This window comes from Bufo gargarizans, chromosome 1 (genome assembly GCF_014858855.1).
Source record: "Bufo gargarizans isolate SCDJY-AF-19 chromosome 1, ASM1485885v1, whole genome shotgun sequence".
Taxonomy (NCBI): domain Eukaryota; kingdom Metazoa; phylum Chordata; class Amphibia; order Anura; family Bufonidae; genus Bufo; species Bufo gargarizans.
This window is the reverse complement of record NC_058080.1, coordinates 452182466-452326644: the sequence shown is the minus strand read 5'-3', so window position 1 is coordinate 452326644 and position 144179 is coordinate 452182466. Positions and strand designations below refer to the sequence as shown.

The window sequence follows — 144179 nt, the reverse complement described above, 5'->3', positions numbered from 1 at the left end:
GCTATAAATGGCATATAATGTTTTTGAGACCTCAAACATGTCGAATCAGTGCCCAGAAGCTTCAAGTACACCTTGGAGATAAATGTCTAGCCCATAAGCCAAAGGAGCACGGATTTGCTTAGACCTCTTTCAGACGAGTGTGTCCAGTGCTAAAAACACGCTCTGTGTGGGAGCATTATTTCCAGATATGGCTTGTATAACAGTAGTACATGGCATTATAATGATTTATAATACGGTGTGTCTCTTCATGTAGAATACTTCTACAGAATTATATTTACAGCATTATGTCAGCAAAATTCAGTAGATGTCCGCAGAGATACACAGCATTATAAATAATTATAATGCAGTGCGATGACGTGTCCATAACGTGAAATCACGCTCCCACACGGAGCGTGTTTTCCACACTGGACACGCTCGTCTGATAGAGGCCTTCATTTTAGTGATCAGTATGGACTGCAATGGTATCATACATTGCTATGGGCACTGAATGCACATTCACTTGACCTTCATTTATGTTCTAGTCCTTCCTTGAAACCATACTCAAACTAAGCGCAGAGCCTTAACTCCTGAGCCCCCAACCCACCATGTGTGACTTATAATACTGGCATCTTATGTGGTAGAGGTGCCTTCTGAGTTACCAGGATCAAACACCATGTAATTGTATCATTCATAAATCTTAAAAAAATGAAAAATTGGAATGACGGTTGCACATTTAAAGGAAACCTGTCACTGTGTGCAGCATGAGGAGGTGAGCAGATTGATATATGATATGGAAACGATTCAGTATAACTTATATTTTATGCATTTACATCTCTGTTCATTCTCAGCTCAGGAGTCCTTGGGTGTCTTAAAAGGGTAGGGAACAGTGCAGCCCTGTGCTACACCCGAACCACTGTCCCTACCTACCTTGCTTTATTTGTCCTAAGTGATGGCTCACAACTGGGCGGCAGTCCTTTCTTAGCTAAGTGCAGGGGCCTAAACCAAAATGGAAAAAGAGAAGACAGAGGTGAAAAACATACAGGCATAACTAGGACCAGATCCAAAACCAAATACAGAAACAAAAACACAGCAAAGTAAAACCAGGAGTAAAAGTCAGAAAGCAAAGGCAAGATCACAAGAAGCAGAGTCAAAAGAGTTCAATAGGGGCCTGGATGCATTTCTGGAGTGCAATAATATTAAAGTTATGGTTATTAGATTTCTGGAGAAGGGAGTTATTCTGTTTGCCTGAATAGGAACAAGCTGTCCCATTGAAATGAATGGGACGGCTTGTAGTTACACCTGCTCACCACTACGATGTCGACGGCGAGCAGCTAAACAATGAAGCGCGGCCTTCCCGTTAACCAGCTGATCAGCAGGGGGGCTGGGTGTCGGACTCCTGATGATCTGATGTTGATGACCTATACTGAGGATAGCTCATCAATATTAAAATCCCAGAAAACCCCTTTGAATGAGGGAAATTGGCTTCTACCTCTTTGGTTTTCTTTGCCTTCCTCTGGATCAACTTGTAGGATAACAGGCTGAACGATGGACGAATGTCTTTTTTCAGTCTAACAAACTATGTAAATACCAGGAGATCATGCTTGCAGAGTCCGGCAAAAAATTTCTGCAAACTGTTGTCCTGCATGTCCAACTTTTTAGTCTGGCAGCTTTCGCCGTGCACCGCCGTGCTGCGCCGGAGCTCCGCCCCGTCCCCATTATAGTCAATGGGGACAGAGCGGCGGTCCGCCGAAATAGCCGCAGGACGGATCCAACATGGTGAACAGCCTGTCGGATCCGTCCTGCCGCAAGTGTGAAGTACCCTTATACAGGCGTTTTTATCGGGCGTATTTTGGGACGTTTTTGTATTTTGGAAACAGGCAAAATATTAAAGATGAAGTATGATGGCAGACATTCACAGCAAAATGCACAAACATACGGATGTACTGTACATATGGCAGAATATACACATATTATGGATATCCTGCACTTAAAGGGAACCTGTCACCAGTTTTATGGTGTCCTAACTAAGGGCAACATAAATAAGTGACTGATTCTCTTAGCAAAACGCTGGGTCACTTTCTTTAATTGACCCAGTCAATCTGCCAACATCTTGTATTGAAAAGCTCCAGCTGATAATGATGAGTCATGAATATTCATGAGCTCCTAACTCTCCCCGACTACCTGCTGCTGATTGACAGTTATTTTCCATATGAATCAGCAGCTGGTGGGCAGGGGAGTGGCTATAGCTCTGAATTAAATATACGCTGGACTAAATGACATCACGCTGGACTCAAATCAGCTCATTAGCATGCGGCATCTTTGTGTGTATATTATGAGGTAACCATCTGTCACACCAGTAAGTGAATACATCTAAGGCACTTTTAGTAGTTAATGATTGTATATAATTAGTTAGATTATAATCAAATATCCACATGACAGGTTCCCTTTAAGTCAGTTAGAAACAGGACACCAATCACTCATTAGACACATGTGGCACACAAGACACTTGTACATGGCTCACATGCCACTGAAGCATATGTCACATGCTGATACATAGATCATATATAGCACACACCAATCACATGTACAGATGTAGCATGGTTAGCACTCAAGCTCTTAACTCAAATTTCTTAACTCATCGTGTTATCTTGAGACAAAAGCCATTGGAAAGCAACTGAAGGTGTTGCTTAACGCATTTAGTTTAGATAACACGTCTCATAAAGCATGAGTGTTAACTCTACTACATCCGTAGGAAATACACAATGCACACACCAAGACATTTATGCCTAACCCTATTAAGTGTAGCACTAGCACACTTAAGGGGGTTAAAGGGGTTGTCTCACTTCAGCAATTGGCATTTATCATGTAGAGAAAGTTAATACAAGGCACTTACTAATGTATTGTGACTGTCCATTTTGACTCTTTTCCATCACATTATACACAGCACGTATCCATTGTTTTGACCACTCTGCAATCAGCAGTGGTGGCCGTGCTTGACACTATAGGTAAAGGTGTTGGCCTATGAGCACTTCCAGCCTTTCCCTATAGTGTTTAAGCACGGCCACCACTGCTTGATTGCATGGTGGTAATAACCACGGATACGTGCTGTGTATAATGTGATGGAAAGGAGGCAATATGGACAATCACAATACATTAGTAAGTGCCTTGCATTAACTGCATGATAAATGCCATTTACTGAAGTGAGACAAACCCTTTAACCAGGGTCGGTGCTACCATAAGGCAGACCAAGCGGCTGCCTTAGGGCGCACCCTGGGGAAGGGCGGAAAAATGTGACATGAAGGGGGAGAAATGTGACATAGCGGGGTGATTTGACATGGAGGGGGAGAAATGTGACATGGGGGGCTGATGGCTGACATGGGGGCATGATGGCTTACATGGGGGCATAATGTTTGGGGGCTGATGGCTGACATGGGGGGCTAATGGCTGACATGGCGGCATGATGGCTGACATGGGGGGCTGATGGATGGGGGCTGATGTCTGACAAGGGGGTCTGATCTGAGGTCTGATTAACATTGGGGGTCTGATTGGGGCTGTGAGCTGAGGTCTGATTAACATTGGGGGTCTGATTGCTGGTCTGACATGAGGTGTAATGGAATTTTTTTATTTATTATTATCCTCCTCCAAAACCTAGGTGAGTCTTATGGACCGGTGCGTCTTAGAGGGCGAAAAATACGGTCCTCAAACCAGCAATTGTCTGAAGCAGAGAGAAGATACCAGGACCACACAGAGGAGAAGCCAGCTGCTGCAGACGGGACCAGGGCCAGGTGAGCTGCGAGGGGGGGGGGGGCTTCGCTTGTGTTGGCAAAAATCCTTGCACCGGCCCTGCCTTTAACCCCTTTAAGCATAAATTTCTGGCATGAAATTTACCAAATCTTAACCTCCTCAGATTGCACATAATCTACATTATATCTAAAAGGGTTGTCCTAACATAATGACCTATTGTCTATCTACAGGATAGGTGATAAATATCAGATTGCTGGGGTCTGACTGCTGGAACACCCACTGATCATATAAAAAAGGGTCCTGAGACATTCAATTACATTGCTGCCAATCTATGTACACAAGGGTCTTAAGACCACATGCCCTTGATCATGGGGGTCCCAGCAGTCAGACCCCCCATAAATCAGACACTTATCACCTGTCATGTCATAGCTGTTGGACCTTTTCACATTCCCTATTCCTAAAGGTTTTCTTTGGGTGTAAAAAAAATATAAATAAAAATTAATAATCTGGCCCGAAATATGTGTCAAACTAAAATAGAAATGTTTGCCTGTTAAAGGGCCTGTGTCCACTTTTCTAGTTGTCCTCTATCCACAGGATCGGGGATAACTAAGTACTCCATGGGGGTCTAAACGCTGGAGCCCCCACTGATCCCCCTTCTTGATTGAGTGGCAGGTCGAGCATATGCCCTGCCTCCCTATCCATTCTCTATGGGGTCGCTGGAGATAGCAGAGTACAGCGCTGGCTATTTCCAGTGGTCCCAAAGAGAATTAATGGAGCAGCAGGGCATATGTGTGGCCTGCCACACCATGAAAAAGGGGAAACAGGACCCGTTCCTGGGGTCAGTGGGGGTTGCAGAATCAGACCCCACTAATCATATAGTTATGCTCTATGGTGTGGAGAGGATAACTTGAAAACCTGGACAACCCCATTAAATCCTCCACCACTCCACCAGTATCTCTTTGCATGGCAGCAGTGATGCCTGTAAATACGGAATATCATCACTACCACCATGTAAACCATACGTGTCAATACTGGAGAATGTGATGCACTGTGCAGAATTTTTCAGTCATAAATCCAACCCCACAACAGGTCATAAACTTTAACAAAGCCCATGTGCAGTGTCCCAGGGGGTCAGTAGTGTAGCTTTAGGTATGCTGGGCTTTGTAGTGCAGGATAACCCACTAACCTGGGACTCACTGTCGTCTTCAAACGGGTCAGCACTGGAACAGGCAGGTGATTAATGTTCGTGACGCCAGTGTCAATTAAACGGTGACACACCGTGTGTTGGTAGCAAGAACAACGCAGAAGCCACGTGATAGCCAACCAAAACTGGAACTTTACTGGTATTCTGTATCGTCATGCATGGACATAATTGGAAGCGCAGCTCCATTGAAGACAGTTGGTTTGCATAAGTTACAGACAGGCCGGTTGTAGCAAGGTGGATTTCAGAGGGTTAATCACAGGAGTTGCAGTACAGGCGGCTTGCACTCTATTCCTGACTGATCCTGAAAATATGGAACTTATTCTCCAAGGTCTGATGCCCTATCTCTGGCGTATCCTTGGGTATGTCCTTATCACGTACCTCCTCTGTTACTTTGAGTACCTCTTGCCTTATTAGGTTTGCCTCTGTCTCATTCTGTGTCCCGGCTGGTTAAATATGACGTTTCTGCTAAAACAGCTAAAGACTCAGGAGGGGAACCTTTTCCTTGGATCCGGAACCCGGTTACAGGGCCTACACTACCCTCTCCTAGTCTGCAGGCTCCAGGCCTGCTTTACTCTCACAGGCCCATGGCCTGGCCTTGACTCAGACACAGTCTCATCTCCTATTCCTTCTCCCACTGTCTGCTGCTTTTCTACTCCCTGACTGGGCCTTATATACACTAGGGTTCCCTAGCTCCCTCTAGTGACTCAGAGCTGGAATAACATCCTAGCCGGCCTGCACATGCACATTTCACAGTAACAGGGAAGTACATAGCATTACTTTAGCAAGATGTTTTATACCAACCTCCCCATAAATACAGGGGGAACGACAGCACACAAGTGACCCTTCTGTAGTAACTGGCATTACAGCTCCCGTACACTACATACCCCGCTGCTTTAAGCTGAGTACGACCTCGTACTCCATCAGGGCCCGCCCAACTGGAATCATTACCTGAAATAGAGAAAGACACATGCATGCATACATATGTCATTTATACTCTTATCAGACCCAATTGGCAAAGGTGAAGTGCGGTGACAAGGGGCGTCGTTCTCTTCTCTCAGGATAGTGAGTGGAACTGGGGCGCTGACCTGGCTCAGCGGATGTTTAAAGAACCAGGATAGTCCATGACAATAAATAAGTCCATAATAAAATCAACCTCTCAGAGGCTTGCACATAGGAAGTCCATCTCTGGGCACATAGACGTGAATAAAAACCGGTTATTAAATACAGTCAGCAGCACATATATAAAATGACAATACAGGACTCTGACAATACCAGGGCCATGTTATCCTGGCAAGTCCTGCTTACCCTTTAAAATAGTGCTGACCTAAAAGAGCCTTTTCAACCTGAAATGGGGGTTAAAAGGGAAAAACGGTGCAACCTTAAGGCACAACTGGGATATTTAGCAGCAGGCCGGGTGTCCCAAAACAACATGGGCAGGCTGGGAGCTGTGATTCAACAGTGGCAACGTCACTTTTACTAATATGCCACTGGCCGTGTACAACTGGCAGCAAGCTTCACCAGCTTTGCCAACAGGAGGGACAACTCAGCCATGATGGGTACACGTCTGTGGAGACATATAGCAAGGCCTAGCAGGCCTACTTACAGACGGGTGTCGTATTCTTCGTCAGAAGAGGTATCATCAAAGGGTTCTTTCAACAATTGTTCTGGCCTAGCAGGCCATATCTGGAATCCATCCCCTCGTACGATTTTCACTGGAGGAGGCCTATCCAGCATTGCCTCTACTTCAGCCTGCGTTCTGGGGAACGGGACGCACTGGACACATCCTGCATATCCAAGGTCTTCTACCCAGTAAATCTTCTTCCGCAGGGATTCTATATCCATAAGCTCCCTGGTAGGTGATTCTAACGGAGGTGCGGTGACTGTTGCCTCCAGTGTAGCTGCGGTAGCTGCCGCCAGACGCCGGGCCTCAGCGCAGTCTTCAGACCGCTGGCAACTGTCTTGTATCTCCTTCTCAACCTCCCGCTTCACTGCTTCGGGAGGGGGATATCGCTCAGCAGGCCCCTGCAGGACTATGGGCTCCCAGAATACATTGGGCCCGAGGTAGATCTGGCTGTGTAGATGAGTGGACCGGGGCGGTTCAGCTCTCGGCTCCACTGTTTGGATCGGGTCAACACCCTCCTTTTCTTGCTCCCAAGTCTCAGGCTGCGCCCTGGGGCGGGTGACTGCGGTGGCGTAGGGTCCCCTTAAGCTCTCCGCTGGGGTATACTCCACTATCTCCCCCAACACTAGATTGTGGAGGCGCTCCGGTAGATAATGGCGCTTCACGGAACGCCTGTTAACAAAAAAGTCCTGGCCGGTTCCCAGTTCTTGTATAAAGCCAAACCCCCGCTCCTTATCGAAGGCCACCACGATCCCGCGGCGCCTTTTCAGCTGGGGCTTACCTGGGAAGGAGTCTCCCTGTATCGATTTGGCCATTTCTTCGAACCGTTTTTTCCGGGTAGTTGTTTTCTTTGTTACCACGGCTCGTAATTCGGCCATCAATGTCGACCATTGTGCAGGCCGGCGACGGGTCACCCGTAGATCCACGGCTTGTTCTTGAAAACCGGCCGTCCAGGCCGGGGGGTCCCATGCCTCCAAGGTAGGAGAGTCCGGTGGAGTGGCGCCCCACTCACACGTGAGTTCAAGCTCGGGCCTTTCTTCCTCCGGCATCGCCATCTCCTCTTCCGCTTCACTCAGCGTCCACACTGGCTCCTCCCTCGGGCTGGGCCGATCACCCTCCATCACAGGCCCGCCTCCTAGGCGTATCACTCTAGGGAAGGCAGCCGCATTTTTATTCATCAAGGTGGGTGGTGCTCCAGGGCATTCTTCTCCTCCCTCTTGGAGGGTTTTGGCGCCAAATTTTCGCGCCCCTGCGTACTGTGATGGCGCAGCAAGAAACTCCATAGCGTCGGCGGCCATTTTGGGTATCTTGATGCCGCTATTCAGTGACAGCAAGCAGGATGATGAAAAGTCCACTAAATCACAGTCCACAAACACGATTTTCTTTCTGGGGGTAGCGCAACACAGCACAGCGCCTCCGATTCCTCCCAGGCACAATTGTAATCCACCGACTTGGGAATAAAGGGTACAGTCCTTGCAATACGGTGGTGGAATAGTTAAAGCACACAGTTCACACTTCTCTGCACTCCAGAAGCATGCGGATCCTGTTCGTGATGCCAAAAAGAGCGATGCAGTGTCCCAGGGGGTCAGTAGTGTAGCTTTAGGTATGCTGGGCTTTGTAGTGCAGGATAACCCACTAACCTGGGACTCAATGTCATCTTCTAACGGGTCAGCACTGGAACAGGCAGGTGATTAATGTTCGTGACGCCAGTGTCAATTAAACGGTGACACACCGTGTGTTGGTAGCAAGAACAACGCAGAAGCCACGTGATAGCCAACCAAAACTGGAACTTTACTGGTATTCTGTATCGTCATGCATGGACATAATTGGAAGCGCAGCTCCATTGAAGACAGTTGGTTTGCATAAGTTACAGACAGGCCGGTTGTAGCAAGGTGGATTTCAGAGGGTTAATCACAGGAGTTGCAGTACAGGCGGCTTGTACTCTATTCCTGACTGATCCTGAAAATATGGAACTTATTCTCCAAGGTCTGATGCCCTATCTCTGGCGTATCCTTGGGTATGTCCTTATCACGTACCTCCTCTGTTACTTTGAGTACCTCTTGCCTTATTAGGTTTGCCTCTGTCTCATTCTGTGTCCCGGCTGGTTAAATATGACGTTTCTGCTAAAACAGCTAAAGACTCAGGAGGGGAACCTTTTCCTTGGATCCGGAACCCGGTTACAGGGCCTACACTACCCTCTCCTAGTCTGCAGGCTCCAGGCCTGCTTTACTCTCACAGGCCCATGGCCTGGTCCTTGACTCAGACACAGTCTCATCTCCTATTCCTTCTCCCACTGTCTGCTGCTTTTCTACTCCCTGACTGGGCCTTATATACACTAGGGTTCCCTAGCTCCCTCTAGTGACTCAGAGCTGGAATAACATCCTAGCCGGCCTGCACATGCACATTTCACAGTAACAGGGAAGTACATAGCATTACTTTAGCAAGATGTTTTATACCAACCTCCCCATAAATACAGGGGGAACGACAGCACACAAGTGACCCTTCTGTAGTAACGGGCATTACAGCTCCCGTACACTAAACATGCAAAGGAGAAATGTGAGCAAAGGGCACAAACGGAGGGTCATAACTGAAACAGAGGCATTATGATCACCTGAGACCAGAGGTCGCAATAACACCTGTACAAGCGTCATAGACGCTTGTTCAGGCCATTTTACCCCCTGGAAAAAGTCTAAGGCGTACCAATACGCCTTAGACTTTTCCCTGCCATTCATCAGTGCAGTGAGTGCTGAGGGCAGCGGACAGCGCAGCGATGTGGCTGCTGCCTGAAACAACCAATGACAAAGCTCCTTACAGTAAGGAGCTTAGTGATTGGTCAGTTTGAGCGGGCTGTCGGAGCTTATGGCACACCGCTCTGAAGTAAGGAAGGAGGTGCACACAATTGTCACTGGCGGGGTAAAGTGGCCTTGCTGCAGCGCCTTGTTTTATGTTTCAATGGTATTTATTAAAGTTTTCACAATAATAAGGTACACAGTACATTGTGCATAAAATAAAGGACGTGGAGTCCAGTCAATTAGACAATCCAAACAAATGATATAAAGAACAGAAAGACATACTCCTCTTATTTTTGCTTAATTTTTTGTATCATAAAATCAGGGGTAATAGTCATACTGCTTCAGGGTACATAGGTTAGGTATCAGGTGGCGATCATTAAATAGAGGACCTAAACTCACATCCATCTCTCAGGGTACAATACATCTGGAATGTTACTATCAGAGTTCATGATAGAGGGAAAGGTCAGTAGAGTGGGGGGAGGACGACCAGGGCTCCCAGACTCCCTCAAACAAAGCAAATGTATCCGAGCGGATAGCCGATAGCCTTTCAAATTGTTAGATCTTGTTGACTCTATCAATCACTGCTTGATAGCTCAGTGATAAGGAACGCCACTGAGAGGCAATGTGGATCCTAGCTGCAAGCAGTATAAACTGGGCCAATTTGAATTTAGCGGTTGTTAATTTAGGTGGCTTGTCGCCAAGTAGAAAGACCGAGGGTGTGGGGAGGAGGGCGCGCCCCAGCAAGGCTGATAGCAAGTCACAAATGCGACCCCACAACCTGGAAGCAATGGGACATGTCCCACCAGGTATGGAGCATTGTGCCCTCCTCATCACAACCCCGGAAGCAAGTAGAGGGGACCTCTGGGTAGAATTGATGTAATTTGGCCGGCACTAGATATGTCCGGTGAAGAATCTTAATAGAGGTCTCCGCCAGAGTAGTTTGCCATGACCCTTTAGACAATGTCTGGGAGCGCTGGTGCCATCTAGATACACTGGATTCCTCTAACAGATCAGCCTCCCATTCTAACATATAGCAGAGCTTGGAGTCCTCTGGGGGCGCAGTGAGGATAGAATAGATCCGGGACAGTAGACCCTGTTTATATAGAGAGAAGGACATTAGCCTTTCAAAAGGTGTATAATCAATTTTGTGGGAACCGTTCTTTAGGGAATGGAGGAAGGAGAATACTCTCCGGACATTGAAACAGCGCCTTGTTTTAACTTGTTCATCCTCACATGCTGTATGAGCCTAATCTGGCTATGAACACATATGGATATGTGAGCTATAGCGGTGCTCGTCCGCGGTGTGCGCCCTGTCAGGGACCAGCCCTGCTAGTAGTAACTGTTCGGTAACGCCACATTTCGCACAGGTTACCCATAAGTGACGGCCGGCAGCATGGTGAGTGTTGTGTCACCAACAACGTTTCAGTTTCCCGCCCTTATCTGTAGTGTACAGCTCCTAATGTGTAGGCAGCGTGCGTCATGAGGACTGAGGAGGACAGTACAGCTGTTACCTATAGCAACCGGAGACAGCCTGTTCTGTAATTAGAGGACGTAGCCACAGTCTGTTCATAAGTCATAACCCCATCAGCCACATTATCCCCAGAACAGGACAAACTCTTTAAACCTCATAAAATCACTGTAAGGGTCCGTTCACACGTCCTTTGTTTCTTTCCTGATCTGTTCCGTTTTTTGCGGAACAGATCTGGACCAGTTGCGTACCCATTCATTTTCAATGGGTCCTGAAAAAAATCGGACAGCACAATGTGTGCTGACCGTTTCCGTTGTTCCGTTCCGCATGTCCGAAAAAATATAAAACTTGTCCTATTATTATCCGCAAAATCGGATCCTGGTACAATACAAAGTCAATGGATCCGCAAAAAACGGATGACATACGGATGACATATGGAAACATTTTCAGGAACAACGGATCCGCAAAAAATGGACCGAAATTCGGGATATAGAAAAATACTGACGTGGGAATGTAGCCTAACAGTGTCCTCAGTGGTGCCGACCCCTTAGCACAACAGTGAACTCAGTGGTACCGACCCCTCAGCGCAACAGTGACCTCAGTGGTACCAACCCCTCAGTGCAACAGTGACCTCAGTGGTACCGACCCCTCAGCGCAACAGTGACCTCGGCTAAATTTAAAATTGTCTAAATTTGCTATTTATGCATGGTAGACAGTTCTAGAGTACTAGAAATGGTTTCCCTGCATAAATAGCAACCCCTTAATGTTATGTAGGTCTTCGTATTAACTATTTGAATTACTGTAACTTTTGTACTCCTCATCGGCTGAAAATACTCCTCAAAAATGGTAAGAGGAGTATTTTTACTGTTCCAGAAAAAATGTAGCGCGACCTCTGCCTGAGACAGGGGAGTAGTGTGGATCCTGGAGTAGGGGTAACTGGAGAAGAGGCAATATTAGCGGTGCTTTTAGAGTGGGGTCATATGGAGCTGAGGCATTTATGGGGGTGCACCTAAAGCAGAGGCATTAGGGTCACCCAAGGCAGAGTAATAGTGGTGATGCTGGAGCAGAGGTATTAGTGGAGAAGAGGCAATATTAGGGGTGAATTTAGAGTGTACATTTAATTTACATTGGGGGGCATCTAGAGCTGTGGCACTAAAGGGGGTGCACCTAAAGCAGAGGCATTGGGGGGGACCTAGGGCAGAGTCCCCCCAATGCCACTCTGAACTCTGCAGACCAGCACACATACACAGATCTGAGTCCACTATAAACAAATCCCCTATTTCCCCCTTGCAGTCTCTTACAGCGCACTACTGTCCCACATTTGGGAAATGAGCCCAGCACTGCAGAGGAGTCCTTCTCTCCAGCAACCACAGTTTTCTGACAGCAGGGAGGGCAGGAGGATGGCCAGACATGTTCTCTCCTCCTTCACTGCCAGCAACCCGGGAAGTTTAGAAGATATTGTACAATTTACACCAGTAGGAGGCTGCATTACTGTGCGATACTGCGACCTAGTGGCTACGATAATTATCTATCCTGAGAAACAAGAGAAATAATTACTCCTCTGTCTTATCTCTGGGCGCAGGAGACTGGGCGCCTACCAAGGAATCCCCCGCCTTCCTGGTGGGCCAGTCCAACCCTGATACCCTTAGTCCTTCTTTGATATTTCCGATTCTTTCCAAATTCACTTCTGCCTTTGGCTGAAAAACTTACAGGAAAATCTGCCTCAAAACTGCCTCCAAAAAACGACATACCCGTAGGCCTAGTCTACACTTCAGTTTTGCTCAGTAATTGTGAGCCAAAACCAGAAGTGGAGCTTACACAGAGATAAGGTGAATAATGGAAGACCTGTTAGTTAGTTGAAATATTTTGTAATGCTTATTCACCAGAAATGAGGGCAATCTCAACACATTCTTCCAGTCCCTCCTATCTATCTTGATTGACAGGGTCAGGCGAGTATAAGATGTTGCTTTATATTGTAATCAGATCCCTGCAATGTTGAATGTTTAGAAAGTTATCTGACAACCTCCCAGAGGCATGTAAAAAAAAAGCCTTGGGTAGATTATGGGAGGATAGTTAAACCCTGAGGTATTAACTAAAAAAAACAAGTGGAGTGTGTATATACAGTGAGGAACAGAAGTATTTGAACACCCTGTGATTTTGCAAGTTCTCCCACTTAGAAACCATGGAGGGTCTGAAATTCACATTGTAGGTGCATTCCCACTCTGAGAGATCACATTGTATGATCTTTAAAGAATGCATTTGTCTTGCACTGCTGAACATAAGTATTTGTACACCTGAGAAAATCAGTGTTAATATTTGGTACAGAAGCCTTTGTTTGCAATTACAGAGGTCAAACGTTTCCTGTAGTTCTTGACCAGGTTTGCACACACTGCAACACAGATTGTGGCCCACTCCTCCCCACAGATCTCCTCTAGATCCATCAGGTTTCGGGGCTGTCGCTTAGCAGTTTCAGCTCCCTCCAAAGATGTTCTATTGGATTTAGGTCTGGAGACTGGTTAGGCCACTCCAGAACCTAAATATGCTTCTTACGGAGCCACTCCTTGGTTATCCTGGCTGTGTGCTTCGGGTTGTTGAAATGTTGGAAGATCCAGCCACAAACCATCTTTTCTTCTGGGTGTAGGGCTGACGTCATTGGCGCTGGCGCACTGAGGAAGGAGCGGCCAAGCGAGCGTCCTTCTCTCAGAGCGCCTGCGCTGAATGACGACAGGATTTGAGCTGCAGGCAGGGCCAGCTGGAGGATGAGAGCGCTCGCTGGCCCTGTCAATCAAGTGGAGGAGGGTGCGTTTTTTCAGACAGAGGATGCGGCGGCTACCAGCAAGTCCGCCCAACTTGCTGGTAGTGATGAAATTTACATATCACTAAAGTCTGATTTTTACTGAAATTACACCACAGCCTGAGGTAAGAGGGGTATATATCAAATCTGTAAACATTAGCAAATATATTAAGTCAAAAACTGAAAATTGGTGTTTGGGGGGTGACAGAAGCTCATTAAGGCAGCAAGCTGTGACCCAACCAGAACCCACACCTATGCATATAACCAGAGTTTTACCTTGCAATCCGTTTGTCTAGCTCCTGTGTGAGCCTGCAACACACTGACTATCAGACTATCATAGCGCCTGATCTTCCCTTACAAAACTACAATCCCCACAATCCTTAGCTTGAGTGTTGATGTTTAGTGATATACAGTCCGGTCACGCCCCCTCTACTCAGTAATCACCAGCACACTGGCACGCCCTTTGTTTCACAAGACATTTAGCTAAAGAAATGATCGCAACACACTGAGCAAGGCTCAGAACTACAGGTCGATGCCGTGGTAATTTATGAGGAAACACAGTGGGTAGCAGAAGAAGGAAAACTACTTTTATAACTACTGAAAGGTAAATATGTGACATTTACATTATATTAGGTAATTATTGGTGATGAATTTACTTGAACAGAGCTTAGCCCCGTTCAGGCCAGTTGATACTAGTCGTGACGTCACTGGGCCAGCGGTAAACAGTGAGAAGGACGCAGCGCTGCTGGAGCACCGCTGCCTTCTCAAACAGCTGATCGGCGGGGGTCCCGGGTGTCGGACCCCCGCCGATCAGATGCTGATGATGTATCCTGAGGATAGATCAGTAGTTAAAACAAACTGTAGAACCCCTTTAAGCCATAGCAACAGTGCTAATTGTAAAGGATAGATTGCTTGTTGTAACCCTCTAACACAGGGATCAGCAACCTTCGACACTCCAGCTGCTGTGAAACTACCACTCCCAGCATGCTCCTTTCACTTCTGTGGGAGTTCAGAGAACAGCCAAGCAAGTGTGCATGATGGGAGATGTAGTTTCACAACACCTGGCGTGCCGGAGGTTGCTGATCACTGCGGTCCAACACATGGCTTGATAGTATGCTGCAACCTGTCATTCAGAATATTCCATGCTATGTGCCAAATGCAAAGGAAGTCCTTTCCTCGTCTGCTTCTCATGCATGAAATGATAAGATTTTTGTGGCTTAGCTGTGACGTTACTTTGCCCTGTGGATGTAAAGTGTCAAAGTTCTATACCAACCATTGCAGAAAAGTGGCAAATTTTGGTGAAAGTCATGTTTTCTCCATTATACTCTGCGCTCGCCAAAAAAGTGGGAGGGAAAGTAGACATGGATAGCCATGGCAATTAATTTAATTTCAGATTTATCACTCCAACTTTTTTAAAGTCACAAGAAATGTTTTCCAATTCCACGCCATTTTGATTTTTTTTTCCATCTTCCCACTACATTGTACGCAATATTAAATGGTGCCATTATAAAGTACAACCTGTCTCACAATAAACAAGCCCTCATACAGCTAAGTGAACGGAAAAATAGAAAGTTATGGATCCAAGAAAACAGGGAGTTGAAAACGGAAACGCAAAAATGAAAAAAATCCTACAAGGCTGACAGTGTTAAAGATGCAAATTCTGTGCCCAATTTAATACATTTATTGTAAAGTACACCAATGCCAATTGTCTCTGTAATATTAAATCATTCAGGCTGCATAAGCTTTGTCCCCTTGTCATCTACTTTTGCACAACTTTGTGTGCACAAGATGCTTGCTCAAACATATGTGACTTTTTGCAGCTACGTTTTTGTGGGGGAATCTTGTAACTTGTCAAATATTTATTGAAATCTCTGCTTATTGTGGGAGGTTCTAACAAGTAACTGGCAGGCCTCTTTCACATGTCAGTGAATCATGGGCCATTCTCGCATCCAACTCCAAAACACATATAAAACCGACATCATTACCTCACAGTAGCCCCCATGTGTTCATAATCATGTGTTTCATTCCTCCATCGGTTGTTGCATACTTTATAAAAACGCTGTTTTAATCTCCATTCGCGCTATCCTCAGAGCCAGCTAGAAGTCAAGGGGGCAGCCTCCTGGCTTCAAGTCCAGCTAAGCCCGACCCTTACCCGTCCTCCCTTCACTGGCTTCAGGCACAGGATAACGCAAGCCAGTGGTCACGCTTCACCCCTGACCCCACCAGCATCAGATATTCCACATATTAGCAACATTATCCTGGGACATAAATATTATAGCCCAAAAGGGTAAATCAGGTTCTTAGCAAGATTATCCTGGGACACAAATATTATATTAGCCCAAAAGGGTCATTCAGGTTATTACACAGTTGCCCAAGATGGGACAATTGTAAAAAAGCAATCAAATTATAAATGCATAGGCCACAGAAATATATATTTTTCAATACAAGTAAAAAAGAAAAAACACAGTGTGCCAGCCCTGAGTTTTTTCTATAAAGATCTATCCTCATCATCTTCCTTGTACAGTAATGTATAACAGGAGTTATCCTCATCATCCTCACCATAGTGTCTATGGAGTCACGCCATATACTCTCAGATCACTGGGTGTAATCCTCATCATCCTCACCATAATGTCTATGGAGTCAATCCATATACTCTAAGAAAACTGGGTGCAATTCTCATCATCCTCACCATAATGTCTATGGAGTCATGCTGTATACTCTCACCACACTGGGTGTATTCCTCATCATCCCCACTATACTGTCTATGGAGTTACGCCATATACTCTCACCACACTGGGTGTATTCCTCATCATCCCCACTATACTGTCTATGGAGTCACACCATATACTTTCACCACACTGTGTGTAATCCTCATCATCCTCATCATAGTGTCTATGGTCTCACACATATAATCTCACCACACTGTGTGTAATCCTCATCATCCCCACCATAATGTCTATGGAGTCACGCCATATACTCTCACCACACTGGGTGTAATCCTCATCATCCTCACCATAATGTCTATGCAGTCACGCCATATACTCTCACTACAGTGGGTGTATTCCTCATCATCCCCACTATAACAGTGTAGGTAATACAAAATCTAATAGGGAGAAGCAAAAACCAAGTTTTGAAAAGAGTGTTTATGGTAAGAATTTGGATATCTACTTTTCTCTACACCAATATAGAAATTAACAGTCTGGATGAATCCTTATTTTAAAGCCACAGACAGCTTGTAATAGTGCAGATGTATTTTTTTTTGTATTTTTAATGAAGTAGAATCACTTAGTAATGTCAATAAGTGTGGACTTATTATATAAAAATGGACTTCAAAGTATAGGCGGATGGTCCAACTTTTACCTATTTGAGTGTGCATGCAGAGAGTGCTGTTACCCACCGCATGGATAGCTTTCCAGACTACAAAGCTGATCACGTAAATGTTTGATAACTATATATTTTTATTTAGTTCACTTCTACCACAATATCCAACCATCTTCCCCGATATTGACCAACATGGCACTCTTATCTAATACAACATCAAACACAATTTCAAAAATGTTTTGATTATTTATGTTTTGGGTGTCCACTGTGCCATCAATATGTACTAATTTTATTTTTTTTATATTTTTTAAGGTAATTTATATCCGTCACAATGCCCATCTGCATTATTCAACAATGCTCTAGCCAAAGGATTTTATTCCCAAAGGATTTCAATGGAATAAAACATTGGCTATGACACTTTCATCAAGAATTTACAGATATTGACCAGCTGTCAAAGAAGATTCTAGAACAGAAGAAAAATAACAAATTTCGACTATTCTCTCTACATTTTAGCAAAGAATCATACAACATTACATACCATGGTTGTGTGCTATGTCCAGACGCCGTCCCTACTATCTTTCCAATTGCTGAAGGTGAACAAGTCTAGACCAACAAAAAAGTGTCAAGAAGCAAAATCAAAGGGCAATGATGAAGAATAAACAAGGCAAATAAGTAGTGAGGTATCCTCGGAAATATAATTTGTTGGATTCGTAATTTACTCAGAAAGAATTCACAATGTATCATCCTTATGGAGTCAGAGTTTGAAAGTCTAGGTCCACGTAAGTATATTCAATTTTCCAGTGACCACATTACGGCTTCGACATCAACTCCAAACCCCTTGAGGAAGAGGGAAGATTCAGATTCGTCCTAAAGAAGAGGCAAAACAGGTTGTCTGAGTCAAGATTGCGTCATAGGAATTGAAGATGATTTTTCAAGTTCTTTTGCACTACTCTCTCCTATTCGTGAAGATTACATTGAGGGTGAAACACTTTTTAATGAAGAATTGGAAAACAAAGATCAAGACAGTGATTATGTTCCCAATGTTTCAAGCTTCGTCAAATCTGAACTTGAGGAAATAGCACCTATAATCTAGAAAGACAAAGTTCATGAAGCACCACTACTGCCTGTCCGAGAAGAAAAAGAACAAGTCAATCAACAAAAACTAATTGTTTTTTAATCAAATCTAGACAATCTACTTAACAAAGTAAGATGCTATGGTCGAAGTGGTTGTAATTATCTTGTCAAAAGCTTTCGAAAGACCTTTGAGGGTTCTTGCTGTAAGATTACTGGAAAATGCTATACTGGTCATTCTTTTGAAATATTTGAAACCCAATCCAGAATTGGTAAGTATGCTTCAGGTAATCTTTAACTTGCATCTTCACTTTTTTTTAGTGGTTCAAATTTCCCCCAAAAAATTTAAGAATTCATGAATATATTTGGGCTGGTAAGTAAATTGGAGAAATCTATTGTATCAATCTAAGTTTCTATTTTCATCAATTGATCGTGCATAGAGAAAACAACAAGAGTCTAACTTTGATAGCCGCAAACTAAAGAAAGTGAGCATTTCTGGAGACGGTCAATGTGACAGTCCAGGACACAGTGCCAAGTACTGTGTGTACACAATGATGGATTGTGTCACTGATACTATACTCTACTTTGAGGTAGTTCAACGTAGCCAGTGTTCGTCTTCGGTGGCAATAGAGAAGCATGGATTTGGAATTGTCATGTATCGTCTACTAAATAAAGGCCTTGAAATTAAAATATTTGCCTCTGATTTCCATGTAGGCAAACAAGTTTTCCACAAATTAACCATCAGTTCGATATATGGCACTATGCAAAATCCATCAAAAAGAAACTTACAAAGGTGTCCAAATCGAAGTTATGCAAACAAATAACTCCATGGATAGACAAGATTTGCCTTCACTTCTGGTGGTGTGTGAAAACGAGTCAGAATAACGTTAAATTGCTACAGGAAACTTGCTTTTTTCTACTCCATCATATCTGCAACCAGCATACTTGGGAAGGAAACTTGTACAGCCATTGTACTCACTAAACCTATTGAGGAGGAAACTGAAAAAAACTGCTATTTATGGATCATTAGGGATACCCTGCCTTTTACAAACATTGAGAAGATTGTGAAGAGACAACAGGTTACAAAGGATCTGCCACATCTTATTCACAGATGTCACACCGGTGCACTAGAGAATTTCCAGTAATTGTTAAATTTATCATTAGTTGTTGTTTTCTATTAGATTTGTTTAGCCATGTGTTATATTCCAAAATGTAGGGTTCTTTTTTGCTATGTTAACTTTTGCAATAACATCATTATGTAAGTGTGTTCCAGGAGAGAAATTCATTCTAATATGGACAGACATCGCACCATGCCTCGTTTTTAGTTTGGAGGAACGCCTATGATTGTCCTGTCGATGCAATTCTTACTCGACAGTTAGTATGGTTTTATTTTCTATTATTGTACATATGCCTGATTTCAACTGCCACAAGAGCCATGTGAATGCTCTAAAAAATTTGATCGGCAAAGAGAAAAAGTGGACAGTCTTTCAGACCGTTAATTGTGAATCAAAGAAACCGTGGTGGTGAGTCATGTATCAACGTACGAATAGAACTTTTACATTTTTCAGAAATCATACTGATCCTATAACGATAACCCTTTTTTTTTTTTAGGACTGCTTGTGAAATGATATATGTTGGAGTACCTTTTTTGTATATTATATATATAAAAATATATATTTTTATATAAGTTGTACTGTTAAATAAAAGTTATATATTTTTTTTTAATTACTATTGCTTTTCTAGGATTTTAATACTAATTTTAAGACCTATTATTTAGGTTTATCCTTGATAAAATAAACATTGTTGATCAAACACCGGGCACCCCCCTGAATTTCCATTAGAAAAATTTTTAGTCTATTGAGTGCAAAACCTAGCGACAATACCACACTACAAAAAAGATGGGTTATTGTCACTACACTTTCTTGCTGCTGTTATGTTGGCAAAAAACAGACTGATGCTCAATAATGCTGCGCACCTTCGCATCCGTAAGCACATAGGTGTTGGTGTCCAGTGTCATACCCGCACAGAGATTTTAATGAGCTCTGCCCATGAGTATATGTCATCTATATAAAAATCTTAGAAAAGCAATAGTAACAATAATTGGTGAGCAAAAGGAATGGCTAGAAGAGGATGGTTGGAGGCCATTTAAAAAATAAAATAAAAATATACAGTGCTGCTCATAATTATTCATACCCCTGGAAAATTTGGACTTAAAGTTACTTTTATTCAACCAGCAAGTAATTTTTTGACAGGGAATAACATAGGTGTCTCCCAAAAGAGGTTGTGGAAAAAAAAACATTTCTCAGCTTTTATTTACATTTGAGCAAAAAATACAAGATGTTCCGCACTGTGGAAAATGTCAGAGGACGTGGTCGGAAGCCAAAAGTAACACCTGTGCTGGCCAGGAGGATAGTTAGAGAGGTGAAAAACGAATCCAAGGATCACCATCAAGGCCATCCTGGTGAATCTGGGCTCTGCTGGTGGCAATGTCTCAAGGCAGACAATCCAACGGACACTGCACAATGTAGACCAAGGAGGACGCCACTTCTCCAGATAAGGCATGCAAAAGCTCACTTGGCCCTTGCAAAAGCTCATCTGGACAAATAAGAAGACTTCTGGTCTTCTGTGTTATGGTCAGATGAAACAAAAATGTAATTGTTTGGTCACAATGATGTTTCCTTCATTTGGCGTAAAAAAGGAGAAGCCTTCAACCCAAAGAACACCATCCCCACTGGCAAACATGGTGGTGGGAACCTAGTGCTTTGGGGGTGTTTTTCAGCAAATGGACCAGGGAACCTAATTACAGTAAACGGCACCATGACAACATCAGGCAGTCTGCAGAGAAACTTGGCCTTGGGCACCAGTGGACATTTCAGCACGACAATGGCCCAAAACACACAGCAAAAGTGGTGAAGAAATGGTTAGCAGACAACAACTGTTCCCCACGGTTCCAGGCCGGGTTTTAGGCTGGGATATAAAAACCCAGCCAGCATGTTCAGCTGTGTGGATTATCCTCCATCTGACAGTAGAGCTCTGTCAGTCTTTGTGTTGGAGTCTGAGCCGGGATTAAGGCATGCTACATTGTTTGTGGACAAAAGCACGTGGACTACTGCTTCATTCAAGGACTATTTTTTTTATTTTTAATTTAAAAAAGGTAATGGAGTGGCACAGCTATGGCAATGTTTGATTGCAAAACCCATCAATAACCACCGCTTTCCTTATTTTTTGTCAAGTGGCATGAAAGCACAAAGCACAGTGGTTAAAATATAAATTTAAATAAAATCCATACAGATTTATTGACCTAAACCCTTCTCTCAAGCCAAGTTATATCTTGAGCAACATGCACTCTCTATATTACTATTATCTTCTAATACCGTACCAAGGGTGTTTGCTAGGGTAACCTCTTCACAACCTACAGCTATGCCACTTGATATCGCCGTTTGCTTCATTGTCTCGTTCTCTCAACCGAAAACGACCGCCAGAAGTACAATTGGGAAATCCTTGGTGTAGTGTGCATTGATGTGTGTGCGCAATTCCTCCAAAATAACATCACAGAGACGTTCTCTAGTAGGATCCAATAATGTGCCTGCTTCCAACAGCTAGGCGTAGTTTATTTATACCAGAGGATGGGAGGCGGTCTTACAATAATGACCAATAGGGAGACAGGTTATGGTATGAAATGGGTGGCTGGAAGGCGGTCTTACAATCATGACCAATGGGGAGACAGGTTATGGTATGAAGTGATTGGCTGGCGAAGATGTGAATAATCGCGCGAACTTATGTTTGCACACTTATTTGCGCCCTTTCCGTTGCCGCGCTTATCCTCGTGGATGAAGAAACCTTTGTTCGACGGTCCCCATCCCTCCCGCCTCAGCCGGCGACATGATACTGGTATCCTGCAGTAATACCAGGCCAGGCACAAATCGGCTACAGGTCGGGACGACCAGACCATCGTGCGAAAGTTTCTGCGCGATACGAACGCGAACGAATCTGCGCATCTCCATAGGATAGATGGCGACCATACGGCGAACAATAATTTTTCCACAACACACTCATTACAACACCAAAACAGATATTTATATAGGAATAAGAATGGGCCACTTTTTTGTTGAAACGATTTTCTTTATTTATTTGAAAATTATTTTATTTTAAATAACCTCTTGAACAATACTTCAAATATTTTGCTTTATGTATTGATATTAAATAAAACAAACTATAAATGATAAAACTGGGAATTATCATTTCTTCTATGACATTCTGTCTGTTATTCAAATGCCATAAAGTCTGGGGGGTGATCATTGTACAGGGAGTGCAGAATTATTAGGCAAGTTGTATTTTTGAGGATTAATTTTATTATTGAACAACAACCATGTTCTCAATGAACCCAAAAAACTCATTAATATCAAAGCTGAATATTTTTGGAAGTAGTTTTCAGTTTGTTTTTAGTTTTAGATATTTTAGGGGGATATCTGTGTGTGCAGGTGACTATTACTGTGCATAATTATTAGGCAACATAACAAAAAACAAATATATACCCATTTCAATTATTTATTTTTACCAGTGAAACCAATATAACATCTCAACATTCACAAATATACATTTCTGACATTCAAAAACAAAACAAAAACAAATCAGTGACCAATATAGCCACCTTTCTTTGCAAGGACACTCAAAAGCCTGCCATCCATGGATTCTGTCAGTGTTTTGATCTGTTCACCATCAACATTGCGTGCAGCAGCAACCACAGTCTCTCAGACACTGTTCAGAGAGGTGTACTGTTTTCCCTCCTTGTAAATCTCACATTTGATGATGGACCACAGGTTCTCAATGGGGTTCAGATCAGGTGAACAAGGAGGCCATGTCATTAGATTTTCTTCTTTTATACCCTTTCTTGCCAGCCACGCTGTGGAGTACTTGGACGCGTGTGATGGAGCATTGTCCTGCATGAAAATCATGTTTTTCTTGAAGGTTGCAGACTTCTTCCTGTACCACTGCTTGAAGAAGGTGTCTTCCAGAAACTGGCAGTAGGACTGGGAGTTGAGCTTGACTCCATCCTCAACCCGAAAAGGCCCCACAAGCTCATCTTTGATGATACCAGCCCAAACCAGTACTCCACCTCCACCTTGCTGGCGTCTGAGTCGGACTGGAGCTCTCTGCCCTTTACCAATCCAGCCACGGGCCCATCCATCTGGCCCATCAAGACTCACTCTCATTTCATCAGTCCATAAAACCTTAGAAAAATCAGTCTTGAGATATTTCTTGGCCCAGTCTTGACGTTTCAGCTTGTGTGTCTTGTTCAGTGGTGGTCGTCTTTCAGCCTTTCTTACCTTGGCCATGTCTCTGAGTATTGCACACCTTGTGCTTTTGGGCACTCCAGTGATGTTGCAGCTCTGAAATATGGCCAAACTGGTGGCAAGTGGCATCTTGGCAGCTGCACGCTTGACTTTTCTCAGTTCATGGGGGGGATCTGTGACAGACACTGTTACAGGCGGGATCTGTGGCTGACACTGTTACAGGGGGGATCTGTGGCTGACACTGTTACAGGGGGGATCTGTGGCTGACACTGTTACAGGGGGGATCTGTGGCTGACACTGTTACAGGGGGGATCTGTGGCTGACACTGTTACAGGGGGGATCTGTGGCTGACACTGTTACAGGGGGGATCTGTGGCTGACACTGTTACAGGGGGGATCTGTGGCTGGCACTGTTATGGGGGATCTGTGGCTGGCACTGTTATGGGGGATCTGTGGGTGGCACTGTTATGGGGGATCTGTGGGTGCCACTGTTATGGGGATCTGTGGGTGGCACTGTTATATATGTGCCATCCACAGACACCCCACCCCATAACAGTGCCATCCACAGACCCCACAGCCCATAACAGTGCCTTCCACAGATGTTCCCCATAAAACTGTAATCCACAGATTCCCCCCATCCCCCCTTGCTCCAGTGCTGCAGTATACAAATATATAATGTTTCATTCATTTAAAAGTGATTACACATGCCCCCTCACTCCTAACAGCTTCTGTACAACGCAGGCATGCCGGGCGGCCGGAGCATCACTCACTGACGTCATGTGCCTGTGCCACCTGCTTCATTCATAAAGTAGGCGGTGCAGGCACGTAACATCAGGGAGTTACACTGTCGCCCGCCCGGCCTGCCTGCATTCTACAGAAGCTGTTAGGGTGTACGGTAATATTAAAAGTGGGGGGGGGGGGGCATGTTTAATCACTTTTAATTGAATGAGACATTTTATATTTGTATAGTGCAGCACTGGAGCAAGGGGCCGGAGTACAGTGACTGCACCGCCCCGCCGCAATTGCCGGCCCCCAGCTCCTCCTCCCAGTCCCTCCCCGCACGCTCATACATCGCAGCCTGCGATGTAAAAAATTTCAGCATTTGCCCCATAAGACGCAGGGGCATTTCCCCCCCCCCCATTTTAGGGAGAAAAGTGCGTCTTAGGAGGTGAAAAATACGGTACATGCCTGCAAAAGAGTATTCTGCCTTTTCCTTTTTCTAGGCATTGGCTCTGGATAACATAGCACTACTAACCAAATTGTTGACGATGATAAAATTACCCAAAAGATATTTGGAAACATGGACAACCAAATTTGATTGCTAAGTAACTTGGTTTTCAGGGAGGTTGTCAGAATGAGTATTGCTATGGGCATTGTATTTCAATGTTGTTATTGCAGAGAACATTGGCACGTAATTTTTTGTTTTAATATGGACTGTTGTATGACTCCATTTACAGAGAAAGTGGGAAATAATTTTCAATACCCTATCCTGGACTCTAAAACAACGATTTATCCTGAACATAATCTTTGTCTGTAAAATGTCATATCATTTAGTTTATCCAATCAAGCTGTAGAACAGGGATGCACAACCAGGGTGTCTTCTAAATGTTATAAAACTACTTAAATTATATTTGAACAGCATATTTCTATAAGGGCATGCTGTGATATTTATTTTTGTAAGAGCTGGTGGGCCATTGGTTGCGCATCCATACATTAGAAAATATAATCTGAAACTAAAGAAAGATGTTGCCATATACTGGTAGAATCTTTTCAAATCAAAATAGTTACAGATGTAGTAGAGTTAACCCACATGCATTATGAGACGTGTTATTCAAACTAGTGTCACCACCAGACATCTGAGAAGCTCTGACAGATGCCTTTCAGAACCTCCTCCTTGAGCTTCGTTTGTTTTGGTTTTCAGTTCCTCATCTCGTTAGCCTCTCTCAGCTGTCATGTAGTTAGACTGATTGCATCCCTTTAAATTCCTCCCCATAATGCATTAGTGTGCGGCTTATACAACTTCCTGGAGTGTGTGTGCATGCTGATCCTATTTCCCAGCCTTCTACAAGATAAGTGTTGTGCATTCATTTGTGATTTACTGTTTGCTGGATCCCAGGTGACCCTGACTCCCTCCGTGTCTAGTGTAGGGAGCTGGTGGTCGTGTCCCCTCACTATTATAGGGTGTTCAGGTGTTATACAGTCGAGGTACGAGGATATGCGATCATCCACCATTGGGATTTTCGCATAGGCTGAGCAGTCAGGGAGAGTGCCAGGTCTGATGCAGGGGTCTCCCTTTTTGTTCCTTAGTTTTGGATCCAGTGAGTCATATATGCATTTTGTGTTGTCTTGTTTCCTGTACACCTTCCGTGACAACTAGATGCGGTAAGCAAACAGCATCAATTGCTTTACAATGGCTTTTGTTTCAAGATAATGCAATGAGTTAAGAAATTTGAGTCATGAGTTTGTGTTTTAACCAAGCTACATCGGTATTTACATACGATTCATTTTTTATTTACAGTCAATAAAGGTAACTGTCAAATAATTATAGTTTTTTGAATATTGTACCTATTTTCTTGCTTCTTTGGTGGTGGACTAAGTAATTGTCCGACAATGCGTAAGACAACGTTAACTGTGTCCTCTCGTTGACAAAAGATTGAAATAAATTCATGCTGTGTAATACATTTTGAAATCAGACATGAACTGAGCTGCATTGTCAACCTCTTTGCAGCATATGGATTCTATGTCGGTGATCATCTCAACACAATTCTCACAATCACACCAGCCTACTGTTCCAATTCTAGTCTCGGAAAATAGAGGTAAAAAATCTTGGTATCCGGAATTCTCGTTTCTTAATGGATTAATTGGGAAACAATCCTCTTCCCAGAAATCCCATCCAAATTTTAAACGAAGTTCTCGCAATAAATCGTCCATCTATTAGTGAAGCATTTAATAAAATGGTGGAAGAATGTGTTATTCAAATAGATGTAGATTTATATAAAAAAAAGGTTGAATAACTTGATCAAGAGAGTTTAAAAAAACTAAAGGATATAATATAGAGAAACATTGATGGAACTTATGCTACCCAGCATGGAACTTGTATTATCTAAGAAGAGATTTAATTTACTGGAATCACACGTGTATGAGTCCCCTATTTATTTTTTTTTTAAAAAAGCTTATTTTTCTAACATATGCATATGGCAGGGGCGTTGCTAGGCTACAACATTAGAAGCCTGGGCACCGTATGCTTTGTCCCAGGCCCCCGAATGTACTGCCTGCCAGGCAGATACAACTGAATTGCTGTCCTCAGGACGGCAATACAATTGAATCTAATGGACTGCAAGATCAGGTCATGTGATAAGTGCAGAAAGCAGTGGTTGAGGACCTGTGTGGATGTCACCATCATGTGACCAGTGCATGAGAGGAGGTCGGTCAGCAGTGAGGAGGAAAGGTCGTGGAGAAGAAGCTGTGGTTAGCTCTGTTACATGAGGAGAGGTAAGTGAGGGGAGAGGCAGAGAAATGCTGGGAGATGTACTTATTTAACTAGGACTATGTTAGGGCAGAAGCGAGGGATGTTATTATCATGGGACAGAATGTCCAGGGGTGAAGTTATTTACATGGGACTGTATGTTGGAGGCGGCTGGAGAGAATTGCTGTAATGTTATTTAAATGGGACTCTATGAGGGAGGGAGGTATATAGTGTTATTCACATGGGACTGTATGGCAGAGGAGCTGAGGAATTATAATTTGTGAGGACAGTAAAGGTAGAAATATAACTACAGGGGGCACTGCAGGGGAGAGCATTATAAAAAGAGAGGGCAATGTAAATATTGGGGGCACTGTAGGGGCATTATAAATAATGTGGGCACTGTGTGGGCATTTTAAATCCAGGGTTCACTATAGTTATTAGTATTAATACTGGTAGCTCTATCGGAGGGACTTATAGATCTGCATTATTTTGAATAGAAGTACACTATGGGGGCCTTATTACTACTAAGGCATATGTAGAGAGCTTTATTACCACTTGTGGAACATAATTATTCAGGATAATATTTGGGGGTATCGGAGGCACATTGAACAGCAGGATAACACTGTGGGGGCTCCAGGTTGGGGGATGATCATAGAAAATGAAGATGATGACAGAGCAGTTCTACATCAGAGGAGACGTCACCTGGAGGCACTAGATGTGAGAGGTATGTGCTGCTGTAGAGCGAGTAAAGTAAAATGCAGTGTGCGCGAGGAGGGTCGACTTAGGCACACCAATCCCTGAGAAATAAGTTCAAGCCGAAGCACAGAATTATAAATCAAGATAATGCTGTTCAGTTATCCCATTAACCGTTTTACCTCGTGTTAATTATTTTCAGGATAATTCAGAGCTAATTTCTTCCATCATGTCGTCGGATATCTGTTCCAATTCGTGACTTTCAAATTCCAAATTCTGTTCAAATAGGGACTCATTTTAATAGTTGATTTACCTGGAGATTGACTATTTCACCATCATGGTAGTCTTCTTCAACAATGTCGTAATTTGATATTAATCAACACAGTGGAATCAGGCATGTTGGAGATAGTTAGAGAAATTGGTTCCTCACTTAAAGCACAGAGGTCATTGTTCTGTAAAATAATAATTATTATATAAACATACATTTTTTTGAATCAGAATATTCACCTGTTCCATCTTGTGCTTCTTTTTATAGAAAGCTGCTTCTAATACATTTTTTTAAAATAACAGATGATTGTGAGTATGTGACGTCACTCCATAGACAGTATAGTGGGGATGATGAGGATTACACCCAGTGTGGTGATAGTACATGGCGTGACTCCATAGACACTATGATGAGGATTACACCCAGTGTGGTTACTGTCTATGGAGTCACACCATATACTCTATAGTGGGGATGATGAGGAATACACCCACTGTGGTGAGAGTATATGGCGTGACTCTATAGACCTTATGGTGAGGATGATGAGGAATACACCCAGTGTGGTGAGAGTATATGGCGTGACTCCATAGACATTATGGTGAGGATGATGAGGATTACATACAGTGTGATGAGAGTATATGGCATGACTCCATACACATTATGGTGAGGATGATCAGGATAACTCCTGTTATATACATTAAAAACTCTGGCACAGTTTTTTTATACTTGTATTGAAAAAAAATTATTTCTGTGTCCTATGCATTTATAATTTGATTGCTTTTTGACCTTACAATTGTTCCATCTTGGGCTTATATAACGTTTCTGGGCCAGTATAATCTAGATAAACTGTGTAATAACCTGATTGACCCTTTTGGGCTAATATAATATTTGTGTCCCAGGATAATCTTGCTAAGAACCTGATTTACCCTTTTGGGCTATAATATTTATGTCCCAGGATAATGTTGCTAATATGTGAAATACCTGATGCTGGTGGGGTCAGGGGCGAAGCAGTGACCACTGGCTTGCGTTATCCTATGCCTGAAGCCAGTAGGTCATGCTGACGCTGAGGACGAGAATCGCAGGGCGCACGGGCATGACTGGATCGCGCAGTAACAAGGGGACTTGCGCGATCCCAGCCTCATGGCAGGATGTCACTCAAAGTGAAGAGAGGACAGGTAAGGGTTGGGCTTAGCTTTACTTGAAGCAAGGAGGCTGCCCCCTTGACTTCAAGCTGGCTCCAAAGATAGTGCAAATGGAGATTAAAACAGCGTTTTTATAAAATATGCAGCAACCGATGGAAAAATTAAACACATGATTATGAACACACGAGGGGCTACTGTAAGGTAATGATGTCAGTTTAATATGTGTTTTGGAGGCGACAGGTTCCCTTTAATGGTTCACAGAGCGTGAGTTAGCACGTTTTATTTTGTTGGCGATCATGGAACCCTCACACACATTATAGTCTATGGGTTTGTGAAAACCACAAACACAACATGGACTATTGGTAGGAGATACTTTGGAAATTAATTTTCAGCCTAGCAGTGTCCGTAGAATATGGATGACAAATGGGGAGCAAAAAACAGACACGCAGACTAAATACTGATTCTTCAAGGATGAACCAATGACCATCTTGTCATGGATGTCAACACAGACACAAACATATATATGAAAGAGGCCTTAGCTGGTAATCACTGAAAAGGCCACCCACATGATTCTTAAAGGGGTTGTCTCACTTCAGCAAATAGTATTTATCATGTAGAGAAAGTTATAAGTCACTTACTAATGTATTGTGATTGTCCATATTGCTTCCTTTGTCGTCTTGATTTGTTTTTCCTTTGCATCCAGGGGTTATGACAACCCTGCATAGCAGCAATGGTGGCAGTGCTTGCACACTATAGGAAAACGTGCCTTTTTTTCTATAGTGTGCAAGCACAGCCACCACTGCTGGATTGCAGGATTGTCATAACCCCTGGAAAAGTACGGTGTATAATAGCAAAATGAATCAAGCCAGAAAAGGAGGCAATATGGGAAATCATAATATATTAGTAAGTGACATGATGAATGCAATTTGTTGAAGTGAGACAACCTTTTTAAGTTCAGAATAAGCAAAAATTTCAACATTTAACAATTTATACTAAATCTTTTCCTTTGAAACTATACATCAATCTGCTCAGCTCCTCCTGCTGTAGAACATGTTGCCTGCAGATTGCACTACATTTTCACAGTGACAGGTTCTCTTGTCAGTCAGTGTTTGCTTGGTTTTATGGAGCATTACAATGACAACATGATTACCACAACTGAGATGATGTTTTACTATTGTTGGTGCTCATCAGTGCATGCACAGAAAGTTCCACTTAGATATATATTCTTCATTTTATGCTGATTTATTATACCATTCCAAAATATACGGTTCCTGTGACAACTAGATACCCGCTTTAATGTGAATACACGTGCTAAAGTGTCATTTTTGTCCTAGGTGCTAAACATATATTACAGTAATTCTCTGTAACAAAGAACACCTCTCCTCATTTCAGACATGACTAGCCCAAGAAAGCAATGAAATGATGCACAGATGGCAAGGCAGATGGCATAAGAATTTCTGTCAAACACAGGACGTCCATCAACAGTAGAATATATGCAGAGTAGCAGAACACTGCATAGTGTAAAGGAAAGAGTTAAAATGTGCTTTGCTTAAATATGTATATGTCTGTATTTGCTCAAAAAAGCTAAATTGGCCATTGGCCTAACTAACTTGGACAAAGTCCTCAAAAATGAAAAAAAAATACAGCCACAAAATGGGATATTTTTAAAAGCATCCTAAACTCTAATCATGAGAGGTACATACTTTATGGGAATAAAAGGCGCAAAAAGGAGCAAGAAAAAACCTATGTGAATAAATAGATTTGTAACATTACCAATAAATGACAAAAAGAAAGCATTTAAATTACTAAAACAGGAAGGTAGCGAGGATGCATTGAAAAACTATAAGGAAAAAAACTAAATATGTAAAAGACAAATAAAAGCAGCCAAACTAGAGACAGAGAGATTTATTGCCAAGGACAGTAAAACTAACCCTAAAATGTTCTTCAATTATATAAATGGTAAAAAGTATAAATCTGAAGGTGTTGGCCCTTTACATAGTGATGAGGGGGTAAATCCACCATTGTTCAAGTTTAATCCCCATTGGTTATCACTTATTCCAGATAAAGAGAGTATAGCGCAGGAGTTAAAAAAAAAAAATTGGGGGGGGGGGGGAGAATAACGGTTCTGCCAATAGATTTATAGTGTGGGATACTTCTAAGGCATATTTGAGAGGATGTTTGTTTAAAAAAGTGAACTATTGCAAAAAAAAATCACTAAAGGAAAGGGGAAATTACTGGAGAAGAACTTAGAAGAGGCAAGATCAATATGTATAATGAATCCGACTGGAAATAATAATAAGAAATGGTAAGAGGAACATGAAAAGTTAAAAACACATTATATGGATAAAACAAGGAAGGAATTGTTCTTCCAAGGGTTTCAGCTAGCCTCAGAAGGAGAAAAGGTTGGAAAAATTCTAGCAGGTATAGTGAAAAATCAGAGAGGGAAATCATGGATAGGGGCAAATAGAGATAACAGAGGCAAAATAGTTAGTTCACCTGAAGGAATTAAAAAGGTTTTTGTGGACTATTTTGAGGAACTCTAAGTCTAAGGTTCAACATACAAAAAAAGCCCTCGATCACTACTTAGACCAGATTGCGATTTCTGAGATATCTAAAGCACAAAAGGAATACCTGGATAAAGAAATATCTAGCTTAGAAATTGAAGAGGTTTTCGGTCAAGTGAAACTAGTAAAATCACCGGGGAGCGATGGACTTCCCTTTGAAATATATAAGAGTTTTTTGCAGGTGTTAATACCAGAACTAAGAGCGACATTGAGTGAGGCCCAAAAAATAGGCGATTTACCAGAATCAATGAAAGAAGCAATTATTACTTTGATTCCAAAAAAGGGTAAAGAACAATAAGATCCCGGCTCATATAGACCAATATCCCTGCTGAATACGGATGTCAAGATTTTGGCAAAGGTTTTGGCAGGTAGGTTGTCTAAGGTGATTAAAGGTATAATTCACGAAGATCAGACAGGTTTTATACCTGGAAGAACAATATACTCAAATATCAGAAGGTTATATCTTAATATTGAAGCTAATAAAACAGAAGATGGTGAAAAAGCTATACTCTCACTGGATGCTCAGAAGGCGTTTGATTGTATCGAGTGGGAGTGTTTATGGGCAGTTCTAAAAAAGGTCAGTATAGGGGAGGGATTTATAAGATGGATCCGACATATTTATTCTAATTCAAGGTCCCGGGTGATGGTGGATGGGAGCTTGTCACTGTCTTTTGCCCTCTACAGGGGCACTAGGCAGGGATGCCCTCTCTCCCCATTACTATTTGCTATTGCAATAGAACCTCTGGCATGTATGATAAGAAATAACAGGGAGTGTAAGGGCTTTCAATACACGGACGGAAACGAAAAAAAATAATAATGTATGCTGATGATATTTTATTATTTTTTCATAATACCGGGGATGAGTTTAATTGAATAATAGATATAATGGATACGTTTTTTTTTTTTCTGGTTTAAATATAAATTAGGGTAAATCCCATATGATGTTATTAGGGAAGGGGGTATCACAGAACACGGCAAGGGTGCATGTCCTTGAGCAACACGAGAGTTTTAAATATTTAGGTATACAGATTTCTAGAAATATACAAGATTATGAAACGATAAACGTACTCCCTTTAATAAAAGAACTTAGAACCAAAATACATATCTGGAAAAAACTACCAATGTCAACCCAGGGCCGGGTGAATTTAATAAAAAATGATCTTTCTTCCAAAAATATTATGTGTTACAAAATGCCCCAATGTGGTTGCCAAAGAAGATTTTCAGGTTGTTAGATAGCTTAATGGGAGAGTTCATTTGGAAAGGTGACACTCCCAGGCTAAGGAGAGAAGTTCTCCAACTCCCAGTAAGAGAAGGTGGATTAGCAGTTCCCAATTGGTTTTGTTATTATTTAATAACAATAACACAATGTAGTCAGATAAAAGGAAGTTTAAAAGGATTAGTGGGGAGGGAGGAACTAATAAAAATGGGGTGGATAGGGGACACAAATCACTTAGAGGTGTTGGAGTCAGGAACATTGGGGAAAAATAATATAGGTAATAGGATAAAGAACTTAATGGAATACATATGGGTGGAACTTAAAAAAATATTAGATATTAAAGAGTATTTGCAGTACACACCAATTTGGAAGAATATGAATTTAAAGGAAGTGCAGAAGATTAGGCCTTATATAGACTGGGAAAAAAAGGGGGTAAAATATCTAGCTCAAATATTTGAGGAAGATAAATTGAAGGATTTTTCCACCCTGGCAATGGAGTTTGGGATTCATCAAAAGGATAGTTATAAATATCTCCAGCTTAAAAATGCAGTCAGGACATTACTTAATTCAAGTAAATACAGAAAAGAACAATCAAATAGAATATATAAATTTACCAATGGAGGGGAAAAAAGAGGTATTACGGCAAAAAGATACAGAATTCTAATGGGAGCAAAGAAAGAACGGATTATAATATTAGCCAGAGGAAAGTGGGAAAAAGAGCTTTTATCTCTTACGGAAGAAAAATGGAACGATGCCCTTAGAAGTTATACTAAGGTGTCGGAGAGGGCCTCACACAAAATTTTGCCGTTTTTATTGTCCATAGGTTACATCGATCTCCTTGGGCGTTAAAGAAAATAGGGGTCAGAGCCTCAGATAAGTGTCCAAAATGCAGGGGTGAGAAGGCGGATCTTATACATTGTTTTTGGAGATGCCCTAAATTGTTTAGGTATTAGAAAGATATTTTAGAGATTATATCAGTATTTTGGGGTATCCAAGTTTTGGAAGACCCTGCAGTTTGTATTTTGGGGGCAACTGCACATCTTAAATAAAAAAAAAGAGATACAATTAGTGTTGTGTAAAGTACTATTTCAGGCTAGACTGCTCATACTTCGGAAATGGATAAACAAAGATCCCCCTACATTGGGACAGTAGCAGGAAGCAGTGCTTAATCTGATTAAACTGGATCAGGCGTCTGAGAGATATAGGGACAGAGATGAAAAAATGGATAAAATATGGAAGAACTGGTTGAACCAGGGCCAGGGCGTTTGATGTTTTTTTTTCTCTCTCTCTCTCTCCTCAACTGGGTGGGTGGGGTGGTTATCTGGGGTAAAATGTTTACATATGGTTGATTATTGTAATATGGACCTTTTGGACGGTCCGATATTATATATATGTTTTTTGTATACATATGGTTGATTATTGTAATACGGACCTTTTGGACGGTCCGATATTGTATATGTTTTTTGTATAACAGATAATAAAAGACTTATTAAAAAATATATATATGTAAATTCCTCATTAAAAGTGCCCTGTCTAACCAAGGAAGAAGTACAGTGGCGTCTTAAAAATATTAAAATAAACAAATTGCCGGGATCAGATGGCATACACCCCCTATCCTAAGAGAATTACGGTAAGTAATGTCATATCTAGACCCTTATTTCTGATATTTAAGGACTCTTTACTGACAGGGAGTGTTCCACAGGATTGGCGCATAGCAAATGTGGTGCCAATATTCAAAAAGGGTCCAAAAAAAAAACCCGGAAACTTTAGGCCGTAAAGTTTAACATTTGTTGTGGGTAAACTGTTTTAAGGTTTTCTAAGAGATGCTGTCTTGGAGTACCTCAATGAAAATAAGCATGGCTTTATGAGGGATCGGTCATGTCAAACTAATTTAATCATTTTCTAAGAGGAGGTGTAGACTTGAACATTGCAAATCAATGGATGTTGCATATCTTGACTTCTCCAAAGCATTTGATACCGTACCACATAAAAGGTTAGTATATAAAATGAGAATGCTCGGACTGGGGGTAATTGTCTGTATGTGGGTAAGTAACTGGCTCAGTGATAGAAAACAAAGAATGGTTATTAATGGTACACACTCAGATTGGGTCACTGTCACTAGTGGGGTACCACAGGGGTCAGTATTGGGCCCTATTCTCTTCAATATATTTATTAATAATCTTGTAGAAGGCTTGCACAGTAAAATATCAATTTTTGCAGATGACACTAAACCGTAAAATGGTAAAACACTGGGAAACACTGTCATGGAAAAGAACTTAGTGAATTTTAGTGAACAGCAAACTAAGCTGTAGAAACCAGTGTCAGGCAGCTGCTGCCAAGGACAATAAGATAATGGGTTGCATTAAAAGTGGCATATGAGATGAGAACATAGTCCTGCCGCTTTACAAATCAGTAGAACAAGGCAGACATAGCACAACTGGGGAGGGTTCAGAGAAGGGCAACTAAAGTAATAACTGGAATGGGTAGATCACAGTACCCAGAAAGATGATCAAAATTAGGTTCATTCGCTTTAGAAAAAAGACGACTGAGAGATCTAATAACCATGTATAAATATATCAGGGGTCAGTACACTGATCTCTCCCATAATCTATTTATTTGCAGGACTGTGACTGTAACGACGGGACATCCTATGCGTCTAGAGAAAAGAAGGTTTATACACAAACATAGAAGAGGTTTCTTTACGGTAAGAGCAGTGAGACTATGGAACTCTCTGCATGAGGAGGTGGTGATGGTGAGTTCACTAAAAGAGTTCAAGAGGGACCTGGATGTATTTTTGGAGTGTAATAATATTACATGCTATAATTACTAGAGAGGGGTTGTTGATCCAAAGAGTTATTCTGATTGCCTGATTGGAGTCGGGAAGGAATTTTATTCCCCTAAAGGAAAATTGGCTTCTACCTCAAAGGTTTATATATTTTTTTGCCTTCCTCTGAATCAACCTGCAGCATAACTGGATGGACTTAGGTCTTTTTTCAGCCTTATAAATTATGTTACTATTAATAGGCCGTATCCACAGCTACGACTAGATGATGCTAGTGTCACCCTCTTTATATAGAGAGGAAGGAACAGTCTATAGATTTGCTCAGGTCAGTTTGAGCTTAGGCTCAGTAGAGAGAAGAGCACATGTTGCTGACTCCTAAGCCAGCCTGGACCTTGATCCATCCAGAGCTGGGCCAGAACAACTACAGAAGCAATCCAGATATAGAAAAGTAGGTGTAGAGAAATCCCAGTAGAGATAACTTGTCTAGAAGGACTTATTAACTCTATGGCATCCCTGTTCAGGAGTTGCCCCTGGTTCCTGAGCATACCAGGTGGATTCTGTGGATGTTTACTGTAGGTAAAACAACCTGTTCAAAAAAGGTGCAGATGAGTTTGCCTGTCATGACGGGACCACCCTTTGGTTGCATTGTATTGTCTAAAATATATACAGCACTGTTCATGTCAGAGTCATCTAGTGAAGTCCAGAGTAAGGAAGACTACTCTAAAGAGATATTTTGGCCTATTAATTACCTGTGCAGCCATAAAACCTGTAACATCCATGGAAAGTGTATTCTGTTTAACAACTGTGATCCATTGCATATTAAAGAACTGTCATAATCTGTTTGCATTATACATTTTCAGTATGTTATGTTGCACAACTGCCTTCTCATTGCTTTCTGCACTAATACATTGCAAAGTGTTGGCGTCACAACAACTAAGACCCTGCCTTGTACCTCAAAACTACCAACACCAAGAGCACCTCAGGTGTCATCAGGCGGGAGAACACCAGAACTGGAGTGTTCCCCGAAGGGAAGAAAAAATCCACCCTTCCCATCACTGCATGCCAGCCCTTGGAGCATCAGAACCATGATTACCACAACTACTACTACCACTCCCATCCAGCCACTCACTCACATACATAACCCTGTGGCATGGTTGCTGCAATATCAGACAATAGTATTTATTGCAGTGCATGAATATACTACAAAACCATACTCTATATGAACATTACACCTACAAGAGCTTTTATGACATCCCATTCAAAATCCATAAGCATTAATATGGAGTTGCTCCCAGCCTTTACTTTTCTGGGAAAGCTTTCCTCAAGATTTTGGAGTATGTGTGTGGAAATTTTTACCCATTTATGCAGAATAGCATTTGTGAGAGCAGCCATTGATGTTGGATGAGAGGGCGTGGTTTGCAATCTCCATTCTAGTTCATCCCAAAGGTGTTTGATGGGGTTGAGGTCAGGGCTCTGTGTGGGGTGGAAGTTCTTCCACACTAAACTCCCTCAAAAATGACTTTATGCACTGGGGCACAGTCATGCTGGAATAGAAAACAGTCTTCCCCAAACTATTCACACAAAGTTGGATGCATACAATTGTCCAAAATGTCTTGGTATGCTGAAGCATTAGGATTTTCCTTCATATGAACTAAGGGGCCTAGGCCACCCCCTGAAATACAACCCCATAGCATTATCCCTCCTCCATCAAACTTTACACCATTCCATCCAGCACTTGGCATTATGCTTGATGATTTTAGCCTTGCATGCAGCTGCTCGGCCATGGAAACCCATGTCATGAAGCTCCTGGCACACAGTTTTTGTGCTGATTTTAAAGACAGAGGAGGTTTGAAATTCTGCAGTTATTGAGTCAGCAGAACGTTGTTGACTTTTACACAGTCTGCCACTTCATGGCTGAGTTACTGTGGTTTCTAAACGTTTCCAGTTTGCAATAATACCACTCACAGTTGATGGTGGAATATCTAGGAGGGAAGATATTTCAAAAACTGACTTGTTACAAGTGACATCCTATTACAATACTATGCTGGAATTCAGTGAGCTCTTTAGAGTGACCCATTCTTTCATAAAAATCTGTGAAGGAAGGCTGCACGGCTATCTGCTGTATTTTATACACCTGTGGCAATGGGACTAAATTAAATACCTGAATTCAATTATTAAGGTTTGTGTCCCAACACGTTTGTCCATATAATAACTATCACACTATGGAAAAATTGTGGGATTTTACTAGTTATACGATGTAAAGTCATGATTTTAGTAAGACACGGAGGCGAGTATTGCTTTTCTCTTTCTTTACTAAAATATAGCAGCAAAACACAGGAAGAGAAAAAAGTGCCCCTGTAACCTAGGTAACCAGCCACTCCCCCGGACTAGCCGGTATAAGAGTCAGCTCCAAGCCACAGTCCTCCTCTTTCTTGTAACTCCTCCTAGCGAACAGGAAGAACCAACAACCTGGAACCTCGGAACTCCACTCATCGTGTCAGACACTGGACAGCATCAACCGGAGCACGAACAGTCCTGGAGCATCTTGTCAACAAAGAACCAACCGCCAGACAGCGAAACCAAAGGAACAAATGGAGCTGCAAATCCTGGAGGTACTTCTGGAACTGCAACTTCCGGGTGAATCAACCTAAGGCAAAAGACACGAAACACGGTGACTCGACACCATCCCACCAAGGAAGGAATTTCTGAGGCATGCAACCGGTAAAACAAAAGAATAACATCACCGTCCTACTATGGAAGGTAAAAACACCAGGCATGCAATCGGTATACAGACAACGACATCAATAATCATATATCTCATGCAGAGAAGTACTTACCATACCCAAGACCCAACAAGGGTGGGAGCAGAAAATATAGGGAGGGCAATACTCGCCTCCGTGTCTTACTAAAATCATGACTTTACGTCGTATAACTAGTAAAATCCCACAATTTTAGAACAGACACGGAGGCTTCGTATTGCAAGTTCAAAGCTGCATGACCACCGCAGAAAACGCATGAGGAGACGGGCGGAAATAGAAATCCCGGAATGTAGACTCCCGCGACCAATCAGCCGCCCTAAGGATATCCTGCAACCTAGCCCCAGAGGTCAACAAAGCAGTGGCCGAAGCGCTGCGCGTGGAATGAGCCGAGAAGGTGGAAGTGTCCACCCCCACAAGCGAGAGCACCTATTTGACCCAACGAGCCAAAGTGGTGGAAGAAACAGGGGCAAAGGGGGCGCGACAGGCCAGAAAAAGATTCGGACAGGCAGGAGAGCGGTGAGCTCGAGTTCTAACCTCATATTCGCGAAGGCAAGCGACCGGACACAAGTCAGGCCTGGCCGCAAACGCCGGGTAAGAGATCGTACGAGAGGAGGATTTAGTGCGCCTAGAAACCAAAAAGGACACCCCCTCGGGCGTAAAAGACCGAGCCGAAATATCCAGAGCCTGGACGTCGGAAACCCGTCTGCAAGACACTAAGCACAGCAGGGAGACCAGCTTGGCCGAAAGGTGGCGCAAGGAAAGCTCCGAATTAGAAGGCCAGGACGAGAAAAGTGACAGAACCAATGACACGTCCCAGGTAGAAGAATACTTCGGTTTAGGGGGACGAGATAGTCGCGCGTCCTTCAAAAGACGGCACACAAGAGGATGCTGCCTGACCGGGCGACCCCCGAACCCCTGGTGGGACAAAGAAATGGCAGACCGATAAACATTGATGGTCCGATAAGCCCGGCCCTCCTCAAACAAGGCCGTCAAGAAATTAAGGACGGCTGAAACAGGTGCTGATATGGGATCCAAGTCCCTTCCCATGCACCAACCAGCCCAAGACTTCCAGGCGGAACGATATGCACGTCTAGTGCCAGGGGCCCAAGCGTTGGCCAGTAGGCGTCTAGTCGAGCCCGGAAGACCCTGGAGTTCACCGGAGATCCAGAGATCCTCCAGGCCAGGAGAGACAGGGATCCCTCCGTCAGAAGCGGGTGAAGTTGACCGAGGGGGCCCAACACCAGGTCCGGAAGGGCTGGCAACAACCTGGGGACATCCACCGTCAGCTTGAGGAGCTGAGGGAACCACGCCTGAGACCTCCAAAGCGGGGTCACCAACACCAGTTCGGCCGACTGGTGCCTGACCTGAAGGAGAACTCTGGGAATGAGAGCGAAGGGAAGAAAGGCATACAGGAACTCGCTGGACCAGTCCTGGAGAAACGCATCCACGGCCTCCGCCGCGGGATCCGGCCTCCAGCTGAAGAAACGCGGGAGCTGGGCATTGAGCCGAGATGCAAAAAGGTCGATTGACGGGGAACCCCAGAGAGAGCAGATACCGCAGAAAACCTCCACGTTGAGCTTCCAATCGCTGGAGTCCGCCCAATGACGAGAGCTCCAATCCGCCTCGGTGTTGTGGAGGCCCGGAAGGTAGTCTGCCCGGACCACCAGATTCTTGGAGAAACAATAGTTCCAAAAATCTTTCGCCAATCGTGCTAGCAAAGCGGAACGAGTGCCGCCCAGGTGATTGACGTACCTCACGGCGGACACGTTGTCCATCCGGAGGCGAATGCAAACATTCACCTTGTTGCACGTTAAACTCCGGATCGCAAAGGACCCGGCTAGCAATTCCAGGGCATTGATATGGAGGCTGGATTCCTCCAGGGACCAAAGACCCCCCGTGGACACCCCCTCGCAGTGGGCACCCCAACCGAGAAGGCTGGCATCGGAGTCTACCGTGAACTCCGGACGAGAACCGAAAATGGCCCTGCCGTTCCAGGCCGACAGGTTGTGGATCCACCAGGAGAGCTCGTCCCGAGTCTCGACATCCAACGAGAGGACATCCGCATAAGAGGCACCCCCCCCGAAGGTGGGCGATCTTCAAGCGTTGAAGAGCCCGATAGTGGAGGGGTGCGGGAAAAACCGCCTGTATGGATGCTGAAAGGAGGCCAATTATGCGGGCCAACTGTCGCAGGGAAACCTGAGGGCGCCGTAAAGTTCGTTGCAACTCCTTGCGAATGGCGCGCACCTTCTGCAAAGGGAGGCTGAGAGATTCGGACTCCGAATCCACCAGGAAACCCAGGAACTCCATGCGTCTGGACGGTAACAGGCAAGACTTCTCCCAATTGATCAGGAACCCCAGCTGTGAAAGGAGATCTGTCGCCCAACGAAGGTGAGACAGGAGCAAGTCCCTGCTCTGGGCCATTAGCAGGATGTCGTCCAAATACACAATGAGACGGACACCCCTGGCCCGAAGCCAGGCCACAACCGGCCGCAGGAGTTTGGTAAAACCCCAAGGGGCGGAGGATAGTGTCACGAACTATGGATCCGACCGCTCCGGATCCCACAGCTGTGACGTAGTGGTCTGTGACGGAGTCTGCGCACACACAGAGACCTCACGTGACCGGGGTATTACCATTCGGCTAACACCCCCCACTACACTTCGGTAACTGCCACCACGTGGGTTCCCGGTCCACGAGCCGACTATCCGGGTCATTCACTATCACACAGATCAGTGGATGAACCGGATATCACTTACTGACCAACCGCAGTCAATCACCCCCAGCTACAAATCCTAAATGCAATTTAACTAACTACCTGGTAACGTCTCTTCAAAGGCAAGGTACGTTGTTCAGCAGCTTAGAATATGGAAGACTTGGCCATTTAGATTTTATAATCTTTAATAAGCGGTAAAAAGCAGTGCATACAAGTCTAATGAAAATGACTATAAATCTACAGAATAATAATAACAATATAAATAATCACGACAGTTCAAATGAAAGGGAAAAAGATGAAAGAATACTTAGTTTCTCTGGAGGGTTTCAGATGGTCGTTCATATGTCCTTTTTGAATCCTTGCAAACCCCTTTTCAGTATGTATCAGGGGAGACCCTCAAAGTTCTTCTGATACAGGGATATGCCGTCAATGTCCAATTAAGTGTCTGGTGATGTTCCATGGGTCTCTCTCCTCTGTCCTTGTGCATGGATTTTTATGAACTCTCCCATGGGCAGGAGACTTACTCCTGTCAGCCAATGGCAGCAGAGGGACTGTGCAGCTTAGGGATTGGCCCCCAAGTGTTTTATGACCCCATCAAAGTTCAGTTCCTACAATGAGGATTATACTTAAGCTCGTATCTCCCTGATACATCGGCATATTTGTATACAGAATACATATTTGCGATCCTTATTTATTTACATACAGAATGAGACCACACACGGTAATGCTGGGACCTGTAGTTCTTCTACCACCCATAGGTCAGCTACGGAATCACATCCTCTAGTCATATTTGATACCCAATTAACCACAATACTCTGTAGAGCCTGGATCTGGTGTCAGAAAGGGCATAAGTTGATTCATAAATGAAATATGAAAGTGGACTGGTTTTATGCCCAGAGCTAATTAAGGGCTATTAGCTCTCCTCAAACCAGACCTGGAAATTAATGACGTCACGCTCCAGCCAGGCTTGACAGCGAGCTGATCTTATCTTAAAGAACAGGATGAGCTGGGCCTGGTATAGCTTTTATGACCTTTTATAGCTGGCCTCAAAGAGTAGTGGTAATAAAAGTGTCCATCTATATCATAGGCGACCCAGGCTTCGGGAAGATGAGAGTTCACAGTTTTTTTACATATGCCAGAAGCATATAAGATGGCTACCCAGAGGAATTATGTATGTATGCCGTCACACCTCCCTCTTTTAAAAGGTTGCCTGGGGAAATGGCCACAAGCCTATTCCACAGCAACCCAGCCGTCTCCGGCCGATTCTCCCTGCCGCGACAACCCGTCGGCATTTCCATGTAAGCTACCTTTTCTGTGCTGCACGGTGAAGTTGTACTGCTGCAAAATCAGGCTCCATCTCAGCAGTTTCGCATTGTCTCCTGCGAGACGTGCCAACCAGCTGAGGGGATTGTGATCAGTGATCACTGTGAAATTGCGTCCATACAGGTAGTGTTGTAGCTTTTGCAGGGACCACACAATAGCTAAACACTCCTTCTCTATTGTGGAGTAGCTGGTCTCCCTGGCCAGTAACTTACAGCTCAGGTACAGTACAGGATGCTCCTCCCCGGCCTGGTTCACCTGACTCAGGACTGCACCCAGACCAAAGGCGGAAGCATCCGTGTGGACCACAAACTTCTGAGTGAAATCTGGGGCCTGAAGCACAGGAGCACTGGCTAGTGCATCCTTCAGGGCCTGGAAGCCTTGCTCGCATTCCGGCGTCCATGACACCATCCTGGGCAGCTTCTTCTTGGTCAAGTCTGTCAGAGGCTTGGCCAGGGCGCTATAATTCGGGATGAACTTCCTATAGTACCCGGCCATTCCCAAGAAAGACATGACCTGCTTCTTGGTGAGAGGTGTTGGCCATCTCGTAATGGCTTTCACCTTCTCTATTTCAGGCCTCAGTGTGCCTCCTCCTACTCTGTGGCCTAAGTAAGTGACCTAATTCATGCCCAGCTGGCACTTGCTAGGCTTAATAGTTAGTCCAGCCGCAGCAAGTTTGTCCAGTACTTGAGACAGGTGCACCAGATGCTCCTTCCACGTGGGGCTATACACGGCAATGTCGTCTAAATAGGCGACAGCACATTCTTCTAGTCCTTCCAGCAAGTCATTCACAAGCCTTTGAAAGGTGGCTGGCGCATTCTTCATCCCAAACGGCATTACAGTAAATTCGTATAAGCCGAAAGGGGTGATGAAGGCCGACTTCTCCTGAGCCTCCGAGGTCAGGGGAATCTGCCAATACCCCCTGCTCAGGTCCATGATTGTCAGGTAGCTGGCTCCTGCCAACTTATCTAACAGTTCATCAATCCTGGGCATGGGGTAAGCATCCGAGGTTGTGATGGCATTCAGTTTCCGATAATCCACACAGAACCTGGTTGTCTGATCTTTCTTCGGGACCAGAACCACCGGTGAGGCCCAAGCGCTGTGGGATTTCTGAATGACCCCGAGCTGCTTCATCTCCTCAATCTCCCTCCTGAGGTCTGCCTGGACCTCCAGTGAGACAAGGTAGGCGGACTGCTTTGTGGGAGCATGTGTACCTGTGTCCACATGATGGACTGCAAGGTGAGTTCTCCCAGGTTTCCCTGTAAAAGTGTCACGGTGAGCCGTCAACACTTCTAAGAGCTTAGATCTCTGCTGGGACGAGAGTTGAGGGTTGAGGGTTAAGTCCACCTCCAACTCTCGAGTGTCAGCTAGCAGATCTAGTAGGGGGTCGGCCTCCTCCCTTTCGGGCAGGCTGCAAACTGGCATAACATGTGGCGTTCTCTCGTGATGCTCCTTGAGCATGTTGACGTGAAACGTCTTCTGTCTCCTACCTCCCTCTCCAAGGCCCACCACATAATTTACCTTACTCAGACATTTGACAATGGGGTACGGCCCTTCCCATGCCGCTTGCCGTTTGTTTTGCCGCATTGGCAGCAGGACATAGACCTTCTGCCCCTCCTGGTAGATTCTCTCTTGGGCAGTGCGGTTATACCACTGCTTCTGTTTGCTTTGGGCCTGCACCATATTCTCCTGTACCAGACCTACCAGCGACTCCATTTTGAGGACATAGTCTACTACAGAGACTTCAGTTCCGGCAACCTTGCCTTCCCAAGACTCTCTGATTAGGTCTAGGGGACCTCTTACTCGTCGACCATACAGGAGTTCGAAGGGCGAAAACCCGGTTGACTCCTGGGGAACCTCTCTGTAGGCAAATAGCAGGTGAGGTAGATATCGTTCCCAGTCCTTCCCTTGCGCCTCCACAAACGTCTTCAGCATCTGCTTCAACGTCCCGTTGAAGCGCTCACAGAGGCCGTTTGTTTGTGGGTGGTAAAGGCTGGCTACTATATGGTTCACCTGTATTTTCCTACAGAGCCCCTGCATTAGTTCAGCCATGAACTGAGGTCCTTGGTCGCTGAGAAGCTCAGCTGGGAACCCCACTCTCGTGAAGATCCCCAGCAGGGCGTCTGCAACCTTGTCCGCCCTAATGGAGGATAACGCCACTGCTTCCGGGTAGCGCGTCGCGTAATCCACCAGGGTTAATATGAACCGTTTACCCGAACTGCTGGGGATGGCCAGGGGACCAATGATGTCCACGGCCACCCTCCTGAAGGGTTCATCAATTATTGGTAAGGGATTCAATGGAGCTCGGTGACGGTCTCCTGCTTTGCCAACTCGCTGACAGGTGTCGCAGGACCTGCAGTACTTGGCGACATCTGCCCCGAGGCCAGGCCAGAAAAAATTCTGCATCACCCGGGACTTTGTTTTGGTTATTCCCAGGTGACCAGCTAAGGGGATCTCATGAGCCACTTGCAGTAATTGTTCCCTGAACTGCACAGGTACAATGAGCTGCCTCTTGAGTGGCCCCACCCTACTGTCACTGTGGGAGATGTCCTCCTTATACAGTTTCCCATTGTCCCAACACACTCGGTATTTGTCTCCCTCAGTGGGAGGGCTGGCAGCTAACCCTCTTAGCTGCTCCAAGGTAGGGTCATCTCGCAGGGCCTGCTCAAAGGCGGCACTACAAGTCCCAGCCAGCTGTCCTGTGGCGAACAGGGACAGTGGCTGAGGCTCTGACGCGGTTAAGTCCACGGGGTCCGAACCGGTGGAAGGGGACACTTCCACTTGCTCTTCCCCAATGGAGCGTTCCGCTGTGGCTTTTGCAGCCCTGCGAGTGACGGGCAACACAGGCACAATAATGTCATCACATTTAACATTTGCACAACTTGAATCAGTTAAACACATGTCCGCTACCTGTGTACATACACCCGCCATCCCCTCTACATCTCCTGTCATAGGAGAACTGCTCCCACACACCCCACCTCCCACCTCCCGAGGTCCATCCCCAAGGTTATCTGATGTTACGCAAACATCCTTGCACAGTACCTCGGTATGTCCAGGGACCTCCATAGGGACGGGTGAGTCCTGTGTGCTTCCAGGGGGCACGTAGCACGAGACCAATCATCCTAGGTCAGTGCCTAATAAAACATTTGTGGGGATCTCCGCAGAGACTCCCACCTCCCTTACTCCACTCCCAGCCCCCCAATCAAGGAAAACACGAGCTAGGGGAACATTAGGGCTCACCCCCCCAACTCCCGTGATGGTGAGGCTTTTGCCGGGAATAAGGTCTGCGTCATCCACTAGTTCAGGCCGAACTAGTGTGACTTCGGCTCCTGTATCGCGGAAGCCTGTGGTGCATCGGTTGCCCACAGTAACCGACTGTAGGTTGTCTGCGGTGTGTCTTGCAGCTCCATTCACTAACAGCACAGATGATGGGTTGCGGGCAAGCTTGCCAGGGGGTGCTGTCTTCTTCTCCGGGCACAAGTGGCTGAGGTGTCCTGGCTTGCCGCACGCATAGCACTTGCGCACATCTGTCGGTGCTGGCTTGACTCCTTCAGGTCTTTGTGCAGGCCTGTGAAAGGGTCGCTGGACAGGAATCGACAAAGCTGGCCGGGAGGAAGAAGCAGATGAAGAGGTTCCTCCCAGACGGGACAGAGTGTCTTTGAATGCCCGAGTGCTGGGCATGGCGACATATTCATCGGCTAGCTCGGCCGCCTCTCGCTCACTCTTCGGCTTGTGCTCACATACTTATTTTTGCACATCTGTGGGGCAATTGGAGACAAACTGTTCTCGGACCATCAGATCCGCCAGGGACTGCTTGGTGTCCTCTGTGAGGGGATCAGACCACTGTTGGAAGGTGGTCTGCAACTTGCCCAGATGGTCCATAAAAGTATCTCCGGGCCCTCTCCGCAGGGACCGGAACCGTAAACGGTAAGTCTCTGGAGTCAGCTGGTACTTGACCAGAATAGCCTTTTTGATGACCGCGTAACTGGTACGCTCTGCTAATGGTAGTCCGACCAGGGCCTCCATAGCTTTGCCCTTCAGTGCGGACATTAGATGTCCCGCCCACTGTGGCTCTGGTACCTGGTACTGCTGGCATGAGGTTTCAAAAGCATGCAGGAAAAGATCAATGTCACAGTTCTCAGACTCCATCACAGGCAGTTTTGGCTTGACCATCAGGGATGGGCCTGTGGATGTGGCATGCCGGTCGGACCCCTGAAGCTGTACTCGGGCCATGTCCAGTTCATGCCTGCGGACAGCTTCCCATTCTCGTTCTGCAGCCTCGCGCTCAGCCTGGCGCTCTGCCCGACGTGCCTCCAGCAGCCGAAAATATAAGTCCGGGTTACTGAGCATTAGTTGGTCCAGACCATTTTGGGATGGCATAGAGACAGAGTTATGTCCAGCTAGAGGACTGCAAGCCCCAGCAGGCTGTCCTCCCAGTTCATCATCCTCATTCTGGAAGGGGTCACCTGGCTCAGGGGCCCCTGAGTGTCGTCCATTCTCTGAATCCTGCAGGGATGACTCTTGACTCCTCCGTGCACATAACTCCTGGATGAGGACAGTCTTATTTTTCCCATATACTTGGATGCCTTTGTGCTCACACAGAGCTGTGATATCAGCCACGCTCAGGACGTCATAATTCACGGATTCGGACATTATTGCCAAATAAAAGATAGGACAGAAAACAAGAGAGAGGGGAGGGTACTGTTGTGAATTATTATTCTATCAAAACTAATGCACTGTGCTTTGTCTTCCAGAATTTTTCAATCCTTTAGTACAGAGTTATGGACATAACTTCATGCACTAATATTCTAAGCATACAGAATCCCGTAAGCTGCCACCAGAAAATGTCACGAACTATGGATCCGATCGCTCCGGATCCCACAGCTGTGACGTAGTGGTCTGTGACGGAGTCTGCGCACACACAGAGACCTCACGTGACCGGGGTATTACCATTCGGCTAACACCCCCCACTACACTTCGGTAACTGCCACCACGTGGGTTCCCGGTCCACGAGCCGACTATCCGGGTCATTCACTATCACACAGATCAGTGGATGAACCGGATATCACTTACTGACCAACCGCAGTCAATCACCCCCAGCTACAAATCCTAAATGCAATTTAACTAACTACCTGGTAACGTCTCTTCAAAGGCAAGGTACGTTGTTCAGCAGCTTAGAATATGGAAGACTTGGCCATTTAGATTTTATAATCTTTAATAAGCGGTAAAAAGCAGTGCATACAAGTCTAATGAAAATGACTATAAATCTACAGAATAATAATAACAATATAAATAATCACGACAGTTCAAATGAAAGGGAAAAAGATGAAAGAATACTTAGTTTCTCTGGAGGGTTTCAGATGGTCGTTCATATGTCCTTTTTGAATCCTTGCAAACCCCTTTTCAGTATGTATCAGGGGAGACCCTCAAAGTTCTTCTGATACAGGGATATGCCGTCAATGTCCAATTAAGTGTCTGGTGATGTTCCATGGGTCTCTCTCCTCTGTCCTTGTGCATGGATTTTTATGAACTCTCCCATGGGCAGGAGACTTACTCCTGTCAGCCAATGGCAGCAGAGGGACTGTGCAGCCTAGGGATTGGCCCCCAAGTGTTTTATGACCCCATCAAAGTTCAGTTCCTACAATGAGGATTATACTTAAGCTCGTATCTCCCTGATACATCGGCATATTTGTATACAGAATACATATTTGCGATCCTTATTTATTTACATACAGAATGAGACCACACACGGTAATGCTGGGACCTGTAGTTCTTCTATCACCCATAGGTCAGCTACGAAATCACATCCTCTAGTCATATTTGATACCCAATTAACCACAATACTCTGTAGAGCCTGGATCTGGTGTCAGAAAGGGCATAAGTTGATTTATAAATGAAATATGAAAGTGGACTGGTTTTATGCCCAGAGCTAATTAAGGGCTATTAGCTCTCCTCAAACCAGACCTGGAAATTAATGACGTCACGCTCCAGCCAGGCTTGACAGCGAGCTGATCCTATCTTAAAGAACAGGATGAGCTGGGCCTGGTATAGCTTTTATGACCTTTTATAGCTGGCCTCAAAGAGTAGTGGTAATAAAAGTGTCCATCTATATCATAGGCGACCCAGGCTTCGGGAAGATGAGAGTTCACAGTTTTTTTACATATGCCAGAAGCATATAAGATGGCTACCCAGAGGAATTATGTATGTATGCCGGCACAGAGAGACCAAAGGGCAGACAAGTAAAGCGCCAGGTCTCCCCGTTCCAGAGAAACCTGAGAAGGTCTCGGGAGAGAGGCGCAACCGGGACTGTAAGATACGCGTCTTGGAGGTCCAGTTTGACCATCCAATCCCCCGGCAGAAGAAGGTCCCTCAGGAGGTGGATGCCCTCCATTTTGAAATGTCTGGGTGTTCAGGGCTCGGAGGTTGATAACCGGACGCATCTGACCTCCCTTTTTCTCGGCTAGAAAGATATTGCTTACTACTCCTGGGGAGGAGGCGAGCGCAAGTTCCACGGCTCCTTTCCTGTAAAGGGTAGAGAGCTCTTCCTGGACCAAGGAGCGGTCCGTCGCGGAAAGACTTAGCGGATGGGGGCGCGGGATGCGGTCCGGTGAGGAGACTAATTCTATCTGGAAGCCCAGGACCGTTGACAGGACCCAGCTGTCCGATGTAATGGCCTGCCAAGCAGGGAAAAAATGATGGAGTCTGCCCCCTACAGGTGGATTGAAAGAAACACGAGGAAGCGGCAATCTTACCATACGGGCGTCTTGATCCGGGAGTGCCTCTGAAGCTTCTGGAGCGCCAAGGTCTTCCACGGGAAGGGAAGAACGGGGTTGTTTGGCGCGAGTCTTGGTAGGAGGGACCTTGGTAACCCGTTGGCTGGGAGAAGGAGCCTCAGCCCCCGGTACGGGCCTGATAGGATGAACGGCCGGACAGGCGGCCCCTGACACTGCCGGCCCTGGAAGAGACCCGTCCCTGAAACACCTTCCTCATGGAGGACTGCGCCTTATCCAAGGCCGTGAAGGCACCTACATAACGACCCAGGTCCTTTATAAAAGAGTCTCCGAATAAGAGGCCCTGGGCGTCTCTGCCCGGCTCAGTGAGGGCGAGATTCGCCAATTTAGGCTCAATTTTAAAGAGTATGGCCTTGCGCTTTTCTATGGAGAGCGAGGTATTGACGCTACCCGCAATACATATCGCCTGCTGCACCCAACCTCGGAGATCTTCCGGGTCCACCTGCCTATTCTCGGCCCGAGCGGACTCCGCCAAGTCAAATAACTTAGCCAGGGGCCCAAAGATATCGAGCAGCTTGTCCTGGCAAGCCTTCAACGCTGAATCCAGACCTTTACGTGGATTCCAGCTAAGTTTCGCAAGAAATTGCGTCATCTTGGGGTCAACGGTGGGGGTGTCACACACCTTATTAGGGATGATAGGCCTGGGACACTCAGCCTTAAGTTTATTACGCGCCGCTTTGGTGGGATGGTGTAAGGCGTCAGGGTCAAAAAGCGGGTCCCCATAAGGGTCTAGAAGCGCACCTTCCTGAGCAACCGGAAGGGTGCATGATGCGCCAGAAGGTCGTGCGGTTAGGGGCGAGGGATCCGACGGACCCGGGCCCTCCGTGTCTGTGGCGTCCCCAGAATCAAGAACGTACTCATCCTCAGCCTCCTCACTAGACCCGATTTCTGAGTCGGAGTCGCTCTCAAATTGCGCTCTGGTGCATTTCCACTGCCGCGCCCGTTCCGCCTGGCGTGGTAAGGCTCTTTTGCGTGTCAGTGGCACGCTATCCTGTAGGTGAGACGAGTCACCATTCAAAGGGATTCTGGAGGCCTGAGTATCTTGTTGGACTTCGCACATGGAGGTGGATGGGGAGGGATCAGGGATCGTCACTTGTTGTGCGACTTGCGCGTCACTGGAGTGGGTCCGGAGCGCTTGGGATAAGGTGTGAGAGATGGTGGCCGACATAGAGCCCATAGCCGAGGCAATGGCCTCCGCTACTGCTTTTTGGAGCAAGGATGCGGCATCAGGGGCCGGATCCATATGAGAGGGAGATGCAGTAGGCACCCTAGAAGGGGGAATGATCGGGGTAACCGGAGGAGCAGTGTCCCCAGGAGAAGGGGGGTTAACCGCCGGGTCCTAATGTGGCCACTTAACTAGAAGGTGCAGAAAAATCTTAAACTAGCAGGAGCCGGGTCCTCAGGGCACAGCAGGTCGCAGGCGACTGAAGAAAATGGCCGCCGAAGTCACGCGAGAGGACGGGGCAGCGGGAGGCGCGCGCGGCCGAAATCTCGCGAGACTTCCGGCGCAACTGCCGGAGCCGCCGCGAGACCACAAGATGGGGCAGGGAGACGGCCGCAGTGGATACCGAGACAGAAAGGGGCCTAAAGGTAATGAAATAAAGAATCCCCACTGGCGAAACAACGCACAGGGGGACACAGACAAGTGAGGGAAGGAAATCGCGTTCCCTGTGGATTTTTTTTTTATATATATAACAACCAAATACAACACACATATATCAGATACTCATCTTCCTGTGAGCAGCAAGAAAGAGGAGGACTGTGGCTTGGAGCTGACTCTTATACCGGCTAGTCCGGGGGAGTGGCTGGTTACCTAGGTTACAGGGGCACTTTTTTCTCTTCCTGTGTTTTGCTGCTATATTTTAGTAAAGAAAGAGAAAAGCAATATGAAGCCTCCGTGTCTGTTCTAAAATCAAAATTTGCACAGCAATGATTGTTTCATAGAATATATCGAAAGCTGTTACAAGCTATGGACTTACCGTATTTTTCGCCCTATAAGATGCACTTTTTTCCCCAAAAAAGTGGAGGGGAAATGGCAGTGCGTCTTATGGGGCGAATGCTGCCATTTAACACTGATACATCGCCGGCCGCAATGTATCAGCGGGGAGGGAGGAGGGGCTGGGGGCCGGCAACTGATATTAGTATGGCAGCAGGGCTCGGTGCAGTCACTGTATTCTATTACACCAGGCCCCGCTCACTGTAGTATTCATATCTAACATGTAGGCATGGGCGCTTTGCTAAACTATAGCAATTCTTTACAGCAGTAGAGAAATCCACTCACTACATCACGCCCCTGCTCCTCCCACTTTATGAATGAAGCAGGCGGAGCAGGCGCGTGACATAGTGAGTGACGTTACACTGACGCCCGGCCTGCCTGCTATAGGAGTTTCAAGTGAGTACTACAGTGGATTTCTCTACTGCTGCAAAGAATTGCTATAGTTTAACAAAGCGCCCATGCCTACACGTTAGATGTGAATACTACAGCGAGCGGGGCCCGGTGTAATAGAACACAGTGACTGCACCGGGCCCCGCTGCCATTCCAATATCAGTTACCGGCCCCCAGCCCCTGTATTGGGGGTCATTCACTATTTACACAGGGACACTGTTATGGGGGGATCTGTGGATGACACATATATAGCATAAGATGCTATATATGTGTTATCCACAGATACCCTCCATAACAGTGTCATCAACAGATTCCCACCATAACAGTGTCATCCACAAATCCCCATAACAATGCCATCCACAGATCCCCCATAACAGTGCCATCCACAGATCCCCCATAACAGTGCCGTCCACAGATCCCCCATAACAGTGCCGTCCACAGATCCCCCATAACAGTGCCATCCACAGATCCCCCATAGCAGTGCCATCCACAGATCCCCCATAACAGTGCCATCCACAGATCCCCCATAACAGTGCCATCCACAGATCCCCCATAATAGTGCCATCCACAGATCCCCATAAAAGTGCGTATCCACTGATCCCCATAACAGTGTCATCCATAGATTCCCCATAACAGTGTGTCATCCACAGATCCCCCATAATAGTGTCTTCCACAGACCACCATTAGTTCAAAAGCCACCAAAAGCACACCTTTTGGTTAAAAAAAATAATAATTTTTTCTTATTTTCCTCCTCAAAAACCTAGGAGTGTCTTATGGGCAGGTGCGTCTTATAGGGCAAAAAATATGGTAGTTGGTAAAATATATTTGTTAGGTTACATTTTCCAAAGCTATCTTTCTGGTAGCTGAAATGAAAAGTAGTTACAGTGTAATTACCATTTCTTTTGACACCGTACTGTTAGATGTTGCAATACCAAATTATAAATCTACCTCAATACCCCTAGTAACGTTGTGCCATTGTTCAATATTTTAATGCCCACTGTGTGTTCAGAAAGGAACACTTGAATACTACAGCCCACATTTACTTACTAGTTCTGGAAATCTGTATTTAAAACTGTGCCAAATTTGTCTTCCCAGTCCCCCCCCAAAAAAAAAAAAACACTGCAAAAGTTGACGTGGTCAAACTCTAAATGCACTGTGAGTCATGTATCAAAATCAAAGTTTAAAAAAGGTGCAAATTAATGTGCAAATTAGTGACACAAATGTATGTCTGCTCATAATACACACAGTCACACAATTTAGATTTGTAACAGATTTATTAAGATGTTTGCCATTCTTAACAAATTTGATGTAGCCGTTGCCATTTACCCAATCTGTGAAATAATAATGATTAATAAATATGGGTCGAGTCTCAGGGTAAGAGAGTTCCTGATTGCAACTGAGAAGTAGGGTGGGATATTGTGGGCCCTTTAGCTGAGAGACAGATAGGTATTTTTAGGCTCTGTTCAAACGATTCCTGAAAGATAGCAGCCTTTGGATAAGTATATGTAAGTGGTCTGTAGTACCTATTACTGTTGGCCATACAAGTAAGGGTACTTGGGCATAAGTTGGGGACAGATACTTGTTGAGCTGTCTTCTTACACTTTAGAATGTAGGCAGGATGTGCCGACAGTTATGTGTATGACTAGTTTCAAGAGATCCCCTTGTGCAGATCCTTATCCCTGGAGAGCCATTGTTACATTGTCAAATCTCCAATGACACAGTAGTGCAATGTTCAGTCCTTTTGATACATTGTGGTATATGTTTAAATGCAAATAAAAAATGTTTTTCAAGTCTTCTTTTTGCATGGCCTAAATCAAATTCAATAACTGTGTATCCATACATATTACATTCACTTATGACATATGTCTTATGCTGGGTTTACACCGCATGATTTTTGGGCAGATTATCGAGAAAGAACATACGTATGAACACTCATTCCCAATAATCTGCCCACCTAAAGGTGCCACAGATCACCCGACGAATGAGTGAAATGCTCATTTATTGGGTGAAACAATCGTTCATGCGGACACCTAAATGATCGTCTCTGGGCAGCAAATCGTGCTGTCTAAATAGTACTCTGCTGCCTAGAAACAATGAAACTGTATGTGAATGAGCGATAGTAGTCCTCATACAGTCCTCATATAGTGGAGGTGATTCGTCTCCACTGAACGAGCAGCCAATTGTTGGGAAGGAACAGTTACTTCCCGATAATTGGTTGCTCGTCAGAATGTGGAAATCCAACTTTAGATTTTGACAATGAAATAGGTGCAGGTTCCTAAGATCAGCTCCATCATAGGGCCTCAAACCGTTTGTCCTTCACTCTTTGCTTCAGGTGTCTATTTATACATTAAATGCTAGTACTAACAATCAAATATTTACGAGATAATGAAAAAGATGACCAAAGCCTGACCTGTATCAACACTGCAGCCAAGTGTTGTATACAATGCAAAAACAAAAAAAGAGCATATCCTATGAAGTAAAACAAGTAGAAAAGTGTGGTATACAGTCGCTGAAGCAAAAGTCTGATGGGAAGGACCAGAGCACAAGAGTATAGCTTATCTTTTAATGCTCCTTTACAATGATCAGGACCGTTATCGGGAAAGAGCATTCGTAGGAATACTCATTGCTGATAACTGCCCTGTGTAAACATGCCACGGATGTGTCCACATTGTTGATGTGGATACCAAAATAATTTTTTTCTGGGCAGTAGAATGGTCCTTTACGTTATTAAAATTCCTAGCTTTGGGCAACTTAACTATCCCAGAAAATGTATTTAAGGCACTCGTGTTGAAAGCTTCAGTTGGGGGTTGACAACAAAAATAAAGCAGTCTTCAGCTCTCAGCTTTTCTTGCTGTAAAAACATACTGGAACTCCAACTAACTCCTTTAAAAGCCCATGGGGTCTTATCAGTGTTCCTTTGGATCTATCATTAATTTAATCTGTTACAGCTAATGGGAGCAGAGTTTCTAGCTGTCTAAACCCATTTCTCTCTTTCTCTCTCTGTCTGGGCATAGTTGTTAGCAATTTCTGATGACACGTCATCATATTTATTCATTTGCCATTTACTACTCTACTATCAAACATAAACATATATTCAAAATATTTTGCTTGGAAGACTCCATAATTTTGTATCAGTTGTGATAAATGGTTCAAATAAATTTGCCATCTGTCCTTAGACTTCCTTGTGCTTCATTTTAGAGTTTAAGTGAATGCTGTAAGTTTGGCTGAATGGGATAATAACCTGAAAATCCCTTCTTAAGTATTTAAATCTTCTTTGTCAGCAGGACTTAAAACTGTCAGTGACACATACAGCAGATAATGCTTTGCTATTGTTTTGTTCAATGTTCATGGGATCTGCTTGCATACATCTACTCTGTAGCACCAAAGCTTCTTTTCCTTCTGTATGAATTGCTAACCCTTATCCTACAAGGGGCATATGATACTAGGCAAGAAATGCTGCAATATAGGCAAAGGACTAGGGCTCCATCATTGTCATTCTTCATAGAAGGATCTCGAAGGCTTCGAGGAGATGAAGACAGATTTAGATTCAATAGAGACTCCTTCAGCTATCAGTTGAATTCTGAGAGCAATTATGTTTACTACATTGAAGATGAAGATGATGATTTAGAGGAAATAAAATGGGCAGAAAAAGAAGAGAAACGATTGGATGGATGGAAGAGGCAATTCATTTCAACACATGACCGTGGATTCTCTGAAGATGAAGACACACGCCTGCTTTCACCTTCTTTTTTCAGAAAGTCTCAGAACAGTTTGCTGCATATCAATGTTGGTGGTACAAGTTATTATATATCCTACATGGTAGCGGCTAGTTATCCTAAGACTCGCATAGGTCGCTTGGCGACATATACTGACCGACAGCGCAAACTAGACCTATGTGATGATTACAATCCAATTGAAGATGTCTATTTCTTTGATCGTGATCCAGCTATATTCCATCATATCTATAATTTTTATCGCACTGGTGTGTTATCAATAAGAAATGAGTTGTGCCCCCGCAGCTTCCTAGAGGAAATTAATTATTGGGGAGTAAGAATAAAGCAAACTCCCCGCTGCTGTCGTATATCATTTGAAGAAAGGCAGGATGAGCTGAATGAGCAGCTGAAGATCCAAAGAGAGCTCAAAGCTGAAATGGAAACCGAGGAGAATGAAGAGCTTTTCAGAGGCATGCTTTATGGACCCTTGAGACGCCGTATTTGGAACTTGATGGAAAAACCCTTTTCTTCTATTACAGCTAAGGCCATGGCAGTGGCATCTAGCTTTTTTGTTCTTATTTCTGTTGTGGCAATGACCCTTAATACAGTTGAAGATCTGCAATACAAAAATTCAGTTGGGATTGCGAATGGTAGACCTTACTTGGAGCATGTGGAAACCTTGTGCATAGCATTCTTTACACTGGAGTATTTGCTTCGTATTATCTCAACACCAGATATACAGCATTTTGTGCGCAGTGTTCTTAATGCCGTAGACTTGATAGCAATACTGCCACTGTATTTGCAATTAATCATTGAGAACCTTTCAGAGGAAGATGATAATGGTAAAAGGTCTAGTCATGAACAAGAGATAGAGGCTGTGGGACGAGTTGGAAAACTTGGACAAGTCCTTAGGATAATGAGACTGATGCGCATTTTCCGCATCCTTAAGTTGGCACGTCATTCCACAGGGCTTAGAGCTTTTGGATTTACCCTTCGTCAATGCTACCAACAAGTGGGATGTCTACTACTCTTTATTGCCATGGGCGTTTTTTCATTTTCTGCTATGGTTTATACTGTTGAACATGATGTCTCGGGCACTAACTTCACCAGTATTCCTCATGCCTGGTGGTGGGCAGCAGTAAGTGTTGCACTTTAGGTTACACGTTATTTTTTAGAAATTGAAGAATTGAAATAGTTTAAAAAAAAAATTCTTACCACAGTTTTTACAGACATTGGGGTAATTACTTAGCAAAATATGGGGAAAAACTGGCTTACATACCCTTGCACCACATCTATTTACTGTTTTAGACATCTTTTTGCCCTGTTTGACAAGGGGCTTGTCTTGCCATAAAATGGAGCATGACCTGCCAGAACGAGGCATGGCTAAACATGTGACAATTACATCAAAATTCTGGTCCAAAGTACAGCCTAATAGGTGTTACAAACTTAAAACTAGACAGCATAAACCACTGTGATAAATTTGTCCATTTTTAGACTGTCTAGTATAAATTTCCACTGTCTAAATATCAAGCGGGATTAGTACATCTCCCCCCTTGACTGGTGGGGATCACTAATCCCTGTACTGTGTATTACGCTCTACAGACTTTCAGTGCCTCATTAACTTATTCTTTTAAGATAGATAATTCATTGCAAAAAAAAAAATTCTTAATTTGACTAGCTAGATAAATTAATTTCATATTTTCAGAATTTTACATTTAAGGCTTTGTCTCGTGTTTTACATATAGAAGCAACTACACAAATTATTGCGTTTTGCCAGGAAAATTTGCAACCAGCCAGAAATGTAGTATTGAACATTAGGAGTCCTTAGGGGGTGATCCATAGCTGGTTGTTACTTTTATGAGACAACCACTTAAACTGAATATTTCAGTATGAGTTAAAGGGCTGTCTCACTTCAGCAAATAGCATTTTTTATGTAGAGGAAGTTAATACACGCCACTTACTAATGTATTTTTATTATCCATATTTCTTTCTTTGCTGGGTGGATACATTTTTCCATCACATTATACAATACTCGTTTCCATGGTTACGACCACCCTGCAACCCATAAGTGGTGGTCGTGCTTGCACACTATACGAAAAAGCACTAGCCTATGTGTGCTATCACAGTCCCAGCTACCAGAGAGACCATAGCTTTTTTCTATAGTAGTTTTTCTATAGTATGCAAGCACGACTACGAGTAATGGGGCTGATCTGCACCTAGGCCATATGACCAATGAACGTGTCGTCACATAGCCTAGGCTAAGCTGCGGTGCCTTCTCAAACAGCTGAATGGCGGGGGTCCCAACTAGCCAGAGGATAGTTCATCAGTATAAAAGTTTTGGAAAACCCCTTTTAAGGTAAAGAAATACTGTAGTAAGTCAGACTGCAAGCAATCACTATGACTAGAGATGAGCGAATCGAATCCCACAAAGTGGAATTCGATCTGAATTTCAGGATAAAATCGAAGCCGAATTTCCTCATTCTTCGTGTAAGCGAATCAAATTAACCTGAAATAGTATAAAAAAACAAAAAAATTCATTCTTAACTCCTCTATTTGCTCACGATGGGCCGCCAGCTGCCATTTTGATTGGAGATCTAGGCCGAAATCCCGTGCGTGGTGACGTATGACATCACCACGTTGGCCGGCATGATGATGTAATCTCGCGTTGCGCGATATTTCGCGCCAGATCTTCAAGCAATATGATGCTGGTCGGCCCTTCGCAAGCAAATTAACATGGTAAGTTTGATGTCATTTTTTTTTATGTTAATTTCACACAGTTTTTACACTCAAACCATGTATGAACGCGGCATCTGAGGGGTACAATGACGAGGTTCGGCGCTATCGCAGCTCCCTGTCATTGCACCCACTACTTACAAAAAAAAGTAATTTATCACAAAGCAAATTTTTTTGTAAAATTCGTCGAATCAGCCAAATCGAACTTTTGAAAAATTCGCTCATCTCTAACTATGACTTTTCATGCATGGAAACAACTTATATTGTGGTTGCTAGTAGTCTGCCTTGCCCATGTATTCCTTACGCCCTCATTTACACTTCTGTATTAAAAAAAAAATCTGAATAAATATGTGTGTAGTTTTCCATAATCTTAAATTTATATCTCTGATAGTCTATTTAGCTATGTTTTATATACTTCATTTTGTAACAAAGAAAAAATTTGGATGGAACCATTCTCCCATATTTGCTTCTTTGCTACACCTTAGGACATGACCCAATATTACATTATTATTTGATGAAGTTAGGCACAAGTTCAGCAGTATGACAGCATTTCATTTAGTTGCCAGTACTTTTCAAGCTGAAAGCAGGGACCCCATAGGCTAGATGGCACCCTGTGCAAAATTTTCTTTTGGCGTCCCTTCCCATCATAAAAAAATTCTACCTGTTGGGTTACCAAAATTATTGCAGTAACATTGAATAATTAGACCCCACCTGATTATTACAAGCAGCAATGAGCAGAAAGAGGGAGTCCCCTTCTTCTGTCAACTTCTTTAGATGCCGCTATTGACAGACAGGATCAGCTGTTTCTCTGATTCCACCTGTTACATCAGGAAAACCTGCTGTCAATTGATCCATGGTGTATATTTACATGAGAGCAACAAATGAAACTGCTATATTGTGACTGAATAATACTGCCATACAGAGAATAAATAACAGTGCCATAAAGTGACCGAATCATACTGTCATACACTGAATGAATAACACTACCATACAGGGACTGAATAACAACCATACAGTTATTGAAAAACACCTCCATAGAGTGAATGATTAACACTGTTGTATACTGACTGAATAGCACTGCCACATAGTGGCTAAATAATACCACCATATTGTGATAGAATAAAACAGTTATGGTGACTGACTATATCACCAATATTACTATAATAACTAATTATTACCAGCATACAGTGCCTTAAAGAGAATCGGTCACCAGTTTTATGATATCCTACATAAATGCAACATAAGCTGGTGACAGACACCCAGAACAAAATGATGGGTCACTTACTTGTATTGACTTGTATTGTATTCTTAAAATCACTACTGAGCGAGCCAAGTGCTGGAATCTGCTCAAGGCAGTGAACAAACAAGGAAGTCCCAATATACATGAGCTGCCAGCTCTCTCAGCCATTAAAGAAAGTGACCCAGCACTTTGCTCAGAGTCTCTGTCACCAGTTTTATGCACTTACCTGAGGGAAACATAAACTGGTGACAGAGACCTGTTATTAAAAAAGAACTCCCATAAAATGTTTTATTCTCTGACTTGTTAGGCTACTTTCACACTAGTGTTTTTCCTAGATCTGGCAGGGTTCAGCAAAAACGCTTCCGTTACTGATATACAACCATCTGCATCCGTTATGAACAGGTCCGGTTGTATTATCGTTAACATTGCCAAGATGGATCCGTCATGTACTCCATTGAAAGTCGAAGGAGGATGGATCATTCTTCTATTGTAGCAGATTGTGGCAGAGAAAAGGGATCCGTCCCCATTGACTTGCATTGGGGGTCATGCCGTCTTGCCCCACATCCCAGGACGGAAATCAAACTACAACATTTTGCGGTATGCTCTCCGGTATGGCAACGCAACTAAACGGAAAGGAATGCATTTTGGAGCATTCCGTTCTGTTCAGTTTTGTCCCCATTGACAATGAATGGGGACGAAACTGAAGCTTTTTTTTTCCGGTATTGAGCCCCTATGACAGATCTCGATACCGGAAAACTAAAACGCTTGTGTGAAAGTAGCCTTAGAAAGGTACATGATGTAAACTGTAGTGAAGGTATTCGTCTTATCCAGTGACTGTATTTGTGAGTTATAACCTCCCTTCTGATCCTCAGCTGTGTCCTGTGACCAGTGCTCTGATCTCCAACTGACACAGGACAGGAATACATAAAGAAACTGGCTAAAACATGTCCACACATGAGATGCTGTGTTATTTGGAGAGGGTTGGTCACATGACACAGCTTAGGATCAGAAGGGAGATTATAACTCACAAATACAGTCACTAGTAAGACAATTACCTTCACTATAGTTTATATCATGTGCCTTTGTAACAGATCAGAGAATAAACATTTTTGTGGGAGGGCTTCTTTGATAATAATAATAATGTCATTCATGCCCTTTCATCATTTTATTTTCAACTAGCAGGATGGCCCAGCTTCACAATGGTATATTTCCACTATTTCATTTAATGTTTGTGTGTGTCGTTAAGAGATATTGACAGTATCTCCCATAACAATGACCTTTGCAGTATCCCGCCCCCTTAACAGTGAACTTCACAGCCACCCACCCCTTAACACTGACCCCCCCACAGTCCCCCGCCTCATTAAAAATGTGACCACCACAGCAGCCCACCCCATTAACTTTGATCTTCACAGCAGCCCACCCCTTATCAGCCAATGGAAGCTCGCAGGCCCTTAGTCTCCACATGCACAGATTTTTACACTAGGCTTTTGTAACAACCCAGTCCTTTTTTCTTCACTGCTGTGCAGAGTGCTGTGGAGGTCACAGTTAAGGGGGCAGGCTGCTGTGGAGGTCAGTGTTAAGGGGTAGATTGCTGTAGAGGCCACTTTTAAGGGCCTCCGCAACACCACACCTTCTCCCCTAACAAAGACCTCCACAGAAGCTCGCCCCATTAACAGTGCCCTCCACAGCACCCTGCCCTCTTAACTGTGACCTTCACAGCAGCCTACCCCCTTAACAGTAAACCCCTCACACCACCCCGACCCCTTAACAGTGACCTCCACAGCCCCCCCCACAGTGCCCCACCTTCTTAAAATGTGACCTCCACAGCAGCCCACCCCATTAACTTTGACCTTCACAGCAGCCCGATCCTTTAACAGTCACCTCCACAACACACCACCCACCCCCTAACAAAGACCTCAAACCTAACAAAGACAGCAGGGCATTATTGTCTGTAATTGACAGCATATAAAACCCCTCAGAATTAGTATACAGTTAAGGTCATGTGAGTTACATCAGCCTCTACAACAACGTTGGCTAAGCGTCACAATCAAAATCATATTAACTTACACATAATCTGTCTTATACTAAGAATGTCCTTCGTTACCTATAGCAACCAATCAGCGCTCATATTAAAATGTAGTGTAATCTGCAATTAGCATGTTATAGGGCAGAAGGAGCTGAGAAGATTAATATATAAATTGCAATATATATAGTGGTTCACCCCTATGGTCACAATGGCTTAAGGTGCTCTAACCAATGGCTTACCCACTGCCAGAAAAAACAGTACAGAACTGTCTGGTAGGCACACTTTCATGCAGGAAATATGAAATATGATGGATATTTCATTTATTATATAAAAAATATTTATTATTAAAAAGGTTGTAACAAATTAATACGATGAGAGCTGATTAGTTAAATGTACACTCTGCTCATAGATTTGTCAGTGGTATATGGCAGTGTTTCCCAACCAGTGTGCCTCCAGCTGTTGCAAAACTACAACTCCGAGCAAGCCCGCACAGCCAAAGACTGTCCAGGCATGCTGGGAGTTGTAGTTTTGCAACAGCTGGAGGCACACTGGTTGGGAAACACTGGTATATAGGACACCCACACAATGTGTGTCTTCCCATAGATCAGTGACAACTCTTGAACCAGTATTACCCCTCAAAACGATGGGCATATATACAAGACATTATACATTGCAATTAATTATAATGCAACACGATATACCGCCAAAAAGTATAAGGAATTCCTTAAAAAATTAACAAAAATATATAGATAAAAATATACAATCCAGAGTATGGTTCAAAAGTATTAGTCTTGTTAATAAAAATGAGTTCATAGTTATTATCCGGGATATAGAGTTAAAGGGGTTGCCCCATGTAAAATATTATACAGTTTTCAAACCAGCACCTGGATCTGAATACTTTTGTAATTGCATGTATCTGTATAGCGCTACCTGCTCTTTGTTCTTTTTCTTATTGCTCACTGAGATGGCTGCTCATGCTCAGTTACATCCCGGATCTCTGGATCCATGTGAGGTACAGGGCTGGTTCTAGCTTTGTTAGAAAGGAATTGTCATGTATTATATGATGTCTGATTTTCATTTTTTACATTAGTCATAGGATAACCCCTAATTGATGTTTCCAGGATTTACCGTATTTATCGGCGTATAACACGCACTTTTTCCCCCTGAAAATAGGGGGCAAATGATGTATGCGTGTTATACGCCGATATAATGTTAAGAAGCCATGTTTTTACATACCGAATGTATAACATTAAGACGGCGCAGCGCCTGCCGCAGCTCCCTCCTCATGCGCTGCCTGTCCCAGCTCCCTCTGTCATGTGGCGCCTGCCCCAGCTCACTCTGTCATGCGCCGCTTGCCTGTTCATTCATAAAGTGAGATAAGCAGGCAGGCGGCGCATGAGGAGGGAGCTGGGGCAGGCGGCGCATGAGGAGGGAGCTGGGGCAGGCGGCGCATGAGGAGGGAGCTGGGGCAGGCAGCGCATGAGGAGGGAGCTGGGGCAGGCAGCGCATCAGGAGGGAGCTGAGACAGGCGGCGCATGACCGAGGGAGATGCCGGTCTGCGCCGTCTTAATGTTATACCTCCGGTACTACAGTAAGTACCGTACAATTAGATATAGAGTCAGATTGAATGTTTAACAGTTGCGGGGCCCGGTGTATTAGAATAGAGTCACTGCACCGGGCCCCGCCATGAGTGTTCCCGCCTCCTCTCTCCACACTTATCCATCTGATGGGGGATCTGTAGATGACACTTATGGGGATCTGTGGATGACATAAGTGTCATCCACAGAGCCCCATAAGTGTCATCCTTTTACATTATTTACCTTATAAGTGGTATTAATATTAATAAAAAAAAGTTCTGAGCTACCCTTTTTTTCCTGAAATTTCCCTCTTAAAATGAAGGTGCGTGTTATACGCCTGTGCGTGTTATACGCCGATAAATACGGTAGTTGGTATTTCTATTATTACAAAAGAATACTTTATGAATAATTTGAGATATTGGTCTCAATCATTTTACACAGATTATTGGTGGGGTTAAGAGTCAATGTATATACAGTCACGTCCATAAATATTGGGACATCAACACAATTCTAACATTTTTGGCTCTATACACCACCACAATGTATTTGAAATGAAACGAACAAGATGTGCTTTAACTGCAGACTGTCAGCTTTAATTTCAGTGTATTTACATCCAAATCAGGTGAATGGTGTAGAAATTACAACAGTTTGCATATGTGCCTCCCACTTGTTAAGGAACCAAAAGTAATGGGACAATTAGCTTCTCAGCTGTTCCATGGCCAGGTGTGTTTTATTCCCTCATTATCCCAATTACAATGAGCAGATAAAAGGTCCAGAGTTCATTTCAAGTGCGCTATTTGCATTTGGAATCTGTTGCTGTCAACTCTCAAGATGAGATCCAAAGAGCTGTCGCTATTAGTGAAGCAAGCCATCATGAGGCTGAAAAAACAAAACAAACCCATCAGGAGATAGCAAAAACATTAGGCGTGGCCAAAACAAATGTTTGGAACATTCTTAAAAAGAAGGAACGCATCGGTGAGCTTAGCAACACCAAAAGACCCGGAAGACCACGGAAAACAACTGTGGTGTATGACCGAAGAATTATTTCCCTGGTGAAGAAAACACCCTTCACAACAGTTGGCCAGATCAAGAACATTCTCCAGGAGGTAGGTGTATGTGTGTCAAAGTCAACAATCAAGAGAAGACTTCACCAGAGTGAATACAGAGGGTTCACCACAAAATGTAAACCATTGGTGAGCCTTAAAAACAGGAAAGTCAGATTAGAGTTTGCCAAACGACATCTAAAAAGCCTTCACAGTTCTGGAACAACATCCTATGGACAGGTGAGACCAAGATCAACTTGTACCAGAGTGATGGGAAGAGAAGAGTATGGAGAAGGAAAGGAACTGCTCATGATCCTAAGCATACCACCTCATCAGTGAAGCATGGTGGTGGTAGTGTCATGGCGTGGGCATGTATGGCTGCCAATGGAACTGGTTCTCTTGTATTTATTGATGATGTGACTGCTGACAAAAGCAGCAGGATAAATTCTGAATTGTTTCGGGCAATATTATCTGCTCATATTCAGCCAAACACTTCAGAACTCATTCGACAGCGCTTCACAGTGCAGATGGACAATGACCCAAAGCATACTGCAAAAGCAACCGAAGTGTTTTTTAAGGGAAAGAAGTGGAATGTTATGCAATGGCCAAGTCAATCACCTGACCTGAATCCAATTGAGCATGCATTTCACTTGCTGAAGACAAAACTGAAGGGAAAATGCCCCAAGAACAAGCAGGAACTGAAGACATTTTCAGTAGAGGCCTGCTATAGCATCACCAGGGATAGAGATGAAACCCAGTGTTTGGTTATGTCTATGCGTTCCAGACTTCAGGCTGTAAATGACTGCAAAGGATTTGCAACCAAGTATTAAAAAGTGAAAGTTTGATTTATGATTATTATTCTGTCCCATTACTTTTGGTCCCTTAACAAGTGGGAGGCACATATGCAAACTGTTGTAATTCCTACACCGTTCACCTGATTTGGATGTAAATACCCTCAAATTAAAGCTGACAGTCTGCAGTTAAAGCACATCTTGTTTGTTTCATTTCAAATTGTGGTGGTGTATAGAGCCAAAAATGTTAGATTTGTGTCGATGTCCCAATATTTATGGACCTGACTGTAGATCATACCAAAATACTGCTATAGATCTTCATGTTGCTCAATGAATTGTGTATAATTATGTAGATATGATTCAGTGTTACTTATCTGCTTTCTGTGTAGTTTGCTCAATGGTGCATCACCGCCGCTCTTGCAGCCCAGCACTGCGGCATCCCCAAGTGGTATCCGTGTATCTCTCGTGTAAGCCACTGGAGATCAAGGAGATCTGTAGCAGTATTTATGAATAATTTATTGCAATGCATAATGTCTTGTGTATATGCCTATCGTTTTGAGGTTCAAGAGTTAAAACTGGTGTAAGAGTTGTCACTGATCTATGGGAAGACGCACGTTGTGTGGGTGCCCCATATATCACTGAGAAATCTATGAGTAGATTGCATATTTAACTAATCAGATTAATATATAGTTTTGTGGGAAAAGATTCAGGAAAAGTAGTAATTTTTGGATATATATCTCTGCTCTCTACACGTTTAGGCCACATGTACACAACTGTATTTTGTAACCGTGTACCTATTTGCACACGCACCCATTCATTTCTATGGATCCGTGAAAAAAACCCAGACAGGATGGCATCCATGTGCAGTCTGCATCCATGTGTCCGTTCCGCAGATTTTAGCATATGTCCTATTATTGTCCATACTGCAGACAAGAATGGTAATTTCTAGTAATGGTAGTGTGAAGATTGCAGATTGCGCACAGAAAGTATCTGTATTTTGCAGATCTGTGCTTTGCGGGCAGAAATATAGACACGGACATGTGACTGAGGCCTTACACAGAGAATGTTATTAATGACAGATACAGGTGCTTTCTGGTGAAATAACTATAGAAATGAATTTAAATTTGATAGGAATTCACACTGATCAAATTAATATCAATGCATCTTAAATTGTAAGGATCTGTTATATCAAGATGTAACTGGACACAGCGGGTTGCAGCAGGAGACTATCAATTTACTTTTAGAGATGGACTGCACAATAGCATACCTCACGGCAGTACACAATCCACTGGTAATTCAGATAACAATGTTTGGATAGAAAGGGAACATAGGCCACAAAATCACTCACCTTGAAATATAACTTACGTTTATTATGTTTGTGCTGTTCCTTTGTCTCAAAAACTTTTTAAAACAATCTGAAATAAGCCAAAAGTCAATATTCTATTGATTGTCCTATAATAACAATAGTACTGGTCACCACACCAAAATAAGGCTGCTGATATGATTTTTTTTTTTACTTGTTTTGTATTTTTTCTTTATTTGTAGGTTTTTGCAGGATTTTTGTATGAGGCTTTTTATGGTTTTCAACCCTTTTTCAGATAAATAAGGCCACCACAACAGGCCTGTTTCACATCTGCATTAAAACTGGCCGGGAACAGCCTGCCAGATCCATAAAAGTACCTGGCGCTACCTAGGTTCCACCCCATTCACTATAATGGGGACTGGCAGAGATCCATCCGCAACCCAGCAAATATGCTGAGAGGTGGCCAGACAAAAACTGCTGCACGCAGCGGTAATTGTTCGGCCACCCATGAGCATATTTGTCGGGTTGCGGCAGGATCTCCCCTGGTCTCCATTATAGTGAATGGGGCCAGACAGAACCTCGGCAGCGCATGTTGGCACCTGGTATTCACAAATCCGTCAGGTTATTCCCAACTGGAACAGCCTGCTGAAGTTGTTTTAATGTAAACGTGAAACAAGCCTTAAGCTACATGCACATGACTGTATGTGTTTTGCGGGCCAAAAATTGCGGATCCGCAAAAAAATGGATGACATCCTAATGGCATCCGTTTTTTTTTTTGCGGATCCACTGTATATGCCTAGTTTTGTCAGCAAAACAGACAAGAATAGGACATGTTCTATTTTTTTTGCGGAATGGAACCACGGACAATGGACGTGGAAAACAAACGGTTGACTATCGGCAGTTTTTAACAGCTCCATAGAAATTAATGGGTCTGCATCTTATCTGCAAAAATAACAGAACGGACACGGAAACAAAATACGTTTGTGTGCATGTAGCCTAAGGCAGTTGTTTTCTGATTTAGATGCTATTAGCAGACCCCAGAAGGTTACTAAAGACAGTGCAATATTTCCTAAATCTAAATCACTGACATACAAATGCTATTGAAGGTACTTGTCCCTCTAAAATAATGAATCAATAATCCCTACCTGAGTGGATGATTAAACACACTGTTTGATAATGCCCTTAAGATCTAGATTGAGCAGTGGTCAGCATGCCTTAAAGTAGTAAGATGTGTCTGTTTAAGGAGAAATATACAGTCGTGGCCAAAACTTTTGAGAATTACATAAATATTGGAAATTGGAAAAGTTGCTGCTTAACTTTTTATAATAGCAATTTGCATATACTCCAGAATGTTATGAAGAGTGATCAGATGAATTGCATAGTCCTTCTTTGCCATGAAAATTAACTTAATCCCCAAAAAAACTTTCCACTGCATTTCATTGCTGTCATTAAAGGACCTGCTGAGATCATTTCAGTAATCGTCTTGTTAACTCAGGTGAGAATGTTGACGAGCACAAGGCTGGAGATCATTATGTCAGGCTGATTGGGTTAAAATGTCAGACTTGACCTGTTAAAAGGAGGGTGATGCTTGAAATCATTGTTCTTCCATTGTTAACCATGGTGACCTGCAAAGAAACGCGTGCAGCCATCATTGCATTGCATAAAAATGGCTTCACAGGCAAGGATATTGTGGCTACTAAGATTGCACCTCAATCAACAATTTATAGGATCATCAAGAACTTCAAGGAAAGAGGTTCAATTCTTGTTAAGAAGGCTTCAGGGCATCCAAGAAAGTCCAGCAAGCGCCAGGATCGTCTCCTAAAGAGGGTTCAGCTGCGGGATCGGAGTGCCACCAGTGCAGAGCTTGCTCAGGAATGGCAGCAGGCAGGTGTGAGCATCTGCACGCACAGTGGGGCGAAGACTTTAGGAAGATGGCCTGGTGACAAGAAGGGCAGCAAAGAAGCCACTTGTCTCCCAAAAAAACATCAGGGACAGATTGATCTTCTGCAGAAAATATGGTGAATGGACTGCTGAGGACTGAGGCAAAGTCATATTCTCAGATGAAGCCTCTTTCCGATTGTTTGGGGCATCAGGAAAAAGGCTTGTCCGAAGAAGAAAAGGTGAGCGCTACCATTAGTCCTGTGTCATGCCAACAGTAAAGCATCCTGAGACCATTCATGTGTGGGGTTGCTTCTCATCCAAGGGAGTGGGCTCACTCACAATTTTGCCCAAAAACACAGCCATGAATAAAGAATGGTACCAAAACACCCTCCAACAGTCAGGAATTGGCCCAGAAGTTGATTGAGAGCATGCCCAGTCGAATTGCAGAGGTACTGAAAAAGAAGGGTCAACACTGCAAATACTGACTCTTTGCATAAATGTCATGTAATTGTCGATAAAAGCCTTTGAAACGTATGAAGTGCATGTAATTATATTTCACTACATCACAGAAACAACTGAAACAAAAATCTAAAAGCAGTTTAGAAGCAAACTTTGTAAAAACGAATATCTGTGTCATTTTCAAAACTTTTGGCCACGACTGTAGGTACTGGCTCTCCAACACATGAATCAGTATTACAGGTTCATGTGGGAAAATCCATTTATTAGAGTTGAGTACCTGACCTAACGTACAGTGTAGATTTTATTCTATCTTTTTTATTTATTGTTTTGTCCTCAAAAAAATTTAGGACAATTGTTCTCGAGTTCCAGTTCTTCACAAAAATTGTTTAAAATTGCCTTTCTTGACCTAAAAAAATTGATGAAGGGTAGGTAGGAATCTGCAGCAGAGAAAAAAAACATAAATTGTGCATTTTTGCCACTGATTTTGTTGCGGAAATGCTACTAATTAGACACAGATTTTAAAAAAAAATATTGGAAAGGATGAAATCTGCTACGAAAATCGGCACCATAGGTCAGTTTCTGTTGCAAATGTTTTCTGCCATGTGTAAATTACAATTGCTAACAAGTTCATTCACATTGCTGATACTGTACAATGCTGCAGATGAAAATTCATGATTATCCATGATAAATTTTGTGTCCCAAAACTCTTTTTTAAATATTGTGGCTTGCAGAAGGTGCTGGCCATGTTGATCCATGATGTTCAAAATTGTTGGACCATCTGTACAAGCAATATAAAGCAGTCAATGATTGCATCATGCACCAAACCACTAAAGTAGGAAGAATGTGTTATTTGGAGCTCAAGCAGTGGCAGATATTAGGGACTAATGTTGTATACTCTGACCCTTTGAAGAGGCCACCAGATTTGTGACCTGTAGCTGTTGGGGACATGCACAGACGAACTGCCAAGGAGGAGGAAGTAAAGAAGTATAAGGATGAAGAGCTATTACTGAAGGAGGAGCAGTTGGTGGTGCAGGAGGACAAAAGTGATGATGATGATACTGATCATGGCCAAGAAGGGTCAAACCAATGATTTCAGCCAGGCCGAAAGGCAAAATAGTGGCCCAGTCATGAAGTGGGGAGGGTGGTAACAGCATGAGGAGACCACATAGTGGCACAATTACAGTCTGGAGTTGGCGGCAGCATCAGGAGGCCACAGAGTGGCACAATAAAAAGACTCTAGAGGTGGCGGCAGCAGCAGTAGCAGCATTAAGAGAAGGCCACCGAGTGGCACAATGACAGTCTGGAGTTTGCAGCAGTATGATGTAGCTACAGAGTGGCATAATGACAGTCTGGAGGTGGCGGCAGCAGCAGCATCAGTAGGAGGCAACAGAGTGGCACAATGACAGAGTCTGGAGGTGGCATCAGCAGCAAGATCAGTAGGAGGCCACAGAGTGGCACAATGGCAGAGTCTGGAGGTGGCAGTAGCATCAGGAGGAGGCCACAGGGTGGCACAATGACTGAGTGTGGAGGTGGCAGCAGCATCAGGAGACCACAGAGTGGCAAGGTGACATAGCGTGGAGGTGGCAGTAGCATCAGGAGGCCTCAGAGTGACAAGGTGACATAGTGTGGGGGTGGCAGCAGCATGAGGAGGCCACAGAGTGGCACGACGAAGAGAGATTGCGGAGGTGGCAGCAGAATGAGGGGGCCAGAGAGTGGCACGACGACAAGAGATTGTGGAGGTGGCAGCAACATGAGGAGGCCACAGAGTGGCCGCTTCGTCTATTTATTTATAGGGAATATGGAACGTTTATGTTTAAACTGTTTTATTTAAACATTTATATGAATATTAACAAGAGTAGACAGGAATAAATAGCGTAGATTGTCAGTTTACAAGGATCTGAGAAGGCAATTTACCTAGACATGCATAGGTCAAATACAAATTCCAACTGTGCTATTCAACTCCTGTAATAAAGAGGAGCATCCTTGGTTGAGTCATTGCCTAGGCACCTACACTGAGACGCTTTAACAAGACATCGCTACAAACTGGAGAGGATAGAAAGAGAGAAAGTAGAAAGAAAGGAAAGAGAGGAAAGAAGAAGAAAGAGGGGGGGGGGGGAGGGACAGGCGGGGAGGGATAGGGTCTGTAATGGCTAAGCAGAAACTCAGACAGACAGCATGGGAATCGAATCTGGTGACCGCTGGAAATCCATCCAGTGGTATTTGGCAGATTGTCCAGAGCTTTCAGCAGAGACTTCTTCCATTCTTGCTATATATAGCATTTCTTGATACCACTCTCTGATGGAGGGTTCATGGGATGTACGCCAATGTCGGGGGACCACTGACCTTGCCGCCGAGACACAAAATCTCAAGATACTTTTCTTTTGAAAGGCAATAGAGCCCGGTAAGATGGAGAGGAGCGCCACTTGGGGGGTATTTGCAACTGTTTGTTTCGTAATGTATCTATAAATTGCTAAAACCTCTTCCCAAAAAGGTTTGACCTCATTGCAGGCCCACCAGACGTGAAGCATTGTACCTTCAGCTTATCCACAACGCCAGCAAGTGTCAGACACAGAGGGGAATATCCTATGTAGCTTGACCGGATATCTGTACCAACGCGTCAAAATTTAATATTTTTTTCTTGGGCAGAGTAAGCAATGGCTAGCTTGTGTGTAAAAATAAACGCCTTCTGCTGATCTGCGGTCGTCAAAGGGGACCCTAATTCCTGCTCCCAACCCTTCAAGAAGCCAGGAGAACCTTTGTACGTACATTCTAACAGGCATCGATATCATGCGGAGATCAGGTGTGTCGGCGGGGACGTCAAGAGAAACTATTTCTCCATCTCAGATAGGGAAGAACTGAAGAAGCCCTGTTTCCCTTTTGAAGAAATATATGATTTCATCTGCTGGTATTCTCGCCAGGACAACTGGGCTGTAGGAGATTTCAAGGTGAGTTCAGAAAGGGAGGGCAGTGGAGCACCTGCTAGCAAATTAAAAAATCGGGGGTCTGTAGATGCCTGTAGTCCTAAGAAAGACACCTTGTTGGTGCTAGCTGTAAATGCTGGGTTATAGGATATCAGCGTAAGGGGGCTATGCTTCCTGGAGCCAATCCCTTTCTTAGTGAACGAATCCCACAATTTTAAAGACTGTCGGGCCATTGTGTTTGGTTGACTCGTGGGCGTACTTCCGGTTCAATCCATGGAGCATATTTAAGTGAGATAGGATATAGGGATTGTTACAAGTGAACCCACTGTTTAGTGGTATGATTAAAGTGCCAGTCCACAAGTCGCTTAAGAATGGATGCTGAGTGATAAAGCTTGAAGTCTGGAAGACCAGCCCCCCCTCCCCCCCGCTGGACTTAGCTTTATGGAGGGTGGATAGACCAATTCTGGGGTTTAAGGGGCCCCAGATAAACCTGAGAGTCTTAGATTTTATGGTACGGAAAAATATAGCGGGTGGGGTTAGTGGGACAGTCTGAAAAATGTGTAAGAACTTTGGCAGGACATCCATTTTTAGAACGTTAATTCTGCCAAACCAAGATAGCCCGATTTTGCTATAATTATTTAGGTCTTTTAAGGTGCGGTCTAGGAGGGAGAGGTAATTCAGTTTATAAAGAAGGTTGATATCTGGATTCCCAAATATTTTAGAGAAGAGGGTTGGTGTCTAAATGGGAAGGAGGTAAGTATATTGGTGAATTCTCTCTGAGGAATGGATACGTTGAGGATCTCAGATTTGGAAAAATTGACTTTAAAATTACTGAGATTGCCAAAACGTTCGAACTCCTTCAGAATGGAGGGGATAGAGACACGCGGTTGAGTTACGTATAAAAGGAGGTTGTCTGAATACAATGCAGTTTTGTAGTGTGTTCCTTCCATTTTAATGCCTTGTATTAAAGGCTTCATGCGAAGAGCAATAGCCAAATGTCCCATTACTATTACATAAAGCAGAGGGGAGAGAGGGCACCCCTGTCTGGTGCCGTTGTATATGGGAAGAGCATGTGACAATATACCGTTAGCTCTGACTTTGGCCGTGGGGGTAGAGTATAGTGCTCGTATCCTGTCCATAAATTTAGGGCCCAACCCAATTTGACTTAGGGAGGAATCTAAGAATTGCCATTGTACTCTATCAAATGCCTTTTCAGCATCAATTGATAGTAGACATAAAGGGGAATTAGTGTGTTGGGCCGCATTGGTTAGCAGGAGAGTTTTCAAAGTATTGTCTCTAGCATCCCTACCTCTAACAAATCCCACTTGGTCAGTATGTATGAGCCGTGGGAGTAGAGGAGCCAGCCTCTCAGCAAGCAGTTTGGAATACAGTTTAATATCTATATTAGAGGGGTTGTCCGGGTTCAGAGCTGAACCCGGACATACCCTTATTTTCACCCCGGCAGCCCCCCTGAGCCTAGCATCGGAGCATCTCATGCTCCGATGCGCTCCTGTGCCCTGCGCTAAATCGCGCAGGGCACGGGCTCTTTTGTTTTCAATAACACACTGCCGGGCGGTAACTTCCGCCCGGCAGTGTGTTCGGTGACGTCACCAGCTCTGAGGGGCGGGCTTTAGCTCTGCCCTAGCCATTTTACTGGCTAGGGCAGAGCTAAATCCCGCCCTTCAGTGCCGGTGACGTCACCGGGGTTCCTGTCAGCCCCATGGAGAGCCCCGGTACGTCACCGGAACTCCCAAAAATGCCTTTGCCCTGCGCGATTTAGCGCAGGGCAAAGGAGAGCATCGGAGCATGAACTGCTCCGATGCTCCTGTCAGGGGGGCTGCCAGGGTGAAAATGGAGGGATGTCCGGGTTCAGCTCTGAACCCGGACAACCCCTTTAAGTAGGGATATGGGCCTGTAGTTTGATGTGAGAGTGTGATCTTTATCGGGCTTTGGGATTACACTGATGTGGGCTTCCAGTGATTGGGTGACAAAACGGTTTGCGTCCATACTATTGAAAACCTTGGTCAGGGCAGAGGAAATAATGTCTTTAAAATGCTTAAAAAAGGCCGCTGTGAAGCCATCGGGGCCTGGGCTTTTTCCGGACGGAGAGTCCTGGATGGCACATATTATCTCTGAATCTGTAAAATCTGCTTCCAGCAGATCCCTGTCAGTATCAACTATGGTGGGGAGAGCCGTTTCAGAAATGTACTTCTCAATTCGGGAATTTAAGGAGGGGGCATGAAGGTCCGAATATTGTGAATAATAAGAGCGAAACTCCTCCACTATGTTTACAGGATTATGAGACATATGACAAGTAGAGGTCCGTATTCGTGGGATAAAAGTCTGTGCTGTCCTCGGGTGGAGAGCTCGGGCCAGGGGTCTACCACATTTATTGGAATATTCATAGAAGAATATTTTCCCTCTATCCAAAAAGCTTTTATATTTCTGATCTATTAACGACTTAATAGAGTCCCTAACTGTCATCAATTCTACGTGGACGTCAGGTGCTAAGGTCCATTTGTGTTGTAATGCTAAAGTATGGGCTCTCGTCAGTAATGTTGTTAGCTTGTGGGCTTTCTCTTTTTTGAGTCTGAACCCATGTTTGATAAAAAACTCCTCTGAAGACGCATTTTAGTGTTTCCCACTGTGTTGGAGTAGATGTGTTATCGTAGGAATGGTCAAGCAGAAAGTCCTTAATGGTCTGTTGAATGTCAGCTACACATACAGCATCTTTAAGGAGATTGTCATTCAAACACCAATTCCAGGGCTTAAAGGTGGAATTTGGCAATTCAAACGAGAGGTATGCTGGGGCATGGTTAGAGAATAAGATATTAACGATGGTGGCTTCCGGACTCGAGGCTAAGGTGTGATGGCTAACTAGGAACAAGTCTATGCGGCTATAAGAATTGTGGGGTGTAGAATAGGATGTGTAATCTTTACCTTGGGGGTTCTCCAGACATCAATAAGCTGAAGAGAGTGACGGTAAGATCGAATGGAGACCTCAGTTGTCTACTGGGTATACTACCAGAGATAGCAGTGGAGTACACGGCAGGATCCATTGTGAAGTTGTGAAGTTAATGTCCCCGCAGATCAGCACCTGACCCTCCGCAAAGTCAGACAGGCATTCTAGAAAAGATTTGCAAGTAGAAATCTGATTATGATTGGGTAGATACCAGTTGACCACAGTGAACATGATCCCCTGTATCTTCAGCTTAATAAAAATGTAGCGCCCCTCTCCATCTGTTTCTATACCAGCCATCCCCCCCCTGAAAGACTTATGGACAGCCTTTAGACCTCGAATCTGAGCTTGGGCTGTGGAACCACTGTGTGTAATATCGGTCCCGGATAGAGGGTAGGTGGCCTCTCTTGAAATGTGTCTCTTGTAACAATAATATTGAAACTCTCTGCTTATGCATGTGATAAAGGATCTGGGAGCGTTTTTGCGGGGTGCTAAAGCCCCTTACGTTCATAGACCCCAGCTTTATCGCTGCCATTGTCTTAAGATCTGCCGGGGGTGGAAGGGACGGGGAAGTAGGAGACCAAGAAGGGGTGAGACGGAAGGAAGGACCAAGAGAAAGGAAGTAGAGCAGTCAGAACAGAAAATAGGTGAAGAAGAAAGTTGAGGATAGTAGACACGTCTAGTGTGGACACCGAAAAGACAGTAGTATCCACAAGAAGGGACGTGTACCCTGTGCGGAAGCGGACTTTCTACAGAGAAGCCGCTCCCCCCGAACCAACAATGAGAGACAATGAGAGACACAGAAAAAGAAGAAAAAAAAAAGTGAGAGTGACTGAATAATCGTGTGGTGGGCACACCATAGTGTTACATAGGAGCAGAATAATACTAACTAGATTCTGATTCAATACCTTGCGGTTACAGAACAGCATAGTGACACCATCAGGGACTAATTTGAAACCTTGCAATAAGCGACCACTATGATGATCATCAATCACCTTTTCGACATGTTGGTATAACACTGCTTATGGCCAAGGGGCCCCTAAGGAAACCATCCCCCAGCAACTTAACCATAGGTCAATGAACGATGAATGCATAACTAGGAACATTTCAAACAATGGAATGCGTGCTGAGGATCGTTGCTTTTGTCTTCCACGCGGGTCCCTGGGTATCAAGTGATCAGACCTTTGCAGATCAGTAGTTGCCGCCAGACTGTGAATGGGGCATTACGAGGGTAGGTTCCGTTAACCTCGCCTGAGGTAGGATCAAATTGTCCGGTCCTCTTTAGCCTGTGGAATGGTCATCGGGCCCCGCTGGGTTCCAAGTAGCGGGGCGATTTCTTTGTCTAGGAAGTTTAGTCGCCCTTTGAGGTAGTGGATTGGTTTCAACCATTGGGCCAGTTGGTAAAGATGGCCAATCCTGTATCTTCACCGGCGAAATGCCTAGGGCTGCGGAGAAGGACGTGACATCTCTGGGGTGGCGAAGTATCAATGTCCGACCATTTATGCGGGCTTGCAGGCGAAAAGGAAAGCCCCAAGTGTATACAATTTTACGTTGCTGAAGGATGGATATCAAGGGCCGAAGCGCCTTTCTTTTGAGCAATGTGAGCCGAGATAACTATAAATAGTAAACAGATGGCTCACTCTGGATAACCACAGCTGGTGCTCAGGTTAGCCGAGATAAGTCTGCCAGAATTTGGAGCTGTGTCCCATTAAATGCTACTTGACGGGCTTCCCTGGCACATTTCATTATGGCCTCTTTGAGTTGGTATCTGTGAACCCGGCATATAACATCTCTGGTTCTATCTGGGTTGTCCAGCTTAGGCCCCAAGGCTCTGTGCGCCCTATCTAGCTCTAAGGGACTGTCTCGGGGCACCTGTAGGAGGTCATTAAAAATGTGCCGCAAGGTGGAGATATTTTGCAAGTATGGATTCGGGCAGTCCCCTAACACGTATGTTGTTACGACGTCCCCTATGTCCGCCAGATGATGTAATTGAAAAGAGTGAGCCTCAACTTCAGAGCCCTGTTTGTCTTGAATTGCAGATAAATGCGTCACAGAACCCTCCATCTCTGTTACTTTCTCGTTCAGGGCAAGTACATCGTTCTTGATGTTACGTATTTCTGTTTTAAATCCCAGCTCCAGTCTGGAAATATATGTTTGCATGTCGTCTTAGGTGGGGATAGACGACAATTTAGCCAGCAAATCCTGTAGCTTTAAGAGGTCAATTTGCGCTGCAATGTTGTTCTGCCTCATGTATTAATATGGCAGACGGGGAGGGAGAAGCATATTGTGCCAGAGGTGGTGATGGGGTAGATACCTGGCGGTTTTGTTCCAGGGAGAATTCCCAGTCTCCCTCCTCCTGCATGGACACAGCGAAAGGAGTGATGGCGGATTCCCGCCTTTCTGGACCATGACGGTTGTGCGGGGAAGAAGGTGACTCTCCCGTGGCATGCACCCCTGTTACCTCTGTGCCCGGATCTGGGCGATGAGAAGCCTCCGGTGCTCTCTCTGGGGTACCCGACTCCTGGATCTTCATTCCTGCGGGTGCAGGTAAAGCGTTGCTGTCCTCCTCGTAGCCTGCCTGGTGTGGTGTGCAGCAAGATGGTGCCGGAGCTGTGCTGTGCGGGTTGGGAGCCAGGAATCGCGCGATGCCCTGCGTGGGTGAGGAGTCAGGCTGGCTGAGGGACAGGGATGCGATCTTTTTCCTTTTGGGTCCCATTCTGTGTTTATGATACGGTGTGCCTTGAATTTTCAGGTCTCTCAGTGGGTCCAGGGCAGGAGCTAGAGCAGCGTGCGTCCTCACTCCTCCATAGCCAGGCCACGCCCCAATATGGAACGTTTATAAAGTGTTACTTAAAACACGATTTAATAATACACGTTTTCCGGCACAAAAGGCTTTTCAAATTAATTGTCCGTGAATTTCCCTCCAAGATTGGGATAATATATTGGCGAATTTAAGTTTACTTTCTTATAATTTTAATCAAGTTTTGGTTCAATTTAATATTCAATATTTAATAAAATGTAATAATAAAAATTAAGTGCCTAAGACAGGAGAGAATCCGCCTGTCTTCTGTTCATTCAACGACGTAGTTACGATGGAGAAAGCATTCTAAAAAACTATCTCTCTCAACCTGGAGACGAATCCTGTCAAGATTGATACAAGTGCAGTATCGGCTGCTCATCGACCCAGATACTTCTGGAGGAACTTGCCTGGCATGAACAGGCCCCTAGTAGCTACAGACAATGAGAAGACAAAGTGTCAAGATAGCTTTGAGCCCCGAAGAGTCGCGAAGGTCTGCAAGATGTGTCACTAAAGATTTTACCGCATGTAACCGCAGCGCTGAACGCTAAAAAAAATTAGTTTTTCGACCGAAATACGTCAATAAAGATTTTACCGCATATACCTGCAGCGCAGAACACTAAATAAAATTTGTTTTTCGAACAAAATGTCTAAAAAAGTTTTTTCCGCATATAACTGCAGCGCTGAAAGCTGAATAAAATTAGTTTTTCGACCGAAATACATCCCAAAAGATTTTAAAACATATAACTTCGACCGAAATATGTCAAAGATTTTACCACGTATAATGGAGATGGAGAGGGTCTTCGGATTCCCCCCGCACTATACGGATGTCTTAGAAATGAACAGCTGCTCCTGACAGCAGCTCCTGGGAAGGTCATCCGGCATCTATTCTCCCCGCTGAAGGATTATTTTGAAAGTGTGTAGAAGCCACACGGGGCCCCCACGCTGCAGATTTATCATGGAGACGACATGGAGATTTTACTGCATATTACTGCAGCGCTGAACACTGAATATATTTAGTTTTTCAACCAAAATATGTCACTAAAGGTTTTGCCACATATAACTGCAACAGAGAACGCTGAATATACCTGAATATATATTTTTTCTACCGAAATACGTCACTAAAGGTTTTACCACATATAACTGCAACAGAGAACGCTGAATATATAAATTTTTTGCTAACGAAATACGTCACTAAAGGTTTTACCACATATAACTGCAAAAGTGAACGCTGAATATATTTTGTTTTTGTACTGAAATAATAACTGCAGAAGTGAAATGCGTATATATTTTTCTTTTTGTACTGAGAAAAAACCCGTAAACGCTTTTAGCAGAAATAATTGCACCAGTAATGTGAGTATATATTTTTTTCCTTTTTGTACTGAAAAAGGACACTGAATGCTTCACCACATATAACTTTAGAAGTGAAATTCATATATATTTAAATTTTTGTACTGAATTGGGCCACTAAACGCTTTGAAGACATATAACCGCCGCCGACGTGAACTGAGAATGTATTTTTCTTTTTGTACTGAAATACAAAATAACACATATAACCGTTGCACTGACTGACGGCTACCGTCGCTACTTCTGTGAACCCCTGCACCAATACTTCCCTGGTAGGTAGGCTGCTGCAAAGCAGGTGCTCTACTCCGGGCACGTTTCGCTCCCGACTTCCCACTGCTGACTCCCAGCCATGGTTTCAACACATATAACCGTCGACGTGAACTGAGAATATATTTTTCTTTTTGTACTGAAACAGACCAGTAAACGCTTTTAGCAGAAATAAATGCACCAGTGAAGTGCATATATATTTTTCTTTCGGTACTGAAATAGGCCACTAAACCCTTTTACCACAAATAACTGCACCAGTTAAGTGCATATATTTTTTGCTTTCTATAATGAAATAGGCCACTGAATGCTTTTGCCACAAATAAGTGCACCAGTGAAGTGTGTATATGTTTTTTCTTTCTGTACTGAAATAGGCCACTAAATGCTTTAGCCACAAATAACTGCACCAGTGAAGTGTGTATATTTTTTTCCTTCTATAATGAGATAGGCCACTAAACCCTTTTGCCACAAATAACTGCACTAGTGAAGTGCGTAAATTTTTTCTTTCTATAATGAAAAAGGCCACTAAATGCTTTTGCCACAAATAAGTGCACCAGTGAAGTGCGTATATGTTTTTCTTTCTGTACGCTTTCAACACATATAACTGCAGAAGTGAACTGCGTAAATATTTTTCTTGGTTGAAAAGATATAAGCCACTAAAGGCTTTTCAACATAGCGCTTGCACCCCAAGACCAAATTGTTGGAATGACAGAGCTGTATAATGGCTATTTGGAGCCCCAAATAATCTTTCCCTGCACTTGTAAATCGCTTTTCTAGCACTGTCCCTAGCGCCTTCTGATGTCTCTCCCTGCACTAAGATGCTGTGAAATTATTCCTCCCTTTCCTTTCCCTGCACTTGTAAATCGCTTTTTATGGCACTGTTCCTAGCGCTTTCTGAGGTCTCACCCTGCACTAAGATGCTGTGAAAAGAATCCTCCCCATCCTTTCCCTGCACTTATAAATCGTTTTTTCAGGCTTTTTTTCACAATCAGGTTTTTCTAATTGCTGTCCCTAACACCTTCTCACGTCTGTCCCTGCACTCAGAATGCTTGAAAATGTCTGGATCTAAGATGGCTGCCGTAATTATAGGGCTGTGACATCACAGGGCTGTCTGGCTGCTGATTGGCTGCATGGGTCAGCCTGCCTTCCCAGAGTTCCTTGCCCCATGCCCTTACACGTTTTAGGAAAAATTGTGGAAACTCGCATTCGTTGCAAATCAAATTTTTTCTGAAATTCGGATCTAATTCCTCTTTGTCTGATTCGATTCGCTCATCTCTAACAGCCACACATCTCTTATCTGTCAGGTTCCATTTTGTACTGCTGCTTTTCCCCCCCAAACAAGCATAATTTTTTGGACTCTTATTCGGAACAAGCCACTGCTTCCTTCTGGTATTACCATGTGTGTGTAAATATATGGGCAGGCATCTGCTCCCATTATGGCATCGACAAAGGGCCAGTATTCAGGAGAAACCTTTCCCAAGCGGTCAGCAGCCTTAGCAATTGCCATGACAACAGTGTAACGTATTGTGTGCATATAGTGGTGCACCGTGGAGCATCACTGAGAGCCTTAAAAGGGTTGTGTCACCTCAGAAAGTGACATTTATCATGTATTGAAAGTTAAAGGGCATCTGTCAGCAGATTTGTACCTATGAAACTGGCTGACCTGTAACATGTTCACTTGGCAGCTGAAGGCATCTGTGTTGGCCCCATGTTCATATATACTCGCATTGCTGAGAAAAATTAAGTTTTTGTATTTGAAAAATAGCCGCTAAGAGCAACGGCATCGTTGCCATTACACCTAGAGGCTCTGCTCTCCCTGCTACTGCCACACTCTCTGCACTTTGATAGGGCCAGACAGTAAAAACAACATCATGTCTGATCCTGTCAATGAAAGTGGAGAAGGCGCGACAGTTGAACAGACAGCGGAGCCTCTAGGCGTAACGCCAACACCCCCGTTGCTCCTAGAGGCTAATTTGCATATATTAAAACATAATTTTTCTTAGCAATGGAGGCACATATGAGCATGGGAGCAACACAGATGCCTTTAGCTGCCAGGTGCACATACAACAAGTCAGCCAGTTTCATAGATACAAATCTGCTTACAGAGGCCCTATAATATAAGGAGAGATGAGCGAATCGAAGCTGACGAAGTGAAATTTGATCCGAATTTCAGGAAAAACTCGATTTGCAACGAATGCAAATTTCCTCGCTATTCGTGGTAACGAATCACATTTTTCCTAAAATGGCGGCTACTTGTGTGAGAACTAAGGACATGGGGCAAGTAACTCTAGGAAGGCGGATCACCCTGATTGACAAGCCTGCATGCAGCCAGACAGCTTTATGATGTCACAGCCCTATAAATACTGTGGCCATCTTACAGTCAGACATTTTCCAGCGTTCAGAGTGCAGGGACAGATGTGTGAAGGACATAGGAACAGCAATTGGAAAAACCTGATTTTGTAAAAAAAAAAAGACAGAAAAAAACGATTTACAAGTGCAGGGAAAGTATAGGAATAATTTCACAGCATCTTAGTGTAGGGAGAGATGTCAGAGGGCACTAGGGACATTGATAGGAAAGTGAATTACAAGTGCAGGGGGATCCAAATAGCCATTAGACAGCTCTTTGTTATTGGGCTGCAAGTGCTATGTTGAAAAGCCTTTAGTAGCTTATATTTATTTTATGCACTTTACAGACATTATCATCCAATTGTCCCCAATGGGGCTCACAATCTAAGGTCCCTATCAGTATGTCTTTGGAGTGTGGGAGAAAACCCACACAAACATGGGGAGAACATACAAACTCCATGCAGATGTTACCCTTGGTCGGATTCAAACCTAGGACCCCAGCGCTGCAAGGCACCAATGCTAACCACAGAGCCACCGTGCTGCCCATATTATATCTTAGTATCTTTCGTATATTATATCAGTACTATAAGTAAAATTATATACGCATTTCACTTCTGCAGTTATTTCTGGTGAAAGCGTATAAGGGCGTATTTCAGTACTGCAAGAAAAATATATACGCTGTCGGGTATTTATTTCATATAAGATATGAAATTATAAAAATTATGATTTCATATTTTTATGAAAAATAAAAAAATAAAAATGGAAAATGTAATTGGCGGACATATAAACGCCAGTTCTTTTATTGATGAGATCTAAAGTTAATTTGTGCAGCTAATGAAACAGGGTGCAATTAATTATACAAAATATAATTTATTATAAATACAAGCAGTACAAATGGCATACAAATGAATACAAAGATAATATCAAAATTGACCATAAGATGGTGCTCCACCGTTTACAGGCTGACTTAAGTACAATACAATACTACTTTTTCCTTTTATCAAATTATTACCGATTAATGTACTGGTAATCAAAATATTATAATGCAACAACAACAAAAAAAACTATAGAAATGAATCTGTGGAAAATCCCTTATGCTCAATCAGAGAATATGGCAGTAAGAGACACCTTATAAATACGCCCGTTGACCTAACTACGGATAATAAAATCCGATCAGAGATTCCACTCTGATAGCAATATTACAGGAATTCTAAATTTCCCGTAAATTTCCCGTAAAATTAATGTTAACACTATTGACCCACTAATAATGGGGTCTCAACTATATGCCAATTGGAGCGATTTATAATTACTGTAAATAAAATAGATTATACATTACCCCTTGCTTTGGGATAAAGAGCTTTTAGAAGGGACCCAGCTTTCCAAGATTCAGATCTATCCCGTCCTGTGGTACGTTCCTGACGTGTGAAGTGATGCTGATGAATGAATTCCCAAGTGTTCTCCCTGAAGAAGTTCCAAGTGATGTTTGGCTCAAGTCCCCTTTGTCTCAAGTGCTCTCCCTTTTTCCCCAAAACTGGATCAGATATCCTAATCCTTATCTATGCCCATCCCCTCTTGGATTAGGAATTTCCAATTAGATAAGGTGGGTGTTACGTATGGTAATCATGGGGATGATGTCATTTAATTGGCATTCCTCCTGCCCATCTACCACTTGATGGCACTGTTGTATCATATAGCAATTTTAAGATATTTTAGGAATTAACACATATATATGGTTTTATTACACCACTTAAACTTTCACCTTGTCCACCCTAAATCAATTAGGAGGGATTATTCTGTGACACTTTAGAATCACTTTCCCAGACATCATGGATCCATCTTGACAGTTAACAGACCATCTTATTTATGGTCAGATAAGAGAACCATAATCTTTTAACTTTTGTCCTGGTCTGTATACACCTAATTGTCACAGCTATTGAGTAATGATGTTTGAAATAACTCCTCTGAATAGACCCTTTTTAAGGAAAAAAAACTTACTATATCCCCTCAGTGAGATACAATACAAACAGATACATTAATAATGTTTGGTTATAATACATCAATATTGCATAGTATATATGAATTATTAACAAGTTCAAACGCTAAATAAATGCACACAGGAATATATATATATCCGAATAGATATCTATTCCACACCAGATGTGTTTTATGGACGTCTCTTATCAGATCATGGTTTAGCCATGAAACACCCATTGTTCCTCAGACAGACATGTTTAGAGAAACCAGTGTTTTAAGCAATAACCTCTCTTGACCCCAGTAGTTGAGACAGTTTATGTGAGACCCAGCACATTCTGTAAGATAGCACATCTGTTGGCAATAACTTTAAAAACAACATACATTGTATGCCAGTGACCATCATGATCTTCTCTGGCTTATTCCAACAGAGAGTTTGGCCCCTTAAAGGTAATGTGAATCTCCATTTTGTTTCTAATATTGTCAGACCTTAATGTGCAGATATACATATGCCCGACAAATCCCCCTTCATTCCAAAATATTCCATAAAATGTGAATGCATTTGGAATGTAATAAAGGGCTTTTCATATATTTTCTTCATGATTCACTGAGCGTAGGCTTTGCTTGTGATGTTTTAACCATAGCTTGGCCACAGTTTTTTTTATAAATCTTATCCAACGTATCATTTGGATAGTCAACATACTCAACCACCCCAGGATGGCAATAAACAATACACTCCATACATAATTTCCCCCCCATGCCCAAATGGAGGGATACAAGATCTCATTGTCCATTGGTGAATATTGAAATGTGTCCATGGTGACATTATCCTTCCGGATGATCATACGAACTGTATGACTAGGTTTATTATCTAGCAAAAATTTTAAATCTGGATTTATGGCGATCTCCTGATTTTGGAAGGCATCAATACTTTCGACTTCTCCTTCAACATCCTCTATGTCCACAGGATATAGTGTACGATTCCCTATCATAATCCTGGAATTACGTGGTACTTTTATAATGGATACATGAGAAGGTAGGGCGATGATTTTCACCATTACGTGATCATTTGAAAATACAGTCATATCTGGCAAGCGTGTGCTAACAAGCCATTTATCTTTTATCAAAACTGCATTCACCTGTTCCTCTTCAATCTTTGACAGGGTCACTTGGCATTTCTCTGATCCATGTTTCTCATATTCGATACCGCATAACGCATTGGTTGCGTCATAATTAAAAGGATCACCTTCGCATTGAAAATTGTTGTCCCGGAACGTTACACAGTTGTCCAGAATAGGGACAGATAACCATTCCGACTTCCATGGCTGGTATGCCACGATGTCAGGAGTTTGAATCCTAACATGAATGTTGTCTTTCCAGGTGCCTACATTATGAATTTTTTTCATCTGAAATATATTGTCCCTAGTGACAACGGGAATGGATAATAGAAAACAGATCTCCATTTTTATGGGATCAACATATAACGGTATCGCAATCCCCATGTTGAATGCTAAATTCAGCTGGATATCTTCTATTTTATTTCCGCTGATATTTTGCAGCATTCTACGGACTATATCGTATGATACGAAGTAAAGGGGAATACGTCTTTCCCTCAGGTCTTGCATCCCACTTTGCACTTCATCGTGGTAAACCTGAGTTTGGAAATCAATACCTTATTTTACTAATATAAGTTCTTGTTTAAACTGTTCGTTACTCTGATGAAGGTTTATTGAATGGTCCAATAACTTTGAATGTAAATTTGTAGTAACAACAGTATCTTGTATTATGATATATAAATCCGATAAATGTTGTTTCTGCTTTTCCATCTCCGCATGAATGCTCATCAAGTTACTTTTTAGTGAACTGATCTCGAGTTCTAATGTCTTGATGGAGATGGAGTTGGCGACTGTTACACTTGTGGCAATAACAGCGCCCACTACGCTAAAGATTATAGCGGCTACGATCGCAGAAATAAATCGCTTTGGTCTTTGGCTTGTAGAGAATTGCTCTCTGGTTAAGGTTTTCCTTGCTTGCTCCAGGATTTGGGTAATCCGTTCTTGGGAGTATCCGATGTGCATCTGGTACCAGGCTTGGATTTCCGGTGACTGGATTTCGGACATGTTGAATTGCCTTTCGATGAAAACGCGTGGATCCAGGCTGATGTAGATCTTCTGGGATAATATCCTCTTGTTCGTCAAGATGAACCCCGCCGTATCTTGTAGCATGATCCCGGACGAAGGACCTGGTACAGCAATCGGCTCAGCATGGAACTCCTTCCACAAGATCAGGACGACGTAGATAATGGCAATCATCTTTGATGACATCTTACGCCTATAAAATATTGTATGACACATATGAGTACATACACTTTTCAACGTTATCCTGCAAGAAAAGAGTTACTAATACCATATACCTCTGATTGGCATAAGTTCTTTTCTTGGACAGAGTAAATTCTGGTTTCAGAGGTGAGTTAGGAGACATTTTGTTACAGAGGAAACATACATCAGGATGGGTTAGTATGAGTTAAAGATGTACAATAACAGATAACACTTTTTAGTTCATACGATACCAATCCTTATTTCCGTCTTTAGCTGGAACCGTAAAGTCTCTTCACCTCTTTTCATCCAGCTCCTTCAATCTCTCAATGTCGTGCACTAGGGTGACAAACACGTAGCTGATTAATGTGCACCCATTTTTCAATAAACTCATCCCCCTTAGGGATTTTGATTTTGTAGACCACTGGAGATAATTTGTCAGTGATGACATAGGGACCTTTCCAGGAAGGCAGGAATTTTCTCTCCTTCACTTGATCCCGAGCAAAGTTATAGAGATATACCCGATCGGAAATTTGATACTCCTTCTGTGTAGTCTTCAGATCATAGTATGTCTTAGCACTCATTGCGGCTTTCTCTATATTCTTCTGTGCGAACGCAAAAGCATGCTGAAGGTGCTTGCGTAAATTTTCCACATACTGATGCGATGTTGTAGCATTGATCAAGTTATGGTCCGTTGTTCTGTAAAGTAAATGCTGGGGTAACACCATCTTCCTTCCGGTGATCATCTCAAAGGGAGAAAGCTTAGTTGCTGCGCTTGGGGTGGCTCTGATGGCCATAAGCACTAAGGGCAACTTGACATCCCAGTCCTTACCAGATTCATTGACAAACTTTTTCTGGATGTTCACAATGGACTGGTTGTAACGCTCTACTCCACCACTAGAGGCTGGTCGATAAGCTATGTGTAGCTTCCTTTTTACCCCCAGGATTTCCCACATCTTTGTCATCACCTCACTGGTGAAGTGACTTCCACGATCGGATTCAATGCGCTGGGAAAGACCAAATCTAGAAAATACGTGATTAATGAGCAGAGATGCACATACGCTTGAACTGCATGTTTTGCATGGCAAACATTCCACCCATTTGGTAAACAGACAAGTTACGGTTAACATATACTTGTTTCCTTTTGATGAGGTTGTTACTGGTCCAATGAAGTCAATTTGGATGTCTGACCATGGCATGGACATCCCCCTTTTCATCAGTGGTGCCCGATGAGTGGGTCCTTGTGGCTGGAATTGAGGGCAGATTAGACATCCGTGACAATATGTTCGCACATCTTGTAACAAATGTGGCCAGTAAGCGTAGTCCCGTAGTAACTCGTACGTTATTTTCTCACCTCGATGACCAGCAGTTGGGGCATCATGTGCATGTTGCAACATCAGACCTCGGTATGCTGCAGGTACTACCCATTGCGTGATACCGTTCTTCGAGGTCCTTATCAGTAATCCATCCTGTAATGAGAATTGGGACTTACCTTTCATCAAAATTCGTAACTCCTCCTTACCCATACAGTCTTCCGTGGTTAAGTGACAGTTGTGTGGATCCTCAATGTGCTTATAAAAGAGACCAATAATCGGATCCCCCTTTTGGCTCGCAATGAGATCTTCACTAGGGGAATCTTGGCTCCACTGTGCCACATTGGCTTCAGCTCCCTTTTGGGCCTGACTCCTTGTCATAGCATCTACTTGGATAGTTCCCATGAGGTCATCAACGTCAAAGACTTCTCCGTCAATGGCTGCTTGCTTGGCAAGGGAATCTGCTAGGTCATTCCCCTCTTTATCCATGCCTGGATACTTTGAATGACCTCTTACCTTCTTCCAATAAATGATAAGACTGTGGACGGTAACCATCTCATCAATTTTACAAAACATCTTACCATGCTTTACTGGCTTGTTATTACTTCTCATCATGTTGGATCTTTTCCATCCGGGAAAGTACTCCACAAAGCTGTTACGAACATAATCAGAATCTGTGATGATTACAAACTCCTTAATATCATATTCGATAGCCATTTGTACGGCTTTGTACACAGCAGTAAGTTCTGCAACCTGGCTGCTTTTGGAACCAATTTTGTATCCAACAGATACATCTAGGAATGTATTATTCCACACGACTCCAATACCTGCAACCAATGTACGTTCAGATCCTTCCTCGGCATGGAAGGAACAGCCGTCTATGTACACACATGGTAGCGATTTGCAGTACTCCTCTTCATAAGATTTATATGGTGATGATGATTGTTCCTCCAGGAAATCATTTTCCGTTGTCTCACCTTTACGTTCCGTATTGGTACAGTCATGGAGTTCTGCTAATCCCTGAGCAACTGGGTTTTTATTATTTTGTTTGTACCTGATCTCCAATGGCCATCCCATTAAGGACATTGTCCAGGCGGTTATCCTGCTGTTTGACAAGTTTCCATCTCTTATACGATCACTTTGCAAGTATTGCAGCGGCTGGTGTGCGGTCTCCACAATGATCCTTTCGCCTTGGATAAAACTCCTAAAATATTGCAAAGCCCATACAGTTGACAATAATGCTTTTTCACAGCTATTGAATTTTACCTCTACCGGTGACAATGACTTGCTGGCATAGGCGATGATCTTGTTTCGGTTTTCCTGTTTTTGGAAAAGAACTGCACTTATGCTTTTATCAGTGAAACCTGTTTCCACAAAGAAAGGTTTTCGCCCTTCTGGATAAGCAAGGCATGGAGCCTGGATAAGTTTGGCCTTGAGCTCAGTTACAGCTTGCTCATGACGCTCACTCCATTCCCATTTTACTCCTTTCTTTAGCAACTGCAAAAGAGGTTTTGTAATTTCTGCATAATTATCTATGAACTTACGTGAGTAGTTCATCATACCCAGGAATGATCTCAACTCCTTGAGATTTGTAGGAGATTTTGTCTTGGTCACTGCTTCCACCTTTTTTTTCTGTGGGTTATTTCCATCCGCAGTGACTTCATGACCTAGGAAATTAACCTTGGTCCGACACCATTGAGCCTTCTGTAAAGAAAGTTTTACACCTGCTTTCCTCAGCTGGGTTAGTACATGCCTCAATTCCTGAATATGTTCCTCAAAAGTTGTACTTTTGATCAGGATGTCATCCACATAGGATAAGGTACTTCGTTCAGCGGCATCAGGGATTGCCTTATGCATGAACACTGCAAACTCATGGCCCGCATTTATGTACCCGAAGGGCAATCGGGTCCATGCATACTGTCGTTTGCCAAATGTAAAGGCCAGTTTGTACTGATCCCTTTCATCCACCTTAATCGTCCAATATCCTTGTGCACAGTCAAGGGCAGTGAAGATTTTGGATCCTTGTATTTGTGCCAAACTTTGGTCAATATATGGCACGGGCCATCCGGACATATAAACACGTTTGTTCAACTGTCTTAGGTCTGAGCAAAGACGAAATTGACCGTTAGGTTTGAGGACTCCAAGTATCGGATGATTGAATGAACTGTGTACTGGACGGATGATACCCCTCTCCTCCAAGTTCTTGACGATTTCCGATAGTGACTCGTAAGCCGCCAGCGGAAGTCGGTATTGTTTGACAAAAACATCGGGATCTGTTTGGATTCTTGTAACATGTAGGTTTGTTTCCCCACAGTCATAAGAATCCTTGGCAAACATCTCCTGGAACTCTGCGAAGAGCTCCTTTAGCCATTGACACTTCGACTCGTCGGAGCATGCGTCAGCCATGGAGATTTGTTCTTCCACCCGCTCCTGAAATTCTGGGAAAATCTCAGGCTGACTTAACTCGTAAGCTTCTTCAAGCTCACTAGTTAAATCATTCTGGGTGTAGCGTACCTTATCCTTTCCTTGCTGGTATGATTCATACTCTTTTTCATCGATCTCATGGTTTAAAACTAATGATGACTCTTCGATGTGGCATGTACCTTCTTCAGAGCTGAAAGGATAAACAGAGTGTATGTTAAATAACCCCTCAGGGGTTGAGGAAAAATGTTGTTCCACTGTTTGTTCCTCTGTCAGGTATTCATCAGGAATTATTCCAATAACATCATTTTGGAATCCAAACGTGTAGTATTCCGAATCCATAGCTAAATCAATTACGGTGTCCTTTTGTAGGGATATGCTATGGGGAACCATGTTATGAATTACCATGTGTAACTGATCCTGATGGATGTTTATCAGTGGAGTAGGTTTTACCTTTAGGCCGAGTTGCTGCATTCTGTTGGATAAACAGATCAACGCGTCTGCGTTCTTCAGCTTCTGTCCCTTCTTTACTTTAATGGGGAGAAGAAATGGTTTGCATCCTTCAGGAATTTCAACTTCCTCAGAAACCATGATACTTACGGCATAGGGCATCTGTTGTCCCCATCGTAAGGCTTGTTCTTCATCCTGGAACTCCTCTGGGTTTCCCGGCAATCTGGACAATAAGGTGTTATTTACCATGTCAATCTGTATGGCAAATCGGTGCAGAAGGTCATTACCTATATACATTTGATACCGTGGTTCATTTATCACGATGAAAACGTGCTCCGTAGTTTTACTTCCTTTGGAGATAGATAAAACACATCTTGCAACAATATTATGACTCTGGAAATCTCCATCCAGATCATGAACCCATTGGTCCTGTGGAGAGAAACTTTTAATCATTTTAGGATTGGTAATCTGTTTTAAAAGTCCTAGGCTTATGTAACTCGCTTCGGATTTCAGATCCAACTTGGCATATTTCACCCGGGCTATATTGTTTACCTGTACGGGAATCAATAAATTGTCATTGACCTTTTCAATCCGTACCATCGATTGAATGTGCCTGGTCAGGTCCCAGACTTCTTGATTCCCCCTTTCAAGAGAAATGGTTAATATATCATCATCCAGAGTTACCTTTTTGATTTTGTCCCTCTGGATGGTAATGGTGTGAGCGGCACCATTAACATCTTCCTCGGGCTTACCATTCTTCAGGATTGTGACCTCCGGTATTTGATTGTTCCTGAAATGCACTTCAATAGAGTTAGGTTTCTCTTCAATCAAATGACAACTGCGTTGTGCTTGTGTGTTGCAAGAGTATTCATAGGCAATGGGTGCCTTCACCTGAGTCCATACTGCTTCATTAATGAAATCAATTATGGGGCTCAATCTTTTTAATAAATCGATTCCTATGATCATCCGATCATATGGAAGATCCACAATCAATGTGGGATGTCTAATTGTCTTCTTGCCAATCTTAACTGTCAACCAGGATGTTCCTTTTACCTGTAAGGCATTTCCACCTGCACTTATCAAAGAGCCATCAAATGACCTTAATCGTGGCTTCTTTGATGTTAAATCTGAAACTTGTTTGAAATAGGTGTAAGATAAAATGGTGGCTTGTGATCCAGTATCTATTAATCCTTTGATTGGTCCGATAAGTTCATTTTGTAGATATATGTCCACAAAGTATCGGCCATCCACCTGCAACAAATCACAGAGAAAGTTAGGATGTTTACCCATCTGCTGTCTGAGAGGTTGACCTCTCTGCAGCTCCGTGACCTCTGCATTCCTGAGTCTCCCAGGACAAGCTGGAGGAGCAGCGTTAGCCCCCCCCCTTTGGGACAAGCTGTGTGACATCACAAATCACAGCTGGCTTATGGCTAGATGCTGGGACGATGTGATTATACACTGGAACAGACATCTGGTCAACTGAATTGACATCATTAGACTGCAAGACAAATGACATATTAGACATTTCCCCCCTGGCCCTAATTTCAGGGTCAGGGGTACTGCAAGGAAATAAAGAATTAGGAATCACATCAGATTCTACCACAATCAATTTAATATCCTTACAGTGGCCTGGGTTTTGACCCGGCCCAATCTGCTTTATGCTGTTACATTGCTGGGACCGGCAGTTGCCCTTAAAAAAGGATTAGGCTGTTTTTCTGGGGATAACTGGGACAACTTATTTACCATATTGCTCAGCTGGGCCACTTGCTCTACCAGCTGATCAAACCTGTTTGGTTTGGGCACATTTTGGCTTTGTTGTGCACCCTGGTTATTGGTAGGTGACCTACTCCTGGGTGAATTCAAGGATTCCTGCCTATCTTCCCTCTGTTGTCTGGGCCTATTATCCCAACGTCTATAGCCCTGATAAACTCGATTGTTATAGGACCTATATCCCTGGGGAACGTTATTGTAATAGGGACGGTAGTTAGACTTCCCATTACCTCAATTATTCCCCTCTGATCCATTATTATTTTGGGGTTTGGTCTGTTTGGGCGGTCCTACCTGTTGTTGCTGGGCTTGTTGAGAAGGTCCTGTAGACTGAGGTAACCTTCGTGGCTGGCTTTCAAATCCCAAGTTAGGGTTTACCTTAGCTTCAGCTACCTTTTGCTCTGGGGAATTTTTAAACCTTCTCTCACCTGTTGTATGGCACTCACTGATATTATACAGCATGGTGGCAGCCGTCACCAACCTATCCAAGGGAGCATCAATATCCAGATCTCTGGCTAAGTTAAGTTTGATCTGGGTTGGCATAGCATCATAGAATAACTGCTTGAATTCTTCAGATTCCCAGTTTGGGGATCTATAGGCCAACCCATAGGCATTTTTGAGGACAGAGAGGAATTCACGGGGACTTTGATTGGGTCTACACGTAAGGCTATATATGTCCCGTTTTGCAGCAGTAGTGGTTCGGTATGGTCCGAATTCCAATTTAACCTCATGCAAAACACTTGGCCAATCTTGTACTCCTCTCTCCTTAACCACTTCAGCCCCGCTAGCTGAAACCCCCTTCATGACCAGAGCACTTTTTACACTTCGGCACTACACTACTTTCACCGTTTATCGCTCGGTCATGCAACTTACCACCCAAATGAATTTACCTCCTTTTCTTCTCACTAATAGAGCTTTCATTTGGTGGTATTTTATTGCTGCTGACATTTTTACTTTTTTTGTTATTAATCGAAATGTAACGATTTTTTTGCAAAAAAATGACATTTTTCACTTTCAGCTGTAAAATTTTGCAAAAAAAACGACATCCATATATAAATTTTTCGCTAAATTTATAGTTCTACATGTCTTTGATAAAAAAAAATGTTTGGGCAAAAAAAAAAAAATGGTTTGGGTAAAAGTTATAGCGTTTACAAACTATGGTACAAAAATGTGAATTTCCGCTTTTTGAAGCAGCTCTGACTTTCTGAGCACCTGTCATGATTCCTGAGGTTCTACAATGCCCAGACAGTAGAAAAACCCCACAAATGACCCCATTTCGGAAAGTAGACACCCTAAGGTATTCGCTGATGGGCATAGTGAGTTCATAGAACTTTTTATTTTTTGTCACAAGTTAGCGGAAAATGATGATGATTTTTTATTTTTATTTTTTTCTTACAAAGTCTCATATTCCACTAACTTGCGACAAAAAATAAAAAATTCTAGGAACTCGCCATGCCCCTCACGGAATACCTTGGGGTGTCTTCTTTCCAAAATGGGGTCACTTGTGGGGTAGTTATACTGCCCTGGCAATTTAGGGGCCCAAATGTGTGAGAAGAACTTTGCAATCAAAATGTGTAAAAAATGACCGGTGAAATTCGAAAGGTGCTCTTTGGAATATGTGCCCCTTTGCCCACCTTGGCTGCAAAAAAGTGTCACACATCTGGTATCGCCGTACTCAGGAGAAGTTGGGGAATGTGTTTTGGGGTGTCATTTTACATATACCCATGCTGGGTGAGAGAAATATCTTGGCAAAAGACAACTTTTCCAATTTTTTTATACAAAGTTGGCATTTGACCAAGATATTTTTCTCACCCAGCATGGGTATATGTAAAATGACACCCCAAAACACATTCCCCACCTTCTCCTGAGTACGGCGATACCAGATGTGTGACATTTTTTTGCAGCCAAGGTGGGCAAAGGGGCACATATTCCAAAGTGCACCTTTCGGATTTCGCAGGCCATTTTTTACACATTTTGATTGCAAGGTACTTCTCACACATTTGGGCCCCTAAATTGCCAGGGCAGTATAACTACGCCACAAGTGACCCCATTTTGGAAAGAAGACACCCCAAGGTATTCCGTGAGGGGCACGGCGAGTTCCTAGAATTTTTTATTTTTTGTCGCAAGTTAGTGGAATATGAGACTTTGTAAGGAAAAAAGAAAAAAAAAGAAAAATCATCATTTTCCGCTAACTTGTGACAAAAAATAAAAAATTCTAGGAACTCGCCATGCCCCTCATGGAATACCTTGGGGTGTCTTCTTTCCAAAATGGGGTCACTTGTGGCGTAGTTATACTGCCCTGGCAATTTAGGGGCCCAAATGTGTGAGAAGTACCTTGCAATCAAAATCTGTAAAAAATGGCCTGTGAAATCCGAAAGGTGCTCTTTGGAATATGTGCCCCTTTGCCCACCTTGGCTGCAAAAAAGTGTCACACATCTGGTATCGCCGTACTCAGGAGAAGTTGGGCAATGTGTTTTGGGGTGTCATTTTACATATAACCATGCTGGGGGAGAGAAATATCTTGGCAAAAGATAACTTTTCCCATGTTTTTTATACAAAGTTGGCATTTGACCAAGATATTTTTCTCACCCAGCATGGGTATATGTAAAATGACACCCCAAAACACATTGCCCAACTTCTCCTGAGTACGGCGATACCAGATGTGTGACACTTTTTTGCAGCCTAGATGCGCAAAGGTGCCCAAATTCCTTTTAGGAGGGCATTTTTAGACATTTGGATCCCAGACTTCTTCTCACACTTTCGGGCCCCTAAAAAGCCAGGGCAGTATAAATACCCCACATGTGACCCCACTTTGGAAAGAAGACACCCCGAGGTATTCAATGAGGGGCCTGGCGAGTTCATAGAAATTTTTTTTTTTTTGCATAAGTTAGCGGATATTGATTTTTTTTTGTTTTTTTCTCACAAAGTCTCACTTTCCGCTAACTTAGGACAAAAATTTCAATCTTTCATGGACTCAATATGCCCCTCACGAAATACCTTGGGGTGTCTTCTTTCCGAAATGGGGTCACATGTGGGGTATCTATACTGCCCTGGCTTTTTAGGGGCCCTAAAGCGTGAGAAGAAGTCTGGAATATAAATGTCTAAAAATGTTTACGCATTTGGATTCCGTGAGGGGTATGGCGAGTACATGTGAGATTTTATTTTTTGACACAAGTTAGTGGAATATGAGACTTAGTAAGAAAAAAACAAAAACAAACAAAAAATTTCCGCTAACTTGGGCCAAAAAAATGTCTGAATGGAGCCTTACGGGGGGGGGGGGGGTGATCAATGACAGGGGGGTAATCACCCATATAGACTCCCGGATCACCCCCCTGTCATTGATCACCCCCCTGGTAAGGCTCCATTCAGACGTCCGTATGATTTTTACGGATCCATGGATCGGATCCGCAAAACACATGCGGACGTCTGAATGGAGCCTTACAGGGGGGTGATCAATGACAGGGGGGTGATCACCCATATAGACTCCCTGATCACCCCCCTGTAAGTCTCCATTCAGACGTCCGTATGATTTTTACGGATCCATGGATACATGGATCGGATCCGCAAAACACATGCGGACGTCTGAATGGAGCCTTACAGGGGGGTGATCAATGACAGGCGGGTGATCAATGACAGGGGGTGATCAGGGAGTGCATATGGGTGATCACCCGCCTGTCAGGCTCCATTCAGACGTCCGCATGTGTTTTGCGGATCCGATCCATGTATCCATGGATCCGTAAAAATCATACGGACGTCTGAATGGAGCCTTACAGGGGGGTGATCAATGACAGGGGGTGATCACCCGCCTGTCATTGATCACCCCCCTGTCAGGCTCCATTCAGACGTCCGCATGCGTTTTGCGGATCCGATCCATGTATCCGTGGATCCGTAAAAATCATACGGACAGGGGGGTGATCAATGACAGGGGGGTGATCAATGACAGGGGGGTGATCAGGGGTTTATAAGGGGTTAATAAGTGACGGGGGGGGTGTAGTGTAGTGTGGTGTTTGGTGCGACTGTACTGAGCTACCTGAGTCCTCTGGTGGTCGATCCTAACAAAAGGGACCACCAGAGGACCAGGTAGCAGGTATATTAGACGCTGTTATCAAAACAGCGTCTAATATACCTGTTAGGGGTTAAAAAATTCTGATCTCCAGCCTGCCAGCGAGCGATCGCCGCTGGCAGGCTGGAGATCCACTCGCTTACCTTCCGTTCCTGTGAGCGCGCGTTCACAGGAAATCCCGGCCCTCGCGAGATGACACGTATATGTGTCGTCGTGCGCAGGGCTGCCACCTCCGGACCGCACATCTGCGTTAGGCGGTCCGGAGGCGGTTAAAGGATGTAAAGTAATGACGATATCTATCATCAAATGCCCATGGAAGGAACCTAATCCGGTCAGCATCAGAGTATAACTTTAAAGAATCCATAGTGGATTCATACAGTTCTAAGTGATTGGCTATCTGAGAAGAACCTTTCTTGGAAAATTTGGATACTGTACTATTTAAAAACTTAATTATGCTGGAGGAGCTCTGATCCTTTTCTGAATATTGGGAATTTTTCTTCCTAGAAACCACCTCAGCATATGTTGGTCGCCTGTGATTCTGGCAAGGAATAAGTCACACGCTTCCCCACATCACCGTCAGACTCACATGCACTTTCACAACTTTCATGAGACTTATATCGCACAGGTGATTTAACCCTAACCCTAACATGTCTATCCAGGGGAACATGAGGAGAGACACTTCTAGGGGCTTCCATGATATCAACACCTAGTAAGGTGGTTACAGTTTGGAATGCCCGACTTAATTGGGTTAATGCCTCCTGTTTAATCATGCCAACACTTTCAGGTTGCTGAGTGTTTTGGATGGGGTCTGCTGTAAAAGCATGTGATGACATGTCTGGATATTGGGGAGTAAGAAATGGAGGGTCAGGAGATCTCACAGTGTTAGATGGATCCCTTTCAGCATTGACTATATTATGGGCTGATTCATCTGTCTGTTTAATTTTGGAATACTGGAGATATAAATCCTCTAAATCACTTTTTGCCTTTTGGTATGCACCAAGGCTGAGACTAAGGTTGTACTCTAAGTCTTTGATCTTCGCTTCTGCGGATTTTAGTTCTGATTCCATTTTGGATACATATATTTTTGTACCCATTATAGACTCATACCTAGTTTTAGAAAGAGTACTGACTGCCAACAATGCATACAGAACAGGTGGCAATGCACATAAGAGGTGTTGGTCCCTCTTGGTATTATCATTTGCCAAATCCATATAGGTCAGGTATCTATCAACCATGCCACCTAACTTCCATACATCACAACGTTCTTCAAAGGCTCTTGCTTGCAGCTCATTAGTCCATTCATCTATATTTTTATCTAACTTCAAACGGGAATAAACATAATTGATAACCTTAGAGATTATCTTTCCTGGGTCAGATGGATTATCTGCTAAAACCTGGCCATTACCTGGGTCGCTGCCTGTTACACTCATGATTCTGATCAATATTCAATAACAACAACAATTTGACTTGCCAATAAGGATTAAAGAATATTTTCACTAATTGCACAAATTGGTTATAGAAATATCTCGATCAATCTCAGCAGTGCCTCCAAATATGTCGGGTATTTATTTCATATAAGATATGAAATTATAAAAATGATGATTTCATATTTTTATAAAAAATAAAAATGGAAAATGTAATTGGCGGACATATAAACACCAGTTCTTTTATTGATGAGATCTAAAGTTAATTTGTGCAGCTAATGAAACAGGGTGCAATTAATTATACAAAATATTATTTATTATAAATACAAGCAGTACAAATGGCATACAAATGAATACAAAGATAATATCAAAATTGACCATAAGATGGTGCTCCACCGTTTACAGGCTGACTTAAGTACAATACAATACTACTTTTTCCTTTTATCAAATTATTACCGATTAATATACTGGTAATCAAAATATTATAATGCAACAACAACAAAAAAAAACAATAGAAATGAATCTGTGGAAAATCCCTTATGCTCAATCAGAGAATATGGCAGTAAGAGACACCTTATAAATACGCCCGTTGACCTAACTACGGATAATAAAATCCGATCAGAGATTCCACTCTGATAGCAATATTACAGGAATTCTAATGATGTGCACGTTCATTAAAATTTCCTGTAAAATTAATGTTAACACTATTGACCCACTAATAATGGGGTCTCAACTATATGCCAATTGGAGCGATTTATAATTACTGCAAATAAAATAGATTATACATTACCCCTTGCTTTGGGATAAAGAGCTTTTAGAAGGGACCCAGCTTTCCAAGATGCAGATCTATCCCGTCCTGTGGTACGTTCCTGACGTGTGAAGTGATGCTGATGAATGAATTCCCAAGTGTTCTCCCTGAAGAAGTTCCAAGTGATGTTTGGCTCAAGTCCCCTTTGTCTCAAGTGCTCTCCCTTTTTCCCCAAAACTGGATCAGATATCCTAATCCTTATCTATGCCCATCCCCTCTTGGATTAGGGATTTCCAATTAGATAAGGTGGGTGTTACGTATGGTAATCATGGGGATGATGTCATTTAATTGGCATTCCTCCTGCCCATCTACCACTTGATGGCACTGTTGTATCATATAGCAATTTTAAGATATTTTAGGAATTAACACATATATATGGTTTTATTACACCACTTAAACTTTCACCTTGTCCACCCTAAATCAATTAGGAGGGATTATTCTGTGACACTTTAGAATCACTTTCCCAGACATCATGGATCCATCTTGACAGTTAACAGACCATCTTATTTATGGTCAGATAAGAGAACCATAATCTTTTAACTTTTGTCCTGGTCTGTATAAACCTAATTGTCACAGCTATTGAGTAATGATGTTTGAAATAACTCCTCTGAATAGACCCTTTTTAAGGAAAAAAAACTTACTATATCCCCTCAGTGAGATACAATACAAACAGATACATTAATAATGTTTGGTTATAATACATCAATATTGCATAGTATATATGAATTATTAACGCTAAATAAATGCACACAGGAATATATATATATATATCCGAATAGATATCTATTCCACACCAGATGTGTTTTATGGACGTCTCTTATCAGATCATGGTTTAGCCATGAAACACCCATTGTTCCTCAGACAGACATGTTTAGAGAAACCAGTGTTTTAAGCAATAACCTCTCTTGACCCCAGTAGTTGAGACAGTTTATGTGAGACCCATCACATTCTCTAAGATATCACATCTGTTGGCAATAACTTTAAAAACAACATACATTGTATGCCAGTGACCATCATGATCTTCTCTGGCTTATTCCAACAGAGAGTTTGGCCCCTTAAAGGTAATGTGAATCTCCATTTTGTTTCTAATATTGTCAGACCTTAATGTGCAGATATACATATGCCCGACAACGCACTGCACTGTTACAGTTATTTCTGGTGAAAGCGTATAGGGTCTTATTCCAGTATAACAAGAGAAATATATACACACTGCACTGTTGCAGTTATTTCTGGTGAAAGCGTATAAAGACGTATTTCAGTACTACAAGAAAAATATATTCTCAGTGCATTTCTGCAGTTATTTCTGTTGAAAGCGTATAGTGGCGTATTACAGTAAAAAAAAAGCACTTCACTGGTGCACTTATTTGTGGCAAAAGTGTTCAGTGGCCTATTTCATTATAGAAAGAAAAAATATACGCACTTCACTGGGGCACTTATTTGTGGCAGAAGTGTTCAGTGGCCTATTTCATTATAGAAAGAAAAAAATATACGCACTTCACTGGTGCAGTTATTTGTGGCAAAGGGGTTTAGTGGCCTATTTCATTATAGAAAGAAAAAAATATACGCACTTCACTGGTGCACTTATTTGTGGCAAAAGCATTTAGTGGCCTATTTCAGTACAGAAAGAAAAATATATATTCACTTCACTGGTGCATTTATTTCTGCTGAAAGCGTTTACTGGCCTATTTCAGTACAAAAAGAAAAATATATTCTCAGTTCACGTCGGCGGTTATATGTGTTGAAACCATGGCTGGGAGTCAGCAGGGTGGCAGCAGTGGGAAGTCGGGAGCCAAACATGCCCGGGGTAGACCACCTGCTTCGCAGAAGCCTACCTACCCGGGAAGTAGTGGTGCAGGGGTTCACGGAAGTAGCGGCGGTAGCAGCCAGTCAGTGCAACGGTTATATGTGTTATTTTGTATTTCAGTACAAAAAGAAAAATGCAGTCTCAGTTCACATAGGCAGCGGTTAGTGGCCTATTTCAGTACAAACAGAAAAATACATTCTCAGTTCACGTCGGGGGCAGTTATATGTGTTGAAAGCATTTAGTGGCCTATTTTAGTACAAAAAGAAAAATACATTCTCAGTTCACGTTGGTGGCGGTTATATGTCTTGAAAGTCTCTAGTGGCCTATTTCAGTACAAAAATAAAAATATATTCTCGGTTCACGTTGGCGGTTATATGTGTTGAAAGCATGGCTGGGAGTCAGCAGGGTGGCAGCAGTGGGAGGTTGGGAGCCAAACGTGCCCGGGGTAGAGCACCTGCTTCACAACAGCCTACCTACCCTGGAAGTAGTGGTGAATGGATTCACAGAAGTAGCGGCAGTAGCAGTCAGTCAGTGCGGCGGTTATAGGTGGTAAAATCTTTATTGAAGTATTTCGGTAGAAAAACAAAATGTATTCAGCGGTCAGCGCTGCGGTTGTATGTGGTAAAATCTTTTGTAATGTATTTCGGTGGAAAAACAAATCTTATTTAGCGTTCAGCGCTGTAGTAATATGCAGTAAAATCTTTTGTGATTTATTTAGGTGGAAAAACTAACTGTAATCAGCGTTCAGCGCTGTAGTTATATGCAGTAAAATCTCCATGATTTCTCCATGATAAATCTGCAGTGTGGGGTCCCCGTGTGGCTTCTACAAGCTTTCAAAATAATCCTTCAGCCGAGCAAATAGATGCCGGATGACCGGGACGCTCCATGACCTTCCCAGGAGCTGGTGTCGGGAGCAGTGGTTCATTTCTAAGACTGTCCGTATAGTCCGGGTGGAATCCGAAGACCGTCTCCATCTCCGTGCTCTGTTATATGCGGTAAAATCTTTTGTGACTTATTTCGGTTGAAAAACAAATCTATATTCAGCGCTGTGCATATAGATGGTAATATCTTTATTGATGTATTTTGGTTGAAAAACAAATTGTAATCTGCGTTCAGCGCTGCAGTTATATGTAGTAAAATCTTTGTTGACGTATTGCGGTCAAAAAACTAATTGTAATCAGCGTTCAGCGCTGTAGTTATATGCGGTAAAATCTCCATGATGTCTGCCACCTCCGTGAGGCTTCTGCACACTTTCAAAATAATCCTCAGCGGAGCAAATAGATGCTGGATGACCGGGACACTCCATGACCTTCCCAGGAGCTGCTGTCAGGAACAGTGGTTCATTTCTAGTGCGGGAGGAATCCGAAGACCCTCTCCATCTCCATGCTCCGTTATATGCGCTAAAATCTTTTGTGACTAATTTTGGTGGAAAAACTAATTTTATTCCGCGTTCAGCGATGCAGTTATATGCAGTAAAATCTTTTGTGACTTATTTCAGTGAAAAAACTAATTGTATTCAGCGTTCAGTAGTAAAATGTGGTAAAATCTTTACTGAAGTATTTCGGTCAAAAAACTAATTTATTCTTCGGTCACTGCTGCGGTTATATGCGGTAAAATCTTTAGTGACGTATCTTGATGAACTTCACGACTCTTCCGGGCTCAACGGTATCTTGACACTTTGTCTTCTCATTGTCTGTAGCTACTAGAGGCCTGTTCATGTCAGGCAGGTTCCCCCAGAAGTATCTTAGTCGCTCGACACTCTGTCATTGTGCCATTCTGTGGCTTCCTAATGCTGCTGCTACCTCCACACTCTGTCATAGTGCCACTATGTGGCCTCCTGATTCTGCTGCCACCTCCAGACTCTGTCATTGTGCTGCTCTGTGGTCTCCCCTTGATGTTGCTGATGCTGCTGCCACCTCCATTGTGCCACGCTGTGGCTTCCAGAGGGAGATGCTCATGCCACTCTACAGAGCACTAGTGAGACCTCATTTGGAGTATTGTGCTCAGTAGTGGAGACCATATCTCCAGAAGGATATTGATACTTTGGAGAGAGTTTAGAGAAGAGCTACTAGTACATGGATTGCAGGACAAAACTTACCAGGGAAGATTAAAGGACCTTAACATGTATAGCTTGGAAGAAAGACGAGACAGAGGGGATATGATAGAAACTTTTAAATACATAAAGGGAATCAACAAGGTAAAAGAGGAGAGAATATTTAAAAGAAAAAAAAATACTACAGGAGGACATAGTTTTAAATTAGAGGGGCAAAGGTTTAAAAGTAATATCAGGAAGTATTACTTTACTGAGAGAGTAGTGGATGCATGGAATAGCCTTCCTGCACAAGTGGTAGCTGCAAATACAGTAAAGGAGTTTAAGCATGCATGGGATAGGCATAAGGCCACCCTTCATATAAGATAGGGCCAGGGGCTATTCATAGTATTCAGTATATTGGGCAGACTAGATGGGCCAAATGGTTCTTATCTGCCGACACATTCTATGTTTCTATGCTGCCACCTCCAGACTCTGTCATTGTACCACTCTGTGGCCTCCTCCTGATGCTGCTGCTGCAACCTCCAGACTCTGTGATTGTGCCACTCTGTGGCCTACTCATGCTGCTGTCACCTCCAGACTCGGTCATTGTGCCACTCTGTGTCCTACTCATGCTGCTGCCACCTCCAGACTCAGTCATTGTGCCACTCGGTGGCCTTCTCCTTATGCTGCTGCTGCTGCCACCTACAGATTCTGTCATTGGGCCACTCTGTGGTCTCCTCATGCTGCTTCCACCTCACCACTATGTCATAGCTCCACTCTGTGGACTTCTCATGCTGTTCCGGCCTTCCCCACTTCATGACTGGTCCACTATTTTGGCTTTCGGCCTGGCTGACATCATCATTTATTTGACACTTCTTCTGATCTGTCAGAAGGAAGGAAAAATTAGACCACAACGGATCCTGTCTGTGTAGCAGCTGTAAGGCCTGTATGGTCCCATCAGAATTGGCTTATGATTTGGTAGCCAAAAGCAGGAGTACAAAACACAGAAGACATGCAAACATTCCATTCACGTGTCATCTCGGTTTTAGATCCACTCCTATTTTTTGGGCATTAGCAATACTGATGGATTACTGACCAAATGCTGACCGACTGAAAGCGTATGCTCCACAGATACAATCCGTTTTTGAGGGGTTATTGTTCTCACGGATCACAAACTTACTGCTGATACCCTTTCCACTCTGTCAGGGGGGGCTCTACTTGTATACGCGTTTAATAGAACAGGTTCTGTAGACATCTATGTGGAATCAGCCGACGAGGGTGTAAAAGGTGTGCACTTCTTCTTGGCGCTAACATTGACCTGTAAGGCTGAGTTCACACTTGAGTTATTTGGTCAGTTTTGTCCCCGAGACTGCCAAAATAAGTGAAGTGTGCAGTGATTCTAAAAGCGACGCCTGTCATCTGCATGTCATTCGGACTCATAGTACTATTTCACTACCACAGCAGACTCCCTATGCGTGTTACTGCAAGGCACAGTGTTTTACATGCCTATAAAGGCTCTCTGCAGCTCAGAAATAGGCGTTTTTTTTAAAGCAAATCTCGAATAAATTCGGATCGAAGGAAATTTTTCTAAAAAAATTAGGCGAACCGGCCAAATCGAATTTTTAAAAATTTGCTCATCTCGAAATATAAGCCACTTAATAATGTATTGATATTGTCCATATTGCCTCCTTTGTTGTCTGGATATATTTTTCCATCGCATTATACACAGTTTACCATGGTTATGACCACCCTGTCCAATCCATTAGCAGTGGCTGTGCTTGCACACAGTAATACGCATTAAAATCATTTGTTACATGTACATACAAAATCATATAAAATCTATACATGTGTATAAAGAGGAGTACTCTAATCGAGTTCAATGCTGCAGGGATCGATTAGAGTACTCCTCTTTATACACATGTATAGATTTTATATGATTTTGTATGTACATGTAAAAAATGATTTTAATGCGTATTACTGTGATTGCCCCCTGAGATTTACATCGTGTTGGTTTTCACTTACTGTACTAAGTGAAAACCAACTATAGCAGCTGATCACACCACAGTGTACCACAAGAGTCGCACCAGCTGTTATTACTATATGGATTGTGCGTTCTTTTTACCTCTTTTTACCCTATTTTTGAGGGATCTGATTGCACTATTAACTAGTGAGTGTTGTGTCCTTGGCAACATGATGCGGCGTGATGTCAGGCAAGTGGGAGGAACGCGCTGTTCGCAACACATGGGTCAGGTGACCATGATGACCTCTAGTAATGCAGAGATTTAAACATGTGATTGCGAACGAGATCTCGCTGATTCCCGCGATGCTAGACGTGTGCGCGATGTTGCCATGCACACACAGGATGCTTTGCAGTCAGACATGCGCAGTATCGCTTGATGGACGCCAACATGCAGCTGGAATGTATTGCGACATGATTATTCCTTGGAGGTAAGAACTCAGGTGCGATCATCTACTGTGCAAAGCAAGCATTGGGATTTCTGCCCAATGGGATGTCTTTGCTTGGGGAATAGGTATCTACCCACACACTGATGATTGGAGTGGATTGTTAGGGGCGGTATAAGTATTTTACTATTTATATGTGGAACCAATGGATGTAAATTGTATGCGTGACAAAGGCTGAGGATAGCCGAAATGTTGCATTGTCTATTTGCACATATGCTTTGAAATGCCACAATAAGGGAGATCGTTGGAGATGCTGCTGTAACATCTTTTTCTTCAATGGCACCTGTACCCAGTTATCAGGAACAAGTGTTCATATGCTCATCCACGACAATTGCCAGATCCTCAGCCCAAAAGGGCCTTTACCTGATAAGAAACAGTGTGAAAGACATCAGAATGTTGCAAGGAAATGGAAAACCAGCAGCTCTCTATACAGCACAACCAGAACAATTTCAAATCATGTTGCCTCAGGTTTCCTTTTTTGAACCTATGGCCAAAAGATATGTTTTACAAATAAACTATCTGTCATTTCGTGACAATGCATTCCCTTTGATGACTATAAAAAAACATTTGTTTTGTCTTCACAGGTCAGCATCTCTACAGTAGGATATGGAGACACCTACCCAGAAACCCCCCTTGGCCGGATTTTTGCTTTCTTATGCATAGCTTTTGGGATCATTTTAAATGGGATGCCCATTTCTATTCTGTATAATAAATTTTCAGATTATTACAGCAAACTAAAATCATATGAATATACCACCATTCGGAAGAAAAGAGGAAAAGTTCATTTTACAGGTCGAGCGATGAAGAAGATCTCAGAATGTTATACAGGAGTGCCAACACAATTCATCCCAGAACAGCACTAACACTGTTCTGCATAAATGAAAAAAACAAGACAAGAAAAAAACTAGCATATTTGGAATTTCATCCATGAAAAAAATGCATACTAAATTTATACTACAACAAATTTATACTACATCAAATGGCTACAAAATGTAGTAGAAATTCATATTTTTACAGTACCTGCTCATACTTAAAGGAGTATTCCCATCTCAGACAATGAGGGCATATCACTAGGATATGCCCCCATTGTGTGACATGTGCAGGTCCCACCTCTTGGACCCACACCTACACCGAGAACGGATCCCTGAAAGTTGTGGAGGGCACACTGTGCATGCGCAGCCGCCCTCCATTAATTTCTACAGGGCCGCCAAAACTAGCCAACCGCTGGCTTGGCTATTTCCGTCGGTCCCACAGAAGTGAATGGGAGTGGTGGCCACGCAAGTATGGTGCGCTCCCATTCACTTCTATGGGGGGGGGATCGCTTGGCGGTGGCCGGACCCTGGAAAACCTGGGGTCCTCCGACCACCACCTTCCCTGTTCCGTTCTCGGTCTAGGGACCTGCATCTATCAGACAGTGGGGGCATATCCTAGCAATATGCCCCCACTGTCTGAGATGGAAATACCCCTTTAAGGCAGTATTACACCTGCCGACTTTTCGGCAGATAATCGTTAGCTGCTGCCGATTGCCCCATGAACGAGCATGCTTAAAAATCATCGTTTGCTGGAGGCAGATCGTGTTGTCTAATTACAATCCACAGCCAGCAAACCACTAGACATCATGAAGACGAGCGATGGCATAAAAATTGTTCCTGCCCATGCTGCGGAGGAGATCACTGCATGTAATAGCAGAACTCTCCTCTGTTAGCTAGCAGGCAATTGCGGGAGGGAAAGCTTCTCTCCTGACAACTGATTGCTCAATTGGCCTGTGTAATACAGGTTTTAGGGCCCTTTCACACTTGCGTTTCCCGGATCCGGCACAGAGTTCCGTCGTCGGGGTTCTATGCTGGAAGAATCCTGATCAGGATTATCCTAATGCATTCTGAATGGAGAGAAATCCGTTCAGGATGCATCAGGATGTCTTCAGTTCAACGGAACGTTTTTTGGCCGGAGAAAATACCGCAGCATGCTGCACTTTTTGCTCCGGCCAAAAATCCTGAAGACTTGCCGCAAGGCCGGATCCGGAATGAATACCCATTGAAAGGCATTGATCCGGATCCGGCCTTAAGCTAAACGTCGTTTTGGCGCATTGCCGGATCCGACGTTTAGCTTTTTTAGAGTGGTTACCATGGCTGCCGGGACGCTAAAGTCCTGGCAGCCATGGTAAAGTGTAGTGGGGAGCGGGGGAGCAGCATACTTACCGTCCGTGCGGCTCCAGAGTGACGTCAGGGCGCCCCAAGTGCATGGATCACGTGATCACATGGGACACGTCATCCATGCGCACGGGGCGCTCTGACGTCATTCTGGAGAGCCCGGGAGCCGCACGGACGGTAAGTATACTGCTTCCCCGCTCCCCACTACTACTATGGCAACCAGGACTTTAATAGCGTCCTGGGTGCCATAGTAACACTGAAAGCATTTTGAAGACGGCTCCGTCTTCAAATGCTTTCAGTACACTTGCGTTTTTCCGGATCCGGCGTGTAATTCCGGCAAGTGGAGTACACGCCGGATCCGGACAACGCAAGTGTGAAAGGGCCCTTAAGGGCTCTTTACAAAGGCCGAGAATTGAACAGATCATCGCTAACGAGTGTTCATAGTAATGCTCGTTAGCGATGATCTAGCAGTGTAAATGCACATTCATCGGGTAATTGGATCATTTGTGCAGCACTAAAAATCCTTGTTTCCCAGTGGCAGATCACGCTGTGCAAACACTGCTGGGAAACAACAAGTCTGTATGGGGAAGAGCGATGACATTAGCGATCAATCCTCCCCGTACTCTGGAGGAGATCACTGCATGTAAATGCACTGGTCTCCTCCGCTAGTGATCAGCAAATTGTTGGTAAGAAATGCTTCCTTTCTGACAATCGCCCTGTGTGAAGGGACCTTTAGTGTTCGCCATTATAGGTATTCTTATCTATGGGCTACATTCCAAAGTAAATACTGTAACCACTACATTTCTTAATGTGTCACTATTTTGGGCTCCGATATATGCAGTGTATACAATCCAGTGGAATACATAGATCTTTTTTTGCAGTGGGCAACTTCATAAAGAAAGAGAATAGATTAAAGAGGACCTTTCACCAGGAAAAAGTATGTAAACTGACTATACCGACGTGTAGAGCGGCGCCCAGGGATCCCCCTGCACTTACTGTTATCCCCGGGCGCCGCTCCGTTCTCCGGTTATAGCCTCCGGTATGTTCCTACTTAGGCTCCACCCGGGGGAACTTAGGCTCCACCCAGGGGAACCTGCCGGCGTCTCTTTCTCCTATGCTGTAGGGCTGGCCAATCGCAGCGCTCAGCTCATAGCTGCGATTGGCCAGCGCTACAGCATAGGAGAAAGAGACCGCGGCAGGTTCCCCTGGGTGGAGTCTAACTAGGAACATACCGGAGGCTATAACCGGAGAACGGAGCTGCGCCCGAGGATAACAGTAAGTCCAGGGGGATCCCTGGGCGCCGCTCTACACGTCGGTATAGTCAGTTTACATACTTTTTCCTGGTGAAAGGTCCTCTTTAAGGCCTGTATTATACCAACAGATTATCTGACCAATTACACACACAGATCTTTTGTTATACACACCAACTATTGGTCTGATTGGTCAGATAATCTGCTGGTGTAAAACAGTCCTAAGCTTTTCTATACATAAAAAAGAATATCCTTATTCATTGGGTCTATACTGGTTTATGAGCCCATTTGTCATATGTGCCAGGAGCATTTCCCAGCACATAGGCATACTCTATTCATGAAGCCTAGTGTGAACATATCCTTAGGCTTCATGCACGTGACTGTATTTTTCATTTGTGTATTATTCACATCTTTTGTATATGGCACACTGACCTATTCATCTCAATGGGACCATGCACGCATCAATGGTTTTTGTATATCTGTTTTTCGGTTCCACAAATTACCGTATTTTTTGCCCTATAAGACGCACTTTTTCCCTGCGAAAGTGGGAGGAGAATGGCAGTGCGTCTTATGGGGCGAAGGCTGCCATTTTTACACTGATACACTGATACACTGCCGACCGCAAGCTGCACAGCGCGGCCGGCATGTGTATCAACGAGGAGGGAGGAGGGGCTGGGGGCCAGCCTTTAGTTTTGTAATGGCAGCGGGGCCCGGTGCAGTCACTGTATTCTATTGCACCAGGCCCTGCTCACTGTACTAATGGTATCTACTGTAACTGCAGGCAGGCAATGTTTAACTATAGATATCTTTTATCCAACAGCCTGTACTTACGTTCATAGCAGGCTGGAGGCAGGGCGGGCGGGCACTGGCAGCGTAACTTCCTATGTCACGTGCCTGCTCTGCCCACTTTATGAATGAAGCAAGCGGCGCAGGCATGTGACGTAGGAAGTTATGCTGCCAGTGCCCGCCCCTGCCTCTATGATCGTAAGTACAGGCTGCTGGATAGAACATATTTATAGTTAAACATTGCCTGTCTGCAGCTACAGTAGATACCATTAGTTCAGTGAGCGGGGCCCGGTGCAATAGAATACAATGACTGCACTGGGCCCCTGCTGCCATTTAAAACTAGTGTAGATGCCAGCCCCCACCCCCTGCATTGGGGGGGTCATTCACAGTGGCTGACACGGTTATGGGGGGGATCTGTGGATGTCAAATAGCATAAGATGCTATTTATCTGTCATCCACAGATCTCCCCATAGCAGTGTCATGCCATCCACAGACGCCCCCATAACAGTGTCAGCCACAGACTCCCATAACAGTGCCATCTACAGACCCCCATAATAGTCTCATTCACAGGCTACCAATAGTTCAAAGCCCACCAAAAGCACACTTTTTGGTTCAAAATATTTTTTTCCTCCTCAAAAACCTAGGTGCTTCTTATGGGCCGATGCATCTTATAGGGCGAAAAATATGGTATCTTGTCCGTATTGCTGACCAGAATAGTGATTTCTATTGGCCAGGTGATAACAATAGGAAATGCACATATATGTATTTTCAAAACCCATTTTTTGGACACAGCCAAGTGCATGACGCCTCAGAATATTGCAGTCATCTATTTTAATGCAGTTTCTACAATTGTACATTAGAGAGAAGCGTCATGTTGCCCCATTATCGGTCCATGTACAACATTACACCCATAAAATGCATTTACACCAGACAAAAAAATAAATAAAGAAAATTAAAGCTTCAATTAATTTACAGTAATGTGGAGAAAATAAATTCATCAAATACTCTATAATAAAAATGTTATATTAATTTTAAAAATCTTTTTGGCTTTCAACATTTATAGCACTGGAACATAAATCTGCAACCTTCATGGCACGCTTGTACTTGCAGTAGGGGAAATGTTTGAGGGAGATATGAGAATAACAAGAATGTTATCAGCATACCTTCCTAAGGCTACTTTCACACTCGCGTTTGGTGCGGATTCATCATGGATCTGCACAAACGCTTCCGCCCAGAACGGATCCGTTTGTATTATCTGTAACATAGCTAAATTGAAATTAAAATATATATATAGATTATATATATATTATGTTTTTTTTTATGTAGTATTTTCTTTTACAATGGAATTATATGGCGATGGATGCCACTGTATGACATTTGTCCAAGGCATTCATTAAACATATACGTTTTTTGTGAGTGTAGAACGGACAGCACCAGGACTGAAGTCAGTGGACCAATTCATATCGTTGGTGCATTAGAGGAAATGGCAGCATGTTCTATATTCATACATCTTTCATGCAGGACTGGCCTATTCTAGTTAATGGGCCAATAAAAACGACTGACAGCACACAGACGCCATTCACGTGCGGTCTGTTTTTCACTGATGGCTGCTAGGATATGCCTGGTGGGCGATTCTCAGTTTTTTTTCACTGTGGCCATACACCCTACAGGGAAATTTCCTGGTTGGCTGATGCCCATGGTTCTGCCGAAGCACTCCTCACTGCCATTGACCAGATACTCTCAAGCAGTAATTAAGGGCTCATGCACACAGCTGTTGCACTTGAATGGGTCCGCAATCCGGTAGGTGCAGTGCGGAACAAGCACTACGGAGTGCTTCCGTGGGTCTTCTTTCCGTGCCTCTGCACCGCAAAAAAATGTTCTGCAAGTTGAATTTGTCTGTATCCGTCTGAGGAATCTACACAGATGGTTCCCATGCATTGGGAACTACAAATTGTGGTCCCCAATGCACGGACCGGCAGAGCAACGGTCATGTGTATGAACCCTAACATTGGGAGCATCTGTAACACCCGGAGTGGTGCTCTCTCCTAGGGCAACACCCTACGCCCAGATACAATACCTCAATATAGAAAAGGAGAATTGGAGGGCAATTCTGGAAATCACAAGGGGCTTCAATCTATTATGGTAAAAAAAAACAATTCTTTAATAGTAAAAAACAAGCAAATTGGACGTAAGACTTATAGGGCCTATAAACTCACATATGGAAAAAGGTGTCATGGCAAAGTACTTATTCGTGTAGTATCATAACATGATTATACATATGACAATTTACGGTGTCTACTTTCACACCTTAGGGGTCTGGTATCTGCACAGACGGATCCGCACCTCTAATGCAAACGCTTGTATCCGTTTGCATTACCATGAACAAAAAAAATAAAAAAAATTAGTTTTTTTTGTTTATGATAATGCAAACTGATCCGTTTTGACTTACACTGAAAGTCAATGGAAGGCGGATCCGTTTTCAATTGCACCAATATTGTGTCAGTGAAAACGGATCCGTCCCCATTGACTTACATTGTAAGTCAGGACGGATACGTTTGGCTCTGCATCGTCAGGCGGACATCAAAACGCTGGAAGCTGTGTTTTGGTGTCCGCCTCCAGAGCGGAATGGAGGTGGAACGGAGCCATACTGATGCATTCTGAACCGATACTTATCCATTCAGAATGCATTGGGGCTAAATTGATCCGTTTTGGGCCACTTGTGAGAGCCTTGAAACGGATCTCACAGGCAGACCCAGAAACGGCAGTGTGAAAGTAGCCTTTAAGTGAGAAGGATTATACTCCCACCTGATACCTGTACCCCTTGTCCAGAATATATTTCTCTACTTGGAACATTGCCTATTGAAGTACAATTTTAAAAAAGGAACACTGCTGCATTTTTATATTTTTTACCCTATTACCTTATAACCTTATATTTTTTACCCTATTCTCTTGCAATTTTATTCTATTTTAATGTATTCAGCAACTGCTGCAGACCATTGATCCACACAATATAGTAATGGAGTTACTGCATTATCTCATTCCAGACTATATTATATGTGTTGATCACTACTCCTTATCGGATCTTAAATTGGAGCAACTGTATAATCATGTTATGACAGATACTACGCGAATAAGTACTTTGCCATGACACTTACCTTTCCATATGTGAGTTTATAGGCACTATAAGTTTTATGTACAATTAGTTTTTTTTACAATAAAAGAATAGATTTTTTTTTTTTACCATAATAGATTGAAGCCCTTTGTGATTTCCAGATATTTGAGTGCCCTCCAATTGTTATTTTCAATATTTTTTGTTTTATATCTATAAAACACATTTGTCCAGAAATATTCCATGGAGAAATGTATCAAAACCGGTTGCCCATGGCAACCAATCAAATTCCACCTTTCCTTTTTCAGAAGTTCTTGGGAAAATGACAGGATAAATCTGATTTGTTGCTATGAGCAGCTAAGCCAGTTTTAATAAATCTCAACCTATATGTTGAGTGAAGACACAACTGCAATAAAGGCCACCAGTCCATTTTAATTACCGTACGTGTGACACCTACTCAAGCAGCAAAGGAGACGTGTGACTGGCTCCGGGCACACCAGGGAAAGTCTGCACACTCGGCAAGCAGGGAGAAATTTCTGCTTATAGAAACCGGCACAGGGAATTAAAAAGATTGGAAGAGTTAATTGTTTTATTTTTTAAGTTATAGCTACAGTTCACACAGGACATTATTATACATTTTATATCTGAATGTGGACATTAGTGAAACAAGTGTGATATTCAAGCTTACATTTGGCATTTCATATCTCTATGTGTATAACATCTATATATATGCACAAGTTCATCAACTGGTTTACTTCAAGACAACTTCATGTTACTGCACAACCAAACAGGGCGATCTCCTGGGACATCATTCGGAATCACTTCTACATCTTTCCTTAAAAACACAATTGTTTTCTTCCAAAAATACACTGTACATACGTGTACAAGGTCTGCAAACATCCTCACAGCAAGTGGTGTTGAGACTTCAGGTGTTTCCTTGTGAGATCACAGGAGATTCTGTTTGTCAGAATATATTCAACTCATCCTTGGATGTGGGGGTTGACATGCGAGTTACAATCACAGGAAGTAAGTTAGTGCCTAGCAGAAGGTGCGAGCACTGCTTCACAATCCTAGTCTAGACCACTAGGTAGTGTTACATGTGGGGCCGTAACGGTCCAGTGTTAGATGTAAATACATCCCAAGTGTCCCTCATTTACAGGGACAGTCCCTACTTTAATACACACTCTCCCCCTCTTTGCTCCTTAGGGCTCATGCACACGACCGTATGTATGTTGCGGTCCACAAAACACGGATCTGCAAAAAATACAGATGATGTTTGTGTGCATTCCATATTTTGCGGAACGGAACAGCCGGCCCCAATAGAACAATCCTATCCTTGTCTGTAATGTGGACAATAATAGGACATTTTCTATTTTTTTGTGAAACGGACTTGTGGACATACGGAAAGAGAATGCACACGCAGTCATTCCGTTATTTTGTGAAGTGAATGGTTCTGCATATGGTCCGCAAAGAAAACGGAACGAACACAGAAACAAAATATGTTCTTGTGCATAAGCCCTTAGAGGGTTATTCCGGTAGGCAAAAGTTATCCCCTATCTACAGTTCAAAGCACTTATGTGAAGCCAGCCTTCGACCATGAATCTAGACACATGTATAATGTGAATGTGTAGCACATTGATCCCTTCATGTCCTCAACATGAAGAGCAGTCATAAATCCTGGTGGAACCTGCTGCTATTCCATCAGTAATGCAAGTGAAAGGGGCATTTTATACCCCAATCTCATTCTCCAGGGAAAAAAACAGGAACAATGAACAAGTTGTTGTAGGTTTTAATTTCCACAGAATGTACATTCTTGTTGCGAATTCCATATTGAAAAGCTGCGGATTAGCTCCATTAAATTACAATGGGTGTAATCCATTTGCAGGGCCATTCTGTGACAAAAATCAAAGTTTCAGCTTAAGATTTTTGCAAAAAACAAACAAAAGAAAACGACAGTTGGATTTGCCTATACAGCCCATACGATAGGGCTGCAAGGTGAGATCTTGCAAGTGGAGCTTCTCAAGGAGCAGGCTAAAGGTTCGCCAGACTGACCACCTATCTTTTGGCTTACTTTGTGCCAAAATTGGTTGCAGTTTTGGGGTTCAATGTCCCAATTCATGCCCAGTCCCATTCCCCATACCTCACAACTGTGGTGCAAAAAGACTTTGTAATTGTGGTGCATGGAATGTCCATGAAAATTTGTGATAATTTTCATTAGTAAATATAATCCAAATTCAGATTGGTCATAGACTCTACAGGGAAATTTCCCGGTGGGCCGCCTTAGCCCTCATTATGACTGCCAACCAGGTAAGTAATGATCTGTCTCTCCCAGAGTTACCACTAAGGACATCAAGTAGTTATGTACCTGTCCAGCGACTACAGATGCCCCCAGATTCCTGAATTCAGCTTTTTTGCCATCCTAAGGCAACTGGAGTAGGACGACAGAATGTGGCAGCTGACACTGGACACCACAGAAGGGAAGCATATTAGGAGGTATTTTGTGCCAGTGGGGCATTATTTTGATGCTACCGAGGCAGTTTATTGTGTAGTTGTAGTTTTACAACAGCTGGAGGGCCGCAGGTTGAGCATCCCTGCACTAAAGTATTTGGCTCTGCTGGTGTGTTTTTTTGTGCCGAGATATGGTATTTCTGGCTCCACCTACTTGTGTTGGCCCTGCCTTGTGTCAATTTGGACCTGCCTTCAACATGGGCCACGTTAAGGTCCCAGTCCACCCCTGTCTGTGCACGCAAATAAAGACGAGCATAAGTGATGATAGAGCATGCTCGACCGAACACCTGTTCGGTTAGAGCATCTCGATGCTCGACACATGGCGGTACTCGGCCGAGTACCGCATGTGCTCGAGCGCCTTGCTCAAGCCTCCTCCCCGCACGTTTCTTGGCTGCGTAGCAGCCAATAAACATGCAGGTAAGTACTGCCCTCACTGTAATGCCAATAGCCATGTTGGCTACTGACATTACAGTAATTGGCTGGCCGGAACGCTTCATCAGGTGCTATATAGCACCCGATGACGCATGTTCGGCTCATTTGTAGTCAGGGAGAGCTAAGCATAAAAAGGGACAGAGAGTGTAGGGAGTGTAATTGAATATTTTTTTGGTATAAAAATAAGTAAGGACTATTGTGTGTGACAGCAGCAATATATGTTTGTAGCGCAACCTGCGCTAAATTGCTCAGTGTTAGGGAGAGCTGTGCATAGGAAGGAATAGACAGTGTAGGGAGTGTAATAGGAAGATTTTTATACAAATAAGTTTCCAGCCAGTCTGTCAACGCTGCAGCAGCGCTTGAAAGCCAGCTCACCGGCTGTTGTGCGACGTGAGAACGCGCTGGAACTCCACATTCCACATGTTGGCCAGGCTTTGTGAGCAGCAGAGGGCAGTAGTGGAATACCAGCAGCAACATGGTCGTCGCCTTTCCAGTCAGCGTCCGCTATTCACAAGCAAGGAGTGGGCATGGATGTCTGACCTCTGTGAGGTTTTAAGAAACTTTGAGGAATCAACACAGATGGTGAGCGGCGATAACGCTATTATCAGCGTAACCATCCCACTTCTGTGTCTACTCAAACGCTCATTGCTCACAATTAAGGACGACGGTTTAAATGTGGAAGAGGTGGAAATGGGGGAAGACATTACACAGGGTGATAGCAAGACCACCCTCAGTTCATCTTCTAAGCGCAAATTGGACTATGAAGAGGAGGAGGAGGAGGAGTCGGTTGCCTCCACTACAGAGGGTAGTGCCCATTGAAGTTTAATTCCATCTGTTTAGCGTGGGTGCGCAGAAGAGGAGGAAGAGGATGAGGAGATTGAGAGTGATCCCCCTGATGACAACAGCGAAGTCTTGCCTGACTTCATGTTAGGCTGCCTTTCCCGCGACACGTGCGTTATATGCATTTTAGACAACACAGATTACTGGTTGTTCACTCTTCTCGACCCCCGCTACAAAGAGAACTTCTCATCTCTCATTCCTCTGGTGGAGAGGAGGAACAAAACGGTGCAATACCAGAAAATCCATGTTAAAAAATTGCTAAAAAAATCTCCATCTGACAACGCTGGTGGCAGAGTCTGTAGTTCCTTGGGCAACTGAGGAGGGGAGACTAGGGTAATACACATCTGTTCTAACAGAGTCAAAACAACACTCTCCAAAGCCTGGGGCAGTTTCATGACACCCCCGCCAACACGCCCACCCTGATGCGTGGCCTAGTGTCACAAGGAGGTAAAAGTTTTGGAAGATGGTACATAGCAGACTGTGTCAGCGTCCTCAATGATCCCTCAGTGCCTTACAACTACTGGGTGTCCAACTACATGTGGCACGAACTGGGGAATTACACCTTGGAGGTGCTGGCCTGCCCTGCCGCCAGCGTTTAGTCTGAGCGTGTATTTAGTGCTGCTGGTGGCATTATAACAGATAAGCGTATCCGCCTGTCAACTGAAAATGCTGACAGGTTGACTGTTATAAAAATGAACAAGGCCTGGATTGACCATGACTTCTCAACTCCACCAGAGGAAAGCTGATGAACATCAAGGCACTTTAAATGTGTTGTTTATAATGTACTGAATACACTGTATTCCCATGCACCCCTTCCACCACAAACAAGGGTATATGGTTGAATCTTCCTTTTCTCATCCTCCTTCTCCTCTTCCATCATATCAACACATGCTTATTCGTCACATGTAATGTTTTACAGGGTCAGCTCAGCTGCAGGCCCTCGCATATAATTTTTTAAAGGGTCAGCTCACCAGCAGTCCCTCGCATATAATTTTTTGGAGGGTCAGCTCACCAGCAGGCCCTTGCATTTAATGTTTTACAGGGTCAGCTCACTAGCAGTCCCTTGCATAAATTTTTTTACAGGGTCAGCTCACTAGCAGGCCCTCACCTACAATGTTTTACAGGGTCAGCTCACCAACAGGCCCTCGCATATAATTTTTTAGAGGGTCAGCTCACCAGCAGGCCCTCGCATATAATTTCTTAGATGGTCAGCTCACCAGCAGGTATTGCATATGTTTTACAGGGTCAGCTCACTAGCAGGCCTTCACCTACAATCTTTTACAAGGTCAGCTCACCTGAAGGCCCTCGCATATAATGTTTTAGAGGGTCAGCTCACCTGCAGGCCCTCACCTACAACCTTTTAGAGGGTCAGCTCACCAGCAGGCCCGCACCTAAAATCTTTTCCAGGGTCAGCTCACCAGGAGGCCTGCACCTAAAATCCTTTACAGGGTCAGCTCACCAGCAGGCCCGCACCTAAAATCTTTTACCGGGTCAGCTCACATTAAGGCCCTCGCATATAATGTTTTAGAGGGTCAGCTCACCAGCAGGCCCGCACCTAAAATCTTTTACAGGGTCAGCTTACCAGCAAGCCCTCGGATATTTTTTTACAGGGTCAGCTCACTAGCAGGCCTTCACCTACAATCTTTAACAGGGTCAGCTCACCAGCAGGCCTGCACCCAAAATATTTTACAGGGTCAGATCACCTGCAGGCCCTCACCTAATTATACCTAATAGATAATTTGATCACATGCTGCCTTGCTTGGATGTGGTAGTCATAGCTGTTTCTCAGGCTCCCTCTCCGGAATCGAACTCTAATTCCCTGTTACCCATAGTCACCATGGCTTGCGCTGACAATAACATTGAAAGTTAATAGGCCAGACATACGAATGGATAGTCATAGTCACGGGGGCCTGCGATCTTCCCCAGGTTATCTAGAGTCACTAAACCGGCAGCCCTCACCCATAATGTTTTAGATGGTCAGATCAGCAGGCCCTTGCTCCAAATGTTTTTGAGGGTCATCAGAAGGCCATCAATCATAATTTTTCAAGGCTGTGTATGATGCCCTCCTTTATGTGTAATAAAGGGTGTATTGTAGTGCCGGTTCCTTGTAATTTTTGGCAGCCCTTTCACTTAGTGCATAGGCTTTATGAGTGTAGGAGTCCTACTACATGAACAATTGTACCACAATGTGAATGAGGCCCTCCTCTATGTGATATACAGGTTGTATCGGAGTGCCTCTTCCTTGTAATTTTTGGCAGCACTTGCACTTTATATACAAGTAAATATACAGAAAAGAATGTTTCCTAACAATTTGTCATCTAAAATCGATTTTATCTTCGGTTTTCTGCGTATTATTGTCAGTCTGTAAAAGTGGCGTACTACTTGGACAACACCGTTCCCAGTAGCATCCTGGGAGTCCAAGATGCATCCAGACATCCTCCCCATGCTGTTCTCGGTGGTGTTTCCATCAATTTCTGACCTTTTCCTATGAACCAGGCACCCTGCCCGATTCAGAGCAGGGGGTACCTGGTTTAATGCTCGGGTTCTCCCTTTGACTTCCATTATACTTGGATGTTCGGGCCGAGCCCCCGAGCACTATGGTGCTCGATCAACACTAACGAACATGTGTCTGAATGTATTACACAGCTTCTAATGTGCTTCCTAACAGACACATTAGCTATAGAAGAATACTAATAAACAGCATGGCCCTGATTTATCATGCCTTTTGTGACTTTTCAGGAGCTCACTTGCGCAAACATTTTGCAACTTTTTGCATGTTTACACCACTCACTCCAGTGAGTTTCACTCCAGATTTATCCCCGAGACATTTTTAAAAAGTTGCAATCTCACTCCAGTAGGAGGGTGGAGTAGGAAAGGATAAGACAAATTTATCAAACATGCAATATTTTATAAATGTGGCATAAAGATCTCCAACTCAGGCTCAAGCAAAATTGCCTTCAAATATTTCCCTCATTATAAATGCCTTGAATCTTTAGGTGTAAGGGAAACGCCCCTGTTGCTCCTAGAACCTAATTTGCATATATTGAAACATATTTTTCCCAGCAATGCAGGCACATATAAACATGGGACCAACACAGATGCCTTCAGCTGCCAAGCACACATGTAACAGGTCAGCCAGCATCATAGGTACAAATCTGACAGATGCCTTTTAAGACAGTTCTTTTACACAGACCGATCATTAGGTCAATTATGAGCATTTGTAAAATCTCTTGTTTCTGACAATTGCCCCAGATAAAGGTGTCAGTGATCACCCAATGAACGAGCATCGGCACAATTCCTCTCCCTCGCGCATGCACAAACTCCTGAATCCACCTGCGGAGAGGAATAGTTCTGGCCCTGTCCACAGTTAAACTGATGTCCTGTCCATAGCCCAAGCTAAAAACCCAGTAAAGCATGTGATGTCGGAGGAAGCTTGATTTTTAGAAGTAGAGCAACACATTACCCTGAGAGCCCTATACACCAAGTTCGGAATGGTAAGTATATTACAAACTGACTCCTACAGCGGTGTTATGTGTAATTAAGTTGCATTTGTTGCCACAAACTGAGTCCTGAAAAATCCCTTTAACTCCCCCCCCCCGACACACACACACACACACACACACACACACACACACACACAGATGATCTGCCTGAAAACAGATGATACACACGGTAACAGTAAACCTAAATACTATGGCAGATGCACGAACAACATAGAAACATAGAATGTGTCGGCAGATAAGAACCATTTGGCCCATCTAGTCTGCCCAATATACTGAATATTATGGATAGTCTCTGGCCCTCTTATATGAAGGATGGCCTTATGCCTATCCCATGCATGCTTAAACTCCTCCACTGTATTTGCAGCTACCACTTCTGCAGGAAGGCTATTCCATGCATCCACTACTCTCTCAGTAAAGTAATACTTCCTGATATTACTTTTAAAACTTTGCCCCTCTAATTTAAAACTATGTCCTCTTGTAGCAGTTTTTCTTCTTTTAAATATTCTCTCCTCTTTTACCTTGTTGATTCCCTTTATGTATTTAAACGTTTCCATCATATCCCCTCTGTCTCGTCTTTCTTCCAAGCTATACATGTTAAGGTCCTTTAATCTTTCCTGGTAAGTTTTATCCTGCAATCGATGTACCAGTTTAGTAGCTCTTCTCAGTGTCAGTCTAAACATACCGATTGCAGAGCTAGACGGGAAAAGGAAAAAACCCCAACGTACGTTTCGCCGCGCTTCTTCTGGGGGCATGTTTATCTGATCCAATATCAAGCCTTATATACCCTGTTGCGTCTAAAATCCCACCCTACCGTAAGTTAGATCACCTGTACCCGGTGCTCATTATAATATAATATAGAGCCTCAGTCATTGCTATAGCAAGACTCGCGAGAAAGCCCTCGGAATAGCAATATCCAAGCCAATCTCACGTGAATATGAGTCGCGGGTGTCTCCGCCCATTCCTGCGCATGCTGCCGCGCCAGCCGGCGGACACATCAGTTACAACGTAAGCTTTACCGGAAGTGCAGCCAGTGCCATCTTGGAAGAGGGCAAAATACCCATATATCTCTGCATGAAAAATAAGGAGGCACTATTAATAGTCCTAAAGAGGTTCCAGGGGGGACATAGGTGGACCTAAATTGCCCATATACCCTTATATTTTAAACCTGAGATGTAAGGAGAACCCACATGTCATAATAAATATATTAAAAATGGTAGCAGTTCTATAGCAGTGCCATCATTCTGTCGCTCCCAGAAATGTCTTTTTATTCAACTATTATGCTCCTTAAGCCTGTATTACACTGGCAGATTTTCTGACAGATGATCGGTAACGTGCATTCGTATTAACGATCATCTGGCAGTGTAATACTGCTGCCAATTAGCCGATGAAAGAGCAAACACTCGTTCATTGGGCAATCGTGATCTTTCAGTATGCTGTAAGATCACAATTTGCTGGTAGCAGATCTTGCTGTCTAATCACGATCTGCTGCCAGCAAATAACTAGACAGTATGAGGACGAGCGATTGTATAATGATTGCTCCTCCCCATGCTGTGGAGGAGATCGCTACATGTAATAGCAGCAGTCTCCTCCACTACTGAGAAGGGAATTGCAGATTTTAGTATATGGCTTTAACTTACCTGCATTTCTTTTTAGATAAACAGGGCAGACTCCGCCTAGTAGAACCATGAGGCCACTTTCACACGGGTGAGTATTCCGCGCGGATGCGATGCATGAGTTGAACGCATTGCACCCACACTGAATCCCGACCCATTCATTTCTATGGGGCTGTTCACATGAGCGGTGATTTTCACGCACCACTTGTGCGTTGCGTGAAAATCGCAGCATGCTCTATATTCAGCGTTTTTCACGTAACGCAAGCCCCATAGAAATGAATGGGGTTGCGTGAAAATCGCAAGCATCGGCAAGCAAGTGCGGATGCGGTGCGATTTTCACGCACGGTTGCTAGGAGACGATCGGGATGGAGACCCGATCATTATTATTTTCCCTTATAACATGGTTATAAGGGAAAATAATAGCATTCTGAATACAGAATGCATAGTAATATAGCGCTGGAGGGGATACATTTTATTTTTATTTTTTTTCATAATTTAACTCACCTTAATCCACTTGTTCGCACAGCCGGCATCTCCTTCTGTCTTCATCTTTGCTGTGTGCAGTAACAGGACCTGTGGTGACGTCACTCCGGTCATCACATGAACCATCACCATGGTAAAAGATCATGTGATGGATCATGTGATGGATCATGTGATGACCGGACTGACGTCACCACAGGTCCTGTTACTGCACACAGCTAAGATGGAGACAGAAGGAGATTAAGGCGAGTTAAATTTTTTTTTATTTTTTTTAACCCCTCCAGCGCTATTTTACTATGCATTCTGTATTCAGAATGCTATTATATCCCCTTATAACCATGTTATAAGGGAAAATAATACAATCTACAGAACACCGATCCCAGACCCGAACTTCTGTGAAGAAGTTCGGGTTTGGGTACCAAACATGCACGATTTTTCTCACGCGAATGTAAACCGCATTACAATGTTTTGCACTCGCACAGAAAAATCGCGCGTGTTCCCGCAACGCACCCGCACCTTTTCCCGCAACGCCCATGTGAAAGAGGCCTAACAGTGCCCCCCTCAGATCCCCCCCATAACAGTGCCACCCACAAAACAAATCTACCCCCATAACAGTGCCCTCCACAGATCCCCCATAGTAGTGTCATGCACAGATCACCATTACTTCAAAACCCACAAAAAGCACACCTTTTGGTTAAAAATATATTTTTTCTTATTCTCCTCCTCAAAAACCCATCTGAGATGAGCGCAATCTCCCGCCTAGCAGAGACCCGTCATGTCACAGGATCTGCAGAAAAGGTGATTCAGCGCAGGGCAAAGGAGAGCATAGGAGCATAAAATATTCTCAGAGGGGCTGCCTGGGTGATGAAGGGGATATGTCCGGTTCAGCTCTGAACCTGGACAACCCCTTTAACGAATTTTGCCCCACCACAGCACATACATTTTAATGCTGTACAGAGACAGGTCTGCGTACAGCATTAAACCGTTTAGGAACGAATCAACTTCGGATCTTGGATCTGAAGCTTGATTTGCTCACCCCTATTACAAACTAATATCACGGCCCAGGATGCACGTATCCTAAACAGAGAGAGGGGAATAAGCCAGTGTCAAACACCTCTGTCACCAACTCTTCTCATGGCCCGTGTGCATTTGTCCTAAACAGAGAGAGGAATGAGCCACTGTCAGACAAATCTTTTACTAACTAATCTCATTTGAGAACAAAAACATTAGGCATGTTGAAATCCAACACACCTGTCCTTTCTACCAGCCCCACCTGATGTGCCATGGTGGGAGAGTCAGGGCACTCTCACATAGTGCGGACCAGCGGTGGCACTACTAGGAAATTGAAACATTTGCTGCTGGGTTCCTCCACAGATTACAGCCGATCGCTGGGCATCCTGACAGCAGAACTCTTCTTCTCAGATCCTTTTAATAAGGGCTCATTCACACTAACTAATTTTCTTTCCACTTCCGTTCCGTTTTTTTTTTTTTTGAGGACAGTATGCGGAACCATTCACTTCAATGGGTCAGCAAAAACAGTGGAAGGTACTCTGTGTGCATTCCGTTTCCGTACCGCAAAAAAGTAGTGCATGTCCTATTATTGTCTGCAAATCACAGTCCGAGGCCCCATTTGAGTCAATGGTTCCGCAAATAATATGGAACACATTCGTATGTCATCCGTATTTTGCGGATCCATACTGTAGAAATGCTATGCCAGGCCCATATTGCTCATGTGTTTGGTGATTAATAAGTTACTGTTTCCGTTTTCCAATCCCCAAAAAACGAATTGCATACGGAAACCATATGGATATGTTTTGTGGAATAACGGAACGGAAGATGACTCAGATACGGAACAACGGATCTGTGAAAAATGGACCACAAAACGGTCGTGTGCATGATCCCTAAGAAGGGATTGTCGTGACAATCCTTTAATAAGACTATAGCAATAAATATATACTGTAGATGCTAATGAAATAAAGGGCTAAAAAACAACAACTGTGTAAAAGAGTTTTATTTATAAATATAAAACCTTCTTACAAGCCTTTCCCGAGCCTACAGATGACACGCCGGCCAGGATTCCTCTAAAGAGTCAAAACTAGGAAGAATGTAAATGTTCTAGTAAAGCTTCGATTGCTTTATTGTTTTTGGTGTCTTTTGGTTTGGTCACAATGCCCTTGAGTCCATTTTTTACTTGAGTGGCAATTTCTTCATCCGAACTTTGTAAAAGGCTGAAAAAAAAATAATAATAATAATTTAACAAAAATGTTGCAACGTCAAGATAAATACCATTACAATGTGAAAGTGCTGTAAGTCTTTATAGGTTTTCCTGCTAACAGCTTTTAACTTGTTCTTCCCCCTGTACATTATGGATGCCGCAAATGATCCCTTTTAATTTACAAAGCAAAGAGCAGCAAGGCTAACCACTGTGCAATGATAAAAAACATTAAAATATTTAAAGCCTGTAATCTCAAGCAAATAATGACTCGGCACCATAATGCTCTCTAGAACACTACTCCTTTGAATTACTGTAACCAGCTAAACAATGAGCCAAGGCCAACGGGAGCAGAGTTAATGATATTGCCTAACAATATCTCCTGGAGTAAGAGGGGTAGGCGATTACAACCAGCGACTCACTGAACAAAGGGTATAATGCCCACGCTGAGATGTGCTTCATTACAAGTCACATTGCGACGTAGATCTATTCCTCCTAGGGGTCAATCGTCTTGCAAAACTCAGCCAGCCATTGTTAATGAGGATTAGAGAGAGGTAAAGAGTGCAGGGTCTAAAAGGGGATGGAATTAACTGCAGCGCGGTTTGTACCCTTCCCCAAGACACATATGAATAGATGGAAATGTGGAGCGAAGTCAACAGTCACAATGGCTTTTTTATTTTCTGAAACTCTTCTACTTGTCAGAATTACACTTGACAAATATTAAATTTGCACAACTGTGTTTTTTAAAAGTATTCATGGAAAATTTCAACCCACTATTGTAGGCTTTCCTAGACGTGCCTGTGGGGCCTTTTAGTCCCTGTCCTTGAAGAGACGTTTGTCTTGGAGATAACGGACGCTGAGATTTGGCAATAGTGTTGCCCGGTCTGTGAAATGCAGCACTCCTCCTGCCTATTACTTCACCATAACTCATTTCATTTCAATTCTCTTTTCCAGTTATCCACCATGTTTAACATTTTCAATTTAAACCTATAATTTAGTAGCCAGTTCAAGTTGTTTTATTTTATGTTTACACATTACCCTTTCAGGCCCGGAGTTTTTTTTTTTTTTGCGTTTTCGTTTTACGCTCCCTGCCTTCCCAGAGCCATAACTTTTTTACTTGTCTGTTCACATAGCCACATGAGGTCTTGTTTTTTTCGTTACACTGTTTTATAGCTCCCATAGTGAACTATACCATGCAATCATTAGATTGCTATTATCATAGACTCCAATGCACTTGCATTGGAATCTATGATGATTTTACTACTTTCCTATGGAGCCCTATTACAGGCAAGGGCTCCATAGGAAATACTATGCAGCAGCCTCCTGTCATTCACAAAGACAGGGGCTGCTGCATACACGCTCCGGCTCCTCCGATCGCCACACGGGGGAGCCGGAGAACAACCGAAAGCTTTCGGTTTTCAGAGCGCTCAGATGCCGTGGTCAGGATTGAGCATGGTATCTGAGGGGTTAAATGTCCGCGATCGGCATTACTGTCAGTTACGGACATTAGCTGCGGGTGTCTTCTATAAGAAGCAAGTGGCCACCTGCAGCTTTGGCACCCGCAGCGGGCGCCATCTTTAAACACACGGCCGATGACGTACATGTAGGTCATCGGGCGTGAAGGGGTTAAACGCAACATCTTGCGAAAGACGTCCCACTTGGTGTTTGTCTTCTTTTGTTGCATTACAACCTGGAGTTTAAATGTATTTGGGGGGGTTTGTACCATTTGATTTATACAGCACACCTACTTTAAAAGGCATAAAATATTTTTTTAATGTGAAACAAACAATAAGGACAAAAAAATAAGTATTTAGCCCCTAAAAGTCAATACTGTGCTACAGTTCCTTCAAGTTTGATGGGGTGAGTTGGTGTACACTAGTCTTCAAGTCATGCCTCAGACATTCTTAATTGGATTGGGTTTTGACCAGGCCATTTCAAAACAGTTAAATGGTTTTCCCCCCAAAAAAACACTCCAGTGTAGCTTTAGCAATATGGTTAGGCTAATATAAAAGACTAGTCGGACTCTTACCAGCAAAGGACTATGGCTCCCCTGTTCACTTGTGCCCAGCTGCTGAGGTTCTTGATGCCCACGTGTTCTAGTAACGTTCCAGCAAAAGAGCCTATTAAGAATTGCATAAAAGATAGGATTCTATTGAGTGAAATGTGTAAATGCATTTTGAGATCGATACTAACAAGTACCTTTTGAGAAGTGAGGGCACACAAGCCATCTACGGTCATTTTAAATTGTATGATCATTACTGAATATTATCCTAATAAAATATAATACTCAACACACACACCTAAGAAACAAATTGCAACCTTAACCCCTTCCCAACCACCCACCGTAAAACAGCAGAAATGCAAGTCGTTACTAAGACATGTCAGGATTGGTGAAGGTCCTCATTAACTAAATTGGTTGTACCTTACTCCAGCAGGATTTTTACTAAGATTGGAGTGTGAAATGTCAGTCTTTAAGTAAATGAGCTCCTCTACATCCAAAACAACTAAAATCATACCAACACGATACCATTGAAGTATGAATAAGTCTGTTGGACTAAAGTAGCCCTGTAATACTTGTTAAATTCTATAAAGGTCATATGTATCATCTTACCTTCTTTACCCTGTTCTTTCAAGTCTTTATCTTGCTTCAGCAACCATTTCAGCACAAGGTGACCAGCAGGGTGCTCGGCAATGTGAAGCTTTAAAGAACCACAAAGAAGATCACTCTCAATCCCAAGTGGAATACGCACTGTGCCCACATCAAAAACTATGGTACATGCAAACAATTCGTCTTTGATGCACTAACAAATGTCACGCAGTAAGGGTTTTATAGCAAGCTCCAGTGTTTTCAACATTGACTTGTACGCCAATGACAATAGGAAATGCCCAAACTGAATATACCGCATACAATAAGCAATGATGCATTACATTACAAACAGTGGACAGATTGAAATGTCAATCTACAGGTAAGGTCTACTCTGTTTCTTGTTGGATTGTCCATTTGCAATATATTTGATTTGAGTAACTAACAAGGCATTTATTACACCACACTAGGGCTGGGCAAAATAATAAAAAATCTCAATTATTTTCAAGAAAGATTATTGATTTTTCTTAATTTTTTTCTGCCTCTAGTCAGACAGCCAGAGCGCCGTAATCTCGTGATGCGCGAGCTAGCACATGCGCTGTTCCTTCCCCGAGGCTGATGCCAGCACAGGGAAGGAACACTATAAGGGCACTGCGCATGCGCTAGCTCGCAAGATTACGGCGCTCAGGCTTTCTGGCGTCGGGGAGCAAGGAGGAGATTCTGAGGATGCGGGGCGGTGCTCGGCTCCTTCACGCTGGACTCATCTCACATACAGGACACATCTCAGGATAATTTGCATATGGATCAAATCGTTTTTTTCCCCACAATAAAAGCACACAGAGCTATGGGGACTGGGTATTGTGGATGTGCTAGCGGTGATCTAGCAACCCATGTCCTCAGCTCTATACATCAAATCCCGGTGACAGGTTGCCTTTAAGTGTTTTGTCAACTTGGGCTGAGTTCACATCTGTGTTGGTTTTTCCGTTATTCTGTTCAACAAAAAAATTGGTATTGGTTTAAGGGACTGAATGATGGATAGAAACAACTTCCATTTCTTTCAGTTATTCACTGACCAAAATGATAAAAGCCGCACGAACAAAAAAAAACAACCAAATAAAAAAAAACAAAAAAAAACAGAAAAGCTCCATTCCATCATATATCCGTTATTTTTGGTGAAAAGAACACAGGACTTTTTGTTCTGCCAGTGGAAACCTAACAAAACAGACACTAACTGAGCATGACTAATGCTTAAAAGCAACCATTTAAATACATTTGGATTAAAATAGACTAATTTATTTATTTATTTTTGTTCCTCGGTTTGAGCTTAAACAGAACTTTTAAAAGTTTAGTGAACTATATCCACCAAGAAAGATTACAAGATCACCTCTGTGCTGAGTAGTACAGTTTAATATGGAATTTATATCACGATTTTACTAAATGCAGTATTGTATATTTTCCATGTAGTAAGAAAAACATTTCTGTAAGTAAGAACTATGGTATATTAGAGAGGAGATCAAATCTAATAAAAAGAATTAGCATACTACAGTATAAAAACGCTACAGATGCAGGGTATATAAAAAAAAAACTTAAATACCTCTCCATCTTTGCCACCTGGTACGAAATCTTCAGCTGCTATGCTAGCGATTGCAGACATGACAGGCTGCGAGTCCCCCAGCGCATAGAGAAGAGTATTTGTCACCACGACACACATAGCATTCTGTAACACCAAGTCCTGTATGTTCTCCTCAAGATATTTTAGCAATGGGCCAGATACGGCTTCCAGCAGCTCACGGTGTCGCACTGAAGGATCCTTTTTGCTGTAAGGAGATGAGAGAAGGACAAAATTAACAAGGTCAAACTGTTAGTGTGTAAAAAGTATACAAATGTCAATTAAGTTTTCTCCAAATTAGAGTCAAACAAGAATTAAATTACAACCAGTCCTTACTACATCTGAATCCAATCTACATGATTTTTTATGACTCTGGATGGTGTGCCAGCTATAGGCAATGCGCCGCACAGACCTTTCACTTACCAGTAGGAGGAGCTCCCGGCCGGTCAGACATCGCAGCTCTTCAGGTAAGTATAATGCTTGTATTTATTGCCAAGTAACCATGGCAGCCAAGACTGCAATAGCGTCTTGGTTGCCATGGTAACCGATCGGAGCCCCAGCGATTTAAACTGGGACTCCGATCGGTACTCTCCGCTGCCACCAATGATGGGGGGGTGATTTTAATTAGGGGGGGAGAGGGGAGGCCGCACTGCTCACAATACTTGGAATCCGCACTGGCCCGGCCACCAATAAATATAGAGGGAGGGGGCCGCACTGGTCATATGTAATACTGGGGAAGGAGCGAGGGGAAGGCTGCACTGGTCATATTTAATACTGGGGAGGGAGGGGGGGCCGCACTGGCCACCAATAAGTTAAATACAGGAGGGGGGGGGGGTCTGCCCCCTGCTGCCTGGCAGCATCTGCCAGGCAGCAGTCGTGTACACAGTTCTCAGTATATTCTAACATGAAGCGTCCCCATCACCATGGGAACGCTTGTGTTTAGAATATACTGTCGGATCTGAGTTTTCCGAAGTGAAAAATCAGATCTGAAATAAACAGTTATGCAAACGGATCCGTTCTGAACGGATGCAAGCGTTTGCATTATAGGAGCGGATCCGTCTGTGCAGACACCAGACGGATCCGCTCCTAACGCAAGTGTGAAAGTAGCCTAAATTGGAGCAAAAACAAAAAAATTGACTACAGATATTGATGATCCCCAGGATCAACGATTAATACTAGATAGGTGGGTCTTTAACACCAAGCATTCCCACAGATCAGCTGTGTGTGTGGATGGAAGCAGAAGGCTCCGTACCGTCAGCATTCTTCACTTGAATGGGAGCCAAGCGGCAGTACCCCAACACGGCCACTACAGTGTACAGCACTGTCTGCCTCCAGCTATGTACACCGTATCGTTCCTGACGCCGAGGCAACCAAAATAGTTGACTGGTGGGTGTCCTGGGTGTCAAAGCCTCACCAGTCTGATATTGATGACCCAATCTGGAGGACAGGTCATCAATATCTGTAGCCCGGAGAACCCCTTTAATCTGAACATATATACCATGCTTACCTGTGTGCGTTTCCATCGCCTTGTTTGAGCACTTCAATAATCTCAGGTAGGAAATGTGCAGAATTGCGTCCACTCAGCAAATACAGCAGAACCTTCCGCCCATATTTATCCTGCATTAAATTGGGCAATGCACTAATAATTTCCTGTGTAAAGAAAGTACAGAAAATACATTTATATGTGTGGGCCCATGCTATACTTGAGAGCACAGTGCATGCATCTTTTACCAAACCAGGAGAGCAAATCAATAATTCCAATTTATTACTTCAACGCTATGATTAAATATAAATCTGGCTGGTGTAGATGCTCCTGCATTTTTCATGGATCAATGTCTCTCCTGTGGTGAAATGGAGCAGATGCTTCACTGTAATAAACACACAGCAGCAGAAATTAAAACGCAAACAGCACTTTGGGAACAGTGAAATATTTACTCAAGGGTTATTGTTTGGCGGCATGAAATATTAAATGTGACAACGCAAGTTTCATCTTCCAAGTTGGTTATTTCTTATCCTTTGTTAAGTAGAGTAGTAGACCTATTTGACTTTAAAGAGAACCCGTAAAGTTGAACATAACATGGCATCTAAGCAGCATCTTATAGAGAAGGAGCTGAGCAGATTGATATATAATTTTATGGTAAAAAAATTCAGTAAAACTTGTATTTCATTCATTTATAGTCTGTGTATTCCCAATCCTAGAGGGAGGGCTCCAGACAAAAAAAATAAAATAAACAGGAGCCATTGGCTCCTAAACTGAAAAATGTAGTCGCCAAATTGAAACTATATATAATTTTAATTAAAAAAAAAAAAACTTGGAGAAGATGACACAGATCACAGTAATGAGCCAGCACTACATATAGGAGAATACAGCACCACATACCGATTACATCCAGTGACATCTACTGTCATGTAGACCTTCTCTTTCCTCTTCTCCATTTGACCCAGACCTCCATGACAAATTCTTTCAGCCGCATCTCATCTCTACAGAGTTTGTTACAGACATTTTTCTATTTTTCCATCAACCCCCCCCCCCCCCCCCCCCATCCTGGTGCCCCAACAATGTCATCCTGCTGCCATTCCCAATACTGTGCCCGTGGTGCTCCCCAATGTCCAAGGTACTATACTGCTGAAAAAATAGTGACCCCACTAGAAATAATGTCCCTATAGTGTCTACAGCAATTATAAATGCCACCTAGAGTGCCCCAGTAATAATAAAACCTTAGATTAATCCCCCCCTCCCACACACTGCCCTCACATAGTAATTTCCCCCCACATTGCCTGCACAGTAGTAACCCCCCCCCCCCCACTGCTCTCACGTAGTAATTTTCTCCCACACTGCCCCCATATAGTAATTTCCCCACACATAGTAATTACTCTCCCACAATAGAAATATGCTCCACAGTAGTAATTTCCCCCTATACTGTCCTCTAGTGCCCCCCTTATGGCTAGTAATGTCTCCCAGTGCCCCCCTTCCCACAAATGTCCCCCAGTGCCCATCTTACGGCCAGTAATGTCCCCTCAGTGGCCCCCTTACGGCCAGTAATATCCCCCTAGTACCCCCCCTTACAGCCAGCAATGTCCTCCTAGTGCCCCCCTTCCTGCAAATAATGTCCCCCACTGCCCCCCTTACGGTCAATAATGTCCCCCCAGTGGCCCCCTTACGGCCAGTAATGCCCCCCCCAGCCAGTAATGTCCCCCCAGTGCCCCCCTTACGGCCAGTAATGTCCCCCCAGTGCCCCCCTTACGGCCAGCAATGTCTCCCCAGTACCCCCCTTACGGCCAGTAATGTCCCCCCAGTACCCCCCTTACGGCCAGTAATGTCCCCCCAGTACCCCCCTTACGGCCAGTAATGTCCCCCCAGTACCCCCCTTACGGCCAGTAATGTCCCCCCAGTGCCCCCCTTCTGACCAGTAATGTTAGCACTATAAAATCTTATACTCACCTGTGTCCTTTCACTGGCGCTCACTAGCTGCTGGTATGGCCCAGGATGGTGCGACGCAGATGTGCACAACTCACTGCTGGGCGTCTCGTCACAGGTGGGCGTGATGATGTCCTCACACCCGCCTGCGCTGGGATTTCATTACCAAATAGACCTCAGGCCTGTAGTGTAGGTGATTGGCGGCGGGGCAAGGAATTATTGGCTCCCATGCCCCAACGCAATATTCAGCTACAGCGCGGCAGCCCTGTCGCAAATGGCAACAAGGCTAAGAAGTCTTGTCGCCATCTGCAAACTTTAGGGCGCATTGGCGACCATTTTGGTCGCCATCTGGAGCGCTGCAGAAGGAGTATAAATTTTAATGTGTAAATTACAAGTTATGATGAATATTTTCTTACAAAATTATATATCAATCTGCTCAGCTCCTCCTGCTCTATACATGCTGCCTGCAAAGTACACTGAATTTTCATGATGACAGGCTCCATTTAAAGGGTTATCCCATCCGTAGACATTTATGGCATATACCTTATATGGGCTCCATAACGGGTGTCCTGCTGTCTACAACATCCATGTGATGAATGGACATGTGACCACTTTCTCCATTCTCTATAGCAATATTCCTCAATTCCAGGGCCCACCTACCAGTCATGATTTGAGAATATCCCACAGAATGAATACCTGTGGTAAGTCCTGATGCACTGACACAAATTATATCACCTGCTCAATACTAAAGAAATCCTGAAAACCTGACTGGTAGATGGGCCCTGCGGACCGGAGTTGAGGAACCCTGCGGACCGGAGTTGAGGAACCCTGCTCTATAGGACTCATGGAAAGAGCAGCACCATAAATAATCAAATAAGAGTGACCTGGCGAGGCACATATTTGTGGAAAAGTTGATCTGTCATGTTAGATTCTTCTCAGTTTATATAACGCGGTTCATGCAAAACAACAGATGTGCAACCCATAATTAGGCCACCGATCATCACAGATATTGGTCATCAATTAATTTGACCTTATAGCACAGTCATCCAAAGAGACAACCTTCACAGACCAACCGCAAAGCTAAATCATTTCAAAAACAGCCATCTGAAATACCTAATGTTTGGCATTCTACATCGCACTGTGTATCAGACTCCTAAGGCTACATTCACACAACAGTTAAAGAAAAACGGCTCTTTGACGACCATTTTTGTAACAGCAGTCACACGGCCGTTCTTAGAACAAGATGAAGTCAAGGGAATATTCACATAGCAGTTTTTTTAATGGCCAGTTAATAGCGGCCATCAAAATAGGACGTGTTCTATTTTTGCCTGTTTTTAACTGCCAGTCAGAACTCATTGAATTTAATGGGACTGTTTGTAACGCCCGTGAGACAAGAGTGCACCCGTTTAAAGGCCATTAAAAACGGGTACACTAGTGGAAAATTGTCTTTTAGGGGTTAAAATAATGCTCTCTTGAAATTCTGCATGATCACTGGGGGTGCATTGTGACATCATCACGCTGGAAGTGCAGGTCCTTCAGCATCAAGGGAAGAGTGACTTCCCTCTGTGCATGCAAGTGGATGTGAAATGTTATTTTTTTTAAATCAGCATTGAAAAAAAAACCTGCACATTATTACTGCTTTGGGCCACTCTGGGGGACGTTATGTATATCGCAGAGGTTGGGATTTAAATAAAAAAAGAAAAAAAATCCATTTTTAATGGCCGTTAAAAATGGATGCAAAAGTGGTTGAAAAATGGGCAATAAAAAACTGACAGTGTCGTGTGAATATAGCCTAAAAGCCTACGGTGCACATAAGTCTAATTGAAGGTTTGCATCACTGTCCCCTTGCATGTAATTATAGTTAAGCCAGATCATCCTATTACCTAGGTCTTATGCAAATATCACTACCAAGGAGTATGAATGGATACGCAAACTGTATGTGTGACTAGTGATGAGCGAATCAAAGTCAAATGTATTTCAGGAGAAATTCGATTCGCTGCAAAGCCAAATATTCTCGCGCTTTGTGATAATGAATTTTCCCTGAAATGGTGTGGGGGGGTTGGGGGGGGGGGGGGGGGGGGGGGGGGGAGAACAAAAAACATTCAGCTCATCCATTTGCTTGTGAAGAGGCTGCCGCGGCCATCTTGACTGAAGACACGGCACAAAATCTTGAATGCATGTCACCACGCCGGGCAGCAGGATGAGGTCATCACAACACCGATTTCACGTAGTGTCTTTAATCAAAAATGGCCACTATGTAAATCTCAGGGCCATATTCCCTTTATGTGATTAGGCTACAAAAGCAGGAAAACCTTTATCCATGGGCACCGCTTCGTTCTCCCGCTATGCCCTCCGGTATGTTCGGTCACTTGGTTATAGAAAAAAACCTCCCAGGCTGTGAGCTCTGCGCTGCCATTGGCCAGCGCTACAGCCTGGGAGAAGGAAACACCCAGGAGAACAAGGGCAGACTCCGCCTACTATAACCAAGTCCCCCAAGTCTCCGCCTACTATAACCCAGTGACCGAACATACCGGATGGCATAGCTGGAGAACGGAGCGGCGCCCAGGGATAATAGCAAGTGCAGTGAGATCCCTGGGTGCCGCTGTACAGATCATGATACTTCGTTCACAATGTTTTGCCAGATGAAAGGTCCTCTTTATAGGGAACCTTTCATCAACGTTATGCTGACCTCACTGAGTGCAGTATAAAGTAGTGACAGAAATGCTGATTTCAGCGGTGTGTCACTCATGAGCTAAAAGTAAGTTGTCGCCGAGAACCAGCATCATAATCATTGCAGCCCAGGCCTGCCTCCCTCTTTATACACCAATATCTCTTTATCTCTGCTCTACATAGCTCCCCCCCTCTCTCTGCGCTAAATATCTCTCTCTATATGCTCTAAATATCTCTCTTATGTTTATACAGTGTATATATACACACCTACATACACCAAGCAGTCTATAGTAAATTTGTCAATACACACACGGATCCTTTTAGGGTGCACAAGCTGCGGCCCGGGGGTCGCATGCTGTTTGTGATGTCACTCTGTGTAGCCCGCAACCATCTGGTCATAGACATTTGTGTCTGATGACTACCTGCATGCAATATTCATGTCAGAGAGAAATGTAGTGGCATGCTTTGAACTAATGGAGCATTGCATATCCATCTCTGGGACCCATTTATATGGCAAAATAGGGGTCTTCTGGTCCCTGTGTGACACTCCAGGAACGAGTAGATTAAGTAGAGAGGGGGTCTCTTTATTGTAGTTTATGGAAGTAGAGAAACACTTTCACACACAGCATTTGATAGACTACAGTGGAGAGAGACACTTTCTGCAGTGAGAACTGGGGAGAAGGGGTCCCCATTCTCCCGAGAGGTGAGAGTCTGGAAACTGGAGCTGGTAAGAAGACGTTTAATATGCCTAAGGCCGCTTTCACACAAGAGTATGGAAATCCGTGCGTATTCTGCCTCCGGAATACACATGGATTCTCGATGAGATCAGCATTGTCATCAGTAATTCATTCGGATTCACGTGCCCATTTCTTCCTCCTTGCACTCCCATAGACTAAGACTAAAATGTGCGTATTTGGAAGCAAATACGCAAAAAAAAAAAAAAAAAAAAAAAAAAAAAAAAAAAAAAAAATCTAGGACATGCTGCGGTTTTCAAAACTGACAATTAAACACCCATGTGAATAATCCTATACCGGGCCATATACGGATTGGAAATACACTTATGGCCCGGTTCTCATGTGACTGATTATCTGAGGATTTTCTGCAGTAGAAAAAGAAAAAAATGCCCCGAGTGGTGGGTTTTTGTTGCAGAAAAGCTGCAGATTAGATGCAGTGTCAGTCTTTGCATTGGAAAGGGTGAAAACTGCAGTGACCTGCTGCAGATTTCAAATGGGCACCACAGGTCAGCTTCTGCAGCAGATTTTGTTTCTGCCATGTGTGGCGGAGAACTGCTGAAAGCTCTGGTTCTGGTTCTGTACAACGCTGTCATGTGTGGACCCAGCCTAAAATGTCTTAGATGGGAATACCGCTTCATATTTTTTGCAGCCCTGGGGAATGGTTCAGTCTGCCGGCCCTCAGAACAGAGAAGGATGTGCACCCCGGATTTAGTCTGACATATAGAGAAAGGTCAACGAGTATCCAAACAGAACGCAGCTGCTCAAGATAAAAGAATTCCAAAAACACCTAACAAGAAATAGGATATTATAATACAGCCACTGTCCAAGAAATAGAGAGACCATTGTGAACGTAAACCATGAATTCGCAATGCATAGTGGGTAGCCCTATATTAAAAGGCTTCTCCTTGGTAAAGTACCACCCTTACTTTGTTTCTAATCAAGAAGCCAATGGATTTACTAATGCAGACAATATTTCCTCTCTATGAAGAATCTTTTGCTTTACCATCTGCTCCCAGGCTTCTTAGCGCCAGAAAAAACAAGTGTTTTCGTAAAACATCAAAAGGACATTAGGGCTACAGCATATTCCATGAGCGCTGCTCTGGATGGCTGGTTAAATAAATACTCTGCTAGCTTTAACTAATCTTTGCTTAATCCAACATTTCCATTACGGAACTCTTCACCTGGTAACAGTCGGTAAGAGGATAAAGGGATTTTATTTTGTGACAGCCATGTGCCTGAGATACAGACTTAAAAGGGGTTCTCTCACTTCAGCTAGTGGCATTTATCATGCAGTGAAAGTTAAAACAAGGAACTTATTAACGTATGGTGATCGTCCATATTGCCTCCTTTGCTGGCTTGATCAATTTTTCCATCACATTATATACTGCTTGTATCCAGGGGTTACGAACACCCTACAATCCAGCAGTGGTGGTCGTGCTTGCACACTATAGGAAAAAGCATCGGCCTCTCTGGTGGCTGGGACTGAGAGAGTGCGCATAGGCTGGTGCTTCTTCCCATAGTGTGCAAGCACGGCCAATGCTGCTGGATTGCCAATGCCAAAGTGAGATATGTCTATCACTTTTCAACATTTTAAGCAATATCAGTGTATTATTTTGGTTTTGCGTGAAACAAGGAAAAGAGTACCTTGGCTTGTTCACAATCATTGTACGGAAAGGCCAGGTAATGCAAATTTCAAAGCTTTATAAATACCCAGACTCCTCTAACCTTGTCCCAAAAAACAGCAGCCATAGATTCTTCTAAGCAGCTACCTAACACTCTGACAATGAAAATGGTTGAGGTCCACAAAGTAGGAGAAGACTATAAGAGAATATCAAAGCGTATTCAGGTTCCATTACCTCAGTTTGAAATATAATTAAGAAATGGCAGGAATAGTGGAGGTCAAGAGAAGGTCTGGAACTGAAATTTCAGAGACAGCTGCTCATAGCATTACTAGAAAGGCAAATCAGAACCCCCACCTGATTGCAAAAGACCTTCAGGAAGATTCAGAAGACTTTGGAGTTGTGGTACATTGTTCTACTGTTCAGCAACACCTGCACAAATATGGCCTTTATGGAAGAGTGATCAAAAGAAAACCTCTCCTGTGTCCTCACCACAAGATTCAGCATCAAAAGTTTGCAAAACAAAATCTAAACAAGCCTGGTGCATTTTGGAAACAAGTGCTGTGAACTGATGAGTTTAAAATAAAACTCTTTGGCCACAACGAGCAAAGGCATGTTTGGAGAAAAAAGGGCACAGAATTTCATGAAAAGAACACCTCTCCAACCATTAAGGGAGTTGTCTGCTTTTTACTATTGATGAGCTATCAGATTGGCTGGGGTCCAACTCCCGACACCCCTGCCGTTCAGCTGCTTGAAGAGAAGGCAGCGCAAGCTGAAGGTTTTACCAATGCTCTCACATTCCCCTGATCTAACATTACTGAAAATCTGTGCATAGACCTCAAAAGAGCATTGCATGCAAGACAGCCCAAGAATTACACAGAACTGAAAGACTTTTGCGAGGAAAAATGGCTGAAGATCCCTGAAGCAAGAATTAAAAGACTCTTGGCTGGCTTCAAAAAGCATTAACAAGCTGTGATACTTGCCAAAGGGGGTGCTACTAGACTACTAACCATGCAGAGTGCCCAAAGTTTTGCTTCAGGCCATTTTCCTTTTTTGTTACTTTGAAAATGTAAAAGATGAAAATAAAAAATAGTTTTTGTTTAAAATACAAAGGGAGTGTGTCATTTTTAACTTTATGCCTTTTGGAGATCATTTGATCTCCAACTTGCTTAAGGGCTGTTTCACACGAGCAGATGCCGTGCGTGGCATCCACTCCGTGACTGACAGCCAAGACCCGATGCAGACAGCAGAAGCACGGCGCAGTAACATGACTGATAACGCTCCGTGCCTCTCTGTGATCTCTTTACTAGGAAATCACAGTGAGATAAAAGTTGTCACTCTGATTTCGTAGTAAAGAGATCACAGAGAGGCACGGAGCACTATCAGTCATGTTACTGCTCCGTGCTTCTGCAGTCCGCATCGGGTCTTGGCTGTCAATCACGGAGCGGATGCCACGCACGGCATCTGCTCGTGTGAAACAGCCCAAACTGTTCACAGGTGTTTTGATGGTGAAAAATAACTGAAATAAAGTGGCCTAAGGCCTCATGCAGACGACCGCTGCATGACACGGCAAAACACGGATAGCGTCCGTGTGAGTTCCGCAATTTGCGGAACGGCACGGACAGCCATTGATATAACTGCCTATTCTTATATATTCTAAATAGGAGAGGTTATATTTTTTTTTGCGGACCACGGAACGGAGCAACTGATGCGGACAGCACACCGAGTGCTATCCGCATCTTTTGCGGCCCCATTGAAGTGAATGCGCCCGCATCCAAAAACTGTGACTCGCATGTGGACCAAAACAATGGTCGTGTGCATGAGGCCTAAATGGAAGGAAATGCTCAAAAACCCCAAACCCTGAGACATGTTTATAACCAGGGGAGAAACTCCTCCGCATGTGATCCGTTGCTAGCGGCAATCCCCAGCAAAAATGCATACAATGGAGGATGTCAGCAGCGGACCACATGCACCACAAAAGCATCTTACACAAGATGGAATAATGTGTGGATGCAAATATAAAAATACATAAATCACTGCCAAAGGTACACCACAATGATATGCAACTGACAACACTGGCTAATCCCTCAGGCTGATGTTAAGAACTGAGACTTTAGCCAATGTATTCCAGTCAGGAACACAACGGAGCCCCTTTGCACCACCGGTAAGGTATCTCAGTGTGGCATGGGTTCCTACTACTAGACTACCTACGGTGTGTGAACACGGTCTGAATGGTGCAAAGATGCAACCTAGCCAGTGTTGTCAGTTGCATATCATTGTTGTGCACCTTCGCAGTGATTTATGTTGTTTTGATGGTGCCCAAATCTTTGCATGACAATATCTATCGCTACACACACACAGTATAATAAAAAAAATATTCTATACTTTACATTTTATTGTGCACTGTATCCATTTAGTATAAACAACAGGTTACACAAGAGCTTAAAGGACAAGCACAGTTGTATTACAGGGCATTATGGATTTAGGATTATAAGTGCCACTGGCATTTATCATGTCAAACACTAACCTGTGTGTCCTCTGGGCTCAGTTTTACTTGCCAAGCTGGTACTATTGGATAGGGGCATGCTAGCAGAGTAAAGCCAGTACCATTATATTATACAAAACTAACACCAGGGCTTAACAGGGGGTCATTAATTGTTACTTAAAAAAAAAAAAAAAAAAGTCTAGGTCCACAGGTTAGAAATTGGAAATGCAGAATTATTATTAGCCACCAAAATGATTTGCTCTCACAATAGCTATTTAAAAAATGTCTGACTAGCAGAGTGAAGGTCCTGGTAGATTTATCTGGCGCAACAGACCCTCTCAAGCAATTGAAATGCAATGTGCTGGATTATTAACCCTGCTACACAACTGCCAGGTCTGTGGTATAAAAGGAGCAGAAAAAGCGATTTAGTGACCACAATGAGGCATAGAATCTCACAGGATGGGGGCTTTGTGGAGAATCCGCTGTCAAGCTAGAAAGACGCCATGGACGTGACAAAGTGCAGGCAACGCATGGAGTGCACATCTATATTGTTTCATGTCTGGGGCTCTTGGCCCACAGAAACGATGCAAACAAGAAAGCAGAGCGCATAAATTAAAATGGCTGCCAATTTAAAGGATACGACATTAGGACAGTTATAAAAGTAAAAAGTCTCAGCTTTTCTCAAATACAAACAATGAAATTCCTCTAATCTGGCATCTATTAGTCCAGAAAACATGTCTTTGCGATACAAGACCCAAAGACTGGAGCAAAAGCAGCAAGTTAATTAAGGTCTAGAGGTTTTTTAATCTTACAAATACAGTTTACAAACGTTAATCCAGGTTACACAATATTCTGCAACCTATCAAGCTAAAGAGGTTGTCCAATTAAACTCTTAGTGACCACCCATACGTGTTTTTACGGCGGCCCAGTCTAAGCGCTGCACATCAGAGCCGCAGCCTTGCTCTAACAGCCCGGACCGGCAGGAGTGCCGATCTGGGCTGTTTAACAATTTACGCCCGCCGCATGTAAAGTGCTGACAGAGGGAGCGGACTACTTCTGTCTCGATCGCGGGGTGCCGATGTGTGTGAAGGCCGGATGGGGTTTCTTGTAGGCCCCAGACCAGCCTTGAGTAATTTCCAGCAGGCTGCGCCTCTCTCTATAGTGATAGTATTTTGATTGCTTTTAAAATGCAATGCACTGTCTGTTAATAGTCCCACAAGGGGACTATAAAGCCTCATTCACACGTCAGTGTTCGGTCAGTGATTTCCATCAGTGATTGTGAGCCAAAACCTGGATTGGAGCCTCCACAGAGATAAGGTATAAAGGAAAGATCTGCACCTGTTCTGTGTTTAGAGCCGCACCTGGTTTTGGCTCAAAATCACTGATGGAAATCACTGACCGAACACTGACTGTGTGAATAAGGCCTAAGTGGTAAAAAAAGAAAGAAACCCCCCCACCCAATTTATTAAATAAAAATTCCATTAAAAAAAATATGCCTTTTTTCCATTGAAAATACGCTTTTCAATAAAAAAAAAATGCGCAAAAAATCTCCCCAATATGTTTGGTATTGCTGCATCTGTAACGACCTGAACTGCATAAATATTATGCAAATTATCCCCTATGATGAACGCAGTAAAAAAAAATTATATATTTTTTTTTTTTAAATGACAGAATTGCTAATGTATTCTTAGTTGCTACCAATTTTTTTTATGGCAAGCGTTCAAAAAGCGTAATTTACTCCAAAATGATACAAATGAAAGATACAAATTGTCCCACAAAAATCAAGCCCTCACACAACTCCATAGAAAGAGAAATAAAAAATTAATTATCTTTTGGGAAGTGGCAATGCAAAAACATTTATTTCCCTTTAAAAAAAAAAAAAAAAAAAAAAAAAAGGTTTGTTGCAAAAAAAGTAGTAAAACATAAAAAAAAAAAAAATATATATGTATTTGATATCACTGTAATCGTACTGACCCACAGAATAAAGATATTATGTTATTTATACCAAAAAATGAACACTAAGATTTATAACATAAAAACGCAGTGGCAGAATTGCTGTTTTTCCCATCTCCTTCCCAGAAAGAGTTAATAAAAATTAATCAGAGAGTTATGTGTACCCCAAAATGGGGCCATTAAAAACTTCAACTTTTCCCGCAAAAAACAAGCCCTCATACAGCTATATAGGCGGAGAAATAAAAAAAAGTCACAGCTCGCGACGATGAAAAAAGGAAGAAAAACACTTGGTCAGGAAGGGCCAAAAACAGACTGGTCACTGGGGGGTTACGACAACTTATCCCCTATTCACAGGAAAGAAGATAAGTGTCAGATTGGCGGAGGTCCTACCACTAGGGCCCCCGCCAATCACGAGAATGGGGGCCTATGCTCCCCCGTTTGAATGCAGGTGTAGACAACTTAAGGGATAAGTTATCTTAATGGGACACCCACTTTAATGCCAGATTAAAGGAATTTTAACAATATTTAATGCCTTAGCTATTATTATATTTGAAATCCTGGCACACTACAGTCATGTTACTTCACTTGTCTCGTCAGTCTGTTTATATACCGTAAATCACTAAACAGAATATCACAAGGAAGACAGTAAGATATTTTGGGTGGATTCACACTGCAAATGCAAAGTGGACACTTGACACACATATGCCTAGAAACTGGAACATCAGCAGAGAGTTTTCTGGCTGATGGTACAGAGAAGTGAGAGATGTTGCATTTTCATTAGGCGGCCACACACACAACGCATACCTAATGGCACACATAAAAAGAACAACCATTAACAGTCTAGGGAAGACATACACAACCATATGGCATATAGCTGAATTTGGTCTGGGGTGTATTGAGAGATTTTCCCACCATATACACTGCAATGTGAATGTCTTGTAAAACTTGACTGGACGGATACTCACAGAAAGAATTATCTGTTTTACAAGCTTTGTATCATCCACACAATCGAACATTGCCAGCAAAACCAGATGAGAAAATTCGCCCTGGAGAACAAGAAAAAGTAAATAAAAAGTTATACAAAATAAAAAAAATAACAGAAACATGTTCTAAAAGAATTAACATGATAGACCCTTATTTTCGAATATTTAGACCTACGGATAGGATCGGATGTATAGGACTGGGGAAAAACGCCAATATTCAAAAGTTCTACACTAGACTGGGCTGAGCCATTGGATGTCACATATACTGACTTCTCCAAAGCAGTCGACAACGTGCAACATAACAGGTTGGTATATAAGATGAGAATGCTTGGACTGGGGGAAAATGTGTGTAAGTGGGTAAGTAACTGGCTGAGTGACAGAAAATAGAGGGTGGTTATTAAGTTTCTATACTCAGACCACTGCTCAACCCTTCCTGGCAACGTGCTGGAAATGCCAGGAAAGGCCATCTCAGCCTGGTCACCACTATAACCTGAATGAGCCTTTCCTAGAATTTCCAAAGTGTTGAGCTGGAACCAATGCAGTATACGAATGGCATGAGGGGAGGATCAGTTGGGGGTAAGTATGGCATCTTTCCTTTCCTTTTTAAGCCCCTGTGAACCATATATAAAAAAACAGTACTGCTTCACAACCCCTTTGGCATTAAACATATACAGTAATTTACTATTTGAACTCCAGAAAAATAAGTTGAAGCATGTTTTTTTACACTGGATTTGCGCAATGACAATGCTTCAGTGGCTGAGATGTATTATTTTTTTTTGGCCTTATTGATTTTAAGTCATTATGAAAAAGTGGTTTTCAGATTCTGCGCAAACTGTTAAAATTGTATATCTGCTAAAAGCAGGTTTTAGATGATTTGATTTCTTCTTCAGAGAGCATTGGAGAGTCCTCCTTGGCTATGGTGAGCTTGTGCTGCATATTAAAAGTAGTACTTTTACACGGTTTTGATGACCTGACATCAGGTGTCTTTAGGGCATACAGACATTTTGGGAGAGTTGTAGAAATAAATGCTAGCGAGTCAAAGTCCTTCATTTTCACTTAATTTCACTTAATATGGCACTCCCCCCACATAGCCTCATGGATTATGTATAGACACTCTGTGGGTGGAGGAGAAAGGGAGACTATTTTTCAGGCAGCACTTTTTCTTTTCCTTTTACAAAAAATTAAAAATATATTGTTGCTGGATGTTGGTCTGTCCTTGTTCTTCTATAGTCTTCCTCTAGTTTCAACCAGTAAAGAGAACTTGCGGAACCAACTGATCTGCCATAATACCTGACACCATAGCGGTCTATAGCTTCCATCCATTCAGCTGCTACACAAGAAATCCAACAAAGTGATCAAGAAAGGATGGGCAAATAGTGCTAATTCCTTGTGAATGGCTGCTTCTCCCCAGCAGTCCGGGCACAAATGACGTCTTTTGTTTCATTTTTATCAAAAGGTGATCTTTGCCTCATCTTTAAATCTGCAACTCACTGAACCCAACATTTTAGAAGTTGCAAGAACACAACATCCTTTGTAGAGCACTTGTAAGAGCATCAAGTGAAGGCTAATATCCACTGAAGAAATATGGCTCATCGGTGAAGCAGAACATTAGAGAGAAGCCATTTCTTCCAGCTCCAGCACTATGTCGAACAGTGTCTTCACAAACAAGTCACAAGCACAAAATTCAATCAGACTGGGAATGGGGGCCAAGCCAGAGGTTTAATACCGCCTAATGGACTCTATGATACCTGTACCCAGGAAGAGATACAAAAAAAGCCCTCAACATACTGAGAAATGCGATTCTTCAATTATCAGCGACAGGCCGTAACTGCAGCTGCACGACTGCAAGCCCTTCACAGCAGGACAGCCCTGGGTGTTCTCTTTTCTCTCTGCTATAGAATAAGGTTAGGACTTCTTTTTAATGCACATCAAAAGGAATTCTACTTTGACGAAAACTTACTGTGGCAATTTTTTGAATAAACGACTTCATGGTTTTTGCAAAAACTTTTCTGTCCTGTAGAAGAAGAAATAGAATGCACATTATTAATAGGTAGCAAGAAACACCGATTTACTAATCCTATTGATGGTGTCTAGACCTGCATCACATTTATAACGCTATACCAACTATTGGTTGACTTACAAAATTTTACGCCAGAATTGTGGCACACAATGTCACATCTTACAAAACTCATTTTTCCTGTGGTCATGTCTTGTTTGTGGCGAGATACAACCTTTGTACTGCTAGATGCAGTAGAGGTTTCTAAAGCTAGCTAGATGCGCCAAACTGCACCAAAAACATGCACATTAAAGTCAAAGAGGTGAATATTTGGAGTCGGTTTTGCTTGAATCTGTATTGCTGGAATTATTCCACATTTATCAAATGTCACATGTTGTTTGATAAGTTTGCCTTATCCTTAAACCTAACACTTTTGTCAAGAAAAGCTCCTCCAGGGTTCCTACTCCACCCTCCTACTGGAACGAGATTGCAAAAAAAGTCTCAATGAGGAATCGGGAGTGAAACTTATTAACATAGCTAACCACACCACATTACAAAACTGGAGTAAGTGGTGTAAAAACGTGAGTGCAAAAGGTCACAAAACCACTATTTTGCGACTTTTTGAAGCCAAAATTCTGGAGTTAAGGCATGATAAATCAGGTTCAAAGAGTCTACGTACAGCTAATTCTACTTGCCTATTTAAACCACAGCCACTCCAGTGCAATTGATCACCACTGACTGGCTAGAGGGGTCATGTGTTTAGACGGCACAGGGGTCATGTGTTTAGACGGCACAGGGGTCATGTGTTTAGACGGCACATGAGCACTGCCTGGAAGTAAACGGAGACCAGCGGGAACCAGAGTGATCGTGGCGTTAGACTGGCTTACTGGACTTAAGAGGATGGTGAAAATGAACTCCAAATAACACTGACCCTAAAACTGGATCCTGTAAACTTTCAGGCTATATCTGGAGACTAGACATGTTCCAATAATTTGTAAGTGAGCTAAGGCAGGAGTACAATTCCATTTTAAACAATGGTGCCACTTTTTAAAGTCAGACATGGTAATTCACGCTGGGAGAGTTTTACAAAGAAGCGTGGTTGTCAATGTGACATTAGGTTTAACCACATGAATCAGTGTATTCAATGAAATCAGATCACATAATATGTATTGTCAGGGATTTCCTCAAGCAATGACTGAGGCCTCCGTGACCTGGAAAGGTGACGTGCATCAAACCAGAAGAGTAACAATGGCTACAATCTATCTCCTGCGTGCAAGTGAATCCTCCAGAATAAGATTAGAAATAAATCACATAAACTGCCTTGAGAATCCCAAGGGCACCCTTGCAGCAAACCAACAAATTAATCACTCGGCTGACTGGGTTTTTTTTTTTTCCGGAGACAGACTATGTTACACAAAGGAAATGATAGCAAAGCAAATGGTAAATGGTAATTCTCAATTCCAGCATTTACCACAGAGGTCAGGCATTAAAGGGCTTCTGTCACCCCCCATTTAGCAGTTTTCATTATCGGACATTAGCTATTTGCTAATGTCAGATGAGTCCATATATATCACTGTTACCTGTCTCTGTGCTGTAATTTATGTTAAAATCGTATTTTTATAATATGCTAATTAC

General features: G+C 43.3%; 2 protein-coding genes across 2 annotated transcripts; one reads left to right on the top strand and one right to left on the bottom strand.

The window, feature by feature from the left end:
* Positions 1-54832: 54832 nt before the first annotated feature.
* Positions 54833-104473, top strand: KCNV2 (potassium voltage-gated channel modifier subfamily V member 2). The gene is made up of 2 exons (XM_044280050.1): positions 54833-56230; positions 104195-104473. The coding sequence occupies exons 1-2, from the start codon at positions 54833-54835 to the stop codon at positions 104471-104473; spliced, it is 1677 nt and encodes a 558-aa protein (XP_044135985.1).
* A 17804-nt stretch (positions 104474-122277) lies between these two features.
* On the bottom strand, positions 122278-142586 carry LOC122932600 (pumilio homolog 3-like). Its single transcript, XM_044287104.1, has 7 exons — positions 142509-142586; positions 140531-140611; positions 128194-128336; positions 126672-126894; positions 125105-125192; positions 124523-124613; positions 122278-122509 (listed from the first exon to the last, which is right to left on the bottom strand). The coding sequence occupies exons 1-7, from the start codon at positions 142536-142538 to the stop codon at positions 122377-122379; spliced, it is 789 nt and encodes a 262-aa protein (XP_044143039.1). The 5' UTR covers positions 142539-142586; the 3' UTR covers positions 122278-122376.
* Between the last annotated feature and the right edge of the window lie 1593 nt (positions 142587-144179).

Excerpts from the sequence above, each read along its gene's own strand:
- LOC122932600 (XM_044287104.1), bottom strand. The coding sequence starts at position 142,538 with ATGAAGTCGTTTATTCAAAAAATTGCCACA. Across the intron at positions 140,612-142,508 it reads TTATTCAAAAAATTGCCACA|GGCGAATTTTCTCATCTGGT; the intron begins GTAAGTTTTCGT and ends CTTGTTCTCCAG. Across the intron at positions 122,510-124,522 it reads GGAGCCATAGTCCTTTGCTG|CCTTTTACAAAGTTCGGATG; the intron begins GTAAGAGTCCGA and ends TTTTTTTTTCAG.
- KCNV2 (XM_044280050.1), top strand. The coding sequence starts at position 54,833 with ATGCTGCAATATAGGCAAAGGACTAGGGCTCCATCATTGTCATTCTTC. Across the intron at positions 56,231-104,194 it reads ATGCCTGGTGGTGGGCAGCA|GTCAGCATCTCTACAGTAGG; the intron begins GTAAGTGTTGCA and ends TTGTCTTCACAG.